The sequence below is a fragment of the Oryza brachyantha genome, chromosome 3, assembly GCF_000231095.2.
Source record: "Oryza brachyantha chromosome 3, ObraRS2, whole genome shotgun sequence".
NCBI classification, from domain to species: Eukaryota; Viridiplantae; Streptophyta; class Magnoliopsida; order Poales; family Poaceae; genus Oryza; species Oryza brachyantha.
Genome location: NC_023165.2, coordinates 19,680,439 through 19,802,471, shown reverse-complemented (window position 1 = coordinate 19,802,471; position 122,033 = coordinate 19,680,439). Strand labels below are relative to the sequence as shown.

General features: G+C 37.7%; 11 protein-coding genes across 14 annotated transcripts; 2 read left to right on the top strand and 9 right to left on the bottom strand.

The window, feature by feature from the left end:
- Positions 1–4,824: 4,824 nt before the first annotated feature.
- Positions 4,825–6,657, bottom strand: LOC102718071 (protein JINGUBANG-like). The gene has a single exon (XM_040521782.1). It carries the CDS (start codon positions 6,655–6,657, stop codon positions 5,185–5,187), a length of 1,473 nt encoding a protein of 490 aa, XP_040377716.1. The 3' UTR covers positions 4,825–5,184.
- A 16,669-nt stretch (positions 6,658–23,326) lies between these two features.
- Positions 23,327–25,450, bottom strand: LOC102717786 (protein CUP-SHAPED COTYLEDON 2-like). Its single transcript, XM_040522609.1, has 3 exons — positions 25,185–25,450; positions 23,796–24,442; positions 23,327–23,762 (listed from the first exon to the last, which is right to left on the bottom strand). The coding sequence occupies exons 1-3, from the start codon at positions 25,336–25,338 to the stop codon at positions 23,571–23,573; spliced, it is 993 nt and encodes a 330-aa protein (XP_040378543.1). The 5' UTR covers positions 25,339–25,450; the 3' UTR covers positions 23,327–23,570.
- Positions 25,451–35,992: 10,542 nt separating this feature from the next.
- On the bottom strand, positions 35,993–44,286 carry LOC102717510. The gene is made up of 4 exons (XM_040522338.1): positions 44,241–44,286; positions 43,817–43,922; positions 38,404–38,584; positions 35,993–36,541 (listed from the first exon to the last, which is right to left on the bottom strand). Exons 1-4 carry the CDS (start codon positions 44,284–44,286, stop codon positions 36,074–36,076), a joined length of 801 nt encoding a protein of 266 aa, XP_040378272.1. The 3' UTR covers positions 35,993–36,073.
- Positions 44,287–62,219: 17,933 nt separating this feature from the next.
- On the top strand, positions 62,220–65,865 carry LOC107303833. 3 transcript variants are annotated; one of them, XM_040521641.1, is made up of 4 exons: positions 62,220–62,564; positions 62,641–62,738; positions 64,674–64,725; positions 65,639–65,865. In XM_040521641.1, the coding sequence occupies exons 1-3, from the start codon at positions 62,251–62,253 to the stop codon at positions 64,691–64,693; spliced, it is 432 nt and encodes a 143-aa protein (XP_040377575.1). In that variant the 5' UTR covers positions 62,220–62,250; the 3' UTR covers positions 64,694–64,725; positions 65,639–65,865. The 3 variants fall into 3 exon arrangements, with proteins under 3 accessions (XP_040377575.1, XP_040377576.1, XP_040377574.1); XM_040521642.1 differs by lacking the exon at positions 64,674–64,725; XM_040521640.1 differs by lacking the exons at positions 64,674–64,725; positions 65,639–65,865 and having other exon boundaries at positions 62,641–63,131.
- A 374-nt stretch (positions 65,866–66,239) lies between these two features.
- LOC102708505 (B3 domain-containing protein Os03g0622200-like) lies at positions 66,240–68,837 on the bottom strand. The gene is given in 5 exon segments (XM_040522110.1): positions 66,240–66,533; positions 67,430–67,659; positions 67,953–68,102; positions 68,105–68,387; positions 68,706–68,837. Coding segments are annotated over 5 exon segments (1,089 nt in total).
- An 8,097-nt stretch (positions 68,838–76,934) lies between these two features.
- On the bottom strand, positions 76,935–79,235 carry LOC102717233 (putative B3 domain-containing protein Os03g0621600). Its single transcript, XM_040521781.1, has 4 exons — positions 79,128–79,235; positions 77,970–78,342; positions 77,711–77,871; positions 76,935–77,392 (listed from the first exon to the last, which is right to left on the bottom strand). The coding sequence occupies exons 1-4, from the start codon at positions 79,233–79,235 to the stop codon at positions 77,066–77,068; spliced, it is 969 nt and encodes a 322-aa protein (XP_040377715.1). The 3' UTR covers positions 76,935–77,065.
- A 2,871-nt stretch (positions 79,236–82,106) lies between these two features.
- On the bottom strand, positions 82,107–84,634 carry LOC102716952 (putative B3 domain-containing protein Os03g0621600). The gene is made up of 6 exons (XM_040522546.1): positions 84,576–84,634; positions 84,460–84,503; positions 84,253–84,369; positions 83,123–83,462; positions 82,804–82,994; positions 82,107–82,601 (listed from the first exon to the last, which is right to left on the bottom strand). The coding sequence occupies exons 3-6, from the start codon at positions 84,367–84,369 to the stop codon at positions 82,353–82,355; spliced, it is 897 nt and encodes a 298-aa protein (XP_040378480.1). The 5' UTR covers positions 84,460–84,503; positions 84,576–84,634; the 3' UTR covers positions 82,107–82,352.
- A 3,455-nt stretch (positions 84,635–88,089) lies between these two features.
- Positions 88,090–89,266, bottom strand: LOC107303386 (putative B3 domain-containing protein Os03g0621600). The gene is made up of 3 exons (XM_015834487.1): positions 89,147–89,266; positions 88,362–88,806; positions 88,090–88,256 (listed from the first exon to the last, which is right to left on the bottom strand). Exons 1-3 carry the CDS (start codon positions 89,264–89,266, stop codon positions 88,090–88,092), a joined length of 732 nt encoding a protein of 243 aa, XP_015689973.1.
- Positions 89,267–96,528: 7,262 nt separating this feature from the next.
- LOC102716672 (B3 domain-containing protein Os03g0620500-like) lies at positions 96,529–104,225 on the bottom strand (the record flags this gene model as incomplete). Its single annotated transcript, XM_040521780.1, is given in 13 exon segments — positions 96,529–96,953; positions 97,124–97,158; positions 97,161–97,322; positions 97,423–97,807; positions 99,109–99,326; positions 99,548–99,808; positions 99,811–99,967; positions 100,437–100,535; positions 100,538–100,662; positions 100,981–101,407; positions 102,431–102,464; positions 103,535–103,628; positions 104,102–104,225. Coding segments are annotated over 13 exon segments (2,367 nt in total), but the record flags the coding sequence as incomplete, so codon positions are not given.
- Positions 104,226–107,238: 3,013 nt separating this feature from the next.
- On the top strand, positions 107,239–115,384 carry LOC102708225 (anaphase-promoting complex subunit 5). 2 transcript variants are annotated; one of them, XM_006650248.3, is made up of 20 exons: positions 107,239–107,535; positions 107,930–108,089; positions 108,195–108,310; positions 108,427–108,670; positions 109,419–109,512; positions 109,616–109,694; positions 109,798–109,883; positions 110,412–110,544; positions 110,642–110,674; positions 111,375–111,629; positions 112,026–112,103; positions 112,207–112,481; positions 112,826–112,885; positions 112,974–113,041; positions 113,110–113,215; positions 113,315–113,456; positions 113,792–113,890; positions 113,985–114,249; positions 114,515–114,582; positions 114,682–115,384. In XM_006650248.3, the coding sequence occupies exons 1-20, from the start codon at positions 107,293–107,295 to the stop codon at positions 114,835–114,837; spliced, it is 2,760 nt and encodes a 919-aa protein (XP_006650311.2). In that variant the 5' UTR covers positions 107,239–107,292; the 3' UTR covers positions 114,838–115,384. The 2 variants fall into 2 exon arrangements, with proteins under 2 accessions (XP_006650311.2, XP_040378332.1); XM_040522398.1 differs by lacking the exon at positions 107,239–107,535 and having other exon boundaries at positions 108,037–108,089; positions 108,170–108,310.
- Positions 115,385–116,908: 1,524 nt separating this feature from the next.
- On the bottom strand, positions 116,909–120,040 carry LOC102707943 (B3 domain-containing protein Os03g0620400-like). The gene is given in 8 exon segments (XM_015835182.2): positions 116,909–117,039; positions 117,041–117,210; positions 117,842–118,038; positions 118,197–118,533; positions 118,952–119,169; positions 119,297–119,572; positions 119,575–119,677; positions 119,918–120,040. Coding segments are annotated over 8 exon segments (1,503 nt in total). The 3' UTR covers positions 116,909–116,960.
- Between the last annotated feature and the right edge of the window lie 1,993 nt (positions 120,041–122,033).

Genomic DNA, 122,033 nt, shown 5'->3' with positions numbered 1-122,033 from the left:
AGCTAGGTGTGGTGAGACGGAGGAGGGGACACAAGAAGGGCATCATTTTTTTTCTACTTATTTTTATTTAACACGGTTGATTTTTAGGTCTTGGACCATTTGTCTTGATAAAAAATAAATAATTATTATTTATATTAAAAATTGAACTATTATTAAATATACTTAAATAAATTATTATTTTGTATACTTGCATACATATTTTAAATAAAACGAACACAAATCTAAAAGTGAACGCTATTGAATAATCCAAAAGTTAATGTTGTCAAATAAAATGAATTGAAGTGAATAAGTAGATCTATCTCCAATTGAACTACAGATGGATAAATTTCTTTTGTCAAAAAGCTATACTGGATAGGTCTGAGTTCCTTTGTTTGGCTGGTTTGGTATCCGATCCGTTCCTTTTGCCCCCTTTTAACGTGGTTGTATGATACTAACGGTGAGATGGCCTTTTCTCTTTTCCTTTTTTTTGTCAGTCAACAACTTTTGAGTTTTGACTGGAACGTTCAGTCACTCTAGCCCTTGATTCCAGATGACCATTATCTGCAGTGCTGCAGCTTCTTGCGTTATTACCAATACAACGACAAAAGGGGAACTCTTGAACAAATGATATCACAATGCCAGACAGAGATGCAGCTCAACAGTGCTTGAAGGCAATCATGGTTTGTTCACGGACAAACCTCATGACAGTATTTGAGTCATTTTTTTTTTGCTTATCATCACTGCTGCATGGCTAGCTAATCTCGGATAAACAAACCAAAAAATGATTAAAAAAGACTGCGCAAGTGACCACATTACCATCAGAAGTTCAGAACAAATAGCAACCACGTCCATGAAAACAAGATCAAGAAACAAACAATCGAGGAACACAACAAAACCAAGAAACAAAAAAACCACGAACTGCTCATGATTCATAAGATAAGAAAACTCTTCGACATGTGAACGTATCACCATTCTCCAATCAATCCTATTAGGAAACCATTGGTCCTATAAAGAAATCAGAGTTGGAAAGACCCCCCCAAAAAAAGAAAAACATGAACAAATGTTCTCATCAAGAAGCAGGAAAAGAAGCCGAAAGAAGTGAGGAAAACCCAAAGCCACCAAATACTAAACAAAATTAAAGCACCTGGGAGAAACAGAAATTGAAGCAGCTGAACTGACTAAACAAAGAAGGGCTGGCGGCGGCAGAGGCAGTTGCTTATTGGCATTTGGCACACTTGAAAAGCTTTATAGCAGCACGAAGAATCTAGGGTTGGGAACATTTTTTTTTTACCTATTATATTTTACACTTTTGCCCCTAATCACGTGGTGCATGCTGGTTCATTCATTCTGCACAGCAGCACAGGCATATCCAAGCAAGCAGGACCAGGTTTCCACTTACCGTCGGAGCCTCGGAGGAACCGAAGACGGGCACCCAAGGTGCACGATTATCATGCGGTTTTTGTGAAAATAGTAAAAATCATGATAAATTTAAATTTTAAATTTTTGAATTTGACGGTAACAACCATATGGATGAGAAAACCACACGGTTTGTACAGAAAACCGTAAGCATTTCAATCTGAGGATAAAAGTCGAAACAAATATCTGAAAACATTTTCTAAAATTATAAAAATAATAGAAAATAAGTACTATGATATATTTGAAACAATTAAGACAGTATTTGCCGAAACAAAAAAAATGGCATGGCCTCTATCGAAAAATGAACATGAGCAAATTTTCTATCCTGAGGAGGTACCAGGAGGTATTATTATTTTCTGTCAAAATTTGATACCTCTCAGCACCTCTCAGCACCTAAGGTATCAAGAGGTACCAAATTTTACATAGAAAACAGTGGTATCTTTTGGTATCTTATCAAAGATGGTAAAATTGCTCGGCACGGCTTCTTGTTCGGTGATCTTGCGCCTGTGCTCTAAAATTTTATAGCAATATGAATACAGTAATAATATAAATACAGTAATAGTATATAATATAAATACAACAATAATGTATAATAATATTGTAAATCCACTATAACAACCATTTTAAGTATAAAAGTTGAAAAAAATACATTATAAAATTCAATAGGCTATACCAAAATCGAGGAAACACCCTTGGCTAATATTAAAGGGTTAATTAGATTCATGCCATTATAAATTTGCTAGTTTTGAAATATGCCATTACTATTTGACTAATTGTAAAGATGCCATGATAATTTTAGAGCTATTTCAGATTGTTATTTTTGACCAAATTGCCCTTTGCACATACAAATGGCGTAGTGAATAGCAGAGTGACAATATGGTCCAATTTTTTTTTAAAAAATATACTGAAAGGGTATGGAGTGGCATATTTCGAATAGTTTTGAAATTATAATGTCATCCTTACAATTAGTTGAATAATAATGGTATATTTTAAAACTAGCAAATTTATAATGGCATAGATCTAATTAACCTAATATTAAAAGGTAAATAAAATTACAAAGTACTACCTCCATTTACAAGGCTTTGACCCTTTTAATTATCTACACAAAATTTGGGATGAAAATTGTATGAGATAGCAAGGTTTTTTGTTCCTCATTCTTTTTTCCGATGGCTCTAATCCAAGACTATATAAGTCTATTTCTTTAGGTTTTTTTTTTATCGGAGATGCTATATAGAGCTGATCACCATCATATATACATACACCAAAGCCACTCCTTAATTTACACAAAAACTAAACGGAAGAATTAATTAAGCTGGTAGATTAATTTGGTAGGTGCAGCTGGAAACAATTTGCGAGCTGTGCATAAGATCGATTATCTGATGAGTCGCTGGGAAAGGGACGGATGTGGCGGTGGCGATGCCCGACGACGACGAGGGAGGTTGCGTTGCGGCCGAGGGAGGGAATCGTCGAGTGCCATGGGATCAAATACCTACCTGTTCCAGGTGAATCCCCGGCCGGCGAGCATCCACGAAAGGGAAAGACGGCGACCTCGATCGATCTGTATTTGCAAGATTGGGATTTGGGCGCAGCGAAATACTTGAGCAACTTCTTAGTATAGCCAACTTCAACTGCTATCTCTAATTTATTTATAATCAATCTAATAGCAAGTATATACAATAGTTACCTAAATAACATATGCTATCATGTCCCACCTATCATACACACATTATATCTTAAAGTTTATGCTGCAGCTGACTATAAATCTGCAGCTCACTACTCTTCTCTTACCTCATCTTCTTAAAATATGGTTATAGCTGACTTATAGTCTGTATTGTACCTGCTCTTACTTTTTCCTTAGATTTGGTGATGTGTGGCTGTTAGGATCTGGATCACTGGATATTAGAGGAAGTATAATAGCATGCTATAAGTCAGCTAAATGCTGATGTGGAGGAGAGAGGGGATAGAGAAGAGAAGTGATCCATAGGCTTATAGCCAGCTCAGACACAAGCACCAAAAAAAACTTTGTGAGAGACATATAGATCATGTAAATGCATTAATGATAAAGAACTAACTACTATATGAATAGTTGAGAGAAAGCTAAAAAAATCTTATAGCTAGCTCGTTGGCTATATTATTGATCTTGTTATGGTTCTAAATAATTATTACCGGTTATTATTTATTACCTGATCCGGCTTCCGTTAGTATGGGACCTCCACGGGGTAGTATTTGTTAATTTTGATCTAAAATGCTATGTATATAGCTATATAACTTTCGCTCATCATTAATTAATCTTTTAAAAACTATTAACGGTCAACTTTAAAATAGTGATGGCCGTCTGTCGAAGTAAGGGAAAACGGAGAGATTACTTGTTCATTGTTTCTTTTGGGGGCTGAGGCTGCTAATACTTACGGTTGTTGGATCATCTAACACTATTCTGTTCTAAAATATAATTATTATAATTATAATTTAAATCTTCAACTAAATATAAATGTTTCTAATCCTACTATTCACTGATTACCTTCAATATAAAATCTTTACATTTTATCTCACGTGCTTTCACACTCCATTCATTCTTTATTTATAAATAAGTAGCGCCAAAGTATTTTTCTTTTAAACCTTAATCCCAGTAAACAATCTAAAAACAAGGTATTACTAAGCAAGGCCCTCGAATTTCGGTGTTTTCCTTTGAAATAGTATATCAAAACTCAAAAGGGTAGTATTTCGCTCTAATCTCACGGCTTATTAACAAATAAAGAATAATTTATGGATAATATTTCTAACATATATGTCCAGTGGATTTAAAAGAAAATTAATGCTATAAATAAACTTTGAAACTAAATTTTATATGTTGGCTAATAAGCAGAAGTACCACTTGTGCGGTCAATTATTACCACCATTGTTTTGTTTATTCTTATAAGCCAAAATTTAAAATTTTAACATTAAATCTAGAGTTGATTTTAAGGTTTTTTTTACCAAAGTTTATTTTTTTAGTCTTGGGCTTTTAGATTGCTAAGAATACGTATATAAAATTTTATTTACACATTATTTTTTATTTGTGCAATGAAATACCAAAACAATCACCCCTACGATGAACCACCAGTCAAATTCTTGAATAATTAAGTCAAGGATACATGCATGCAATGCAGCTCGCCTTGTTGGTACTGATTAGTAGTGCCTTCTTTTCTATTTTCAATATAGTTGACTTTGGTTTACGTTTGATCATTCGATTTATTTAAAAAATTATATAACTATTAATTAATTTTCTATGATTTAATTTATTACTAATGAGAATTTTAAATAATCTGACATATTTGAAAAAAAAATAAAAAAGATAAATAGTTAGACCCCGTAAAAAAAAAGAGAGCGGAACATGACTTTTTTGGTTACTGATGACAAGTAAACAAATTATTATATTAAGAGTGAGGATTATACTTGTCAGTAGAACTGAACTATTATGCATATGTACATTTTATATATACAAAGTGTTAAAAACACTACCAAAATTAACAAAACAAAGTCATTCACAACCCTTCATTTTTTTTTTGCTTCTTTCCAACATTTGGATTGGATTTTGACGTGGCCGGCACATCACTCGCGGTCAACCAACCGCCCACTTCCTCCCCATCAGTCGCCCATTCCCCAGGAATACGCATCTACGTACAGACACCGTATATTTGTACGTATATTTACACTCTGCTACAGTACACGTGCGAGCAGCACATTGTTCTTGCATGCACGCACGTTGTTTGCTACCTTTAGTTATATTTTAGCTTCGCCGCCGGCCGCCGGTCACGCAGCTGCCACGCTGTTCAGCTCCGACGACGACGACGGCGTCTGGTACGCCGCCGGCCACGCCGTCGCCGGCGTCCGGTCTGATCTGTTCCAGACATGCGGCGACGCCGCCGTCCGGGGAGGCGGCGTTGATGGTGATGCAGGTCGTCGCTCTCGCTCTGCCGACGCCGGAGAGGTTGTAGCTTCGTCGTCGGAGACGGAGAGTCGCCACACCTTGACCAACCCGTCGAGGCTGCCGCTGTACACCACGAACCGCCGCTCGCCGTTGGAGCTGGACGTGTCCTCCTCGTCCATGGCCACGCACTTGACGGGGCCCGTGTGCCCGGCGAGCACGGCGAGCCGGTGGTGCTCGGCGCCGTCGCGCCGCCACACGCAGAGCGTCCGGTCTGCCGAGCCGCTCACGACGACGTTCCCGGCAACCGCGAGGCACATCACTGCCATCCTGTGGCCCTTGAGCGCGCCCCCGTACCTCGCCTCGCCGTCGATCCAGTGCCAGTAGGTCACCGCCCCGTCCGACGAGCCGACGTACACGACGCGGTCCTCGGCAGAGACGGCGATCGCGGTGACCGCGCTCTCGTCCTTCCGGAGCACCGTCTCCAGCACATGCCTTGTCGCCTCGCCGGCGGCCTCCTCCCGCCGCCACACCTTGACGGTGCCGTCCGCCGAGCCGGTGAACACGAGGTTGTCGAACCCGGCGGCGGCGACGGTGTTGACGGCGTCGTCGTGCGCGGGCACCGACTCGAGGCACTTGGAGTCCGAGACGCGCCACACCTTGAAGGTCCTGTCCCAGGAGCCGGAGTAGAGCAGCCCGGCGCCCTCGTCGAGGCTGAGGCACGACACAGCGTCGGAGTGCCGGAGCCACACCTCGCGGCGCCGCGCCCGCCGCCGGGTGTCGACGTAGCTGGACGGGTTGACGGAGCTCTTGATATAGTCAGCGAGCCTGGGGAGCGACCCGACGCGGCGGTGCACGGCGGGGTCGTCCACGTCGGCGCGCCACACCCGGACCTTCCCGTCCTGGTGCCCAGTGAAGATGCGGCCGTCGTCCGCAACGACGATGGCCTTAACCAGCCCGCTCCCAGTCCTAAACCCGGCGAGCTCGCGCCGGTCCCGCCACACCCGCACGTTCTCGGAGTCCGTGCCGGTGTAGAGCACGTCCCCCGCCGCCGCCAGCGAGTACACGTGGCCGTCCTCCTTGACCAGCGACGCGATGAGCCCGGTGGAGGTCGCCCCCGCCGCAGCGCCAAGCCCCGGCAGGTGCGCCCAGGGCGACTTGGGCGGCGTCGACGCGCTGCACCGCGACGGCGAGGAGGCCGCGGACCCGCCGCCGCCATCAGTCGTCTGCCAGGACGACGTGCTGCACCCGTCGTCGTCGGAGGCAGAGGAGGAGGAGGACGAGAACGCCGCCGCCGCCTGCTCGGCGCGGAGCAAGTGGATGAGCTTCCTGTGGCCGCCGCCGCCGCCGCTGCCCATGGCGCGCGCGCCCACTGTTGGTGACGCGATCTTGGTCGGCCGGCCAACAAGCGGAGCCTTTAATTAAGGCGGCGATGGTGGTGGTGGGAAGGATGACCTGAGTCGCAAGGAAGGCGAGGCGAAAGGGAGGAGGAGGTGGAGGAGGCAGGGCGCATCGCTTGCGAGGTGGGAATTGGATGGAAGCTGAGGCGGAGGAGGAAGACGAGACGCTGGCCGGTATATATAGGCGTGGACTGCGCGGGAGTGGTGTGCGGCAGTGGGATGCCGTGGGAGGCAGGACGCCGCGACATGTGGCATGAGTCAGCAAACAATCAATTAATTGGGGTTTTTTATTGTGCTTTATTAATCTCTTGGGTTGTTTTAATTGAGAAACTTTATGTATTTCTGGCACTTTGGGCTGGTGTTTGATCACCCAACCTGGGACACGCGGCAGGGGGTGGGGTATGGTCTGTATTGGGGATTGCAGAGTATAATTTGGTTCCTTCTCACACGGAGTCATGAGCTATGAAAATTACGACCTATTGGTTTCGAAGAAAAAACGAAAGTATTGGACTTATAAAAGAACTACTAGTTCTAATTTATCTATAGTCAATTTAATAGTTAATTTATATAATAGTCACCTACATAACATAGGCTACCTTGTCCCACATGTCATACACATATTATGTCTTGTAGTTCATGTTACGGCTGGCTATAAATCTGTAGCTCATTGTTTTTCTCTCTCTTCTTTTCTCTTTAAATATGTTTATAGTTATCTTATAGTCTGCTATTGTACCTGCCCTAAGGATTGAGTTGCTTTAAAAGTTATTCGGTTAGTAGGAATTTATAAAAAAATAAAGAAAATTTTAAAACATAGAAAATGTTCCGCCCATCCAAACCTGAAAAAAAAATTCATATGAATTAATATTGATATATACGACTCTTCCTTCACCTTTTTTTATTCCCATGTGTTGAAATTCCTCAAGCATGTATAAATGGATTCATATGTTAATATATGGTTATAAAAAAACAGTATGGTAAAGGATCTTGTGTCTTAGAGTCCTTTACAAGACTATCCTCAATGTATAAATGTTTATTTTACATAATTTGAACTTATGGATTATTCCATCGTATATATTGAGGTCGGTGTAGCCTATACTAGCTAAAATAAACTGGTCTTAGCTCTATTCAGCAAAAGAAAAAAAAAGGTGGTTAGAGCGTCTATTTCAATTTAATTGAAACTCCGCCAAACCCCATAATGTAGGGATTTTAATTCCATATTTTCTATAATTTAACTAGCCTTTTATTTTATTTTAATTCACGGCCAACGGCCTACACAAAAATTTTGACAACAAATTGTGAAATAACATGAAAACATTATAGGACTATATTTTTCAAGACAAACGCATGATATTCTCTCATAGAATTAGCCTATGTTAGATAAGATATATACTCCCTCTAATCATAAATATTTGACATATAGACAAGATTTGATCAAAGTTTTATAATAATGGCCGTTAATTTTATGACGGGTTCATAGAATCTAGTGTGTTTACGATATTTTGATATACTACACCAGTTTCAAAATTAATATAAGCACTTTTACATGTTGTCTAAAATTTATATTGACTTGCTTCCCTCTGTCCAAATATATTTTTGGGAAATATGAATGAACATTTATATTGGAATGAAGGGAGTAATACTTATCCGAGTAGATTATGTATACTATTTTTAGATCGAGTAGTATTTGAGAACTTAATTATTGATGGTAGGATTTTTAAAAGTTTGACAGAAGCATTCCACGGGCAGACACATGCTAGGTAACAAATTCGTAAATCTCTCGTGGAAGACACACTCAACCGTGTATAATGGAGGTTCGAGTATTTTATATCAATTTCAAAATGGATTTTTTGACACAATTAACTCTTTATTTTATATTCAATCCCTTCAATAAAATCACCCGAGTCCCCTAGATGTCAACAACAGCTAGATACTTGTCTATGCCCCCAACCCTCTCTGGTACTGTTTGCACATTACTTTCTCGGATGCTTTTGCTAATTTTTGTTGAAATTGAACTACGTATCTTGTATGAAATTCCCTACAAATAAGTCGGCAGCTACTTCCCACCTCAACTAAGCAAAGGATGGATGCATGTGGTGCGGCTTGTTACGAGTGAGCCATGCAATTAATTCGAATTAAATGAAGGCTCTATAATATATTCATAGTCGGTTGGACACATGAAAAGGATTGGCCCATACATGCTTTCATACAGGGGCCCTCTTAATCCCCACAAATGGAAGGAGCTAGCTTTCATTTAACTTTGAAATTTAGTGTGAAATAAGGTGATAGATTAAAGAGTGAAGTGCACCAACGGTCCTTAAATTTGTATGTATGTGTCATCTAGGTCCCTGAACTCTCAAAATATATTTTTGGGTCCTTGAACTTGTCCGGGGGTGTCATATAGGTCCAAACGGACTCCGACCCGCTCCATCCGCTGACGTGCCATGCCACGGTGACGCCTACGAGAAGGGAGAGAAAAGAATAAGGAGGAGAGAGAGAAACTGACATGTGGGATCCACGTGACACCACCAACACGTAGGCGCTACCGTGGCATGCCACGTCAGCGGATGGTGTGGGTCGGAGTCCGTTTGGATCTATATGACATCCTCGGACAAGTTCGAGGACCCAAAAATGTATTTTGAGAGTTCAGGGACCTAGATGACACATATATACAAGTTTAGGAACCGCTGGTGCACTTCACTCTAAATTAAATGAGCATGGTTATGTATATACTCCCTCCGTCCCAAAAAAACCAACTTTTCTGTTTTTGTCAAACATGTGACCATCCGTCTTATTTAAAATAATTTCAAGAAATTTTTTAAAAAATAGTTAAACATAAAATACTATTTATGTTTTATCATCTAATAAAAATAAAATTATTAATCATAATTTTTTTTAAATAAGACGAAGAGTTAAACATTATATCTAAAAACTGAAAAGTTAATTTGTTTTGGTACCGAGGGAGTATGTGACTAATGCCCTTGTAATCATTCCACACCATATCTAGGAGTAGAAGATATATATAATAAATTGTCTTTAGTAATATAATTAATGATTTAGTTGTATAAGTATATTATATAGTATTAAGCTGTTAATCAGATTGCCTGTTAATCAAAACAATAGATATTACAATATACATTTTTCCTTTTTTTTCCCCTATCCCCTCGACCTAATAATATATCCTACTTGGCACCTACTCCTAGAAGCTGATATCACACTTATGCCTTGAGCTTTAGCATTGTTTCTTTTGCTAACGATAAAAATAAATATATTTCTGGTTACACAATATATTCATCTAAATTTGATTTTATATGTAACTATCTGTTAAGATTTTGATTGTTTTTAATATTAAGAAGTTTAAGAGTTGTTTTGTAAAATTTATGACCAATTTGAATGATGTGGTAGATTCACTACTATGACCAAGTCTACGGTCACAGACTTCTTTTAAAGGAATTTATACATGGTAATTTTACCGTAATATTAGAAAATAAAAAGATAAACTAACAACTACCGTCCATGAAAAAAAAGGTATGCTCCCATCGATCATGCACATACAAAATTACTCGCAAGTTTTCTTAACCCTAAATAGGACTTTGGGAGCAGCAGCTACTCCCTCCATCCTATAACATAATTATATAAAGTATTTCTTCATTTAAATTTGTCCCACAATATAAATAATTTTATAATTTCGAGAAAATACTTTATTTTGCATCAATCAACTTTTATACTCGTGTATTCTTTCACTATTAACTCTGTCTTATAATAAGTGTAGTTTTGTAGTTTAAATTGAACCTATAAAACTGTATATTATATGACAGAGACAATACTAACTTTTATGTAATATCAATCACTATTTTATTTTCCCAACTACCATACTTTTTACATGATTTATACTAATTGTTATTTTTATATAAAAATAGACACAATCTAGCTCCGTCCCTAAATGTTTGATGCTATTGACTTTTTTATATACTTTTAACTATTTGTCTTATTTAAATTTTTTTTATCAAATATGTAAAATTAGATATGTACATAAAAGTATATTTAACAATAAATAAAATGATATAAAATTAATTAATAATTATGTAAATATTTCAAATAAGACGAGTAGTAAAACGTGTATAAAAATTAATGACGTCAAACGTTTAGAGATAGAGAGAGTGATTAGAGATGGAGGGAGTATTACATAGGACGACGAGGCAGGTAGGTAAAGCAAGATTTGTCACGGTCTCTCTCGTGAGGTTTGCGTACTAGCTGAATCGGGTAGGAGAGACCGAGAGCCGTTGCAGGCTGGTGCTGGTCTTTGACCTTTTTTAGTATAGGTTGTACTGTTGCAGAAATATTGCGGCCCTCAGACAGGAAAGATGCAAGCACATGGGCCTGATCCCTTCTTCTTTACTGGGCATGATTGAGCAGCTAGCTAGTTTGAAAAAAAAAATTACAAAAACATTACATCAAGTTTTTGATACATATTTGAAGTATTAAACGTAATCTAGTTATAAAACAACTTTCAGATTTCGGCTAGAAACCACGAGACGAATCTTTTGTCTAATTAATCTGTTATTAGCGCATGTTAGTTACTGTAGCACTTATGGCTAATCATTTCCTAATTAGGCTCAAAAGATTCGTCTCACGATTTTTCCCATAACTGTGTAATTAGTTTTAATGTTCATATAAATTTAATGCTTTATTTAGATATTCAAAGATTCGATGTGATGTTTTTACGAAAAGTTTTTAGAAACTAAACAGGGGTAGCGGTACACCGTATATTTGTGGAGTGCCCGCTATGTTATCAATCATTTTATATTTAAATATTTATTTATTTTATCTTTATCTATTCCTTATTTTATATAATCTTCTTATTTAGTAAAAGAATATTTAAGTTAATTTTTAACTAAATTATTTTTTACAACGTTAGAAATACACATATATCAAGGCGAGGAGTTCTAAGTAGTATATGGCGTGGCTAGCAGACCCAAAACCCTCCGCGGTAGCATGATGCTACTGCATGGAGAGTTACAGTGCCGTAAATTTAAGATGTCTCGTAATAGTTGGATTGGAACGGAACTGAAGGCTGAGATTTAGTGCCACAATATTTGCTATAGTAATTAATAACACTTTAGATTTATTGTATCTGCCGTATTTATTCACAGTTTAACAGACGTAAACAATAATTCGCTGCAATACTGCAGTGGAACCGGGCCTTGGCTAGGTAGCTAGAGCTGGTCTCGATCGTGGTCGTGGGCACACGCGTACAAGCATGCGCGGGCGCGACGGCGGCTCAACTCAACAAAACGCGCGTACGTGTATGTTGATATATCCAGCGGCGCGCGTACGTTGTCGATCCATGCATCCATCACAGTCGCCGTTGCTTCGTCGTTTTACATATAATGCAAATTAATTAAAGCACGTACGTTAAGGTTTCCACGGATAGAACATATATACGTGATGATTTATATATCTATACTATTATAAAAAGTGGTAATGATTCTGTCAAAAGTTTTGGTCCATCGTGGGCCCAGAGCCTTGGCTGGCCCACACGCCAGCGACGCTCGCGCGCCTTAGCTGCATGCGTCGAACCAGCTTCCACCGTGTGTCCACGAAAAGCAGAGCGCGCGCGTTCTCTCCAGCTCGGGCCCGCCTGCCAGCGTCGGGTGCGCGCGTGCTTCCTCCCGTGCCGTTAATCGATCTGCATCTCGTGCATGCATTGAGTGGGCCCAGCCGAACCAGACCGAGGCCTCCTCGTCTGCAGGCCGCAGATGCATGCAACCTGCATGCAGTTTGCATCCAAATTTTCTCCAAATTCGTGTGAACTTATATCTTAAATTAATAAACGATGTATTTTTAGCAAAAAAAATTTATAAAAAAATTACTTTAAAATATTATATCAATCTATTTTTTATAATTTTTATAGATAATAATTAATTAATGACATGTTAATTCCCTATAACGTTTTCCGTGCCGGTTATTTATCCCAACCAACAAATCGGCCTTACTGTAGCTTTTAGTTTGTTTTTAATAGATGATACCATTGATTTTTTTGAATTGTTTTTAATAGAAAATATAAAATCAAATCCAAATCATATAAAACCTCTACTCCAATTTAAGCGATGAGGAGATCATTTCTAATTATATATAATTAAAATTATCTGGACCCGTTGTAACGCATGGACAATTTTTCTAGTATATATATATATATATATACACAGAGAGAGAGAGAGAGCGCTTCTTCTTCTCGTCTCTCCTACGCATGTGTGCATATATAGCTCGGCCCGATCACAATTAATTAATGCCAGTTTCAACTTAATTTTATCGAACAAGCTAGACACGGTGGTATGGATATCGATCGTATCACAAGCGTACGCGCGTACATTTTATTTTGGACAGTACGTACGAGATTTAAGAATTTAGTTAAACAAAGACGAGCTAAAATTTTATACCCTCTCCGTTTTTTTATTTGACGCTATTAACTTTTGGGTTTACGTTTGATCATTTGTTTTATTCTAAAATTTTATATAATTACTAGTTATTTTATTATGATTTGATTTATTGGTAAACAAACTTTAAGCATTAAGCATGACTTATAATCTTACATATTTATGAAATTAATTTAAATAGACAAAATATTAAACGTAAATCCAGCTACTTTACGTAAAGAGAACGGAGAGAGAGTAGATTATAAGCTAAAAATAAAATTAGTTGGTATATCCATATGCCTTAATCTACTGTTACCACTAATATACCAGAGATAAGCAGTTACTTAAGGTAATCATCATCGATATGCATGATTCGCAAAGCTAACCCAGCCGCCAATCTGACCTGTGGGCCAGTCATGTTAATTATTTCTACTTATTTATATCTAATTAATCTAAGTTACTCCGTCAGCAGTATATATATGCGCGTATAAGTGATGAATTCGCCGTGTATATAATGGGCGGTGTTAATTTGCACGTACGACGTACGTGGCAGGATCGCGACGTACGGCAGGGCACATTTGCGAACGTACGTACGTGACCGCTGGATCGTTTTGCCGCACCTGTGGCCGTAGCGCGTAGGCCGGCCGCCCGGCCTCTCGATCTTACCCTGCTACTGCTACCTTACCACCGCCTACGCACGCACGCCCCGCTGCATACGGCAATTTCTACGGCGTCATGTACGTACGCGTGCAATAACTATCTATCTATCTTCGTGTAGGTTTTGCAAGTTCTAGCTAGAATATTCCAGGTTTGTGAAATTAACCAAATTTATTTCTATGCCAATAGGAGAAGCATATAACATCTGAAGCAAAATCTTCGGCTCACGTATTTGTGCAAAAAGGGATATACTGATACGTACACAATATATTGTTCACACAATTCCATGTTAGGCTTAGGGACGGTAATGAGTCCAAGTTTTTCTATACAAAATTAATTTATAGATTATGGTCTAAAATATGATAGGCTAAAATTCTATATTTTTTTTAAGTTAACAATATTCAAGTATTCAGCGTGGTTATGAAAATACTCAGAGCTCAGAGGCCTTGACCCATTATTAGTCCTAGTTATATACCTTGGGATAATGGGATGCATGGGCTGCTCAGCATGCAGCGTGTGTGCGCTTTGGTGCGAACAACACTCCGTACTTTCTCAAAACAATGCATGATAATAAGAGCAAGTATAATATAGCAGGTTGTAAGCTGGCTAAATATTTATGTGAACAAGAGAGTAGAAGTAATATTATATTCAGCTTCGATATCAGAACTAAAAAACTACGTGAGAGATATATGAGTCCTACATTAATAATAAAGAGCTAACTATTATATGGATGTGCTAATAGAAAATTACAAAGAGGCTAGCTTATATCCAGCTTGTTGGTTACTATTTATTATCCTTCTCTAATGGTCAGGTCGCTAGCTAGCTCTCACGCGCTGCTGTCGATCGCTAGAGCTTAGCTCGTTAATTGAGCACCTCCCACGATTTAATTAGCGAGCTACTAGTAGTAGCTTCATTAGCTGTTCTCTGAGAAAACAACGACAAATGAAAAACGCCAGTAGTAGCAGTAGCAAGCACATATATCTACTGCTATAAAAGAGAAAGGGAGCAGTGGTGATGGTCAATCTGTTATCTATCTCACTATTAACCCTTCTTGTTTTCTTAAAGAGTAATTTTACAATCCAACAAAAATAGTAAAAAGTATCTCGAGGTACTGGTATCTCGCGGTACTAAATCATTTCTGATTGTTGGATCTAACAGCGCACATCCTACTCAACTAGATCCAATGGTGAGAAATGATTTGGCACCTCGAGATACTGGTACCTCGAGGTAATTTTTATTGGACTGGAGCAAATCTCTTTTTTAAAAGAAAAAATAACTTAGACATATATATCAAACCATTTTATCAACTCTACTTTAATAATATATTAATGATATTTTTAATAAGATTTGTAATATACTAGTAAGCTAATAATGTATATAATTAATCGAGCGTTTGAGAACAACAAATGAAAAATGATCAGGTATCAAACGCTCGATTAATTAGGCTTTTTCCCTTTTAGATTAGACAGTCGATGGAATCACTGATATATATGGTCACCGTTTGTGAGCTAGCAGGCCCGTGACCGTTTCCCCGGTCGAATGCACGTAGGAGACGACGCCACCTGGGGCCGTGGCCGTTGGGAAACGTACGTACGTAACACCTGCCACGTCTGTCACTCTCCTAGCTTGTTACTTTTCTTCTTCAATTATGTTGCTTTTTCATTTGTTCCAGCGTGAGGGAGAGAGACTGGTCACCCGGAGGACGGCCAACACGTTGGCATCCAGCCTAACTACCTAGGTTGATCACGCTTATAAGTTAGAATTTATATTTTCATCCTTAAATTTGAAGATAATTTTAAGAATTTTTATCATTATTTTTTTTCATAACTTTTAGATCGTTATGAACACATAGAAGTATTATTTATAAATTATTTTCTGTTATAAATATGTCATTTGACATTTTTATTGCAAACGAAAAAGATGACCGGAAGCCGTGCAGCAAACGCTTTTGTTGCTTGGGTGCACGTACGTGGCCGTTTCACGTGCCGGGCGGTACACCGTCACGGTGTACGTACCTGCATCCAACCGCGCATATCGTGCACGTCCGTACGGCAAGAGGCGAGCCCTAGCTAGGTGTTCATCGTTTCTACTCTTCCACGTTAAGGCCATGGTCGTTTCGTTTATGATAAATACTCATATGAACTAAAGTTATGTTAGCAATTAAAAATAATTTATGGACAGATTTTTTTATATACTGTTTTCATCGTTGTAAAAATAAATACATGATGTAATTAAAATAAACCGCAAAGGAATTCTAAAATCGACTCTGCAATTGAACTTTTAAAATTTCAATTTTGGTACGTACTACCAGCTGCCTGCCTAGCTAGCCTACGTGGTAAGGAGAAAATTAATAATACACCGTAGCAGACAGGATCATACTCTTTTCACAGCTAGAGTAACAAGCATAATAAGGAATTGCAAGTACGCAATGCATGTACATTATTTAATATGAAAAACGTGACGTCAAGAAGACGAACGTTCCTTTCCTCCTAGATACTTACTCCCTTCGATTTTTTTGACTCCTTGTTTTATCAAAAAAATTATATAATTATTGACTAATTTATTATGATTTAGTTTATTATTAAAGTAACTTTAAGTATGATTTATAATTTTACATATTTAGATAAATTTTTTAAATAAAACAAATAGTCAAACGTAAATTAAAAATTCAATGGCGTAAAAAAACCAGGAGTAGTAACCAAGAAATTGATCTCAAGCTTACCCACGACCACTTTAATTGTCTCTGGTATAATTGTCAATAGTTTAAACTTTAACCCCAAAATAGTTTTTCAGAAGATTTAGAATTTCAAAATATATTTATCTCCAATAGGTAATTGGAATTTGATTCTCTAAACTTAAAAGTGGGCTACCTTGAAAACTACCCATTGTCTCCCACCTCCTCATGACCGCCCATTTTTCCTCTTTTCTTCCTCTAGCCGCACCACCACTTTTCTCTCTATGTGCTGGCGGGAGGCACATGAGCTCATTGACTAGCAGCTCGACCATCTTCTAATATTGACCTTTCCCCGTTGTAGCAAAAATAGCAGATATTGGGTTTTCAATTGTTGGGTTTGTGTGCAAACTCTATTATACTGGAGACAAATTTTTAGTAAAGAATACCCATTTTTTTTTGAATCAGGTGGAATTTAGGGCGACTGTTGACCAGGGGCAGAACAGGAGTTTTCTAAACGTAGGACTTAAATGATAGAGTATAAATTATGTGGATAAATCTTTGCTAAAATTTAATACAATCCTAATGTAATTTTTAGCCAAGCATGGGGCTTAAGCCCAAGCCGCCCCATGCCTCGTTCGGATTGGGATCCTTCTGCAGTTAACTTTCCTCTGTAACCGCCACTAACATGTGGGCCCAGGAGGTGCTGGGCCCACACGTCAGAGACGATGTTCTCTGCAGTCGACTGCAGAGAATCCGATTCTGCCCGTTCCACCTCTACTGTTGACCATGCTCTTAACCAATAACCATGCGGTTTTATAGTCAGAATATCGGAAGATCCATATGCAAGAACAAGTTCGATCTACACGAGGAGCAATAAAATTAAGAAGCTTCTTTCATAATAAAAAATAAGAAGAAATTTAACTAAGCGTGTCCGTGTGTCGTGGTCTGCTGTTTTTATTATCCATACATAATTTGATTGTTCATGTTTGTCCAGTGGTATTATATAGTTGAAGGGATATATTACAAAATCAAAATCAAATATATATGGTTTTGCTATTAGTTCTAGAAGCTATGTGTCTGCGAGATAATAAACATCTGGGGGCAGAGTAGTATTAATCCGGTAGTTTTTACTCTTTTAGCCGGTAAACGTGTCGGCTGTTTTGCAACGTGCACAATTTATTTGCACTATACAGAAAAACGTGTTGAGCAAAGCTTCTCTGCCAAATTAAGTTACCTAATTAATTACCGCGCGACCACACGCAAAGTAAACAATCAAAAAGTTTTGGGGGAGAAAAGAAAAGATCGAGATTGATTGCGTGCGTGCACAAAATTTGCCACAATAAAATATCCTAGGTAGGTCTAAAGCGCAAGCTTTTACGATTTAATTAGCCAAATCCTGGGAACGATATCCAAGCAGATCTGCAACAATTCCGATTATATATTCCCGTCGTATTTTTATTTAACACAGTATCTTTTAGAGTTATATTTAACCCTTCGTCTTATTTAAAAAATAATATAATTATTAATTATTTTATTAGGATAAAATTCATTATTATAATATAACTTATAATTTTTGGTAAAATTCTGAATAAAATGAACAGTCAAAGTCAAAAATATCAAATAAAAACCGAGTGGAGTATATATCATCAGCTAATCATAGGAGCTAGAGTGTATGTAACTCTCTCGTTTTGTATAAGTTAAACAAAAACAAATCAAACAGAAGCGAGATCGAATTTGCGATAACATATTTAAAACCGTGCAAGATACGATCAAAAGATCTCGGAGGATCTCTCCATCGCCAGCTAATTAGTAATCAGATCTCACGACGTAAGCCCGTATATATATATCGTATGACATGTATACAAAAACCACTATTTGAAAAAATCGACGATCATCTTTTGCAAACGTATGGATCGCTACGTCGCATTTGTCAATTAACAGGAGACATGAACGTGATCTTGGTGCAATTGCAGCGTAATAATATAAATATATTCGATCTGCGTTTGAGCTGAGACGATCGAGCCAACGTTCGACTCGAAATTTTAGTTTAATTACTACCTCTGTCCTAAATATTTGACACCGTTAATTTTTTTATAAACATTTGACTATTTATCTTATTTAATTTTTTTTCAAATATGTAAAGATATATATATATAAGTATATTTAATAATAAATAAAATGATATAAAAATAATTAATAATTATATAAATTTTTTGAATAAGATGAATAATTAAACGTAATACAAACAAACATTTTAGGTAGGACGCAGTATTTTGGAACGGATATATTCGTGTCGTTTGCTGGAACGCGAAGCAGCTGTAAAGGGTATATTTATTAGAAAAAAAATTAGCAGATCATATCAATCGAGTAGCAGATACTACTGTTGCCGCCATCTAGGTTGCACAGCAGCAGCAAACAGAAAAAAAAAGCGGCAATTTTAAAAGTGGAAGAGAGGATTAGAGATAAGAGAGCGACTAATTTAAAAGTAAAGTACTCAGACGTACAGATATATATATATATATATATATATATATATATATATATATATATATATATATATATGAATATGATCCGTCGACGTCGTGTTTAACTACGACTTGATAGTGGTTTATTACTATATGGTAACTGTCATTGTAAGCGTCTACCAGGTGTGTCACGAGGCACACTCATTTGTCGCCAAACTAGGAGACTGAGGCTGCACACGTGTACTCGCCCTGGTGAAGTAGATTAGTGTACGTAAAGTGCGTCCATGATTTTTTTTCTCTGGTCATAAAGTGCTTCATTATCTATGTTTTTCGGTTTATACTCTAATCATTTCTTAGGCATGGTATGTTTACAACTGGTAATATGTTTGTTTATTTTAGGACAAAGAGATTATTTTTGAGCAATTGAACTAGTCTATTTAAATATAAACATATTTTTTTTGCTTCTTTAAAAAGAAATAGTGGTGATGATTAGCTTGAATCTTCACCTCTTACCATCAACTCTTTTTTTTAAATGAAAGCAACGAAGTGAACAGAAGGGCACATATTAGCCAGACCATCAACTCTCTACTTCTATGGAAAAAAGACTAGGAGGCCAAATGATCTACGTGTCAGTAACAAATATATATAATATTACACAATAATAATGTATTACTAATACTTTTATTTAATTAAAACCGCATTATAAAGCAGATGTAATATGATAGTGATACATAACTTTTGCTTTGTTTTCATTAAAGATAATCATTGTTTATATTAAATGACTAATCTCAATGTTATATTTTCCCCGTTTTGTCTGTTTGATACCATTGTTTTTTTAATTTATGCTTGATTATTCATGTTATGGTAAGAAATGACATATATAATTATCTGCCACACCTAGCCCCCTTGGTACCATTCAAATGGCCATGAGGTGTCTAGAAAATAAAAGAGCTGTCTAAAAAATAATGATATTATTGTAGGTGGCCCTAAAAGGCCCATATTGAAAAATCAATTTTCGCATGTAGGCCTCTTAATGACCCATCCTCAATAATCAAAATTTAAAATAATACATGCCCACACCTGACTTTTTATATGAAGTTGGGTAAAGATAAACTTTATATGAATTGTTATTCAATGAGATCTATAACTTCATAGTTGGCAATGTTTTATTTGAGATTTTCCACATGCATAATATTCATTATGACATGTCATTTTTTTTAAAAAAATCTGCGATCTACATTTGAAATGACCTTCAATAAAGATGTAATCTATATGTGGAGCTCAACCAAATCTTCAACTTTGTAGTTGATTAGTTTTATTTAATATCACTTATGAAAATTACATGTTTAGAAGATAGTACGAAGTCAAAATAATAGCATCTTATTTTCCAAACAATAAATTCTTTATAGTGTAGTATTAAGGATGAGTGTGTGTGAATACGAGCTTTGTGTTTGAATCTTAAAAACAACACATGTCCATACGATGATTAAAAAAAAAGACCTTTATCACATACATAAAAGCTAGGTGGGCCGCCAAACTGTCGGGGTAAATAAGTTTTGACCATATAAAAAACATTCTTAGATAGATTTTTCTGGTTGTTTTGAATTAAGACCTTTTTGTGAGAATTATATCACTTTTACATTACACTAGTAAAAACACGTACATCAGAAACTAGTCCTCCATTTTACGCTAAAAAAACACCAACAAGAACTAGTCCATCACTGTTGGTTCCCGATGATTCAGAGTGGTCACCCAAACTATGATAGATATGAACCAGCAGTTGTAGCTAGGCTGCGTTCGGCACTTCTTCTCCTAATACCAGATTCCCTAGTTTTTACGTGTACGCTTCCCAAACTACTAAATAATATATTTTTTATAAAAAATTTTCTATAGTAAAGTTGCTCTAAAAAATCATATTTATTTATTTTATATTTTTAATAATTAATTAATCATGCACTAATCTATTAGTGTGTTTTTCGCGCCAGATAACTAACCCCTCCCTTCCACCTCACCTAAAACAGCCCTAGTATATATATATAATCTAATGATAATATGACATAATTATATATCCATACTTCATTAGACCTCCCTATACCAAGAATATATATACTCTTGCACTGAATAGCTGTATATGGTGCGAGAAGAAAGGTGGAATATATATAGGGTGGCATGTGTAGAGGACCATCCCGAAAGGTGTTGAGTTACGGCCGGAACAATTTTTGTTAGGAGCTTTTGCAAATTTGTAACTGTTTTTTGATGCCATTCAAATGACGGTTCCGATAGAAATTTTGTAACTTTTCAGTTATAGTTATGCAATAATGACTCAAACCAATGACAAATTACCAAATGGCCCTTTGTTAAATTCGTGCACACGTCTCCCGAATAGCTAATCGGTGTATTAATTTTTTGCAAAAGTTTTTTATAGGAAAGTTGTTTTAAAAAAATCATATTAATCTATTTGATTTTTTATAATTAATAATTAATTAATCATGTGCTAATCTATTACTACTTTTTTCGTACCAGATAAGTTAACTTATCACCCCTTTTACCGAACGTGACCCAAGTAGACTTTAAAATCAGCTGCTTACTCCATTTTTTTTATTAGATGTCGTTAACTTTTATATCTACGTTTGAATATTCGTCTTATTCAAAATCTTGTGCAAATATGCAATATTATAGCCCATGTTTAAAGTCTCTTTAGCAATAAATTAAATCATTACAAAATAATTAATATTTATATTTATTTAAATAAGGTGAATGGTGGTCAAATAAAAAAAATGAGGAAGTTGTAACCAACTTAATTGGAGAAAATGTAGGGTGATGGGCCGGCCCACTCGATGGAAGGATCGATCTGATGCAATCCAGCCCAGAAGCCACGGGATTCCACGATCGTTGGCCGCCGCTGCGTGCATTCAGCATTTCAGCTATCGAGTTTTTCACCTACTTCCCTACTCTTTTCAATTAATATATTCGTCATTTTAACAAGGGAGAGCTACTGAAAAGGAACAATCCTCAAAATTTCATTGAACTGCCCCCTCTTATAATTCACGTTGGTTTTATTGTGTTATGATCCAAATCCCATAGAAAAGCCGACTTCGATGGAGTGAAACGAAGGCCCGTCGCCGGAAGACTATATTTTAGGGTTTCACCATATATATATACCTGTTGTAAGCCGCTGTATAGTGTTGTAACCTCATCTCGAAATAGTGAAGATATTTTGCTGGTTTTTCTCTTCTATTTTAGAAGGGTTTTCTACGTTAAATCTCGTGTCTTCAGTGATTAATCTGCTGTGTTCATCGTTTATTTGCTCGTCATTTCCTAACAGGTTTGAGATCCCCGTCAGTTACCGCCGCTCGTTCCCTTTGCTGGCTCTGTTCTCATATATTGTATGACCTAGCTAGCAAACGATCTTGGTTAACATGGTATCAAACAGGCCTTTTTTTCTTCTTATTCTTGGTGACACAATCAGCTCATCTTTTGTATCTTTCTTTTTGCTGAAAAATCATGCGGCCCCGTGCCCCATGAGACGAATACAGCAACATATCTTCTGACAAGTCCAATGTCCGTGAGTGGAGAGTGACTACTACACTTAACGACATGCTACGTACGTGTTATGAGTGAGGATACCACATTATCTTATCGGGACTAGCTAACTACTGCTGCTCTCGGTCTATTATCACTCATATGAACGTGTGTGGGGTACGTATGCGCCCACAAGAACGGGCTAGCAACATGGAAAACACATGATAGTTATGAAAAAACTACAATAGGGGGCTATATCAAATCAAGGCAATTATGAGGGGATATTTGCAACAAATCGATTTTTTTTTTGGAAATTTCCCTTTTATGATATGCACCAAATTATATTATTATCATAATTAATTAAATCCTAACAATTTTCCCATTGCTAGCATTTGAATGCCTTATGAGGAGTCGTGGTACTTGGTATCATCTCCATCTTTTCGGTTTTACTTATGCTTATAAGCTGAAATTCAAATTTTTAACTTTAAATTTGAGGTTAATTTGGTGTTTTTTTCACCCAAGTTTATTTTTCAGCATTTGCTTCTTTTAAGAATACATATTACATATATGAAAGTGCTATTCATAATTATTTTATTTACAAATATGCCGTTTGATTTTTTATGAAAAAGCCAAACAATCATATGATCAAGCGTAGAAGAAAACACATCACTAAAAATGTTTAGAATATGACAGTGACAAGTATTTTGGAAAAACATAAATGGTAAAATAACAAGTTAATTGGAAAAAAAATAGGAGAACAATAGTTTCATAGGCGCTGGGAGCACGTTAAAATGTGTTGCTTTCGTCGTCGGTGACAACACTATACTTTCGTTTTGATTAATTACTGAAAAATTATATTTCTACACGGATTATGATACACAAATCAACACTCCGCTACTACACGTACAGTTAAAAAAAAATTCACTTTGTCTTTCAAGGTTTTTGACACTATGGGTTTCATGTCCCATTAATTTCGTCTGCCTAATTAACGCAACAATATATTCCCCTAAGAACTGTACTGTGTACATATCTTGGATGACGACCACATTAATTCTCCATCTGGTATATATATATTTAGTACAATATAACGACGTAATACGTGTAGAGTTTGCTTAGTTATCCGATGCGATGTCGATGCGTTCAGAAGGCTCTCCATGTGGCGTCGTCCATGTCCAGGTGCGCCGCCTGCTCGCCGCACTCCATGTCCACCTTGGCCGACAGCGCGCCGCCAAACAACGCATCGGCTCCGACGTTCGCCAGAGAGACGCCCACGTCCCGCGCCTGGCTGCACCCGGCGCCGAACGGCAGCGCCACCGCCGCCCTGTGCGCAGCCTGCGCCGCCGCCGCCCCGGGGTTCGCGTTCGCCGCGAAGACGGTGCCCAGCAGCCCCTGCGCCGGCCACGGGAGCATGGCCGCCGCGCCCGCCTGGTTGGCCGCCGCCTGCAGCCAGCTCATGTACGCGCCGACGTCCAGCCTGTGCGCGCCGAAGCTCTCGCCGCCGCCGCCGCCGCCATGGCAGAGCGGCGCAGCGTTGGCCGACGACGCGAAGCCGCCAAGGATGGAGGAGACGTCGAGCTCCCCGAGGTCGCCGAGCGACGACGAGCCACCCGCATGGCCTCCGCCGCCGCCGCACGGGGAACCATCGTCCACGAGGTGGTGCTCGGCGCCGTCGTCGTCGTGCGCCATCGGCGGGCGGATCTTGAGGAGCTGGCACTTCTTGAAGACGCGGCAGACGACCCACTCGTCCTTGGAGGGCTTGTAGGGGAACTTGGTCTGCAGCCTGTACTCGTGCATGACCCAGCTGGTCTTGGCGCCCTTGGGCGCCCTCCCGCGGTAGAACACCAGCGTCTTCTTCATCCCCACCAGCATCCCGCCATGGAAGATCTCCTTGTCCTTCCCGGTCGTCTTCCAGTAGCCCGACTCCGTGGCGCGGTTCGTCCTGATCCCCGTCGGGTACTTCCGGTCCCGCATGCTGAAGAAGTACCACTCCTTCTCCCCCATGCTTGCCTTGCCTGCTTCCCATCCATCCATATGTATGTTAGAACTTCTGATCCATTCGTTCATTATTTTGACATTTTTGTAGGTGTACAATGTGGCGTAGAGGGGCCTTTTATCATCTTGAAAAATAATTTGAGATATCAAAAATTTCAGTGTAAAGTTCTGGTAACTCGATATACATTATAACTCAAGATATTAAATTTTTACACTGAAAAATTAATGTGATATTTTAAGATATTTTTAAACTATGTTACAAAAGCTCGGTGGAGATGGATATATGCATGCATGTAGTGATCACTGATAAGTGGTCACAAATAGATCGAACTATATATAATGTAAGTGCACGTGTAGTAATTTAGCTTAAAGTTTCGGTTGGAACTTTGCTAGGTGCCGGTGCAATGCAAATTCTCACCAAATCAGAAAGGAACTAGTCTATAAAAGAAAAGGTTTAAGCGAAGAAAGTTTGGATTAAAGAGAATTATTGAACAAGTCTTCTACTTTCTATAAAAGCAGGGCCTTTGGCGTTTATTAAAAAAAAATTGATTGAATCGGTCCGAGAGGGGAAGAAAACTTTTTCCACGTACATTTTCCAGAAAATTAACTTGAAGATCAAAGGGTGATCAATGGAAGACCACATGAATTATCCCCGAATCAAAGTTATACACGGTCAGTTTAGTTCAATGCCTCGCTTCAAAAAAAAGATGAGTTTGATGCCATAACTGTAGCTGCGAGATCGATGAAATTAAGACGACTTACTGGGGAGATCCCATGGCTCGCACTTGTTGAGATCGACGTCGGCAATGGCGCGGGTGGCGAAGGCGAAGTCGGAGACCTTGCGGGTGAGGTAGTACGTGACCAGCTCCTCGTCCGTCGGGTGGAACCTGAACCCCGGCGGCAGGCCCTCCTCCATCAGGCCGGCCTCCGTTCGCTCTATCTTCTCCTCGATCGCCGGCCGGCAGTCCTTCCGGCGAGCCCACTCGCACACACAGCTGGCTACTGATCCTCAGTAGCAGCGAGCGAGCTAGCAGCTACCACACACAAATGGCCATGGCAGAGGCAGCTGGTGCCGCTATATATACCGCTCGCTCCAGTACTCCACTACTCCTCGACGTACAGCATTGTGTGCGTAAAGACAAGGCCGACACATAAATAATTAGGTTGATGAGTGGCAGCGCATGCTCGTCTTCTTCCTCAGACAATCATCTTCTTCTAGATCGGATGGAGCCACTAGCCGCGAGCTAGTGGGGTTTATCTCCGATTTTTTTTTTATCCAGGTCGCAACAACCACGGCCGCGAGAGCGACGCGCGTACGGGGAAAGGAATATCGCCGGCGACGGCGACAGCTAGGGGAAGACGACGACGACGACGGCGACGGCGACGTGTGCATGGATTCTTCTTCTTGAATGAGCCACACGTACGCACGCTCGATTCGATCGAAGGAACGTCGACGCGCGCGCGCAGCTGCACGCCGGGCAAGCTCAGCTCGACCATTTCAAATTCCAGCCAAACTCCAACCACTTCCCAACCACTGGCACAGTGAAAGGAACGGCGACCCGGCACTGGCCAGCTAGCTAGCTCGATCGATCGCCACACACGCGCGCGGCCATCCAGATTCCAGAGCTAATAGCTCTGCCATGGCTAGCTGGCTCCTTTAACAGCAGCAATTAGTTACCGGTAATACTTAATCAGATAGTGTTAGTTAATTATGCTGCTACTGCTTGCTATTCTCTGCTACTAAAGTGGATAAGATAATGTATGCGTATAGCTAGCTAGCTACAGCATCATTTGGGCTAGCTAGTTCTCCCAAATATGAGAGCAAGTTCGATAGTATAGTCAACTACTGGCTCTAATTCATTTATAGTCAATATATGGTCCTATATGTCATACACATATTTTATCTTAAGACTCGTGTACAGCTGGCTACTAATTAGTAGCTCACCTCTCTTCTCTCTTCCATCTTATTCCTTTAAAATATGCTTATAGCTGACTTATACCTGCTCTGATCACCTACCTGGCAGCGGCGGAGATGCTTCGAGGAAGAGGTTTTAAGCTACAATTTATTGTCCGTAATAGCCTAAATTCAGTTTAAAACAATAAATGTTTGCACCCTATATTTTCTTCTGCATCCGTTCGATCCTAGAATAGAACTGGTCTTAATTTCTCTTGCGATTGATGGATCGATGTGTCGGCTGAGACCGAGTGAGAAAAGTCAAGGGCTGGCTAGCTGAGCTCGATGGCACGTGTGAAAAGGACAGATGATATACCGTACGGTATCGTCCTAGCTGATTATAATCAAATAGGGTTGTTGCAGTGCATATTTGGGCCGCCTCTGGTGGCGGCATATATTCTCCATCGACCGTGCAGGTTTGATTTTGTGCGCTCGCTGATCCGCTGCTGTCTTAATAATTATAATTTGCATGCACTTACCTCCGTCGATTGGGCCCATCGGTCCAATCGTCGGAATGACACCGTACACAGCAGTACGTTACTACGTACGAACGTGTACACCCAACAAAGTGAAATCGACTTTTTAATACTATTTACTCGATATGTTTCATATGACAGAACTTTTTAGCTTTAGCACCAATATAATATAATATGAATTTAGACAATACTAGAAAGTCTTACGAAACTGAGACAGTATTTTCCAAGATAGCATTATTTTTGCTCTATCTTATTTGTGCGAAATAAGTTTACTTTTGAGTGATTATTGCATCAGAATTTGTGAAAGTACGTAGTGAATAAATATATTGGGAGTAGTTAAAATGGAGATTAATTGTATTAAGATGTGACAAAATAGAGGGTATTATAGTCTTATCATTTGTATAGGTATGTGTGGGGATGGGTGAAAAGTAAAGTTATTTTGACACATAGAGTATGCACATTCAATAATGGTTATTTAGCGATGTCTTGTTGGTTTGTTGGCCAGCGAGGAAAAGTGAAACTTGAAAAGTAGTGATGGTATACTATCACTCGACGGGATCATCAATATATATACGTCTCAATCTTTCTATATCCTCTCTTAGACTCATACCCTTCACCCTCCTCATTAATGGGCTTGTCTACCGATCTAAAGCGAGTCGAAAGATCTCCTAGGAGGGCTCTAGATCTAGATGCTAGGCGATGGCAACCTAGTTAGACATTTAATTATTTGCCACTTGCTACAATAGCTTATTTAAGGATTTGTCACTCAATGTGTCTACGATATATGACTACAATATACATATGTCGTAGACATATAGATTAAGTGTCACTTTCAAGAGTGGTAATCATTAAATATCCTAACCTAGTTAGGAACTTTAATTTTGATTTTTTTACAACCTTTTGGCACCATATTTGTGTCTCTCAGTCCTTTATATTTGTGCAAATCAGTTCATTAAATCCAATCGAACATACTAAAGTGACCAAGTGAACTAAAACAATTAATGGACTAAGTTGACAAATTGATTAAATGGGAAGCGATACAAGTGCTATTAGAAATTAAATCAGCTTAATTTGAAATGCATAAGGTACACATATCAATGCACACATCAAGTTCTAATGGTGTATTATATTAACAGCAAACAAAGTGGGCGGCAATGTTCCATTCACAAATAATCAAGAATAGTATGAACAATGAGAAATTAACAACCCATTTAATTTCCAATACATAATAGTATGCAAACGAGAGGACCAACAATACATTTAATTAAATAAATGCAATAAAAGTGGACCGGGCATATATATTAAAGAACTAAATTTCTTAAATCAATAAATACCTTGCATAGGAACTACTTGAAGTATTGTCAAAACAAATAATCAATTTTCCAAATACAAGAAATATCCTTCAAATATGACAAATAAAATCCACTTTTGTTGGGAGATGTTTCCCTTACCTAGAAAGAACGACAACATTTAGAACTTGTGAAGTCACCTAAATAACAATAATTTAAATTTGCATTCTGTAAGATCAATGCGTGATCTACATGTTTTTGTGATGAACAAATTGGTGGTTTACGACTTGTTTAAAAAAATACACTTTTAACAATTTGGAAAGTGCGCAGGTAAAATCTAAAGAAAAAGCTAATAATAACCTACCTAAAAGAACGCAACCTAAGGCTGCGTTTTTTTTCTAGGTTTTTCTCATATTTTCGTCAACTTTACATGCATGATTCTAAAACTACTAAACATTGTGTTTTTTAAAATATTTTTATATAGAAGGTCATCGTCTTATTTTTATAGAGTAAAATTTTCACTTTGCAGTAGTTAATGTAATTATTTATACTAAATAAATGTTATATGTAATTATTTATACTAAATAACTGTTATAAAAATCATTCACCGAGAAAAGAATATAACCTAAATGTCTAACCAAGCATGGTAGCTCAACCAGCTCAGCCAACAAGACCAAAACCAGTGAGGCCGGCCCAGCCAGCCGGCCCTCAATCGGGCATACGGGCTAGCAGATGCAGCCCGCGCACCAACCGCCGCTGCACAAAGCAGCCCATACGGACAGGTTTGGTTTCACTAGCTCGACGGGTTAAAACCGTCTTGCCTTCCAATACACCCTGTTGTCTTTCTGAGCTTACTATATTCATCGGTATATCCATATATATATGTAAATTTATTATGAAAAAAAATCTAAATAAAATCAGAAAATGACGTAAAATTACCTGCTGCTGCTGCTGCTTGAAACGAACAGATGAAGAAGCTTAGCAGCAAATGTTCTTGCACGGAAGATTGAACCTGCTGCATAAAACAACACCGGCTTGTTGTTGAGCATGTGGACGCGTGCGGCTGTATGTATAGTTCGAGCGCATGGCTGGAATATACGGGTGTGGGTACACCTGTTACTATGACATATAAATAGTCATAAAAAATTATAAAAAATTTAACGATAGTTTAATATAAGTTATATCACTTCACCAACATGCAAATTTAAATTTAACTTTTACAAGTTGTACATCTGCACCCGTGTGCGCATGGCCCCGTGCAGTGGGTTCGTCGTGCTCGATCGGCGAGATCTGCCGCCATTAGGATTCGTCGCGCAGGGGAGAAGGCCGCCGCTGTCAAGTACTGCGGCAGCCATTGCCGGGAGTCAGGAGCTCATCAAGCGTACCGGCCGGACGGACGCTGCCGCGCGCCATCGATCGACGCTCATCGTTGCGCGGAGACAGACAGACATACATGCCACTCAAGAGGAAGAAGACAAGCACACAATATCGATGGGTTCAGCGAGCGGTTTGTAATGGACGTATTCTTACAGTTATATTTTAACGAGTACCACCTCCGTATCTATTCATTCACGGATAAATATATATAATTTATATATGTGTCTAGATTCATTAGTATATAGGTAAAGCTAGAAAAACTTACATTACGAAATGGAATGAGGAAGCAGATGGTGGTGGCAGTGCAGAGATGCTGGGTGGAACTTCTGGTTTTCTAGAACGCGAACCAAAACACATAATTTAGGGAATGATAAGGTTCGATTTTTCAGATTACCACGAAAGGGGAGATGTCAGGGGGCCACACGTACGAAAGGAATTCTGCATTTCATACCAAACCTAAATGTTGTCGGGTGCTACCGCTTGGGTTTTGGGATCGATGTGTTGTTTTAGCTTAAAAGTCTATAAAATTTCTGTCTAACTGTTTTTAAATCTAAACGTTAAAACTTTCTAGGCTAATAAGTTAGGTCTATTATCATGGCTAGAGATATGTAGTTCATGAAGTATGGAAGATACATACCATGTTTCCTTTGCAACATTGTGGGCGTGCGAGAGCTAGCAAACATATATACATGTACACACTACACCCAAAATGTAAGTTCACATTCTGCATGCCGGATAGTAGTCCTGGAGAAACCCTACTGAATCAGGATGTCAATCATTTTGCCATCCGAAGTGCTGAGGATGCATTGTCTGAAAAAAGAGGCAGCAGAGGATGTGCAAAAGGCCGTGGTGGGCTGGGCCTGGTGGCGTTACAGTATATATCTACCTGCAGCCCAAGTACGCGAAAGGTCCTAAGTCTGACTCTTCGTTGGAGCGAATATTTCAAGGGGCAGGCGCTGTTTTCTGCTGATAAGGCTTCGGAGGTGTTTATAGGGATAGGGTTTATGTGTGCGCGTTCTTAGAAGATAGTGTACATGCGTTGTGAGTGTCTGCGTTGTTCTAAAAATAGAAGTATCCAACCGAGACATTTTTCGCGAAGGTAGCAAAGAGCTTTGAATTTCTTGGGAGGCCAACTTTTTTCCAAACGAAAGCTGGCTACGTAAAAAAAGCTTAAAATTGTAAACTTCCAGATGGATATATTCCTCCTATTCGGTTCCGGCTTGTAAGATGACTGATCTGAACTGTTTGATGAGTCAGTACAATCTCGAGTTTATCATGTGAACATGAATCGAACGTGAAGAAAAAAAACAATACCTTTGAATTTCATTATTGTAGAGCAGACTAATTTATCAAAGTTTAACGATAAGAGATTGAATTGTCCTTATGGCCATGAGCCCATCCTAATAGTACACATAGCTGGTTTTCTTACCGTCGTAGTTGGCAATTAACTGAATTGCCACTGGCATCTAGGAGTGATAATGGGCATAGATCCTTAGGTTTTTTCATAACCCTATTCAATTCTTGAAATTTTTTAGCTCAAAACTCTATACAATTTTATTTTTAACCTATTTTGTATCCAACCTTTAAATTTAATAGGCAAAAAGATTGGCCATTACCACCCCTACTGGCATCTCAGTCAAAACCGTAAGAATGTCATGAACAGTTGAGAAGCCTATGTGATTACCAAAATCCTGAACCTGGGGCGCAATGAGATTAACATTGGATGGGGGATTGATAACTAATAACTTGTATAGGATAAAATTGAAGAATTTGGACGATATTTGAAATGGCCAAGGTGTGTCCTTCTCAGATTATCGCTTGATCTCTCTTGTACTCTTTATGATTAGATCGATCTTTCGCTTGAAACCGAACTGAATTTTACAGGCCTACAAGGAGCAGGAATTCAGGATAAGAAGTTCAGCGCAGAGTGTTGCTCAGTATTTGACGAAAACGGGCAATTTGCAGTTACAAGGATCTAGCTACTTTCAGAACTTGTTCACTCGCTGTCGAGATTGATCTCTTCCCTGAAACACTCAAGACTTCCTTCACTCGCTGTCCTGTCTCTTCTCTGAATCTTGTGCACTGACGAAGGATTTCCATGTTCAGCAGTACAAAGTCAGGACGAGAAATAGAGCAGAAAAAACATTGAACATAAACTGGATCTCAAGTTCTCAACACCACCTTTTCCATTTTTTATTTACCACATCCACTTGCTTATGCAGGCTACAGAATGGATCGAAAGAGAGGAGTTGAAAAAGAAACGAAAAGCATCAGGCAAGATCGAGATGATGAGCCATATACTACATACTCCATATTTACAAACACCATAAGCACATATATAGAGCGCCATGTCGACGCATTGCTATTGCCGTTGCCGTCGATCACGCGGTCACTCCTCGCCGCCGCTTCGCCGGCCCGCGCTCTAGCTGGGGGCGAACCGGTCGAGCAGCAGGTAGACGGTGGCCTCCGGCATGGCCGGGCCGGCGCGGCCGCAGCACGAGGACGACGACGACGGCGAGGTCCTTGCGACGGCCGCCTTGGCTTCCTCTTTATCCATCTCCTTCTTGGTCCAGGCGGCGTTCTTCTTCGACGACTGGTCGTCAATCTCGGCGCGGACGCCCCGACGCAGGCCCGACGAGATCTGGCAGAACCAGGCGCCGACCGAGCTCGTCGGGCACTGCAAAGACGACGACGACATGATGGCGATGCTACTGCGATGCGATCACAGGCAGCTAGACAGTGATAAAATGAGCAAACTGCACTGCAACTAGCAGGATGATTGGATCACTCGAGACTGGAAGTGCATAAGGCAGGGCTATCTTACCATCTCTGAACTTTTAACCATGTTTAAATTCATCTATTAGTCAATACGTCGATTTTTTTTATATATATAGATAGATTTGTTACTATTTATATAAATCTAAGGAGGTCATTCAATATTAAGATAAGAAGAGTAACACACCCCCGCTTTTTTATTCTTCCTTATGCTTATAAGTTAAATTTTTAATTTTTAATCTTAAATTGAAAGTTGATTTTGTTGTTTTTAGTGTATTTTATTTTTCAATATAAGCTTTCATATCACTAAGAATACATATATAAAAATTTTATTTAGAAATTATTTTAAGTTTCTAAATATATCAGTTGATTCTTTTTTCTCAAAAAGTCAACCAATCACCCTACGAAATAGAAAAAAAGTGTTGTGCTGCAAAACAAAGGTACTCGAGTATTAAGCTATCTTGCGAAGATTAGGCAGCATCTGAAGTGTAATTAATGAGCAACAGGGCGTAGGAATTGGGTGAGAAATGGCATGGGTGTGAGTGGGAAGTGGGTGGATGCGGCCAAGCGAGGTCGCTGCTGCTGTCGGCCTTATCGTGTCCAACTATTCCACTGACTTGGACACTACACATACGTGACAGCGAGCAGCTTTGGCGTATCTGGAACTTTTCTCCGCCACGTACCAATGTTGTATAGGTAGCCATGTGCCATCATCTCGATATATCTTGGCCATGTTCATTTTGATTAGATTGGTTAGAGTATTCCAGCAGATTATCTAAATTTAGTCATCCTTATCTTGTTATATATATGATCATCTTAAATAGTTTTATCCTTTATATCTTTTTACTCCAATAAATCATCCATATAAGATATTATCTATATCTTTTCGGAGGATAGAAAGAGAACATTCAAATAATAAATGACATCTAAAAATAGACGATGAGATAAATGTTCTGCTGGAGCTCAATTTTTATTATTTATCTTCTATTTTCAGGATGGAAGATGGAATGGGTATATGCTCTTACGATTCTTTCGCGTGGCTGAAATATAAAAGATTATTGATTTTTAAAAAGTTATTTAATTATATAAATAATGGAATTAATCAATGGAAAGATAAAAATATACTCTGCAAGGTAAGATGATAAACTTTTATAAAAATACTTTTTGTAAAAATAACATTTAGTAGTTTAGGAAATGTGCTAAAAGCAGAGACAAAATCTAAGAAAAATAAGCAAAAATACACAGCCATTATTGTTAGCATTTTCTTTGACTTTTCTGTGCATACTCTACACGGTGTGTTTTTTCACGAAAAGTTTATATATAGAAGTTAATCATCCCATATTTTTAAAGTATATATATTTTTAAGTTTATAGCAGTTAATTCTATCATTTATAACATTAAATAGCTATCATAAAATCACTTTGATTAACAAAAGAACACACCCTTGGATGTCTGACTAGATTATTTTTTAGTTTTTGCATGCTTACTAAACTACTAAGAGATAATTTTTTGTGAACAAATTTGGTACAGAAGTTCATTTTCTTAGAGTAGATATTCAATTCTATAATAGTTAAATTTTGTCATTTATATTTTTAAATAGCTATAAAAATCAGATAATTTTTTATCTTTTAGTAAAAAAAAACATATTCTGGTATACTCTAAGTGTGCATTTGGTTATGGTCAAGGTGGGATGGGATATAGCCATCCATATTTTTAGGGATATGGTGATACAATTTTATGTTTGATTAGATGGATAGGATAATCCAATTTTTTGTTTGATTGGATGGATAGAATGGACATATTGAATTACTAATAAATAATAATATAAATTAATCATTATAGATTTTTATCGTAATTAATATAAATTAGCAATTAAAAATATCTATCATCATTAATTAACACTAATTTAAATTTGGTAATTACTAATTAATGTCAAAACAAGCTAATTATCACTAAACAATCACTAATGATCATGGTTCACGAAGGTGGATGAGCTAATCCGGCCAATTTGGCCGGATACACCCATCCAGCATCTTCATGAAATATTCCCTTTCTGAGCCACCATATCCAGTTTCGCCCATAAACCAAACGCATTAAAAACCTAGACGGACATCTTCCATCTAGGCATATCCTACCAACCAAACACACCCTAAATCTCCTAGTATGCCCCTCTTGAACTTCAGTGAAGTGGATTTCACAGCAAATGGAGGTGGCGTTGGTTGGCGGCGATGAGTGTGGCCTCGTCGTCCTCCTCCAATAGTGGCACTCGTCGTCGGCGGCGTGTGTGCATAAGTACTGATCGGTGCTAAGTGTGAGTATTGGTCGATATCAGTGTCGGTCGATAACCCTAGTTAACCTAGGAGTCAAACATAGTAGTGACGGGCCATGTAATATGTTTATCACAAAAGTCATAAGTGACGATCTTAATATGGTTTGTCACCATTGACTCATCGGTGACAACCTGATAGGCCATAACTTACAGCCAATCGCTGATTTCTTGTCCATGATCATCAGTGACCGGCACTAAACTAGGGCATGTCAAAGTTGAGGTGCCATCGGTGACGGGCATGATCGTGGCCTTTCACGGATGACTCGTTTCGGGTGGATATTTTGGCCTGTTAAAAATGATATGCCATCAGTGACATGCTATACCTCTTATAGTCATTTACAACGGATCTAATTGTAATCTGTTCTACATAATTAGGTCTGTGATGGGCTAATGGACCTGATCCATGATGTTCGGTCTCCTTTGGTAGGTTTTGTTGTAGTGACACGGTCATTTCTTTGGATGACATTGAACCACATGTCAGTCCCTGGATGGATGACACAAGAAAAGCTTTTCTTTACACCTAGGTATTGTTAAGTGTTTTTTTATTATTTTCATTTCTACAGATGTATATCGATTTTAGCCTGGTATGTTTGTGTATACATTTAAATCATGCATCCTAATCAACACTACATTTATTTAAAATAAATATATAACTATGTAGATCACACGAAAATAATACATGTGATTATACGCCTACATGTAAAAAATCATTGTCCTAGATGACACCTACCCTGACATTCATGGCCCATGGGCTTTGGTGTGCTTGCGGTTGCCCACCGAAAGAGCAATACAACCCGGCGTCAGACACAGTTGAGTTGCTTACTCAAAAATGGTCCTGGTGTTTATCCTTGAGAAAGAAAGAAAGGAAAAATATTTTTATTTTCAAATCGAATTTGCCTTTGAATTACGTGATTAATCTCGACATGCCATGAAATCATGCAATGCTACCTAAACTGCCTGCAGTTAGCTATATATATATATATATATATATATATATATATATATATATATATATATATATATATATATATATATATATATATATATATATATATATATATATATATATATATATATATATATATATATATATATATATATATATATATATATATATATATATATATATATGTGCGTGTATATATACACACACATGTGTGTGTACCATCCCTTTCTATTCTTTCATCTACCCAAAGCCATGCACTAAAACAAATTAAAGGAAAGTACCAGCCTAAAATAAACTAATAAGAGAGGACACAGCAAAAACATTTAAGCTAGCCAAGAATTAATCGAGCTAGCATCCGCCCTAATTTTTCGTTGAGAGCTCGCCAGCAAGAATGCATGGATCAGTTGACCATATTCTGCTACGATTTGATTAATTCCTGATGAGATTAATAATTAACACTACTTAACCTACGTGCTACTACTATACTTAATTAATTACTAAGATCTCACAAGCATTTTAGTAAGGTTAGTTCCTTTGACGACGAGGACTCAACGCTGCGCTGTCGCTGACGTCGGCCCAAGCTGCTTCTGCTGCTGCTGCTGCTGCTGCTTTGCCACCCCTGCCTCCCGAGGCTGATCTCCAGGCTTGGCACCCTTGATGGCGCCGGCTGCTGCTGCTTCATGCGCGCTGCGGCGACGCTCATCGCCGTCGACGCCGACGACGCCGTCGCCTGTGGGGTCGGCGGCGGCGGCGGCGACCACGTCGTCGGCGCCCAGCCTGCAGCAGGCGCCCTAGCGAAACCTGAAACCGATGACGATCTCATCATCCTGGCCGTCTCGTCATCATGGCCGCCTGCAGCTGCAGGCAGACGCCGCTGCTGTCCCTTGTCCTTGATCATCCCCAGGCTGCAGCTATGGATCACTGCAGCATCGTCTTGCTGTACCGCCTGCCCTCCTCTCCAACCCTGCGTCATCTTTTATATACGTGATTAAAACTACATATACGTACTCTGGATTACTTAACTTCATATATGTAACAGAAATAATGTATATATGCATCTATCCATGTCTCAATATGTGGCTAGATCGATGGACAACGGCATTACTGTGCATCTGAAGACTGGGTCCAGACAGTACTAGCTCTGCAATGTAAATATATACTGTTTGGACATGCATTCACTCATGAGTCAGGTACTGAGAGTACAGTTAATTAACCGGTCCAAAAGGTAAAAAACATTTGGCACGTATGTAGTAGCTAGAGGTACAGTGCTAGCTAAGGTAGTACAGCCTTCTGCAGGGACATTGAAAATATGCTGTTTGTCGTCCCCAACACTGCATGCAAATATCAATTGCTCCCCACAGCTAGAGATGTACAGGAAATGAGTTAATGTGTAGGATGTGATCCATATAAATGCATGTGACCATAATGCACTTAATTTTTAGTGTTGTGGGGACATCAAGGAAATCATACTCTTACCGAGTTTTAATGAAGTTAGTTTTTTAAGCCAATAACAGTGGGAGAGGCACTTGCGGTTAAAGCTTCACTTTAAAACTAGCGGAATGCCCATATTTTGACACGGACAAAAGAATATATACTATAGTATTACCTAAAATAAATAAAAAGAAAAAATTATGATCCTTAAAAAAGTAACTAGATATACCAAATTTTTAGTGTAAATACCTACAAGTACCAAATATCTAGAGATACCAAAGTTTTACACTGAAAATTATATGTAGTATCTCAACTTATCTTCTTGAGGATGGTAAAAAATTTCCCAAATAAAAATATATTTCCATGAAATGTGCTGACCATCTGTTTGCGATAATATATAATATCTACCTTAATTCGATTTCATCTGTGACTATTCATTTGGATTTGGTTGTCTTGCAATATAAGAAGCTAGCTCAAGTACTATTTTGACCAAATTATCCCAAAACTACTTATTAAGGTTGCATGTCACAAAACTATCAATTTATCAGCAAATTTCTCATAAAACTATATATTAAGGTATTGTATTACATAACTATAGATTAGTGCTAAAATTATCAAAGAACTACATGTTTTAGTGTTCCACTATTATCCTTTTTAAATTACAAAAGCTATAGTTTTGTGATAAAATTAATATTCAATATGTAGTTTTATGATACAATGCACTTAATCTATAGTTTTATGAAAAAATAATGCTAAATCTTTAGTTTTGTGATACACACCCTTATATATGAGTACAATAATAACTAATAATTGGGGTGGCATATTTACTGATGTCGCCTCTATGATTGCTTTAAAGGAGCGTAGATAAAAGTCAAAATACATGTAAAATGGAAATAAAAAAGGGTGGAAAATTAAACTAGAAGAGCAGTATAATGAATCAATTACTACAGCAGCTACATATAAATACGTAGGCCCAACTGCATGCATATACTACCCAAAATCGAGTTTTCTTGGGGTGGGATGGGGGGCAAAAATTACCGGCAATTAATCAAAACTTTAGCATTGCCGAAGAAGAAGAAGAAGAAGAAGAAGAAGAAGAAGAAGATCATTTCCATGGACTTTTAATTACATGCTACCTCTATATTTTAATAGATAGCACTCTTAATTTTTTGTCATAAGTTTAACCATTCGTTTTATATAAAAAAAACTTATACAATTATCATTTATTTTGTTGTGATTGGATTTATTTATTAAATGTATTTTAGTTATAACTGAAAATTTTACATATCTACACAAAATTTTTAAATAAAATGAATGGTTAATTAAACAGTGTCATCTATGGAGAGATCATTGTCTTTCTTAATGAGAATGTATGACATATATCGATCAATATAATATATATACCTGGTTTTGTTTGATGAGGTAGTGGTGAGCCGGTACGATATTGTAGGGGCAAGGCATGAGAGGCAGCCCACCACAGGTGCTAATTTGCTGCTGCTGGCCGACGAACGGCGACTGCCACCACGCACCGCTCATCATCTCCCGGTGGTCACCCGGCGACCCGGCTGCTGCAGTCTGCCTCCACCTGCAAAAGCTCCACACATATATGCATGCTAAGATCGATCTCAGCTGATACATTTTAATTAATTAATTTCATGAAGCCTACAAACCCTCTGTTAAATTAATTATCCATTAATTGGTTAGAACTATAAGTACAGCCTACAAGCCCTCATCTGTTTAGCTAAATAAACGCGTATAATATATATAAGTTCCACACTTGCAGCTAGCCAGGAAATTTACATGGGTGCTGCATTAATTATACCTGACCATTATTATCACTGGCTATGAAATTATTTAAAATACAAATATATTGATATCTCATGCACAACACACTACATATATATGCATACTGTTGGTTTAATTATTACCAGTAGAAAGTTACTAATATTGACCTTTACAAAAATATATAAGAACCTCTGATGTTTTGGGACGGTGGGAATACCGTACGTGCGCCGTAGGTTGAGCATCTTTTGAGGTAAGAATGAGAAAGGGTAGGGGTGAAAGGACTAAAAGTAGCAGGAAAGAACTTATACACAACCAACAAAGCCGCTGGAACGAAAATATGCCTGCAGTGTACATCTGATAGCGAGATTATACATAGTACATGCATACGTACTGAGATACTTAGGGGGATCACGTGAAGTAAAATCGTATATATAGATACGTGTACAGACATACACATGTACAAGGCATCAGACACGATCAGCAGACAACACAATGAATACATGATGCAGAGAAACAGTTAAAACCATCAGAGATTACAACTCACATGCACGCACAAACAAAGATGCTTATGCAGCAGCAGCAGCAAGCAGATAGCTAGCAGACGTGCGTTACGTACAAACCTACAGCGGCACAGAAGGAATTAACTCCGTCGCCGCCTGCTGCCAAAGTCCAGAGAGGATCTAGCTAGCCATGTCGTCGTCGTCGATCGCTTGTGTACGCAACGCATGCAAACTACGCATCATCACATAATACTGTATCTATCTATCTAATATCAGATTCAGAGAGACAGACACGAGAGCAAGAGCGCAAGGAAGCTAGGCCGGCATTAGCAGCAGAAGCATGCAGCAGCAGCTAGCTAGCTAGAGCGCAGTGACAGTACTGTCGTTGTGCTGTTAATGCCATGGCAAGCTGGCTTGTCCATGCTCGCCACTAGCTAGCTGCTGGCAACAATGGAGAAGATCAGCTCAGATCGATCGCTGTGTGCATATATGCAGGCTAGCTTTATGGGCTGGTCGGTCAAGGTAGTAGGAGAGATGGATGGAAATCGATGGCAGAGGCAGAGGTAGCTGCATGCTGCGCTCGGCTTGTCATCTTCTACTTGTTTTACGCCAAGATTCCGGCCACCACTCGCCCTGCCTGATGGCTGCAGGGGGACAATTCATATGGATCTCTGCCCATGGAAATCAATGAATCATCACAAGAGCAACTAACGCATAGATCTCAGCTCGATCTCAGTCTCAATGTCCTGCCACACTGTGCTACCTCTTCTCTTGCTCAATGTTGGGACCTCGGATCAGAGAGAGAGAGAGAGAGAGAGAAGAGCTCCAGCTGCAACAAACTGTACTGCAAGCAAAGGAGAAGATGGGGAAGAAAGTCTTTGCCATGCATCATGACCTTCTTCCAACCAGTACAAATGTTTATTGTTATTTATTTTTTGCAAACAGTGATAGCTAGGCATTACTTTTCCTTTAAAGACTTGTCGGGAAACTGTTTTTAGCACAGGGCGTAGGTACACTCGTATGCTTGCATGCCATCTAAATAGTCATAAAAAAATATGAGTTATATCACTTCATAAAAATGCAAGTTTAAATTCAACTTCTACAAGTTGTAGCAAAAAAAAAAAAAACAAAACTGAAACTAACTATATGTATATTCATAATTATTTTTGTTATTTTTACTACAACTTATAGAAATTGAATTTAAACTTGCATGTTAGTGGAGTGATATAACTCATATTAAACTATCTTGTTAAATTTTTTATATTTTTTTATGACTATTTAGATGGTATGCAAGCAACGGGTGTATATACACCCGTGTGCTAATAAACTGCTTCCAAGACTTGTCCCCTCGTTGAGGCCATATGCCCACTGCACCCTGTGTTAGGATATACAGTACTATACAGTGTGTGATATATTAATTAGTAGTAGTAGTGTAGTATATGGCTGTGTTGCTCTCTGCTGCTGCATATATACACCAGAGGATGTAATGCATGAGAGTTTGAATCACGAGAGAAGGACAACATATATGGCTGTAGTACGTAATTAAGTACACCAGACGTATGCAGGAATATTTGTCAGTTTAGCTAGCTATAGCTACCTTCTTCTCTGGGAGATATATATGTGTTCATCCATATGGTTGATATCTAGTGAGAGAAATACCACGGCCAAGTTAGAAGCACTCAATTTTTGTGCCGAAAAAGGACCAATAACCCTATATGACAGTGCAATATTTTCACTATCACAGTTTGGAACAAGCTAACATCCTGCCTACAATTGACGTTTGCCCTCCCAATGAGGAAACGGTTTTTTAGCACACGGGTGTATGTACACTCGTTGCTTGCTTGTCATCTAAATAGTCATTAAAAAATATAAAAAATTTGATAAGATAGTTTAATATAAGTTATAAGTTATATCACTCCACCAACATGCAAGTTTAAATTCAACTTCTATAAATTGTAGCAAATATAACAAAAACAATTATGAATATGTGTATACCTAGTTTCAATTTTGTTTGTTATATTTGCTACAATTTATAGAAGTTGAATTTAAACTTGCATGTTGGTGGAGTGATATAACTCATATTAATCTATCTTGTCAAATGTTTTCATATTTTTAATGACTATTTAGATGACATGCAAGCACACGGGTGGACCTACACACCGTGTGCTAAAAACTGTTTCCCCTCCCAATCAACCCTGCAAGATTGGTGGCCAAAAATTGCAGTTTCAAGACCAAAAGAAACACAAAGCAAGGTCGTTTCTGCTCTAATGACCTCATGGTGGAACATTTGGATCGAACGGATTCAACATATCTTTCAATGGAGTTCACAATACAAAAATGCATGCAGGTGGCACGTCATACCAAGGAAGATGTAAACCTAAGAAGCATGGCAATCAAACCACCTTGATATATACCTTGATTACTAGGGCTAGTTGTTTCTCTCCATCACTCCATCTTGTTAACTAAACTCTTTCTCTAGTTCGTTTCTTCTGCTAATATATTTTGACAGGTCTTGTGCCATTGTTACGCTAAAAAAAGGAGTACTGGCGACCCATAAACCCCTCACATCACACAGAACTTATGGGAGAAAAAAGTTGTTATGAAAGATGCACAAATAAGAAAGATTTGTAACTTTGACCAAGATCTTAATATGCACAACGATAATAATATGCTAAAATTTCACATATTCTACTGCATAGGCCTAATATAAATAGTACATTTATTTTAAGTTCACACACAGTTATCCTTTAAATATAAGTTAATTCCACCAAAAAAAATATGATAATGGGAGGGAAAAATTATCAATATCGAGTAACTAAGATAGATTTAGTATGAGTTTAACCAACATTTTAATCAGCACAATAATATGCTAAAACTTCACTTGCTCTCTATATTACATATGCTTAAGTAAGTCGTTCAACACACTCATATCCTTTAAATATAGCTTAAATATTCACCATTCTTAATTATGTCTATTTTAGGTATAAAATAAGGTTGTAATTAATTTAATAATATATGAATTTTGCAATAAATCCTGATAATGATTATTTCTCGTTGTGGGTAAAAAGCTGCAGCAAACATCATTCGGTACATAGTTCAATTCTTCAGACAAAGAAGTTCTTCAGAAAACAATATATTAATAAGTTACTCTTCCTTTATATAAAGTAAATAATATTCATAGAGAGATTATTTATTATTTGACCCATAAAATATATTTAGTTTTAAAATATTTAAAATACATTTTACAATTTTATACTTTATGGATTATATTAATATATAGTGCTATATAATAGAAACAATATTGAATATTCCTGTTCACAGCTTCTTAATTATAAAATCCTTCGCACCATCACTCTCGTCTACTTCATAAATATGAAAAATCCCATGCTTGTTTGTGGAATAGTACGTATTCATAACTGATCAATATTCGATTTAATGATCCCCTCTTTTTTTTTCCATTTATAACCTGTGGACAACCATTTGTACTAAAAACCATTAATTTGAATCGTAAATTATCTGGTCTTTTAATAATATTTAGAGTATTAACTTGTACACTGCAGGACAAAACACCCTGATTCAGAAATCTGCTCTCTGTCTTAAGATCAATTACTGGCTATACTTTCTAAATGCGCGCGTTACAGATGCTGTTTAATAAGAATCGTATTTAAACAGGAGTTCTAGGCCGGACACAACTGACAGTAATATTAATTAATTCCTTAGATGCATGCCTGGTCCATGGTTGAATATCAAGCTTAAGTACATGCAGGAGACCAAAGAGTAGGGCAATATACCATTAACTGCAACATTATGGGATACAAGCCATATAAAAATAATATGTAAACATGATCATATATCCATATGATTGACTTTTTGTTAATGTAATTTTTTGCACTTTTTTATTAATGTAGTAGCAAAAAACATCCTTCCATGCAAACCCCTTCACACAATTATTTTTATCTAGAGAAAGTTAACATGAGCATAGTACATATTATAACTCAAAGGCAAGTCTTAATTAAAAAAAACATATTATAACTCAAAGGCAAGTCTTAATTAAAAAAAAACTGGCAAAGAGCTGGAGCGCACATATATTCTTACGTCTGAGTGCAATCAATTTGGCACATGAGTTTAGTTGTGATGCACATTCAAATTAATAACTCCAAAATTCTGCCATGCAATTTAAACTGCCCCACATACTTCAGAAACAAGCATTTATGTGCATAAAAACATATTTGTTTAATTGCATGCACAGAAGATGCTCAAATCAAACAAACATGCATCCAAATGGAGAAAATGGAGGATGCAGCGACTTGCAGAGCCATAACAATACAATGATTTAATTCTGATTATGGAAAAACAAAATCGAAATATATAAAATGTAGAAACCCTCTCGTGTAAAAAGGGAAACCCTATATATATATATATATATATATATATATACCTGGCTGGATATATTCAGTTTTTGTTCCATTGATTACACAATATATATAAGAATTAATCGACCACAATTAATTAATTATGTGGAGTGTACTAACCTAATATTGGTGATTGCAATGGAAGAAGCGTTGCCAAGCACATCAAAAGCATCCACTTCACCACCTCCTCTCCTCAGAAAGCCCATATCTCTCATCTGTGCATGGCCTGCAGGCACCACATATATGCATGTATGACCAATTAATTCATATATAAAATTATGTGTGGTTTTTTGTTATGAATGGAATAGTTCAGTATATGCCTCCACAAAAACTATATATGAATGGTACAAACTCTGAATGCAGTGCAAGCTAGACTGCATGCTAGCTTTATGGGACACTACTGGCAAAACCACATACATCCCATCCATGTCAATAATTCAGCTAGCATGCATTATGTGATTTGACCTTACTGATGAATGATCAACTTAGACAAGAAAATATGTCTGAAAATGAATAAATTATTTTCTCTAGGCCTTGTTTTTACCTTCAGCACATGTTCTGTCTGTGGTTCCCTTCACTGTTCTATACATCTGCACCAGGTCAAGCAAGCATGTAAAACAAAGATGAAAAGAGAATGGACAGAATTGACTAAACCTCTCGCGTGTTCCGTTTGGTTTACTCGATCTTGCAATTAAAACACTGATTACGTTAACGTTTTCTGTATGAGATTGCAAAAGTTATATATAGTGAGAGGGATCCTACATTTATATATAAATTATAAATTAAAGAAAAGGAAAGTTAATTGGTCAAGAAAATCATTATACAATTATATATACTAGCAATATTTTGTTCTTGAACTAATGTTGATATGGACTAGAGTAACTGAGGACTTCTAGTTTACTTGCCTGCAGGTGACTCTTAACATGAGCCAACGTGAGATCCTTCACGTTCATCAACTCCAATACTGACTTGGGTGTTGCTCCTAGAAACATAGAGAAAATATCTCCATTTTACAACAAAATATGTCGCATATTCTCATAATGAACGAAATCTTAAATAGGTACTTGATTATGAGAAGTTTTTAAAACAAAGAGGAACATGTGAGAAATCAAACAAGAATCCAAAAAAAAAATCATACAAGAATCCCACCAAAAAAATGGTTAAATGAAAGAACACAAAAGAAGTTAATATGACACACAATTGGCTTGGCTCATGCGATTGTGAAAAAGCTTCAGCTAGTCCAAGAAACACCTCGATTTGAAATAGACAAACAGCAAAAGGGAATAATTGAAGAAGAAGCAGCAGCCAGCATTAATTAATTGCATCCAAGGTCATGTGCAGATGCATGCATGATGAACCTACTTTCATGGCCTCCAAGAAGCTCGACGGCTTGCACAAAGTGCGCATGGAGTGCCGTCGTCCACCGCATCCTTGGAGCCCTAGAGCTCCTCTTTCCGCCGCCGCCGCCACCACCATTCCCAGCAGATCTCGCCGCGCCACCGCCGCTATTACCGCCGCCGCACAATGGCAGAGAGCTGCCGCTGGCGCTCTTCTTGAATCTCTGGATCTGGCTAGGCTGGTGCAGCAGCCGCTGCTGCTGCTGGAGGTTATTGCAGCCGCCATCGTTGTACGCCGTCGTGCCGAACCCTAGAGACAGCTTTGGCTCAGCCAACTGCTCCATCAGCTCGCCGCCGTCGCTGCTCCCAGCCATGTCTGGCGGCGAAGGCGGGCTTATGTGGAGTGACAGATCCGGGGCGGCGGCAGTGGTTGCCATTGCAGCTAGCAGCTAGCAGCTGTACAATGTGTTGCTGTTCCTTGGGAGAGAAAACACTGAAGGATTTTTAGCAGCTTTGAAAGCTTCTTCTTGCTAGCTACTACTATGCTAGATAATAGAAGAAGAAAGAAATGAAGTAGTGATCAGAAGAAGATAGCTAGGGATCTGGTTGATTAGGTCATGAGTGGCATATGATTCTTGCTTGCATAGGGCTTTGTGTTTGTGGGTGAGAAGGGAGGGGGTAGATGCAAGAGATAGAATAATGGAGGAAGTTGTTGGGTGTCTCATGGTACAAATTTGGGGGCGGGGGATAGCTAGCAGCATCATTGGCAATAGCGAAGTTGGTGGAAGAAACTGGAGGAGTAGTAGCTTTTTTTGTGCGTGTGGGGCTGGCTGTGTTTGATCGAAATGCATGGGGGATCGAGGTGGAGCAGGCACCACTGTATTGCCATGCAATCCTTTTTCTTTTCTTTTTTTTCTGTTTTAAAATTTTTCTCTCTGCTCTTCTTGTTTTAATTTGTTTTTGGTGTTTTTCTTTCAGCGGCTCGATCTGGCCATATTAACATGTTTGCTTTCTTAATTGATGGGCTGTAGCAGACCAGCAGCAAGGAATGGTCTCCATCTAACTGAGTGGATGCATGGGTTCTAAAACTGATTTGACACGTACGATGCATATCTCCTTATTTCTGTGTAATTCATAAATATCAATAGTTCATATTGTATGAGGGTAATTTTACTATCCTTTAAAATGTCTCTAATTACCAAAATTTACGCTCAACATTTTAGCACATTGAGGAACTAGTACACGACACCTCATTTGTTATGGACAAATGGGATATTAAAGTCATCGGTAATGGGTGAAACCCCCGTTGCGAATGAAATATCTGTAACGTGTCATAGTTAAGAACTGTTATGGAATAAAATTTTAATTTTAGCTATCTAGCCATGCTTAGCACCATCTAATCTCTTTTGTAGTCATATTTTATACCCACTACAGAATAACTACTCTATATCCCTTCCTGGGTCCATCTGAAGGGTCAAACCCACCTCCCACGCCCTTTCAAAGGCCTAACCCCGCCTCCCGCCCCGTTCAAAGGCTTGCCAAAGCGCTCCTCCATCAGTCAAACCCACTCGTTGACTTCCCCCTACAACCCACCTTTTGTCACTTTTATCTGTCTAAAATACGGCAGTAACACGAATGCTAAAATACGGTAACATGACAACTAATTGCAATTACAACATCAAAATATAGCCACGATAGATCTAGTTTTGAAAATCACTTTTTAAGCATTATGGCGAAAACAATTTTTAAAAATAATATAGAACACGAGAGATATTGCTCTCTTGAGATTACAATCTTTTAGTTCTCCACATGTACTAGGACTACTGCCACGCTGCATGTTATTATATTTTAATTATAATTTTACTATAAAATTATAATAACTTATAAGTTTTGCCATAATATATGGTGCAACAAAAACAAACTATTAGCAACTAGCCATGCTCATGGTCACAATTCTCATGTTAATACATTTTTATCACGATGTTACTGTAATTATAGCAACAATGCATATATTTTATAGCAATATAGCATGTTACTGCAATTCATTATAATGCTAGTATAATGTGTTATACATGTAAGCAACTACATTCTTAATTTAGTATGTGTGTTCGATTTGCATGGTAGTGTAGATGTGACTAAGCTATTCGAATAACCTATGTGATGTATTAATCATTATATTATGTTCTGGCCAATAAATTATATTTACATTTGATAATTATAAATTCCTATAAAGTCGATGTATATGTTTCATCGGTTAATGTCCTAAAAGTGCTATTAGCCGATAATTCGATATAATCTTTTAAGTTTAACTTTGCTTTCGTGTTTAATTTATGTCTTGTTAGTTAGTTGTAGTGCCAAACTGACTGACACACTTATTTTCAGTTAAGATTCTCATAATTTAGGTCCTGCACTAAAGCGATACAAAGACCTCCAAGCCTTTGTGTGTAACGCGTCAGAAGTTAATTTTGGCATCAACAGGTACTATGTGAACTTTGGGCCTACCCAACGTATAAAGTGGGCTATGCAGATTTGGGTGCTAAGGTATTATGGGTGCTATTAGAGCCTCAACCCATGTTGTGCATGTATGTACTTGGTGGCCCATGGAGCGACATGTCGCAACACGGTGGCACCATGGGGAGACCCTACTTATTATTAACCTATCGTGTAGCGGTAAGCCATTGGGGGTGTCAACCCTGAGAGGGCGAAGAATGTAATACCACAACCCATTAACAATGTTTTGACCTTCTAGTACCTCCGACTTAATTAATTAACCATTTTACACAAAGTGAGAGTGAAAGTGTAAGTAGGATACTATATGAACATGTGCTCACTCAAACATGTTGAGTGTGCTATGCGAATTTGAGGGATGGAGTGTTGCATCCATGCCCATCGATACTCCCTCGATGGCTACCCTGGCCTGTAGCACTTCAATTGCTACATGTTAGTGTGTCAACCTCCCCTGCGCTCAATATCCCCACTGGCATCAGAGCTCTTCTCCTACTCTCCTTATTAAGACACATTTAACAAGTAATACAAAAAATAAGTAAACAATCAAAAATATTTTATGGTTAAAAATTTTATATCTATATTATTAGGGATTAAAGAGCCAAGGTGAATATTAAACTATCATAAAAAACTCAAAATCAATAATTCTAAAATGGAGTACCAAAATTTAAATTTTGGCTGACTAATAAGCCGGTTTACATAGGTAAATATATAACACTAGATCATTCCTAGAGAGTTTGTGAGGTAACCACATCCCCCACAGTAAACCCCTTCCCTGACCCCCACTTCCCGGCTCACTTCTAGTGACTCGTCACTGACATCGGATGGAAGGGAAGGTCTCACCCCCTTGTAGTTTAGTTAGCCTAGTATGGGGTCACTCCGATCTTTATGTCCTCCTACAGTTTATATTCTTCTTTCTTTGTTCAGTTGACGTCAACTTCATGTTCGGGTTGGGAGGCGATGGTTCTAGCCATGGTGGTTGTTGCTTGAGATGGCCTTATAGATTTATCCCGATAGGTCGTGCTAGTGGAGGCCAAGAGTGGTATCATGGGCAGGTTAGAGAGACCTAGAGTGCATAATGTGGCTCAGTCATCGCACAACAGATCTAAGTTTGTGGCATAGGTATCCGATGACAAAGTTGCCATTGTGGATGATGCCTCGAGCATCCCTCTTCGACAACCTAGAAAGCTTTGGCTCGAACCTAACAGTGAGCCTATGCTATGGAAGTTGTCTTAAACAGAGGTGTCGATCGGTCTAGGGTCGATTTTCATCAAATCCCTAGCACACCATTTCCCTCTATTGGTGGGAGAGATTTTGTTGCATGCTAGAATGTGTGCGTCAACAGTACTGATCTGTCTATTAATAGTTCGTTGGTACCATTGATTATAAGGTATCTTCAGATCATGTTCTCTTCGTCTTCCCTTGTGATGTTCTAGGTTGATCTAGCGAGCAACGGTTCTTTTGCTGCCATCCTAAACCTTCCACGGTTATGTTTGTCTAGAATTTGGAGATTTCCTCTGTTTTGTTTCATATATATTAGCGGTAACCATGTAAGGTTTGCCATTCGAGTTGAGCATAAATGCTTGCGTAACCCCTATTATTAGTATTGAAGCCAATGGTCGCGTTCTCAAGTGACACACTAGGCAAACATTTCCCTCCTTTTTCGCGTGTACGCTTCCCGAACTGCTAAACTGTATGTTTTTTATTAAAAATTATTAAAAGATGTTTAAAAAATCAGATTAATCTATTTTTAAGTTTACAAAAGCTAATACTCAATTAATCATATGGTAATGGTTTTCTTCGTTTTACGTGTGCCGATGTGATCTACTTTGTCACACAAGTAGCCGCAAACAAGCCCAGCGCCTCTCATATTTCAACGGTGATATCCTTGTAATCACTTTGAAGAGTTTTGGTGACAATTACACTAAAATCTACTGTTCAACAGAATCATGCATGTTTTTCTCATGAAGAGGCACCTGAATTAAGGGGATTATCGGTTTTGTCAAACGAAGTGCACGTACGTGCTCGCACGCACCTCTCCATGCATGTTCCTCCCCTTATCGCTGCCAGGTTTCTATCACGATTAATTCGCGAAGTTTGTTTCCTTAATTCAGCTTACCTCCATTATTAGGGACTTTTCCCTGAACCCTGTTAAAGTTTTTATGAATTTTTTTTTAAAGAAAGGAGAGTAAATATAGAGCCATATATAGGGAAGTAAAACCGGAAGAGACAGTGATAGATTACCGACAGAACCCCACTACTCCTGACATCCGGCTGAGACGTTCGCTCGCCGGAACCGCACCCGGACGTACATGCATGCACTGAGCTCACTTTGGACTTTTCTCCTCTCCAAAAGAACCTTAAATATTTGACGTCTATAAAAAAAAATCAACAACCTCAAATATTTACGAATAGAGTCACGGAGGAAGTTTTGAACCCTTCGCTTGATCCATCTCTCATCTACATGTATACTCGGAGGTATCATTATGCGAATTTTTTTTATGTTTTAAACATTTTTAATAAATAATTTTATTACTAAACCTTGGAGAAAAATATTTTCAAAGTATGAACCTTTTGGCCACACCACCGACATTGGACTGACGAAACGGCTTGTCACGTCATTGTCAGTGGCGTGGCAACATTGTCTTGTCAAGTAACAGGACTATCACGCCATGACATGCCGACCAGGCTGCATGACAGCGTTGTCTTGCCACGTCAATAATACTGGCATGGCTAAAAGGTTTAGTTTTGGAAAACTTTTGTCTGGTGGTTTAGTAATAAAATTACTTGCTAAAAAGGTTTATTTAATAAAAAAGTTTCTCATTATGCTGCAATTGCATCCAACTATAGCTATAATTATAATTAGTGTCTTATTGTTTGGCTTTTTCTTTAAAAAACAAATGATATATTTATAAACATAAACAATTCATGGATAAAATGTATGAATCTTTTGAGCGATTTAAAGAAAAGATTAAAATATAAATTGTGATAAAAAACATCTTAAACCAACTCTAAAATTAAGATTAATAATTTCAATTTGATTTATAAACATAAACATAAGTGAAAAAAGAGACTGATATTATCCAAAAGAGCACACGTGCGTGGCTACCTAGATATATCCAAGAATGCAAGAAGAAACTTTATATTCGGAAGGGTGTAAAAATTAATTAGTGAGTCCCGGCGTTACCTCATCTTGTCTGACTACTGTTCGTTTAAAGTGCTCCTTCCATTTCCATTCTTAAATAGATAATAACATCGTATAAAGTAGCTATAATGTGTGTAGTATTACTCTTACAACGTACGTAGAGTGTGTGTATTATTGAACCCTCCTTCCTTGAATATAAGTTTTACGGCTGGATATTGGTATTAAGTAAGCTGATAAAAATAAATTGGGAAATGTTATGATAAATTGATAAGAGAAAATAGCTGAAAAACTTTAGTTGGGCGTATTACATGAAGTTACAAGTAGGCGTATAGTAGAAGTTGTTATATATTTGGTCAAATTTTAAATACTATAGATGTTATATTTTAGGTTGGAGGGAGTCTAAACCAATTTAAACTCACCAATAAATGGAAAAAAAGATTTGATATGTTAAATTAATATTAATTATAGATTAATTAAAAAATCTTCCATGTAATATTTTATTTACAATATATATATATATATATATATATATATATATATATATATATATATATATATATATATATATATATATATATATATATATATATATATATATATCTGTGTGTGTGTGTTGCGTTTATAAATATGTAATTTGGAAATACCATTATCATCACCCTAGCTATTTATTAAACACTGGCCAGTGTACCATCGCACCAGAGCCAGAGACCGACCATCGATGCATGTCTACTTTAATTAATTACGGAACCGGAAAGAAGCTGGTCGTCTTGAAATTTCCTAACACAGAAAAGGATTTTGTAGAAATTAAACTATCGTTGAAAATGCGGCAACAATGGTATTTACTACTGTAGCTGTTACTACTCCCTCCATGTGGAATATATTGTACATTTCTATATGTACAAATAAGAGCATTTTGGAACAAATCGAGTAGTAGAGCTTTGAGCTCTCCACATTTGCAAAATGTCATTTTATCATACAGGAACTTAATTTGCACGTACCGGTATTAATTTTCCGAGTAACATTAATTTTCTTTGAGATGGTAATCTAAAATTTTAATTTTACTCATTGTGAAATGCGTAGCCAAATTACAAATATTGCTGGCCTCGATCTGCAGGCATGTTTTGGCTGGCCTTGTGTAGGGGTTGGGGGACCTGTAGAGGGAGACGACGAATTAGGCCCGTATATACAGGAGAAACCAAATTATGATATGTGCCTTTTATTTGTATATATCTTCGCTGATAATGTATAGAGCTAGGTAGGTTGGATATATATACGTCGTACATATAGGCATAGAATGTCTCACCATGTGGGCGGGCGGGCGTCATATGTGTCCAACTGCCACTAGCAAATATCCTCTACGGCTCTCTGTTATTGTCCACATCCACCATTATTAGGTTGTCCATCTCAAACTTTGTATCTTATAGCTTTCTAAATGCATGAAACTTAGATATATATATATATAGTCCGAAATAAAAATTCTGTCGATCAATGTATCCACAGATATTTTAAAAAAAAACTCACCCTGCCCATACATAATTTTCTCCCTAGAAAATATTTTGTGGTTACGGTAACATTCATGAGTAATTTTATACATATGTGATAAGGATAATCTTTTTATTCAAATAAGTGTGGTGGCCGGTCCGTGTAGATTGCATAGCTAGCATCGCCAACTTTAAAGTTGGCGTTAGGGCTTGGTTGACACGTGGGTCATTTGAGCCCGCACCATCATTTTTTCCTTGCCACAAAAAATAGATAGTTGTTGTTGGTGGTGGTTACCGTACGTAGATTCGTCATTCACTATCACTAGGGTGGGAATGAGCTAAAGCCCATGAGTTCTTTCATAATCCTATTTAATTCCTAAAAAAAAATTAGCTCAAAACTGTATACAATTTTATTTTCAACTCATTTTGAACCCGACTTTTAAATTTTATAGGTAAAATAGTTAAGTCCATTACCACCTCTAACTATCACCACTAGTCTTTATTAAAAGTACTATACATATCAAGTGGATGCTCTAAAATCTAATTCCTCCATAAATATTTAAATCTTATGGTGTATCCGCCTAACGAGCCTAGACAGTCATCCGAGGTTGCGGATCAGCTCTGCAGACAACCAAACAATCCTAGCATCACCAACAGAAACAGTACAATATGGTTTCCAATCCATTTTGGCTTTATTAGTGAAACATTGACCCAAACTCCCTAAATATATAGCTGGCCGCAAAGAATTGGAACCCTCCATTCCTTCTCGGTCTTCATTTTTTGGGAGATGTCGTGCTCTCAATCCTCCCTTTTCAATTCTTCTCATTCTCCAGAATCCCTTTTTATGTTCTTCTTGCACTTGCGAGTGATTTTTTTTTTCCTCGGTTCGAAGTTTGGGGTGGCCACACTTTTTATTACTAAGGAGTTACTCCCTCCATACCTAAATATTTGACGTCGTCTTATTCAAAAAATTACTTCATTATTAATTATTTTATATCATTTCACATATTATTAAATATATTTTTAGTTGTACATATTTGACAATTTTTTTAATAAGACAAATAATCAAACGCGTATAAAAAAAAGTCAACGACGTCAAATATTTAGGGACAAAGGTAGTAATAATTTGTAGTTTTGGGTTGGAAAGAGAAACCTAGCTATATCCCACGACTAAAAATCTAACTGAAAATCCCAAGTAGAGAATTCTAGGGATAGATTTTTCGGCAATTGTTTGGTTATGCTCTACGTATACTAGCTCATCGATCGTGGCATGCAGTCACTTATTTATCTCCACTAATTGACCCATGCAACCGGTCAAAGCAGAGGTAGCACACGGGACATGGGTCGATTCTGCATTCATGTGCGTTGCGTAGAGAAGGAGCAACTGGGATTAATTCTACGTGCACCTTAATTTAATTACGAACACATCAAGAAAAATGGTGACATCTTTGTCTCCGTGAGAAAGCTTTCCAAGGACGTGGTATTATAATTCTATCTTTAATTATAACTTTTTATTAAAATATATATAATAAATTAATATGCACTTTTATTTAAATATTTTTGTGACTCAATATCTATTTTTACAGTAAATATTTTAAAATTATTAATAGTTAAAGTTGAAAAGTTTAATTACACCCTCGTTTGAAACGAGGAGAATTATGAAAAATAAGTGGAGAGAATAATTAACTAGCATACATGTTACGTGATATATATATATATATACACACATGCAATATATACATGGCATGTATGTATATACATAATATATATATACACACACATCCACGCATGATACAGGGGACAACGACAAAACCAAATTAACAACCGATGGAACGACGTGGGAATGTACATACAAAAAGTAGTACGTACTGTGCATGCGTTTGATCGATCCATATATCCATCCGTTTAGCTAGCTTACTGTGCGTCCGACAGATCGCACGGTACGCACGTATTCCTGTTAACAAACGAGCTTAAATGCTTAATAATATAACCAACTATATACTCCCTATAAATTTATATTATAGCTAATATATATGTCCAGTAGGTTAACTACAAACTTGGCTTCAATATTTTCTCGTATCTCTTTTTCATTTAATACATTTGGTAGCTCTAGTTCTAGCTAGCTGTTTCATGAGAGCCAGCAACTTTTATTTTTTATTCGCTCTTATTTCTATATAGATTTATAATTGGTTTGTATCATGCTATTATACTTTCTGTACGTGATGCATGGATGATATTGGATGGATTCGGCCGGCCGGGGACCGGCTGGGCTGTTGCTTGCTGCATGCAGCCTGCAGCCGATCGATCTGCACGCATTTACGTATATACACATACGTACGGCAACAAGACATTGGACAAGTTGGCAATATGCAGCATACAAACTATAATTGGTTGGTGAAATTAAGCCATGTGTGTCCGGCCCCTACCTCTGTGGCCGTGTGCCAGTTAAAGACCGGGCCATATATCTTTAATTGCTCCCACACCATTTATTTCCAAAGGAAAAAAAATTACTATCACTCTATATCTCTCGTTCCGGACAATATCGACATTAGTTGTCTTCAAAATATATATTTGACTATAATTTTTTGTTAAATATATACAGTAAACAAAAGTACTTTTGAAAGCTCATTGATCTATACATGTTTTTCTAGTGTTTTCAAACTAAATATTTTAAAATTTATTTATAGTAAAGTTTGGCCTTAATCTTATCTAAAACGATAGGTGTAATCAGCATCTTCTGGCTATATAGCTAGAGATCATTTTTTTAAATTATTTTTCTTAGAACGGGTACGTTTTACCGGTCTTGTTTGAGACATCGGCCCTACACAAACCAGTTCATCAACCTCTATTGCTGGATTTTATGCCGGCACTGATGAGAAAAGGAGCATCTGTGCCGGGACTGGCCTCGTCACTGATTGATTTCCACGAAAAGAAAAAAGAGCCGTCTCGATTTTATTGAGTCAATATTGCTTCCATATATAGGAAAAGAAATACATGAAATGGTTATGACACGTCGAACAGAACAGATTTCTTAATCCCAAAAACATATATACTCCATCCATATGTTTCATAATATAAGTTACTTTGGATTTAACATATAGTCAATCTTCTTTAAGATCTGCCCACCCCCGTGTAAATGTGTCATGGATCTGAATGGCTCATCGAGGTCACTAATGGTGTATTTATCGTGTCGGTTATAAATCTTAGCCAAGCCTAATTAAGGGCCTGGAAGATTGGGAAATACCTTATATTTGTTGGTTTTAGATGAGCGACCGACACATCTAAGCCGTCATCCTTTTAGTGTTATGCGCTAGTGATCGATATTTAATTGCACATATCATTTTGAATGTTTGTTTATTTGATTAACGTGATAAATTAATAATTTGATAAATAAACCTTACAAATAGTCTAGATATATGAGGAAGTGGTCTAAACGATGCAGATGGAGATTTTCTTTTTCAGAAATTTTATTTTTAGAGGCTTCGAGCAAACACGTGCATTCACAGCAAAAATATTAAACATAATATAATAATAAACAGTTTAATTAACCTAGCTTCTACTGTCACATAATACAATACTAATGTCATTGCAGATAATGATGTACGGTTTTGAGCTGTGTTATGTGCATGCATCAGCAATATGATGTACTTTGTAGTACTAGATATTAATTTCTTATGGTGGCGAGTGGCGACAGCAGGCCACACACAGCTAATTAAGGTCCGGCATCGATTAAATCATGATTGGGGACAAACTTTGTGGTGATTCAGTTTTTCTCAATTATTTCTACGGAAAAAAAAGGTGACGAGACGTGCGACTAGCTACATAGTACTCCCCACGGTCAATAATATTTGGTGTGAGATTTGGTCAATTTTTTAAGATCTCAATAAGTATTTTTTTGTGTTAAAATAAAATTTTAAAACCTAATATGTTTATATATCATTTGGCTTATATTTAAACTAATTATTTAAGAAATAATTGATTATCAAAAATTTACAAGTTTAATCAAATATTATTTCAGACAACAAATATTTTTGATCGGATGGCTGAACCAAGTACAGTACAAAGATAAATAGAGATAGACAGGGGTTTGTTAGCTAAGGTAGACAAAAAAAAAAAAGCATGCATGGATGGATCCATCGATCAGTCAAAATGTGCATTGATAGTGCAGATACACATAACTTTGCTTTTCGATTCCTTTTTGATCGGTCATATGTAATAAGTGGAGCAGCAGCTAGCTCGCATGCATAAATCTGTCTGCCTCCGAGTGTGCATGCCAATGTGCGTGCTACAATATTTATCAGTGCGGAAATGCATGGCGTACTAGCTACCAATAGCATGCATTCAGATTCATGAGGTAACAAGAACAGTTTCTCTTTAAGGCCCTTCAGTTTAGTTCCCAAATTTTTTTTCTAAAAACATCACATCAAATTTTTGACACCTAAATAAAGTATTAAATATACATAAACATTAAAACTAATTATACAATTATGAGAAAATCGTGATATAAATCTTTTGAGTTTAATTAGTACATGATTAGTCATAAGTGCTACGGTAACCAACATGCACTAATGACGGATTAATTAGACTTAAAAAATTCGTCTCGCGGTTTCCAAGCGGAATCTAAAATTTGTTTTGTAATTAGACTACGTTTAATACTTTAAATATATAACCGTACGTGTTGATGTGATATCTCTCCTAAAAAAATTTTCAACTAAACGCAGCCTAATTTCCTCCATTAAGAGAGGTACTTGTGGTACGATCCATATATATGCATTCATCAGAACTAAGGTATCTTAGGACACGCGCATGCAACCATACAGTACTCCCTCATGATTTTGTATTTGACATCGTTGATTTTTTATCTATATTCAACCATTCGTCTTATTTAAAATTTTCACATAAATATGTAGAATTATAATTATAAATCATGCTTAAAGGTCTTTAATAATAAATCAAATTATAAAAAAAAATAATTTATAAGTATATAATTTTTTACATAAGATAACGGTGTTAAAAAAAAGACAGAGGGAGTATGTCTCTCGAACCTAGGGGGACACCGCCCGCTAGCTAGGGGAACAACACGGCCATTCTACTTCACTGCAAGAGTTGTTGGTACGACATATTTATCCCTTTGCTAATAGCTAATTCTTCCTTACAATTAACTTTGCAATCTGACCGGTTTGTAGTAAATCCATATATATTGGATCTGTTCTCAAAAGGATGATGAAATACGTGTAATCCAAGGGAGGAGCTAGCCCTATTTGTAGCTATCCTCCCTTGCACTGATCTACTCTGGCATGCTAAAGGCCCAGTCCGGCAAAGTGCAAATTCTTTCTTTTGTTCGTCTTTCACTGCCGTTGTTGGACATCAGACCTACTCAGGCGCGGCATTGATTCTCACTACGCCTACCCCTTCTATGCCCAGGATTCTGAGACAGCGAACCACATCTTTCTCGAATGTGTGTTCACTGGATAGATTTGGCTCTTGGTTCTAATAGTCACAGGATGTGCTTCCATCTCTCTCTAGGGTTGCCTACCTTCAGGACTGGTGGCCTTCGTCGAGCCCTCATTCCGAAGCATCTGAAGGCTAGCTTTGACTCCCTTGTCCTTCTCATCTCCTGGCAGCTCTGGTTGGAACGCAATCATCAGGTTTTCGATCACGAGCTTTCTTCCCTCCAGGATGTGCTCGAAGCCATCCGTTCGGAGGGCCTGATGTGGTCCTCCGCTAGGGTAGCACCCCTTGGCGCCATGTTGGGAGATTAGCGTAGTGTAGCATGTGTGTTTGCCCCTCTTGGGCGTTCTGTAGGGAGTTTAGCTTGTTGCGTCTGGGCTCTTCCCCCCTCACGTTGTTTCCCTTAGGGGTCCCTGTTAGAGGCCGGTCTGGCCGTATGTGACGTGTATCAACACTCCTTTTCTTCTAATATATTGACGTGCAAATCTTTTGCGCGTTTGAGGAAAAAAGAGCTATCTCACAAAATTTCCAAAATATCCACTAAATTAAACACATTTGGACCCGTTGTTTACTATGCTATGTAATTGAGATAAAAATAAAACAAAACGTTAAATCATGAATGTATATAGCAGATTTGTAAAAAAACTCCTCCATATATTTAAATAAATATATAGTTTAAAGAGTAATGGATAAAACATCGGAGACTAAAACTCCTCCGTATATATTTATCTGGCATTCCTAACTTTTCCAAATGTTTAGCAAAGCCAAGATTTAGTCATTGCCAATTTTTTTTATAAAGATAGACTAGCATTTTGTTTGATTTTTTTTGCTAGAGTTGTATTTTATCTTAGGCTCAATTCATATGAAAGGTACACCGATGTGGAAGGTAATTAATGTTGGTTTTAAGATTGGTAGTGATAACGTCCTTTCAATTAGTAGGGACTCAAATTTAAAATTTGGACAAGGAAAAAAAGTAAAACATATATATTTGTATATTACCACCCTAGCTTAACCGTATGCATACATACTTACTTACATATACATATATACACGTATAATTTGGGGTGCCAATTTTTTTCGTTGTAAATGAAATACATCATATTTCTCTCATTCTATTGTCCCACAAATACACAGGTTTATTTACAGCTATAGCTGGTGTTAAATTAAAAGTTCACGTTCGAAATTCTTGGAGTTAAGCGAGTTATGAATATTCTATACTAATTGCCACACTTTGGATTATAGTTTGGGATGCTACAAATCTAATTAAGTAAATACTCCACTCCTCATGATGGCATGTTTGAACGCTTTTCACTTGGACGCATGGTCCACAAGCAAAAGCAGGACCAATTAATGGATTTTTATACTGCGTCAGTCGCCCAGACAAGTCCAGAACAAAGCAGGACCAATCGCATATAACGGCATCAGTGTTACTTCTCTCTCTCTCTCTCTCTCTCTCTCTTTTATTAAAAAAAAAATCTTCTAAGCAAGAACAAATCTAGCTGTTTCAATTGATTAATTTAAACCCCAGTACTGGACCCTGTCCCTGGGCTCGTTGTAGCTGCTAATTAACAACCTTTCGATCTGTCCCAAAAGAAAGAGATGGACAGACATACTTAATCTCATCATAGCTTTGGGATCAAGTCAAGAAAGAAGTTGATACGTACGATTAATTAAAAAAAATGTACTCTCTCTTTTTTTTACGCCGTTGATATTTTAATTCACATTAAACCCTTCGTCTTATTTAAAAATTTTAAATCATACTTAAAAGTTACTTTAGTAATAAATTAAATTAGTCAATAATTGTATAGATTGAATAAGACGAAGATCAAAGATCGACGAGTCTCGACAGCGTAAAAAAAAAATCGGACGGAGTATCGGCTAGCTTTCTTGTTGCAGAGGGGCCGGATGATATAAAATAACTGGTCCATGCATGCATGGTGACATGCATGGTCCAACAAAACATTAATGGATTATGCATATGCACATGTATAGACGTATCTAGCTGGCCAGCTTGGACATTTAATAGATGTGAATTTATATATACATATGTTTTCAGAACAATCGATAGATATGCAAATTAATTAGTTACAGTATCATGTATCAACCCGTGCATCTGTATGGATTTTATATATGAATTGATGTAGGAATTTCAATTTCTTTCTATGCATCATTAGGAGCACTCACTTGACGGGGTTACTGATCATTAGTTTTACGTTAATTACTTTCAGTCCAAAGTACGACTAATTTAATTACTTTTCTGGATTTCACTAAGTGTATTAAGTGTACCGATTTAAATCATTCATAATTTTTTTTGTGTGTTCTATGCCATGTATGCTTGACCCTTTCTACCACAAAACTTTTATCTTTATGCACAAAGCAGTAATTTTATCTAAAATATCATTAATTTACCTGTAAATTGTGTTTTCTGACTTCAAAACAGAACCTAATTTTGGATTTGCATAAAATTTAATTTAATTCAAAAACTGCCATGCAGGCTTGATATAAATTATGTAATCATCTCTAAGATTTATGTTCAATGCTCGGGTTCATACATGTCATGGCTGCTGGGTGTTGGCTTGATGGTTAATTCCAATTAAAAAGAGAGGCCTGTTCAGTTTTTAGTTTGGGACACTTGACAGGTACTAGCTAGAGTGTAGGATTGGTACTTTGATTGAAAGTGCTGGGATTTTGGATTCGCTTTTCATCATGTGAAATCAAGCAGGTATCATTAACAGCCATAAGCTATATCAGTTCGACGGATTTTGGACAGCAATCGTAAAGATGTTTCTTTTAGACAATCCTAGTCATAAGTCATTGGTTATATCTTTTATATATGTGCTCCTCTGTCCCAAAAATAACTTTATTTTTCACTATTTTTATACACACCAATATAAAAATAAAAATACTAGAGAACCCTCCATTTCATTAAATACAAATGCAATTATCCTATATTTTATCTATTTCTAATGTATTTATTCCTTTCACAAACTCTAATATAACGATATATCAAAATGGACATGCATGAGAATTCCGTCGGAGATGGTCGCTGAAGATGACCTATGGTACAGAAGACAGCAGTGCATAGATAGAGGGTGGCAGTGAGGTGATGGATGAAAAAAAAGGTTAACTTAACCCTAACATGAATCTCAAAAGAATGTTAGGCGCTGAAAAATTGATAAATGAGTTGGGCTTTTTCAGGCGACTGTTCAATGGCGAGCACTCAAAGATTTCAATATTTGTTGGCGGAATATATATCTATATATATATATATATAGGCTTAATCGTATGCTTTTGTCCTTCGTACGGGTACAACTATATATATAGTACACTATATGTACGTAGGCAGGATTTTTGATATAGCGTGTGTATTAGGAATTAAAATTAGTGAAATCAAATGAGAGAAAGTTGTGATTGATTTAGAAAAGCGAGTATGTGAGAAACTTTAGTGCTGGTTGATTGTAAAAAAATCGTTGTAGAAATTATTATATTATAGAGTAAATTCTAAATCTTATAGGACAAGTCACTCCCTCTATTCCACAATAGAATACTCTCTCCATCCATAAATGTTTGACGCAATTGATTTTTTATATATGTTTGATTATTTAGTTTATTCAATTTGTTTATAAAATATCTAAAGTATATATTATGCATAAAAATATATTTAACAATAAATAAAATGATATAAAATAATTAATAATTATGTAAATTTTTTGAATAAGACGAATAGTCAAACGTGTATTAAAAAGTTAACGGCGTCAAACATTCAGAGATGGAGGGAGTAATTTTTAAGCCTTTCCAAATTCATAGCAATACGGCGCGCGCACACACGTAACTATATATACATTTAGAAATAGCTAAATAAATAAAAAATTATACAGTATCAGACATTTCGAGAGACGGAGCAGCAATGCATAGTATAGTATATAGCTAGGAACTCCTCGGGATCGATGAGCTCGCAGTCCAAGGTACGTTACGCCTCTGTTAAAAAATGAATTCTTTGGTTTCTGTGTCTAATGTTTAACTATTCGTTTTATTTGAAAAAATTTTAAAAATTAGAAAAAAATTAGTCACACGTAGAGTACTATTCATGATTTATCATCTAATAAAAATAAAAATATTAATAAAAAAAATTGAATAAGACGAATAGTGAAAAATTGAAGGTAAAAAATAAAAAATTGGTTTTTTTTGAGACGGAGAGAGGACTATGCATATGCATGTTCTTGTTCAGGTTCGTGTTCGTGAGGAAGCACGCGCGCACTGTTGATCGTTTGTCTCCTCTCTCCACGCCGGAGCTAGGACTGTCCAAGAAACCAAGAAGATACCCGGAGGCGTTCCAGTTCATCGATTGCTAGCTGCACTAGTTCGTACGAACAGGATGATTCTTTTCGCCTTCTTTTGCATCCTAGCTAGCGAGAACGCCTGACGTATCCAAAATTCAATGTATTTATCACTGATTCTTTTTTTCGTGAATAATAACGAGAAATTTGACCCTGCTGTTCTTGATTTTTGTTGAACCCTAGAAATTTACATCGAAGTTGAAAAAAAATTCAAGATCAAGATTCAAGAAGAGCACCATGGGCTGAGCCCAGTCTGTCTGTCTCTCTCCCATGTGAAGAAAGAAGCCCATGGCCTGCAATGGTGGGTTTGGAGAGCCCATCACCGTGCCGCCGTCGTCCTAAAACCCTAACATTCTCCGGCCTTGCGCCGCCGCGTCAGCCGTCGTTCCGTCTCGATCCCACCTCACCGCCGGAATCCCGCGCCGGGCGTCCGACGGATTGCAAGGCCATGGCGTGCCGCGGCGCCGCCTCCCGCTCCTTCCTCGCCGCCGTGCGCGGCCGCGCCTCCTCCTCCTCCTCCGCCTCCGCCTCCGCCTCGCGCATCCGCGCGGCTCCGCTCCCCTCCGCCCCACGCCGCCGCGTCCCGGCCTTCTCGCCGTTCGCTGCTGCGAGGTAACCAGAACACAGCGCGCGCGCACCCTAGATGTTGGATGGCGTGGTGTTGACGGGTGGGTTTTGGCCCGTGCAGGCCGATGGCGGCGATGATGGGGTCGCCGGCGGCGGTGGCGGCGAGGCTGACCGGGCACCCGTCGGCGAACGTGCGGGCGTGCTGTGAGCTCTCCCAGGGTACCCACTTTTGCCGCACTTGTCAGGATCGCTAGCAAGTTAGTGATCATGAATCGTGATACAATCAACCACCATCTTATGGCATATATTTGTTAGAATCAAATATTGCATCTTCCATTCTAGATACGTACTTTATGTGTTCGCACAATTGATAACACCCCCGTGATGATTTGTTAATTATGCGTTGGTGGAATGGCCAGCTAATCTTGGTTCTCAAGCTTTTCTTTGGGTGGGTGGTTGTGGGGTGCTTTTGATGAGCTTCTGCCATATATGCAAAGCTGCTTGGAATCTTGATTTCGATGTAAAATTATTTGCTGGACTGTAGACCGTCTTATTAATAATATATCAGCACTGGAATTACTGAGAGTGGCTAAGGTTTTCTCTGTTTGAATTCAATTGGTAGACCGTGATGGTGTATTTGTGCCTATGTGTAGGGTTATCTATGAAGCTTAAGTTAGAATTTCCATGTCCATTGTTTCCTGTTAGTAGCTGTTTGATCAGACTTAAATTGTATGGGCATTACTATCATAACTAGCTGAGGATTGCAGTTGTGCATTTGTTTTTCTCCAAGGTTAAAAGAACTGTAAGCTACTTATCTTAACCCAAACCATAGGTACTCTAGTATGAACATTCAATCTAGATTAGCAGTATAACAAGTTTCTTATGTGACTTAAGCATTACAGGGTTGTGGTACATTCCTTGTATGCGGCCTTATAGACCTTATTTTAGAACACTTCCTAGAATTACTTCATTGTGGTGCTAACTCTCTGTGCCAGTGCTTGAGAGATTGTTGCCAGGTGAACATAACTATTCTTTGTGGGTTAAATTAACTGAACTGATGCTTACTTTTTTTTTAAAAAAAAGAACTTCACTGATACTATTTTCAACATTTAGGAGATTTTGACTATATAATCTCATCATGCCATGAAATCCGATTTCTTTTGTTTATTCTGTTGTTCAATGACCAAAGTGAAACACTAGAGTGAGGGCTTTATCCTATGCTGTCTTTTAGTTTCTCTTTGATCAAGTTGCATTACAACTAATATAAGGACATCAAAATTGGGATTTCATAGGGGGAAATGGGAAAGATGGTTGATGAAGAGGACATAAAGAATGATTTGGGATCCCATTCCCTAAGATGCTGTATGTCCCCCCTTTCCCTAACTGTTATGTTTTATCAACAAACAATTGAAGTTGTATAATAAGGATGTCCATTACTCTTAAGGCACAATTATGTGACAAGTGTACCATTCTAGGGCTTACTGGTATGTTGGATTTACTGCTAGATGGCCTTGGCAGTTAAAGGTTTTGATGGAGATAAATTTGATTGTATATTCCCCTTGAAATTTGGCATATATTGTTACTTAGCGTTTTTATGTGCCATGTGAGATGTTACTTTGCGTTTTTGTTATGTTAATTGTGTTATGGCTATGTGACCTACACTTTAATGCGTGATAATATGGGCTAGATGTATCATTGGTACTTCTGCCCCATGCTCAATGATCATCACTGCAAACAGTAATAATGCACATCCAATGACTGTAACGGAATCATGGGAATAAACTTGTTTTCTTTGACACAATGATACTGGTATTTCATGGCTTCTGTATCGGTTGCAGTTACTATCATTGAAATGTTCCATTGTTACCATCATGTTATACATTGTTTAGCCATCCCTTGCTTTGTGATTCCTTCTCTGATTGGATTGTCTAAACTATTTATTCATGTACAATATAAGAGAGTCCTGTTCCTGTTTGCAATGGGTTTGTTTGCTGTTGCTGCATTATTTTTTTTTTCATTTTGACTGCATAATTTGTGCTAGTCACTGCTTTGTTAGCAAATTTTCTCCATGTAAATTAGCTTCAAATACACTTTTTTTTAAGCAATACTGAATGTTTTGTTGACTTGAGGATTTCTGTGGTTGGGATCTGTTAGGAAATGGAGATGATGCATGACACGTGGGATGCCAGTTTAAAGAATGGTGAAGGTGCTAATGTTGAAGCACTGTACTTCTGTCATTTTATTAATCTTGACTTGTTGAGCAATCAGCTAATTCAATCCATATAGCTGAAAAGAAATAGCATATTGGTTTACTGGGGTGAAATGGTGAAAAATATAAGTTTTATATCTAAGTTCCTTTATCTTTATAATGTCATAAATTTGGGCCGCCAACACCTTTTTTATATATACATCCTGAGACTAAAATTCTTATGTTTTTCTTCAACAATAATATTCTTAATGCTTGCTACTGGCATATCTTTATTGCAAACTAGATGATGCTCCGTGCTTTGCTACAGAATACATGGATAAATATACATTAATATTGCAATGATGGATGAGTATATGTTGAAATATTGTGAAAATGATCTAGGGGATGACAATTTGACATGTTTGCATATTAAGCTTTAGAATCTAATAAATTATAGGTGATATGGCATGTTGACATGAGCTTTAAAGATATAATAGTTGCTAGTGAGTGATGATGTAAGATGTTTGCATGTTGAGCTTTAGATCTAGTGAGTATACAGATAAAATCACAAAGCCTAGAGAACATGTATGTACCCAGTACCCACTAATTTTGATGATTGGGTCTTATATATAATATGTTGAAAGTTGCAGCAACATTTATGTATTCAACAACTGACATTGACTGTACCAATGTCTCTGTCAAGGTTTTCCAATTATGTTCATTTTCAAGAAGAAACATTTTTCGACCATGATGTTATCATAAATCCTCCAAACATGCATTGTAATATCAGAATTCTGTTTCTCTCCATTTCATATATTATTGACTTTATCATGCTAATTTGGTGTAATGAAAGAACTAAATTATTGTCCCCATCTTATTATGTATTCGTTTTTTATGTCCAGCCTACATGAAATGCCACCTCGTTTTGCAGGTAATTGAGGCTTGAACAGTGCTGTCCTTCCTCTGATATGATGCGATTTTTTTTTGTGGGTTACAGAACCTTTCTGGCTCGTTTCCCCTGCCTAATCGGAAGCTATTAGAAACTCCCTATTATTAGTCCACCAGTCCCCAAATGAAAACATCAGTCAACACGATTTCGACATTATAATAATCCATTGTTAACACTTACTCCGTAATTATGTTCATTTTGTTGTGAAATGTTGGCTGCATCGCTGTTCCTTTTCATTCTGTTCTTATTTAAGATATTCAGATCTGTGTAAAAGTTGTCGCCGCATTTTCATGTTCCTTTTTTTTTTCTGCTGCAAGCATTGTGGTTTTGTATGAAGTGAATGAGATACACAGAACAACTTTATACTGATGTTCATCGAGATCCCATGCACCACGAGATCTGCGTCCATTGGACCAGAAGAAGAGATGCAAGCTTGGCCATCACCAGGTACGTACATTCATACTTACGTTACATAGTGGTAGTAGAAAGATAGAATAGATACACACGTTGGTCAAAGCAGAGGCGACCAGCTGGGTTCAGTTCACCGGTTGGGCAGCTGCAAATCCAAACACACGGCACAGTGTCAGCGCAGCAGCACGAAACAGCCGCGCACCCTCCGGAGGACGTGCACGGTCATCGTCGGCCGCCGGCGTCGGCGGCTGCCGGCCTCGTCGGCCGTCATGAGCTCGAAGAGGCAGACGTCGTGGGCGGCGAGGCCATTGTCGCCGGCGAACTGACGCCAGCCGACGCCGTAGAAGCCGCGGGTGTTATGACGGTGCACGAACATGACGCGCCACTGGGCCCTCCTGCTCGCCCTCTCCAGCACCACCTCCTTCAACGCCCCCAGATATTTTCCGGCGAACTCCGGCGACATGCCCTGACCAAAAACCAAATACCGTTTCTCACCATTCCAGCCAATAAACGAAATGAAAACTGCAATATAATGACATGCAATCCGGATTCATGCTACTGCAAAGGGCTACAGTAACCGGAATTTAGACCATTGGATTAAAACAAACGGACCAGATCTACTGCTACAGTACTATACAGTATCACCCAAAAAATATTGTGTCTGCAATATATTGACACTTTAGGTATTTTTGTTACTATACTCCTCACATGAACAGCGGACAATCTGGACCCAATGACATGAGCTTGACCGAAGTGTTCTCTGCTGGTAGTATACAAAATCCATAACCGTTTTAAGAGTTGTAGTACCAGTAGGAAAAAAATATTATACTGATAGTATTTGACGTGGTAATGTAAATAGATTTGATCTATTAGATTAGAATAAATGAAAATGGTATTGGTTACTTCTGCCATCAGCAGAACATGGTAGAACCTCTAGGTGACTGGTTTGTAGAGGTTGCTTAGATGAGGCTAAACATTTTAGCCACGTATCACATCGGATGTTTAGACATCAATTTGAAGTATTAAACATAGACTAGTAAAAAACTAATTTCATAAATGAGAGCTAATCCGCGAGATGAATTTTTTAAGCCTAATTAATCCATAATTAGTAAATGTTTACTATAGCATTAAATAGACTATACATAGAGTAATTAGGTTCATTAAATTCGTCTCGCGAATTAGTCCACGATTATGGATGGATTTTATTAATACTCTACATTTACTATTTATAAAATAAGTATCAAACATCCGATGTGATTAGGACTTACAAACAAACACTCCTTACGCTCGAAAAAAAAATATATACCTTTCTGAACTGAGCAATGACGGTAAAAAAAAAAAGAACTAAGGTGAATCACTTGCCAGAATGCTATAACGGCTGGTCCGGATGTGGGCGGCGTGGATGACGTGCACGAACACGGGGTTCCCAGGGTGAAGCGGCACGGGGAAGCGCGAGATCTCCTCCTTGTCTTCCTCCCTCAGGTTGTACTCGCCCACCCGCCCGTTCCTGCCGAAGTAGTACCCCCCTTCTACCACGCCCTTCACAACATCTTCGTCATCGTCGTCTTCCTTCGCTTCACACTCATCTTGATCTGCAGTTTGGCACATGCACAGACTAGATTGAGTTCCATCATCGAAAAGTATTTATCTTTTACGATAAGATTTAGTTACGCTTATAAAATTTCGACCATCGATAATTTCTCATAAATGATTAGGCTAAATACAAGGGCTTGGAAAAAAAAGATTAGTCTAATTACAAGAGAGAAAAAATTATATACGAAAAGTTTTAACCAAATCTTATCCTAAACGATAAAAAAAGTAAAGTTTTAATCAAATCTTATCATAAGGAAAAAATACTTTAGGACTATAGTGTCGCGTTACATACCTGTGTCATCACTGAATAAACAGCGCTTACATGCTCTGGGGACGCTCCTGCCGCTGTTCCTGTGGAGTGTCATCTCCAGGTGGTGGTGGTGGTGATGGCCAATGTCAGCATTATTTCTGCCTCCTCCACCAGCTCCGGCGTACTTCTTCCAGCTCCGCCATGGCTCTCGGCGAAGTGCGGCGACGCCTTCTCGCAGCCGGACGGGTCAAAGATGAGCACATCGAAGGAGGAGACTCCGCTGTACCTGAAGAGCAGGCAGTCGCCTTCCTGTACGCTGTTACCGTCGACGAACTCCTTCCAGCCGGACTGAAGAACCACCTCGCCGGCGCCACTGCTGGCGACTCCGATGCTCCAGGTTTTGCCGCTGGGGGGCCTCAGATTCACTTCCTCGGAGATGTGCCCGTTGAAGTTGTCTGCAAATCTAGCAGGCACGGTCTGCAATAGTGACAGGTCAATTGGTTTAGCTCTTTCTGCCATGCTTCATTTTTTTCTTCTGAGGTATAATCAGGGATCCACGCTTGTGTTTACCATGGAAACACATTCAAAAAGAAAACTTAGAGAATGAGTTATTTGCATTTTAAACTTTTATTGGTTGTGGTAAAAACTGAGATTACATATTCAGGAGCTGATCTACAGGGTGCGGTAAAAACTAGAGAATTTTTTTTTTTAAAAAAAAACACGACAATGCATACAGATAGATATTGCCCAAGCTGACTCCATATAAACGGAAGCTAGCTTGAGATGATTACTCACCATGCTCTCGGTGAAGTCCCCAGCCATATGCTTCAAGAAGTGCTTACTGTCATCAGCCATATGGCTCCAGTAGCAGTGTTCTTGCCACTCCTTGCACACACTGCAGTTCTTGCCCATTTTGAGCGTGCCCATTTGGATCAGGCCGGAAAGGAAGAAATCAAGAAACTAGGCAGAATCTCAGAGGAGAAAAGGAAAGAATATCGGGCAGAGGTGCTCCAGGGACTTCAGGCTATATAGCGATAGTTCCAGTGGAAACATGTGAATCTTTGGACTATATGGGTGATTTTTGGTTTTATTTGCAATAAAATTATTATATACATGTTTTTACTAATCTAAAAGCTTTTACGATGAAAAAATTATCAAAATCAACTTCAAATTTATGATTAAAAATTTAAATTTTAACTTATAAGTATAAAAAGAGAAAGCAAAAAGACAGGGCATGAAGCACATCGGGCTGAGTAACCACTAGGATTCCCGTTACCGCGGTAACCGGGGCCTCTATAGGAAAGTGGTAAGGGATGTCCCGTGGTTTTGAGTTTTAATTTAAGGAGAATTTAAAAATTTTAAAAAATTTAATGGAAAAACATATGTTGTATAGGTTGATATATATAGTATAGTTTTGTTAAAGAAATTCATGAAAAAGTGTATTTTTAGCGTAATTAAAAATCATAACCGAGAATTCTGGAGAAAAATTTAAAAATAGCTTATTGCAATAATATTTCGTAAGAAGATGGTTAAGAATATTCTGTTGTTAAGTCATTATTAATTTACACTAGACACCAGGGCACATAATATTGAAATACAAATATATAACGATAGATATAGGGAAATATGTATGAAGAAAAATTATATGTGCATATTAGTACATACATAATAGTTTTGTTCTTAGTAATGGGTAGTAGGTATAGTTGTGACGCAGCAATCAAAATGAAGTTGTTATGCGAATTATTTGGTGAAAGGTGATATGACAGTGTATGTTGTAAGTTGCAATGTCAAGAATTTAGAAAAGGTCATGGTCAATTTTTTCTTTTTTTCCATTAACATCTCCTAAATGTCACAAATAGAGTCACAAAATATGTTTTCTATTTTTCCTGTATTTTTTTAGATTTTTTAAAGTTTTTTTTTGCATTTGACATCTCACAAATTTTCTTGTTTTTAAACCTTCTTTTCCTCGCGGTAACCGCAGTTTCAGCTACAAAAACCGCGAGGAAAACCACAGCTTCCGTCGTTCTCATGCATGGTTCCGGTAAGCATTAGCCACGATTTCCGTGCGAAACCGGCGGTAACCACGTTTACCGTGGAGATTTGAATTCAAATTTTTAGTTTTTAAATTCATCATGATTTTTATGATATCCGTGGTAACCGCGCTATCACCAAAGCCACAGCAGGGGTGTAGCCACGGTAAGTGAAACCCTGGTAGCCACCAAATGGCAACACTCTAAACAAATTTCTAGTCCATCCGTAAAAAATGTCTTCATTCTTTACCTGCTCACGTATACATGCAAAAAACTATAGACTTTAATACTCTTTATTTTTTTTGAAATCCCAATACACTTATCTCTCATTTTATTTAAAAAAATATAAATACATTTATCCCCTACTTTATCACACTTCAATATAATAATTGTTTAGAAATGAAGTTTTTTAGGGCAAACATAGAACTAAAAATGTAAAAATGTAGTCTTTTTGGGTGGAGTACGGAGCTAGTAAATTCTCACTTTTAGCTTGTGGTTAATTAGTTTAGGTCATTATAGTTCCTTCGGTTCTAAAATATGTCATTATAATTTATGAAATTTAAACCATGCCAATACAATTTTACAATTATTCGAGATACGTCTCTAATTACCTTGTGATATATTTTTCAAAATATTTGTACAAAAGTGTCCCCCATCTCCTTTAATCCATTCTCTCTCATAATCATCTTCTCCATCAATTCAAGAAACTCTAGACCATGGGGGAGGAGCATAGAGACGGGCTTATAGAGTTCGTGTGGAAATTTTTGTAGAAATATTATTTTTTTAATGGAAAATCGCAAGATTAGAGGCCACGTACCCAAAATCGCGAGAATGAGGGCCTGTCGACGGCCGGCAGGTCGATTGGGGACTTGTCGACATACGGCATGTCAACAGGCCCCTGTCAACATGCGGCATGTTGACAGCCCCATAGCAGCATGTTGACCCCATAGCAGCTTAATCGTAATTCGGACTGCTCATACAACTTAATAACAATCGTTATTCGGACTGTTCATATAACTTAATAGCAAGGTAAAAATTGTAGTATATTGTAAATTCAGCTTGGTAGTTTTGGTTTAACGGTAATATTTATTAAAATATTAGCTTAATTTAGTACTAAATTTAACACTAAATAATTTACGATACAACCAAACAGGTCATGTTCGGGTGATAAAACCATAATACAACTATATATTGATACAAGTTATGAATATCCTAATTATGTAGTTTTATATAGTGACATGTAAGATTGTCAAAGTAAATAAGTACAATTAGTTCTCAATAGATGTGAACTTAGCAAATATTACCGTTAAACCAAAATTACCAAACTGAATTTACAATATACTATAATTTTTACCTTGCTATTAAGTTGTATGAACAGTCCGAATAACGATTGCTATTAAGTTGTATGAGCAGTCCAAATAACGATTAAGCTGCTATGGGGTCAACATGCTGCTATGAGGCCTGTCAACATGCTGTATGTTGACAGGGGTCGGCCTATCAACATGCCGCATGTCGATAGGCGCCTGTCGACATGCCGCATGTCGACAGATCCCCAATTGACCTGTCGGAAGTCGATAGGCCCTCATTCTCGCGATTTTGGGTACGTGGCCTCTAATCTTGTGATTTTCCATTAAAGAAATAATATTTCTACAAAAAATTCGTTCGTGCGAGGGTGGATGAGTGCCCTAGGACGGTGCAGAGGAAGCTAAGCATGTCCATGAGGCCTAGCACCTCCACAACGGCACTGGCCTAAAGACGACAACAACATCTCATGCTACTTGTAATGGGCCTTGTTGAGCTCAGCGATGAGCTCCTATGTGGCAGCATAGAGAATAGGGCAATTATGTGAGACCGAGTCATCCCGCTATGGTGCACACTAGCTTAGTAAAGATGTATCAGTGCTACTTGGTGTGAGCCCCTCCTAAACATGGATGTGAGGTCCTCACCAGCGATGGCCTCCTTTAATAAGGGCCATAATCAGGCCATTAGGATCCTTGTGCTGACCCCTTTTCCATAATACTCCTTCTTGGAAAAACAATAACAATCAGGGGAGGAAGCAAGGTCTGCCACGCTTAGTGTCATGTCATGTCCTCAACCTCTAACTTGTCCCCAACCACTACCGCACACCATTGCGGTAAACATATCACCGACCCAAAGTCTAGACCTATATTAGGCTCTGCATTTAGACTTCTAAGGAGTCAACCCTTCTCTTGTCACCCCCTACTGCCATGGCTATAAAATCCAACACCACATCCCTTTTTTCCTTCGCTTCATCTTGCCACTACCACCTATAACCATTGATCCCCTTTGTCCCGTTGCCTCCTAACTAATTGGCTCATCATGACACCACCTTCGTCTTCCCAAGCCTCAACCTATCGTCCCCAAGGGCAAATGTAAGGTAATTCTCTTAGCGTAGATTTCTTTGTCTATGCTTTGTGAAATTTGGTTTGTGGGGTGGGAAGCGGTGATAGAGTCAGATTATGTGACTTGATGGATTACTTGGGTTGTTTGAAATGGACCTATGTGACCCGAGATGTCGGTATGGCATCACACGATGCATAACCTTTTTTTTTTGGAAAACACCCTTAAAGACCTTGATTTTCATGACATCACCACAAGATATTGGTCATACCCACAGTTGGGCCCTACTTGTTAGCAAGATAGAGGCAGGGGAGGTGAGGCACCACGGAGCCGATGAGTTCCACGGCGTTGCCGAGTGGCTAAAAGAGAAAATATGGAGGAAGTCCTACCTCTACATTACAACTTATTATACATATTTTATATTAAAAATATTCTCATGGTTTTTTCCAATGATGTCTTTTTAAGTTGTTGGTTCTCTACAATTATTACCACTATCATGAGTACCATATATGACAAACGGTAGTGCAGTACATTGTGGATCTAGTGTTCTAAGGGCAAATTCGTCTTTTTTAATAGAAATTGAGGCTAACAGACAGATTGTTGACATCAATGGTATATTATAGAAGTTCAGCAAACTTGAGGGTATATCATAGAACTTAACAAACTCGACGGTATATCGTAGAACAGTGATAAAGACAGTGGCACACAATAGATTTTAGACATTACCATTCGAGATGGAGGTAGTAGGTAAATAAATGAGCTATAGTACTACAGATGGATTTGGTTCAAATGCATTTCGTAGTGTGACTATGATTTAAGCAATTACACTATTGGTTAATTGATGTAAATACAAGGGTTCGAAAATTTTGTGGTATCGTTTACGTAAGAAAAGCAGGGCAGGTTTACTGCAGCATAATAATCGTGGCACTTTATCTTAGTGTTTCGTTACGACCATTGCAGTTGGCATTGTACGAGATCTCAATTTGTTTCTTATAAAGGCCCGTTATTTTCGGCATTAAGGGGGTGTTTGTTTCTAGGGGCTAAAGGTTACCCTCTAGTCACATCGGATGTTTGGACATTTATTATAAATAGTAAACGTAGTCTATTAATTAAACCCATCCATAATCTTGGGGTAATTCGCGAGACGAATCTAATGAGCCTAATTAATCCATGATTAGCTTATGTGATGCTACAATAAACATTTGCTAATTATGGATTAATTAAGCTTAAAAATTCGTCTCGCGGATTAACACTCATTTATGAAATTGGTTTTTTATTAGATAATGTTTAATATTTTAAATTAGTGTCTAAATATCCGTTGTGACTTTAGGCTAAAAAGTTTAGCTCCAACCAGGGAGACAAGGGTCGATCTTGGAAAATATAAAATCTGTACTGCTACTATTGGCAGTGTTTATCACCTGGCACTCACTAACCTTTTTCCGTACACCCCTAGCCGTGCATCGGAACCGAAAAAAGCACAAGTGACATGACACGAAAAAAGCACAAGTGTTTATCACTTGTTAATTTTTTTAATACTGCTGAAAAGTTGTTTAGATCGGGCAAAAAAAACATGTCACATGGGATATTTGATGCTAATTTAAAGTATTAAACATAGACTAATTAAAAAACTAATTTCATAAATGAGAGCTAATCCACGAGATAAATTTTTTAAGCCTAATTAATCCATAATTAGCAAATATTTACTGTAGCATCATATACGCTAATTATGGATTAATTAGGTTTATTGGATTCGTCTCATGAATTAGTCTAAGATTATAGATGGGTTTTATTTATATACTACGTTTACTATTTATAATAAATGTCTAAACATCTGATGTGATACATGTTTTCAGCATTTTCGCTGTAATTTCACTGTTGGTTGTAAGGGGTTATTTGGATCAGTGATATTTTTTAAGTTCTTATCGCATCGGATGTTTAGATATTAATTAGGAGTATTAAATATAGACTGATAACAAAACTAATTGTATAAATAAAGGCTATTTCATTGGATAAATTTTTAAGCCTAATTAATCTATGATTAGCAAGTGTTTACCGTAGCATCATATGTGCTAATCATGGACTAATTAGGCAATAGATTCGTCTCACGAAATAGTTCAGAGTATAAGGTAAATTTTATTAATAGTCTATATTTAATACTTCTAATTAGTGTCAAATATTCAATGTGATTGGAATTCAACGTGACAGGAGTCCCTGTAAACAAACAGGGTCTAAGTTGTACCGCTTATTAACCAACAAAAGAATGGATCACTATACAAAACCATTGTTGGAGACACTCGCTAATTTTACAACCGGACCGAACGAAAGGCCATTTGTGAAAATAAATAGTATTAACCTGGTTAAGTCCTATCTATGAAAATCAATTTTAATAGGCGACCCATCTATGAACACTTCGTGCAAATAACACTTTTTTGGTAGGCGTTCCTCTTTAGCGTCGGACTACCACAACGTTGATGCTATATTATATATGTTACGGAGTATTCAAATTAGTTAGTTAATGCATTAAACCTTCACTATTATATATGTCCATGAGATTAAATTCTAATGTAAACATGGCCATGACTTGCTTAGCCTATGATATGCTGTTTCCGAGGCTTTAGTCCGATGATTCTAGTTTTGGTATTTTTAATATTACGGATAATATGGTAACAGAAATAGTTTAAGCATTTTTTCAACCATTTTTATCCCAACACTAGATACTCTATGCTTCTGAGATGTAAAACAGGGAATTTATAGAAATTAATTTCATAGGGATTAGTTTAATTTCTTGGAAATACTTTAAATTTCTTTGCAGTTTGTAAATTACCACTATACCATGGTGGAGATCACTGAAGAAAACACCACTAGCATTATAGAAAATGACGACAATGATAAAAAAACGAATTTATGGTTGAAATTATCTTGAGACGGAGGGATGAGCAAATAATACAAGGGTCATACTTTAAGCTAAAAGTTTTTAGGCAAGATTTGCTACGAGGGCATCGAAAAAACACGTAATTAGCCGATGGACATCGTAAGATCACGAATTTGCTGTAGGGTGCCATAAAAATATGATAATTAGTTAGTAGACACTCTGACCATTATTTTATTAATTTTGGAGTCAAAAATTTTAAAAATAACGAGATTGTCCTCGGTGGCCAACCCGTTATGCCGACTGGATCCAGTCGAACCAAACCTAGTCGGTCTCAACGTCGTACCACACCCAAACCCTAGCCTACAAGGTGACTAAGCAGGCGGCAGCGGCGACCCGGCCACCGAGGACAATCTCGTCATTTTTAAATTTTTTTACTCTAAAATTAATAAAATAATGGCCGAAGTGTCTACCAGCTAATTACCATATTTTTGTGATGTCCTGCAACAAATTCGTGATCTTACGATGACCACCGGCTAATTACGCGTTTTTTCGATGGCCTGTAGCAAATTTTGCCATTTTTAAGCCATAAACAACACGGTTATCAATGTTCAAAATTTTTCATGGCTATTTGCTGGAAATTTGGAACCTCAATATTTAAATCAGACTCAGTGCTCCCAACCTATGTTTAATTAAAAAATAAAAGAAATGCTAAGAGGTACTACTAAATTTCAGTGCAAATGCGACTTACATACAGAGAAACAGAAAAGAGAAATTGTCGATGCAAGATATCGGCAGTAAACTTACGGCGATGGCAAAGGAGCTAGAAAGTTAATGATGGTAACACGAGTGTTTATACGGTTTAGATTCCTGTCGTGTGGTAATACCCTAAATAGATGGGATTCCTTCCAACTATTTAGCCTCCACATATATACTGATTAGGGAGTAAGACGAATGTTTTTAATAGCTCGGGAGTGTGAGTGAGCCGAAAATTGGTTTAGGGGGTTAAGTGATTTGCCAAAATAGTTGTAATGAGTGGGATAGACATTTTTAATATAAATATCATGATGTTAAATTATATGAATTTGCAAAAATCGATGATCAAAGATCAAAATAACTTTGGACAAATAAAAAACGATGGGGCTGACTCCGATGTATTTTAGTTGTAGTAGAATTTAACCACACCGTTGATTTATTTTTATCGGACGACTGTGATTAAATTATACTATCAAAACAATATTAGGTGTAGTAAAAATTTAAGAGGTTAATATCGTCTTTCATATTTATTGTGATCCTAAGTTACCTAATGGGATGCCACGGCAGATTGGACTATGCAGCCGTCCAATTAACGATGCAGAGTGGAAGTTGTACAAAACTAATCTCGTCCAATTAACGATATAGATTGGACGAAGAAAAGAATAGAAGCGATCAAATAATTAGCAAATATAAATCAAATAATTAACAAAGTATAAAAATATCATTTTTTAATCAACAGACGACTAGCACTAAAATGCACCAGAGCATTGCCGAAAAACGATAGATAATTTAAAACAAGGGCACCAAAAGAAAATTAGAAACAACTATTTTAAAATAATATAGTTGGCAATCACCATTACGTTAGATGTTTTCGCAGATGAAACGCTGTGCGCCCGTGGAAATGTTCGTTTTTTCACACGCCTTACTTGTTGCCGGCAATGATCATTTTCGTACTAGTGTAAGTAAGATACATGATGAGATGACCAAGACACGAATCGAAGTGGTAAATTACGGCCTGTAAATTGTACAGTCACACACGATCGACCAGCGCAAAAACAAAGCAAGCCATGACTAGGAGTAATAAACTGCTGATACTACAAGGAAACCTGTCACACAACATAGATAGCGTATCAGCAAAATCAGAAAAAGGAATTCCACCCACAGTTGCAAGAATCAACAAAAGCAGCAGAGAGAGAGGGAGCCCAGTTCGTCAGATTTTTCATTTTTTTTCGAATGATGTGGACATTCATCACGTATTTCTTCTCGTTTTCCAGTAGCTGGAAGAGGCAGATATCCCCCGGGTGCAGCTTGTTGTCACCTGCAAACTTCTTCCAACCTGCCAAAAGCCTTTTCGAGTTTTGCGTGGTAACGCAGCACCGCACGTTCCAACATTTGCCATTATGCTGAAGCACCACTGTTCCATCCTCAAATGGGAGATATAAATCGCCGTAATTTGCAGAAATTACCTAATTACAAAGGGAAGATGTATTTAGCCATGAAAGCTGAAACAAAAATGAAATAAAATACAACTAGTAAATATAGCCTGTCTCTTCCATCATATAACCTTCTATGGCAAAGGATGAAACTTTGAGAGAATACATTACAAAATATGATTTTTTGAAGAAAACAGAGGACAAGAGAAACAACTAAGGGCTTCTTCGGATCACAGAAATTTTATAGGAATTTCAGAGGAAACAGTTCAATTTCTTCACAATTCCTGCAAAATTCCTCCAAACCGAAGAGACCCTAAGAATACTCATCCAAGAACAGAAACTTTAACTCACCACGGTACAAGGAATTCCACGAATACTGCTGTTGTTCATAACATACCCATAGATAGGGGTTTCAGAATGAAGAGCTTTCACTTTCTCTGTCAGTATCTTCCTCTGCAAACGATCAAGATGTGTGCGTCTTGGGAGGATGCAACCCGGTACAAGATCATCTTCTCAAGATGAAGCAACAACATAAAGCAAAACAAAAAACAAAAAACGATGTAAAGGGAATCAAATTGCATTCTTAATTCTTTTTTAAGTTTAACATTACTACTTGTATGACCTGATGGCTTCATTGGAGACCTGGACAGCTTGTTTGAGTTTTCCCTTTGCTTCCGTTTCTTGTTTTCATTTTGTTGACTGTGAGCAGCATTTTTCTTGACAAGATATGAACATACTTTCTCGCAGCCATTTGGATCAAAGATAAGAGTCTTCAATTGAGAGTGCCCACTGTACTTGAATACCAAGAAGTCCCCAGTTTTCAGATCATGGGCACTAACATATGAAGTCCAACCTGACTGGAGGAATACCCTGCCAAGATCCTTGGCGACTTGAACATCAAAGGTGAGGCCGTTGCGTGTTTCGAGTTTAACAGATTTTGGTATTTTGCCCCCAAAATTCCGCAGAAATTCATTTGGTATTGTCTGCAGCAACATAATAAACACAAAGCACAGCTCTTACTGGAGAGGAAGCAGACAAGCAGTATAGTATTCTCTTCGTTCCATATTATAAGACTTTCTAACCTTACTTAGATTTATATATGTGCTAATGAATCTAGGCATATATACAAAACATATACATTGGTATATTGGTGAATTTAGATAAATTTGGAAAGTTTTATATTATGGAATGGAGAGGTTAGCTTTTTCAAAATCGAGAATACGGGATAATTGTCACTGTCTATATGAAAATTAAGTACGCCTCATTTTCATGGAGCTAAATTACGAAATCATGTACGGTGTTACTAAATTAATTAAGAAACTGAGTATAGGGTTAGTAAATTAATTACTTCACTCATGGAAGTTCTGTATTAGAGAATCGCTGTTGAATATTCTGAGGAATCAATAAATAATTGCTCTTCATCCAATGGTTCACAAGCGATCCATTAAAAGCAATATAATATGATAAACAAATAAAAAAATGCATGAAAGCTATAAAAATGCTTTCATATACTCTAGTTTCAGTGTAGCTAACTAGATTTTTTTTTTTTTGCATATATTGGAGATGGACTTAGAAAAGGTTGAACTGCATGTGTTCATTAGTTTGTCATAAATCAGTTTAGTAATTCCCTAATCTAGTAAAGATTAGGAGTCAGATACAAACAGAAGTTCGAATGAAGTTGATGAAATCGCTAACACGCATTCACTTCATAGCATTTTAAGACTCCAAAAAAAGTGCAGAAGTGATTAACCATGAACTCTTTGCTTACCATGCTTTCAGCGAAGTCACCAACCATGATCTTGAAGAAATGCTTATCTTCCCCATTGGTACGGTTGCAGTCGAAATATGCACCTCGCTGCAGACTCCCTCCTTGCATCCCTCACCAGTCACAGCCTCTCTTATATATTGCAACCACACACATACATACACAGAAAAAAGAAAGATAGAGCTAATTAAGCAGCTAGAAACTGGAGAAATTCTAACTAATAAAAAAACTCATACTTTTCGTCAGACTTGAGGATACATTTTCTGATTTTCCTGAAAGCTAGTTTCGAAGACAAGAAAATGCATCCGTGGTCAGGAATCTAAAGAGACAGATGCATGAGGGATGAAGCTAAAGATCGAAGCTGTAAATAAAAGGATTTCGGATTGACCAATGATCCAAACCTTGTCAAGAAGCAGCCACTAGACATATATGTGCAGGACACGGCGCTGCAAAACTGGTTGTTGCAACCCTGCAGATGAACTGGAGATCGATCAGTAGCCCTTCTGCTTCTCGATGCCTATGAGCAGAGTATATAGCAGAGGACGAGCTGCATTGAATGCTACCAACTGCTATTGCTGTTGCATTAATCCAATTCCACTGTAGATCGTAGACACGGATTTTTCATTTATATATTTATTTTCTAAAAATTATAAAAAATATTGTTCTAATAATTTACCAAACTAAAAGGTCAAATCTTTAAAAATCACAGCGGTCTGTGATGTGACAGCCCGGGTATGTAGAAAGAGCCTGAAAGCAAATTTCTTATATAGTTTGCAGCTAGGACGAGCGTTCGGTTCTTTCGGTTTCTTTAGTTTAAGTTAAATCGATATGTCTAAAACAGAAACCGATTAGCTGAAAAAAAGCAAAACTGAAATAAAAAAATCCGAAGAAAATCAGTTTGATTTCCTCAGGTTTAGTTTAGTACCGAACAGGAGAAACCTCTTACATGCATGGCGTACAGTCTAGGATGGTTAATGGGTCATGCACCTATTTAGGAAAAGAAAAACCTGGGCATGCACACCCTCATCTATCGGGACGAGGCGACTAACCAACTCCTACGTGAAAACTTTAATTTCTTGGGTGTCTTCGGTTTACAGCAAATATAAACCAATATCTGAGACGAAGACCGATTCAAATCAAAATAGAAACGAAACATCCAACTCATAAAAAAAAAACCACTATTTCGATTTGGTTGGGTATTCGATTATCCGTTTATTTTTGCCCACTCATAGATGCAGCATAAGAATTTTATAATTTAAAACAAAACAGGTTATATAAAGTTGGATGGAATTAGACTTTATATCAAAATTATAAACCTCTACGAGATCTACAAACTTTGGATTTGGCCATGCAAAAAGTTGGGTCTGTCTAGATCTCGTTTTGGGATGGGCTTGGATTCTGATGCCCTCCCTTGTACTCCTTCCGTTTTATAATATAAGATATTCTAGCCTTGTCTAGATTCATATGTAAGCTAATAAATCTAGACATATATATAAATTATATATATTCATCAATTGATGAATTTAGACAAGGCTAAAAAGTCTTACGATATGAAACAGAGGTAGCACTTCATTTGTTTTCCTTAGTGGGATCTTTGTTGTACATATGTTTTTTAGATTTTCATGGCATATTCTTCTTATTTCTTTATGGACAACTTATGTGCATATAAATTCAGTTTCTTTTTTACTATCTCAATGGAAAAATGGCTTGCTACTATTAAATTAGTTTGTGCGTATGCTTCCTATATCTAGTTGCAGTTTTGTGTTGCATTAATGTACATATTAGAACAATATTATTGTCTAATTGATGTGCAAGAACATCACTAGAATCCTATTTTTATTATAAAAAGGTGGGCCTGGATTTGACCCGGCAGAAGCCGGAGCGCCAGGCCCAGATCGATTGAGGACAAGAATCAAGCGGCGGTCGCCTCCTCTCTGTCGCCGGCGGGTGAGGTGAGCAACCTCTCCATCTGCTCGCTCCCTTCGAATTTCCATGTGAATTTATGAATTATTTTCTGGGCATAGCATGGACATGGATTAGTGCTCTAACGAGGTTAATTAACTGCATTAGATGGGAGCCTCTTCTGATGTTTCTTTTTAGGGTTTGCACTCACACATGGCATACAACGTTTGAGATCCATCCCATCTAGGGTTGGATAACGAGCCGGCTCGGCTCGGCTCGGTCCAGCTCGTTAAGACTCGGCTCGGCTCGTTATCGTAACGAGCTAAAAACCTAGCTCGGCTCGGCTCGTTATAAAGCTCGAGCTGGCTCGTTAGGCTCGTGAGCCATGCATAAAAAGTTAACCTAAATAATTTTTTAATAGGTTATACAAGCAAATTTTTATTTCAAACATGTAAATTATATGAAATTATATTTAAATATTAAAGTTTGAACCAACAAATCACATGGTGAACCTATAAAGTACTAAACACATGCATTCCAGGGTAAAATCAATGAACACCGGTGAATCTTGTGTCTTTGGTCTAGCTCGTTAGGCTCACGAGCCAGCTCGAGCTGGCTCGTTATCTCTAACGAGCTAAAATGCTAGCTCGGCTCGTTAGAAAAATGAAACGAGCCGAGTCGAGCCGAACCGAGTTTGTCACAAGTCGAACGAGCTAACGAGCCACGAGCTTTCTGTCCACCCCTAATCCCATCATCCATCAATTTTGCACAACCAAAATAAATCAACGAGTGAGTGAAACCCCTTTTAATTACTTGTTCAAATGAGCTCGGTTGAGCCTTACAGGAATTCACTTGCTAAATTTTTCATTCAAGAATTTAATTAATGGCTTTATGAGATACTACCTCTGTTATATATTATAAGACTTTCTGGTGTTATCTAGATTTATCCATACATCAATGTATATGTTTTATATATGTGTCTAGATTCTTTACCACATATGTTAATTTAGGCAAGACAAAAAAATCTTGTAATGTTTGTAATGTAGAACGGTGGAAATACCATACAGACCTGTTTCATAACTTTGCAAACAAACCAACCTGGCGATGGATAGATTTCTATAATGCCCAGATGAGATGAATATAATACACAGGATAGGGCTGGGCACCCTAGAGGATAAAAGAGAAAACAAAGGGCGCCACAAGCTCCCAGAAGAACATAAAAGAAAAAAAAGATGTTCTGGCCATTTTTTACCTGCAAGAACATGGGGTTTATCTGCAGAACACTGCAAAAGTCAGCACCGTTAGCGCAAGATCAATTTTTTTTCTTCACTTTTCAGGAATGACATGAACATTCATAGTTGTGCATTCCTTGTTGTTGAGAAGCTCAAAGAGGCAGATGTCTCCCACATGCAAGTTGTTGTCACGTGCAAAACAAATCCACCCTTTCGAGAGCCTTTTACTTCCTATCTTATTAGTGCGGCATTGCACATCCCAGTTCTTGCCATGACGTTGAAGTCGAATGTTCAGCCTCTTGTTGGATGGAAGATACACATCAGCATATTCTGGACATATGTCCTGATTACAGAGAGAAAGGGTTCTTTACAATGGCAATTCTATATATATATATATATATATATATATATATATATATATGTACAGTCCAGTATTTCCATTGACAAACTAAAACATCAGAAATGAAAACAAAATTAAGGGATAGGAAACATCGCAATGGACCCATGGTTATGTTCAAGAAGAAACTTTTAAGCTTTTAACTCACCACAGTTTGAGGTTTTCCTTGGATACTAGTCTTCCTCAGGATGCACCCATAGATGGGGATTTCAGAATGGATAGCCTGAACTTTGTTTTCCAGCTGCTGCTTCTGCGCATCAGTAAGACGTGTGCGCTTTGGGATGATGCAACCCGGAAGAGGATGAACTTGGAAGTCATCTCCTTGCAATGCAGCATCTTCTATATGGAAAAAAAATGGGGTGAAATCATAAATACTACTATTCCAATGAACTCCAAATTTACAACTGTTATGGTAGGTTTTGACATTATGAGCTATCATTGATGACTTGGTAGAGAAATCGACAAACCGATATTTGCGATGTTGTTTTCTTGCTTTGAGCTACCCCACTGTGTCTGAGAATTGCTTGGAGAATGATCATGCAAACTGCATGAAGGCACTTTCTCACAGCCACTTGGGCCAAAGATAAGAAACTTCAGTTCGGAGATCCCTTCTTCATAAGTGAATACGAGGAAATCCCCCATTTGCAAGTCATGAGCAGTTGCAAATGCCTTCCACCCTGATTGAAGGGATAATTTGCTCAGATTCTTGGTGACTTCAGCATCAAAAGTGCAACCGCTGCGTGATCGCAGCTTTATAGTTCTTGGTATTTTGCCCCTGAAATACTGCTGAAACTCATCTGGTATGGTCTGCAGAAAAACAGTAAACACAAGGCACAGCTCTTAAGCATGAGGCAGTAGTAAAAATGGCTTTTTGCTACAACAGGTGTGGTGTTTTTTTTAATCATCAAACGCTAAACAGAAAGTATTTGACTATTTGTGCCAAGAGTTGCTCAATAAACAAAAATATTTTCATCATCTGTTTGTGCACAAGCATTAAGCAAACCTGTAAAACAAAAGTCAATAATTCAATTATTTGTATTTCTTTTTACTTTTCAGCACTCACCATGCTAGAATTGTCTCCACTTTTTCTAGAGTGGATGCTAACAAAATTTAGAAGCTACCTTAATCACAAATTTATTTTAAACTACAACTAATTTTTTATATCCTATCTAGCAAATCTTGCTTGCACACATGAGATTGCATTTAGAAATATTCGACTAGACTCCATCTTTTTGCTATAGGTTGGCTTAATCTTTTGGTTGTTTAGAAGCATAAGCGAAATCACTTATTAATAATTAAAAAATAATATATAGGTAAATTGTTATATAGGTATTCTTGCCATATAAAAGCTAATAATGGAAAATAAACTGCAATGAAATAACCCTAAAATCAACTCATAATTTAAGTTTTAAAATTTAAATTTTGGTTTATAAGCATAAATATAAACAAAAATATGAGAATTTAGTTGAGTTTACTCCGAAGGCGATGAAATCGCTAAGACAACAGGCTATACTCTACAGATTGGCTTAGTAACTAAGCTGTGGAGTTGAATAGATACAAATTACCCAAGAACACATGGCAGCTGAAAATAACTTACCATTCTCTCACGAAAGTGACCAATCATAACCTTGAAGAAATTCATATCTGGCCCATCTACGTGGTTTCTGTTGAAATGTGCATGTTCCTCCTTGCATCTCGCACCAGGTCTTCTCATCTTATAATTGCACAAGCACAAGAGAGATGTTATCCTAGTCAAATTTGGGGAAGTTTCAGCAAACAGGAAAAGGGTTAAAAAAATACATACTTTTGTCAGATTTCAGGGGATGTGTGGCAAATCCTTTCTGCAAACTAGTTTTAACTGAATCACATAAGAAAGAGAGATTGCAAATAAGAAAAATGGAAAGCACAGAAGGATCCTACCTTTCTTACAACCAGTAGCTGGGGAGAGGAGCTTAACTTGTTTCAGCGGGAGAACCAAGTGCCCCTCCAGCTTCGATGTGCCTATTAGTAGGTTATAACAAGGGCATTAGGCTTCCGTTTACCCAGTAACTACATTAAATGCCCACTTGCATCTGCACTTCTGCATTAATCAATTTTCAGTGCAGGCAAACTATGGCCGTGTTTAGTTGTCAAAAATTTTTGGCAAAAAGGATCACGTCGAACGTTTGACCGGATGTCGGAAGGGGTTTTTAGACATAAATAAAAAATCAAATTTCAGATTTCGCCTGGAAACCGCGAGACGAATCTTTTGAGTCTAATTAATCCGTTATTAGTATATGTTGATTACTGTAGCACTTATGGCTAATCATGTACTAATTACGCTTAAAAGATTTGTCTCACGATTTCCCACATAATTGTATAATTAGTTTTAATGTTCTATTTAAATGACCAAAAATTTAATGTTTTTAAGAAAAATTTTATGGAACTAAACATAGCCTATACTCGAGTAGGGAGTAAAGAGTAGAGACTAGAGAGTACAAGCATTGGCTAGCTTAACTGTGGCAACTTTAGTGGGTCAGTCAAATGGATTGAGTCATAAATATTTCAACTTCCCAACTCTTGGTAACATTATCTCTCGTTCACACTTTTTGATTTTAGTACACAAATAAAATTTTAATTGGGGCCATGTCCACCCCATAAAGACATGTATAACAACAAAACGTATATATACATCCACATCAGATTAATTATCATTATTAATTTAAGAAAAAACTGCGCCGTCTCTTCATTCCTTAATTGCTTAGGCACTTGCACATGCTCCTAGGCTGTATTTAACTTTTATTAAGAACTTCATGCATTGGTTACATACAATAAATAAAGGCATAAAAATAATATTAAATATTTTACAGACGATCGTAAGTTGTTTGTGTATATGAAATAGACACGTCGTCTACACTATTAATATACCTGCCCTAAAGATTTGAGTGCATCTCTTTTATGCTAAAAATGGTTTCTCATGTTTATGTGCAAATGGCGTTACATGTTAGCTGCCAACGCAGCTTGTGTTGACCACGCTGCAGGTGCACGTAGCGCATAGTAAAGACAAGGTTTAACTTCTACCAACCGTCCAATTAAAATCACAACGCAATCTTCAGATGACGAGTCCATCGTTTGGCCTTTGGGGAACATAAGCCAAACGGCTTATTTACGATTAAGAAATAATTTGTAAATAATATTTTTATATATTTATTTTTAGCTATATAAGTAGCTAAAAGCAAAGGCAAAAGAATATACTATAGTGGAAAAAACCCAAATTTCACTTCAAATTTAAAGTTAAAAATTCAAATTAACTTATAAGCATAGTAGAAACAAAAAGATGAGAAGCTATAAGCTTACGAGATACTCAGTATTTTAACAAATGACTTTCTATTGCACGTTTAACCTTTTGTTTTATATTTATATAACCTTTTTAACAAGACAGACAACAAAAAAAAATGCAACAAAAAGTCATCAGCAACATCTACAAATACGGAAGGAGTAGTTAAAAATTCAGCACCAGCAGCGAAAACAATCCTGACATAAATTGCGTTAAAGGCATACAATCTTTTAGCATTTGCGAATTATATGGACATTAATTGTGTAATTTATTTTCGTCAGTATCTCAAAGAGGCATAGGTCTCCCATCTGCAAGTTGTTGTCAAGCACAAATTTTTTCCAGCCTTGTGAAAACTTTCTGGTATTGTTCCCGTATCTGCGAAACCGAATTTTCCAGCTCTGCCTACAGTGTCGGAGCATCAGTTCTTGGGCATTGTATGGAAGATATGCATCATCATATTGTTTAGATATTTCCTATATATTCAAGGAAAAATGTGTTAGCGATATGATGATGGTTGAAAATATGTTGCAATTTGTAAATAATCCCGATGTGCACATATGTAATTTTCTCTGAACTAAGTTTTGAAATATATTGTTTTTTTGTGCTATTTGCAAGAATATATGAGATTTGAAAATTATTTATGAAAGTATACCCGATTTTTCCAAGCAGGCAGGGCGACACACGTGGTTTTGCTATGCCATTTGGCTCTGATGTACATGCAAAGCTAACTGCTTGACTACATGATTATCCGTTTATAAAAATATTATAAAATTAATATAAGAGTAAATTTTATAAAACCACATGGATTATGGTCTAAGTTACACAAAACCATTGGGGTTTCGACACATCGGATATAGCACTGGTATTATGGTACACGAGCTTCACAAAATCACGCTATTAACCAATTTAATTTGGTACTAGAGCAAAATAAAATAATTAATGTTAGGAGACTACCACTTGTAAATGATATGTCAAAGAACTTATAAATCTGATATAAAATACATGTAATTTATAACTTATATTTAATCAAAAGTATGGTTTTATGAGATTTATATGACCATAATACATATTTACCACATACCAAAAACACTAATTTTCTGTAACTTGGTTCATACTACATGTGGTTTTATGAAATTTACTTTGATATAAAATATCCATTCCGGAAAAGACAATGTTACTCACAAGAGCACAAGAAACACTGCATTTTTTCATGACAGCACCAAACATTGGGGTTTTGGAATGTATAGCTTGGATCTTTTCTTTCATCTTCTTCTCCTGAGTCTTAGGAAGGCATGTTCCACGAGGTAGAACGCAACCTGACACAAATTTGTCTTCACAATTTCTGAAGTTGATACCCCCTCCGTTACCCAAAAGTATGGAATAAATTTAATCAAATGTACATTTGTGCTAATATAAAGTTTCGACGATGTGAGTTTTAGTTATTACCTGAAACATTCGATAGGGTACTTGATGACCTGATAGTGCGAATTATATGGACATTCATCGAATAATTTTTCTTTAGAGTCTGAAAGAGGCATAGGTCTCCTATCTTCAGGTTGTTTTCTTGCACAAATCTTTTCCAACCTTGAGTAAACTTTATAGATTTGTTCTTGTATCTGCAAAAACGCACTTCCCAACTTTTTTCATGGTGTCGGAGCACCAGTTCTTGGCCACTGTATGGAAGATATGCATCATATCGTCGAGATATTTCCTAGTTATTGATGGAAAAAAGTGTTAGTAATATATGTTCTACTATTTTGCAATTTATACAGGGGTATATTGTGTTTAAATTCATGCCGATGTTAAGCTATGTAAACTTATTCACATGAACTGTGGGATGTGGGATGAATAAATCAGATCTGTCGGAGCTCAACGATAGTATGATGGATAAATTTGACTAGATTAATACCTTCAGAAAATTAAACCCACTAAATGTCTCAATATGAACTTGGATCTTTTTCAAAAACAGTTATTTCTACAAAGGGCAATAAAGAATTAGTTCGGCAATTGGAGCAAATTATTTTTTGGTGTCTCGCAATGTATTTGCAATGCTAGACAAGTTGGCTGCATGATTATATGTTTTTAAAAATAGTATGCACAATTAGTATAAATACCAATTCAGGAAGAGATACTGTTACTCACAAGAGCACAATGGCTTCCAAAAACACTGGATTTTGTCATGACACTCCCGTACATTGGGGTTTTGGATTGGATAGCTTGAATCATTTCTTTCATCTTCTTCTCCTGAAACTCAGGAAGACATATTCCACGAGGCAGAATGCAACCTGGGACAATTGTGTTCTCACATTTTGTGAAGATAATATTTCTCGTCCACCCCAAAAGCATGGCTTAAATGCAATCAAATGTACATTTTGCTAATGAGTTATTACCTGAATACTTGGATGGGGTGCTTGATGATCTAACATTGCCAATCTTATTCCCCTTACATGATCTATCCTTTTGCATCCAATGCTCATTTCCACTTTGTGGAGGTTTCTGTTGATGATCCTGAAAACTTGAAGTATCAATGGGTTCTCCCCACCTTTGTCCAAAATGACCAATGGCATTTTTCATAGAACATGGTGCCGCTTTCTCGCAGCCGCTCGGATCAAAGATCAACACTTGCAACAGCAAGTTCCCATTGTATTTGAATACCAAGAAGTCACCCATTTTTAAGTCATGAGCACTAGCAAATGACTCCCATCCAGATCCAAGGACCAACCTATTCAGCTTCTTAGTAATTTGAACATCGAAGGTGTAACCGCTCCGCGATTCTAGCTTAACGATTTTTGCTGTCACACCTTTGAAGTGGTGCGCAAATTTATCAGGTATGATCTGCAGCAACAAGGTAAATAAGATATTAGTTTTAAAAACAGCTTTGTTTATCTTTACTGAAGTAGGGAAAACATGCTAGGATAAATTCTGTCAGTTTTGTTTTTTTACTCAAAACTGAACAAATCCTTCTATTTAGAAGGGCTTTTGCTACATAAAGAGCTCGGTTCATATGGCCAACTAGAGAGCAGCTGAAAGAGTTTATTCAGTTTTGAGTAGAAAGCAAAACTGACAGAATTAATCCTAGCATGTTTTGCCTACTTCAGTAAAGATTACTTACCAAAACATTCCCAAAAGTTACCAAAGCGAGTACTCATGTGCGTTCTTAGTCTAGATAACTTACCATTGTTTGACGAAAATCATAAATCATGACCTTGAAGAAATACTTTTCTTGACCATCAATGCCGTTGCAGTGGTAATGCTCGTTCCTCTGCGTGGTGGATCTTGTGTTGGGCTTCCTCATCTTCTGAGTTCTGACTCACACCTGCACACAAAAGAAGTTGAGCCTACTTAATCTCAGGTATTCGCTTTCGTCAGCGCACACGATGCCATAAGATTATATTCGATCGATTAACCTCTCTTTCCATGAAAAAAAATTAGCTAACGACATGAGAACAGACAGCTTTCTTTCATTCAAAAACGAGAATAAGCACAACCACAGCGAAGAACAGAGGAAGAGACAGGAGCCCTGCAGGAAGAGATGAAGATGCAGAGAGACAGAGAGAGTTGCAGAAACAATAATGCTTCTTTGCTCCAGAAGAAAACACGTACACTTTTCTCAAACACCGGAATATGCAAGCAACAAGATTCACCAACCTGGAAAAGCATACGCGGAGATTGCTTCTGGAGTTCGTTCTCCAGATGGATGTGGAAGAAAATTTGAGGGGCGGGGGGGGGGGGTGTGGGAAGGCCAAGAGGTTCTAGACTGTCCAAATTCCAATCTTCAATATACTACGTTACCAGCTTTAGATTGTCCGTGAGCGTTAAATATTGTCCGCTGAAATTCCAATTTTTTTAATATTGCAGACATATTGTCGACTAGAAGCGTACTTGGAAATTGGAATCGAAGAGGCGCTCATAAATACCAACAGTGGAAATCGATCTACTCCTGCTACAGGCAGGTACAATAGCTCTATAAGCCAGCTACGTAGATAAAAGGAATCAGAGAGAAAAGACGTGGGCTACTAATTATGGACTCTAAGATAAAACATGTGTATGATATGTAGGACCATGTATTGATGTTTTGTAGATAACTATTATATTGTATGAGTTAGCTATTAGATTGACTATAAATAAATTAGAGCAAGACTAATAATATAGCCAATAAGCTGGCTATAAGACTTTTTATAGTCTTCTCTTAGCCTACTCATATACAAGTTAACTTTTCATCATTAATGCATGACCTACGTGTCACTCTTACAGAGTTTTTTGGTTCAGGTGCCCGAGCTGGCTACAAGCTTACAGACTGCTTACACTCTCTCTCATCCCCTCTCTCCTCCACATAAGTATTTAGCCAGCTTATAGCCTGCTATTATACTTGCTCTAATTTGCAGTTAGCTGTAGCACAGGGTTCAAGACGCAGTGTGTGTATGACATGTGAGACCATACATTAAGGCTTTGTAGGTAACTATTGTATAAATTGGCTACTAGGTTGGCTATAGCTGATTTAGAACTAGTAGTTGGCGGCTATACTATTGAATTTGCTTTTATATATATATATATATATATATATATATATATATATATATATATATATATATATATATATATATTATGTCTCTGCTGACCTCATCGATGACGTCAGTAGCATCAGCAGCAGCGTGAGCGACATCGGGCCTGTTTGGGGGAGTTTCTCTCAGCTGCAGCTTTTCTCAGAAGCTGCTTCTGCCAGAAGCTGCCCCAAACGGTTCATAACTTCTGAGAATCTATAGTTACAGATTCTGGAAAATGAACTAAGAATCTAGAATCTGGAGAAGCTGGGTTTAGGAGCTTTTCCAGATTCTCAGAAGCTGGCTACCAAGCAGCTACTTCTCAGAATCTAAAGCTCCCCCAAACAGGCTCATCCTCCCGTGCGAGTGCGACAAAGCCTTGGGTCAGGAGCAGCAGCAACGTCCGCCATAGGCCGTGGGTTGCGCTCGGTCGCCGTCCTGTCAGGCCGCTTCGCGCTCGTGGCCCAGTCACGCGTGCTCGTCGTCGGCCCACTCACGAATAATAAAAAAGGAAGATACTACAAGTACCGGTGCCAGGGACCGAACCCGAGTCACTAGGGTGACAAAAAAAACTCACCACTGTACTACAACGAATATTGTTAAACTCAAGCAGCGAAGCTAGCTTCCAGCGTTTTAGACTGGTTCATCCTTCTACCCGTAAAAATTTGTTGATAATTAGACAACGCTTTTCGTTGTCTGGAATTAGTATGAACTTTGCCTCTACCACCGGTTGCTAAGCATATATGTCTATTAGCATGGTTTTCAAATTGTTTTTCTACCGAATAAGATAAGTCACTCGCTTGATACCTGTTATTATACCTTTTTAACTATTAAACGGTGTGTTTATGGAAAACTTTTCATATAAAAGTTTCTTAAATAAATAATTTTTCTATAATTTAATATTTGTTTTTTAAATGAAGCATATATTACCTCTGCTATAGAAAGAGTGTATTTTTTGCCTGTCTACGTTTAAGATTTGATCCTCCGTCTTATTTAAAAAAGTTTCATGATTAGTATTTTATTGTTACGTGCAAAATACACGTGCGTTGTAAAATAGATAAATGCTTTTATTATTAACTATTTTTGTATATACTCAATGGTAACAAATAATGATCCACGCCGTGCATGTAGATTTAAATGGTATTTTTTCCACTTCATGTATTGCGTATGTATTTAGTCATCCTTGTGCAAGTTGTACTTTTCTCATGTTCGTGCCATTGTTAATGCATTTTGCTTTGCTGAATCTAAATTCAAAATTTTTGAATTTATATATTTTCATCACAACATATCTGGTCAAGGTAAGCCCATGTAAAAGTTTATTATAAGTACATACAATATTCAACCAATCAAATAAAAACACATTCCCAAATTAAGAAAAAAAGTGTCCACTTTTTAAAATCACCATTAAATCAATATTTATAATTGGTACCACTAATATTTTCAATAACGTTCGCTGCACATATTTAGATAGGGATGAAGTTAATAAATTTTAGATCTTTTTCTAAAAAAAAACAGCATTGTATTGAAGTTGACGCTAAATAGTTAAATTCATTAATATAATTTTTTTTTGCACATTCCAAAAATAAAATAAAATTGTATGGTTAAAGCCGGTTGCAACGCAGGATATTTTGCTAGTATATATATATATATATATATATATATATATATATATATATATATATATATATATATATATATATATATTCCTTTTTTTCTCTTACTTTCCTATGATTAATAAGAGATTTTCTAGCCCGTAAGAATAAATATGGTGACTCTTCTTTATATATATATATATATATGCGGTTGTATATGGCCCTATCGTCTATTGATGTCCCTATCGTCTAGTGGTTCAGGACATCTCTTTTAAGGAGGCAGCGGGGATTCGACTTCCCCTGGGGGTAGGGAGTATTATGAAAGGAGGTTAATCATAAATTATCAAAAACCCTAGAATAAATTCTTCCTGGGTCGATGTCCGAGCGGTTAATGGGGACGGACTGTAAATTCGTTGACGATATGTCTACGCTGGTTCAAATCCAGCTCGGCCCAAAAATCTAGGGCTTCGTGAATATGAACTAAAGGATAAAGAGAAAAGAGGAATATATATATATATAAAGAAGAGTCACCATATTTATTCTTACGGGCCAGAAAATCTCTTATTAATCACATGAAAGTAAGAGGAAAAAAAGGAAAGAGTAGATTAGTAGGTACCGTATACGGACAAGGAGTTTTTTTAGGAGATATGATCTGATCTACATTAGTAGATAATGTACACAAGCACTATCGAGTCACGATTTTTTTGGAATCGGACGCTTAAAAAAGAACGTGATTTTTCTTTTTGGTACGGACACGTACATCTCGAGGTTTTATAAGAGAGAAAGAAAAGAAAGTGATTTTTGGAATTGGACACCGTTTCTATAAGAGAAAAAAGGAAAAATCAATCAAACAGAGATCAATCGGACAAATATTTGCTATAAAAGAAAAGATCAGGTCAATATATCAGATTTTTATTTTTTTTAGCAATAAAAAAGAAAAGATGAATCGGATATATCGAAACTAGGACTTAAAAAAATTGGAAAAGAAATGGATGAGAATCAGGACTTTGGAAACGGACAAATATACTTTGTAAGGTGTGTGAAACACCTTGGATATCATGTGAGAAAAAGATTTATAAGTTACCAATTTATTTTGTAAATCGTGATGAAACTAAAAGGTTGGATATCGTGCCAGATTAAACAAAAAATTAAATCTCATATGCCTAAAAATATTTACTTTATTTTAAAAGTGAACGCTATGTTATTTAAAACAGAGTATGCACGATCACAAATAAGTAATATATATGTGAAAGAATACAACTAGATATAAAGTGAAGATGATAATATTAATATGAAGATGGAGGGAAGAAGAGATATTATGTCATAAATTTTATATAACTTTGATCTATTGTATTATTATTTTTAGATTTATTATATTATTAAGATAATATAAAAAACTCATTGTTTTACATGCGTGGAGCATCAAATATAAAAGTTTGATCTAAGTTAGATTCAAGTTTAAAACTATATTACCACTTCTAATATTTATATTTTATAATACAATATGAACTATATTTGATATATATAATTTTATAACGAAGTTAGCCGTACAGTTTGCGCGGGGCATGATGCTATGATGCTTGTTAATCTCTAACAGATAGAACTAACTAGCTAACACAGCATATCTTTAATCCTAACAAAACTTGATCCAAGCCAAAGTCCACACCGATGCCATCAGCCCTCCATCCGCATGCCGGCCTCCGTGTTACAGACAACGTCCTGACATCGCCGCCGTCGATACGAAATTCCGACCACGACAAGTTAGGAGTACCCACATTATAATATTTCATTGTTTTTTCTTGAGTTTAAATGAAATAATGGGAAATTCGTCAATGAGAACTCAAGGTTTTTTTCTCTGAGAGGATGAGAACTCAAGTTTTATAACGGTATATTCTCTTCAGCTCATTATTGTGCATTTACAACCCCCAAAAAAAAACTTTTACTTATTCCTATATTTATATGTCAAATTTTAAATCTTAAATCTTAAATTTAGAGTTGATTTTGAGGGTTTTTTCACCGAAGTTTGTTTTCCAGTACTGACTTTTAGATCACCAAGAATTTATATATAAAACTTTTATTTATAAATTATTTTTTATCCGTAAATATGTTATTTAAAAAAAAAAAACGATCACCCCTTACATGTGTGGTCTACCGGTATTGTCCAGCCTAGGTGACGAGGCACATTTAGTTGCGATCCGTAATATTTTGTCTTGTGACGAAAATATAGTGGAAATTTTAGCGACGGACATCGGGTGGCGCTGATCCTAACCAAGAGGTGGCTCTACCGATGCAGTTACATGATTTGTGGTCATTGTTAGAAGGTACAAACAAATGAAAATAACGGTTAAAACCTAAAAAAATGGCTTAAAAACAGTATTATAAGAAATTGATATATAGAATTTTATTTTGGCAAAAAGCGTACTGTTTAAAAGCTCAGGAAATATGCCCACTAATCCATTCATCCCTTTCTTAAAAAATAATTCTTTCTTTTCATACTATATATTTTCTTGATAAAATGTTAAATCACTTGAATATACATACCAACCTCATCTTTTCACCTATGCTTATACCTAGAAAACAATATTTGAATTTAGAACTTAAATTTGAAGTCAATTTTAAGATTTTTTTTATCGTAGTTTATTTTTTAGCCTTTAGTTTTCTATATCGTTAATAACGCGTATATAAAAGTTTTAACCATAAATTATTTTTTAATCATCAAAAAATCATTTCGCTTTTGCCTAATATATGACAAGAGATGAGACTGCCTCCGACAGAATGGGAAAACATCATGTCTTTGGCGGATTGTCGTGTGAATTTCATGCATTTAAAACAATTTTACGCTGGGCAAATTTATAAGGAGAAATCATGAAATATTCTGGCATTGTACTAGTGCACCCAGGGGAGGCTGAGGGCCTGGGCGGGAGGGGCGGCACCTACGGCCTCAGGCGGAAGGGGGCCAAAAAAAATTATATTTATATACTTATGTAGTTTGATTTTTATATTTATTTTTAAAAAATAGATGATTAATCCACTATCTATTAGTATGATTAGTAGCCCTATCATTTACTTGCTGGTTTTTTATCATAGCCAAAATTTAAATTTTAAAATTAATATTAGAGTTGATTTTAAGTATTCTTATTGTAGTTTACTTTTTCCAGCATTATCTTCTAAATTTCTAAGAACACAAATACAAAGTTTTAATTATAGATTATTGTTTGTTAATTCGCTTTATTTTTTATTCAATTTCTTAATTTTAGTTTTCAATTTAGTGTCGTGATTATTTATTAAAATTTAGAAATGAGACTAAATTGTAAGTTAACTCTTAAGAGTTAATATTTGGTCTATCACATTAATGATGTTTGTTGCGTCACTTTAGAGTATAAATAATTAAATAATATATATTACAAGTAAAAATATTTAGTCTAAAAGGCTTATGGCACCGAGTTTTCCTAGGGCCCTCGAAATTGTAGAGTTAGCCCTAACTGCAGCAAAGACATGTTACACCAGTTGGGCCAACTGAACCCACACACTCCAAGCAAAGGCAGACATAGTACGAGATAGTAGAGTTAACCGTCAGACTATCAAAAATTTAACACTGCAGCATTAAGGATGTATTTGGTTTCAGGGATGTAATAGGTTGGGATGGAGCCAACCCATTCCTGGCCTTGTTTGTAGGGCTGTCAACGAGCCGAGCTCGAGCGAGCTGGCCTGTCCAGGCTCGAGCTCGACATAGGCTCGAATCGAGCCTAGCAAACCTTCGAGTCTTAGACAGGCTCGGCTCAAGCTCGGTTAGGCACGTGAGCTCGGCTCGAGCTCAGTTTGAGTATATATATATTGTCAAGCTCAGTTTGAGTCTTAGACAGGCTCGGCTCAAGCTCGCGAGCTTCTGGTCAGGCTCGGGCTCGGCTCGTTAGGAGCTCAACCCGAGCTCGAACCGAGCCTAAAATGAGCCAAGCTCGAGCAGCTCTCGAGCTTCGAGCTTTTTTGACAGCCCTACTTGTTTGGTTGGTAGATAGGTGGTGCTCTCGAGTTTGGAGCTTTTTTATAGCCCTACTTGTTTGGTTGGTAGATATGTGGGATGGGTTGAACCCAGAAGAGGAATATTCCTCTCAGATCTAGGTCCAATTCATCTAACCAAAACAGTGGAACGGATCCATCCCAGGACGGTTCGGCAACGCTAGAGTTTTTATATTGTTTGTTGATGCATCATTTGATATTGTTTAACAAGTGAATATATTTATGATGAGACCTAAATTGATATCAAACTTGTTGCACTTACACTGCACGTGTATATGTGATATTTATTATGAAATATCCATTTTATTTCATTAAAATTATTTAAATTATTTTAAATGTATAACCATGTATTTAAGTACTTTAGGTTATTCATATATTAATCCTAGTATTAATTATATCATTTTGAATGTGAGAGATAGCCTCACTAACTTATTGTGGAGAGGTAATCATGTTCAATCATCTTACGTTCATCCCTTAAACCACAGAAAATAGAACCAACTCATCTTGCAAAACAAAGATGGATCCAACTCATCTCCACCTAGTATACTAACCAAACACCAACCTAAGAGATCTACAGAAGCAGTAACTACTTGCGAATGATATGGACGTTCATGGTGTACGAGTTCTCGTCGACACTCAGCAGTTCAAAGAGGCATGCGTCGACTACCTGCAGCCCATTGTCTCCTGCGAACTTTTTCCATCCTCTGGAAAGCATTCTCAGATCGTGCTTGTTGACACGAAACCATACCTGCCAGCTCTTGCCTCCTCGTCGAAGCGTTACCATTTGGTGCTCGCGTGGAAGGTATTTGCTGGCATAGTTCCTGCAGATTGCCTGATTTGCAGAGTAGGAGAGAATTGCTTTAGATTTTGAAAAAAAAATTCAAACATATTGTAACAACGAAGAACCAATTGGCATGTGCTTCCAACTGATATTAGACCAACGAATTAAGAGATCAGAGAGTTCACAGAAATTGCACTCGTTAAGCATGTAAAAATTCTTACCAGATAACAAGGGACTCGACTAATGTTGGCTTTGTCATGGCAGCCACAAAAACAGGGTACTTGGAATGGACAGCTCTGGCCTTGATCTCTTCTACTTTCATCCTGTGCACCTCAGTTAGCAGTTTTGTAGGAGGAGAGAACACAACACTGCTTGAAGCAGGTGTTTCTTGATCATCTTCTGGGGAAGAAGCAGGTTTCTCTACTGACAGGTAAAAGATGATACATGATGTTGACAAAATGTAATAAAGGGAGTGGATTAGTTCTTTACTGCTACAATCAAGGGGAATGGTGTAATGGACCTGTCTTCATCTTCTTGCTGCATTTGTCTGTGCCATCCATTTCAATCAGATGGTTATCGGAGCTGCTTGAGGTTTCAATTGGGTCTCCTTGCATGGTTTGGACATGCCGGCCAAATTTGACAGCATTGAGTGATGATGCTTTCACACAGCCGCTTGGATCAAAGATTTTAACCTTGAATTGTGAATTGCCAATGTATCTGAATACCAGAAAGTCACCCATCTTCAGGTCATGAGAGTTGGCAAATGCGGCCCACCCTGCTGTAAGGACCAACTTTTTTGAGCTTTTGGCAACAAGAACACTGCAAGTGCTACCATTACATGCCTTTAGTTTGATGGTTCCTTGGATCTTGTCCCTGAAATTTTGTGCAAATTTGTATGGTATGGTCTGCAACAACAAGAATATATAAAGTATTCACAATCTCTTTGAAGTAAGATGAAAAATACAAATGCATTGCTTAGAAAATTACTTCTTTCATTCAACAAAAAGGGCAGGTCTTTAGCCTCGATGCAAACATAGAATCGACAAAACAAAGGCTCAAAACTTTGTACTTGACGTAGAAATTTGCAACGAATTGCAATGGACTGACAGACAAGTAGGCACCTCTGGATAAACACATTGCACTGTAAGAGCAACCTTAATCATCATCATTTAGAAATAACCATGAAGCTACACAAACAAAGTGCTAAGCAGAAGCTCTATGCTAACTTCTTCATCGCCAGTTAGCCACTGACGAAAGTGCCAAAAACTCCATTGCTTCTACTCGCTGTGACGAATGATGTAGACTGCCATGGTGAGCTTCCTGGCCCTCTCGTTGCTGACCATCAGCTGGAAGAGGCAGATGTCCTCCGTCCGCACGACGAAATCACGCCAGCCCAGGGTGAACATCCGGGCGTCGCATCATCTTCACTTGCCATGCCTTGCTCATCCCGCGTCAAGTTTTGCTCCTCCTCCGGGAGGTACCTTGTCGCGAACAAAAGTCTGTTTTTTTTTTCCGGATACGGTACAGTGTTTTTCAGTACGGCAACAGGTTAGATACTATAGCCTAACTAGCAGAGCTTGTTTGGATGGTTATTGTTCCAAGATAAGATGTGATAAAATGTCATATAAATTGAGGGCGTAATCATACAGCTATGGTGAAATGTATGAATTTCCAAGACAGCTAAAGAAATGGCATAGTTGAGTTGATTGCCCAAGATGTTGCTCAACTGGAAATAGCTCTAAACCCTCTTTGATTAATCAGAGCGTTTGATAATAAATTCGTTGTGTTCTCACTCTGTTTTTATGGCGGTTTCTTTCCTCAGAGGATAATCCTCTAAAAAACACTTCTATGTGCTTTGTTGAGAATGAGTATTTTTTTCATCTTTGAGGAGATACCATGAGATATCACTGTTTTATATGTAAAATTTGGTACCTTTTAATATCGAAGATACCAAAAGGTATTAAATTTTACAGAAAAAACATTGATACCTCCTGATACCTTCTTTAAAGATGATAAAATTGCTCAAGGAGAAGATATCCATATCCTGCAGCCCTTTCTTGGGGAAAAAAAGGACTGCTGAATAAAGGGTGATACTGAATAGATGCAGACATCTTGCATAATACTAGAAAACAACTACAGCCTACTGACAAGTAGTAGTAATAAATACTAAATAGCAATGCAGAAAATAGAAAAGAGCAAGACTTACTATAATGTAGAGCCCGTCGGTACCAACGTTGATTTTGCTCATTATTGACACATAAATGGGAACATCAGATTGAATGGAGTGAACAATCTCTTCCACTTTCGTCATTTGTTCCGCAGTCAGGGAAGCTCTATCTGACAAAACGTAATGCTTAGAGCTTCCACCAGAGTCATCGAAACCGAGAGGTTCCTGGCGCTTTCCTTGATTGTTGTTGCATTGATCTGAACTAACAATTTCTCGTCAACAAATAATTCACATGTACTAACTCCCCCCGTTCCATATTATAAGACTCTCCGCTTTATCTAGATTCATTCATATATCAATGTATATGCTTTGTATATGTATTTAGATTCATTACCAGAAAGTCTTATAATATGAAACGGAGGGAATAAAACATAGGAGCAGGAACAACAGCGCGTCACAATATTCGAGTCTAACATACCATCATCTAGTTCCTCCTTGAAACCGGTTGTCGAAATGCCGTTTGTCCCTCTCCTGTCTTCATTCGAGCTTGCTCGTCTGGCACCAGTCACTCTTGGTCTCATTCTGCAATCTCTTGAGTCAATTCTTTTAGGACTAGCGCGGAGTGTGCCTAAGGAGTGAGATTTTGTTTCACAGAGTAGATGGACTGTTGCTCTGAATTTTCTCCCAGTAAACTTTCTTAGGTGAAAGACGCAGATATCTCCCTCCTCCAAATGGTTGCACGAACGAAGTCTATCCAATGCCCTTGAAGGATGTACCCAACTTGATCTTTCCTAATGTAAAACCTGGGATGCCACTTCTTGTTCTTGCCTTGACACTTAAGAGTGATGGTTTGACTTGTACGTCGAAAGTGTTCAGATGCATAATTCTTAGCAATTACCTGATCCAGACAGAATTTGATGCTGTAAATTCATTTTCATATTCTGATCCTACATAATTTATGGTTTTTGATGTAACGAAAGAGGAAATTAAAGATAACTTTAGGAACATTGTGCAAAGGTGTACAGACCATAGCAACCTAAATGGCTTCTCTACTTAAAAATAAAATCCAAAACCTGCATTTGCTGTCGATCACCTTTTTTTTAAAAAAAGGATTTATCCATTACAGGACTTGAATAACCATACATGATGCATTTTACTCATCTTCTACCAATTATGGGCTAGCTTCTGAAATGATTGTTGATGCATGTATCTAATTCACTGTGTTGTGTCTCTTTCACTACATAAAATAAATTTATACCGTGTAAACTACATGGAATAAAGGATTCATTCATAAGATTGCAATAGTTGCCATATGTAGGATTTATAGCCTATGTATGCATACTTCACTAAAAAAAAGTAGAACCTACAAGAGTAGGGTGATGTGAATTAACATTGCTATGCTTAATGGTAGTCACATATAGAGGAACTTCAGGTCGAATATCCTCCACAAGCATATCTATTTTTTCTCCTCCTGTGCTGCAGATAGACTAGTCCCACGCGACAAGATATAACCAGGCACTGCAGGTGTCTGAGGATCAACCAGATCATCAAATAATTCATGTTCAGAAGTACTGCTCTCAGTGGCCTCCTCTCCTGTGCATTTTTAGCAAGGAAAATAGGAAACTGCACTTCCCAGAGAACTGTAAAATCTAACTATAATAGATTTGCTCTGGTCCAACAAAAAGTACCTCGAGGTACCGATACCTCGAGGCACCAAATCATTTCTCACCATTGGATCTAGCTGAGTAGGATGTGTGTTGTTAGATCCAACGATCAGAAACGATTTGGTGCCTTGAGGTACCGATACCTCGAGTTACCTTTTGTTACATTTTGTTGGATGCTCAACATATAAATGTGCAGCTGAAGCATAGTTCAAAAAGGATCACAGAGAAGAAAATCAACAATTTAAACCTGATTCCCCAGATGAAGATGATGCTGCCAATTTCGCAGTTTTACCACGCAGATTGTCACGGCGTCTTTCACCCCCTGAGGATTGTGTGGAATCATCTTGACTGCTGCTTGAAATATCGATATGATCTACATTTATTTCTCGAGCACTAGATGCCATTTTTTTGCCAGCACAGGAAAATACTTTCTCACATCCATCAGAATCAAGGAATGTAACCTCAAAGCGGGAATTCTCAATGTGACGGAACAATAGGGAGTCACTCTCTTCTATCTGATGGGCATCTGCAAATGCCTCCCGTCCGCACTGGAGAACAGTCTTGTTCATGTGCTTGGTAACTTTGACAACATACACGTTACCCTTGGGGGATTCTAGTTCAATGGTTCTTGATATCTTCCCTCCAAATTGGTTCAAGAACTTGTTTGGTATGATCTGTAGAAAAGAATAATGAAACATAATGGTGGGAACAGAAACCACTCCTAGTTTCCAACAACAGTGAGGGCAAAGGAAAAATATGATGTAAAATATAGCATTTGATGTCAATGAGAAGTCCACAATGAAATGACAAAGAGCAATTTTACAGTCCTTGAGAAGGTACTATGAGGTACCAAAATTTTATACTGAAAATTTAGTACCTCTCAGTACCTACTCAAGTACTATAAAATTGCTCACAAAACATTGTTATTTAGAACACATCTAGAACTTAGGGATGTTTGTTATAATAGTCCATGATAAACTGCTATTATGAAACTCATGGTTTTAATTCGTGAATGTTGTGGGATAGTGACGGGGGTGTGATCTTCACATCCTGCAGGGCACTAGGTACATTCCACGATGCTTTTGAAGCTGAACTGATGGCCTGCCGTGAAGGGTTGCTTCTAGCATCGTCTTGGACTCTTCTTCCAATCATCCTGGAAACAGACTGTGAAGAGGCAAAGAATGTAATCATTTCTTCGATGACCGACCGATCGAGGCTGGCTCTTCTAATGAGAGAAGTTCGACAGATTATCTCTGGAAGGCGGAATGTGTGTGTTAGGAAGATTCACCGAACTCAGAATAGAGTTAGTCATGTTCTTGCTAATCTAGGAAGAACAGGTTCTCATACCGGCTTCTGGTTTGGTCACGAGCGTAATCCTGTTCAACAGTACATCCTAGACGATTGTAACTCTACTGTTTCTGAGTAATATATTTCCCCCTTCCCCGTAAAAAAAAAAAAAAAACCTCGTGAATGTTGTTCCCCTGCGCTTGCACAGCAGACATGATAAACTGCTATTATAAAACTCATGGTTTTAGCTTGTGGATTTTTCTCCCATGCTAGTTTGCATTGCAGTATGTTTCAGTATCATATCACTTGAAACTTAATCAAGTTCATCAAATCAGTAATAAACTAACCACATGCAACACCCAGACAATCCACCATGAGGTAGTGGCTAAAAGAGAGTGGTGCAATCTTACCATGCTATGCTCAAAATCAGCACGCATCTGTAAGATCATAAGCATGATTAATATTTTCTGATGAACAATTGGCTTGCGATTTGGTTTATAAATTGAATTTGGTTTGGAAACAATTAAGGTGTTGGTGCGAGTGTGTGTAACTAATGTGAGTCAGGTTGCGATATCTGTGCTCGGAAACGGTTGGTTTGTCTCTAATTGTGCAGGTGACTTGAGGTCAATATCGGACAATGGCGGTGGGATCGTGACTAGGCTCAGGGAGGAGCTAAGGTCCGGACGATCGAGGATGCCAGGTGACGATATTGAATACAAGTTGGCACATGGTGGAGCAACACCGTGTGGGATGGAATCGTAACGGGCTTCACATGTTGTGTGTGTAAGCGCCGGAAAAATCGGGAAGTAAATCGGATCAAAACTGGATGAGAAAAGGAAAGGAATTTGCTACAGGTTCGGACACTGTAGCAGCGTCGGATACTGTAGCGCACGGTACCGTAGCAACCGGATTACTGTAGCACACGGCACTGTAGCAACCGGATCGGATTACTGTAGCGCGGCGGTACTGTAGCAGTCGGACTACTGTAGCACGGCTGATTTTGGCATGTTGGATTTGATTAGGAAAACTAAGAGATGAGCCATATTAGTATAAGGAGTCCTACTCCTATTTGGTGATAGACTTTTCGATATAAATAGAGACCGAGGGGTATGCCCCCGGTGTGCTTTTGTGAGACTTAGTTGTTGATTCTAGATCGACGATTTTGATAGGAGTGCTGTTGGTGCACTTTGTAAATACCAGTTGATGCAATAAAGTCAAGATCATTCAATCTACGTTTTCGACTTTCATCTACTGGTGATTTTTTGGATTCCGACGATCCGATCGACGTCATAGGAGTGGCGCGATTCGATGATCTGCTCGGCGGCACATGAGCGGCGCGATCAAGGTAGCGGCGACACAGGAGCGACGTGATCAAGGTAGCAAGTCTTCGTCAATTTCTTCGACAGAGGTAATCCTTTATTCCACGAAAGATTTTTGGGTTTTGTTTTTCCCTACCATTCACCCCCCCTCTGGTAGGTTTGTTTGATCTTGTTCGATCCTACAGCATCTGCCTGTGGAAACATTTCATCTTTCCATTCAAATGGTCCACATATCTTCTGCAGCAATCACAAGATTTCTTCATCTGGGAACCTTGCCCAGCCGTGTGAACTGAAATATGTAGCTTCTGTCAGCTGCAGATGCAAACTAATCAACAAGCACTGTAATGTGCAACAAGTTCATCAAACCAAATCTAAACTCTAGCAAAAGGTAGTTTTGCCTTCATAAATATCACTGATGTATATGTCAGTTATAGCAATACTATATGTCACTCCTTATCCATATATCTCAGAGGTAGTATTCATGTGGTGTTACCCTCGACAGAACATTATATTTTAAAAAGGGCACTTAGAAAAGGAAAATTACATACAATTATTATATGTTTCTGCAGCAACTCAGAAAAGGTGCAGATCTATCAAAACTAACCAATAAATGGCACTAAATAAATCAAAACCAGGAATGATGCTGTTCATGTATCGATAGCATATAAAAAGAAACTAACAACCAACAACAGTCATGGTAGCTCTCTCTGCCCTCTTGCAGTTGGAACGAAGAAGGGCAGATGAGGGGGCACCTTACCTTACCTTTGCATACAAGTTCTACGAACTGATGGTGATGCAGAGAAGAAGCCCCGAAGCTACTGACAGTTATATACTGCACAAACCAGCATAAGTGATGGATGCAGTCAACGTGGATTATTATGAAGCATCATATCATTCAAAGAGAAACATAGAGAGAGATAAACCAAGGGTAGGAATGGCCATTTATTTTTAAAGAGAATCCCATGGAAAGACAGGTCAATAGATATAGCCTTGCACTGTATAGGAAGTATGCCACTTGAAGTTGGCAGAGAATCTCATGATTTGTTCCTATTGATTGTCCAGTCTGGTGCTTTATCACAAGGACATTGTGCCGCAATAGTTAGAGATGAAAAAAAGCCAAGATTTCTTTAAGAATAGTTACTGCTATTTCAAATAAAAATGGCGATCGATCGATGCAGGGGCCGGCGGGCGCGAGAGGGGTTTTATGGGGGGCGGCTTAATTGGGATTCAGACCATCGCGGATCCATGGTTACGCGATTTGCTTTAGTTTAGGGATAATACAGAAAAGGTCGTCGTATCCATCACACGATGATAACGAGAGGCCAGTAGCTGTTTTCTCCCGGTCGGTCATAACCTAACCACCTCTGACTTGCTCCGTCTAAGCTGAATCCCCTCTTCTCTCGCCGATCCCATTTGATTAGGAGAAACTTAAAATTCATTTCCTGCTATGATTAACCAAAATGCCTCGTGAGATCAGTTCTATAATAGTGCCGAATAATCAGTACATAACCCCTAATTTTATCCATATTAAGTACTCCCTCCGTTATATAATATAAATCATAACTATTTTTTCTATATCTCGTAATATAAGACGTGTATGGATTAACTAGCATATATCTTTTCTCTAAATTTAATTTATTTTAAATTCTTCACTATTGAAATATTCAATCACATTACATAGATGCGTCTAGATAATCTAAACGAGTATAGATGGTTATAGTATTTTCTTGGTTTTTGTTTTTATGAAAATTACGCCTTATATTATGGTATGGAGGGAGTAACTCATTAATTAAGAGATGAAACATGCAGCGCATCATCTCTATACTATTTACGGTGCACTAATTTTAACCATTCACGAGACAATCTATCTTTTCTCTTCCTCCTTTTCTCCTGAAGATTGTGTTAAAGAGCATCACTAAGAGAATGCTAATATTTTGATTTCTAAAAGTTTGTATTGGGTTAATATAAAAAAATATTAAGCATAAAATTTATGGCTTTCTCCAACAAAAATCTAAAAATGAATAACTTGTATTAGAAACAAGTATTTTTGCCCCAAATTTAGGAAACACGTGATTTAATTTTAGGCATGTGTAAATATTAGGAATGTTTTTAGAAACCATTTAAAGATATATTTTCTTGCTTAATTCCCAAATTCTAGTTTCATGGATCAATTTTAGACATTTTTTAGAGATGCTCTAAGGTATCACCCTTGCTTGAGAGGTGACTCATTCTCTCTTCCACCTTACCATCTAATACTACTCCCTCCATCCGAGTATAAAGAGATACATAGCTTCCCAATACAGATTTAGCACTAACAAGAATAGACCAAAATACCATTGCCAAATACAACCAATCAGTAACATTTCTCTAAAAACAAAAGGCAAGCGGACTAGCTACACCCCACCAAGTGAATAAACAAATAGAGAGAGACACCACCCTGCCGTGTAATACTCCATCAAGCAAGCATCCCTCGTTCAATTGCCTAGGAGTACTCCTAAAAATCGTTTTTTTCGGGGCACAATCTCTCTCCCGCTAATCACATTATACTACCTGCAGGATAGAGCGAGTACATGATATCTTGTTTATGTTAAAAGACACGTACTACTTATGTCACTCAAACCAAGAAAAAAAGCAAAACCATTTTAATTTAGGAGAAATTGAACAAATGATATTTTGGTAAAATGTCCTCTCCCCACTTGAGACTTTGTGAGTGGCATTTTAACAAATTTGATTTAGACAATGGAATTCTAGCAAAGTCTACTTTTTGAAGTTGGTGTACTAATTTGCACCTATCTACAATTTCATATACCGTGGATGCAATTTACTTATAAAAAATTATCTGATTTTTGTGATAGCTATTTAATAATATAAATGATAGAATTAATCATCACTGAAAAATATAATTTAGAAAAGTAAAATAAATTGCACAATTTAGTTGCAGCTTAGGAAGTAAGTGTGACGTAAATCGAGAAAAATCTGAGAGATTGGGTAAAAGAACACAACCTAGGTGCATGAGACATCTGAGAGCAAAGTGTAAAATTTTACCCTAATAAAATAAATGATAAACTTTTATATACCTCCCATGCCCCAAAATATAAGTATTTCAAAGACTTGAATTTCATACCACAATATAAGTATTTCTACCATGATTCTTATTATAAATTCAATCCTTCCAAAACCAATCATATGCTTAGAAAAAGGATATAATCAACTCAAAATTTAAAAATAAAGTGACTAAGAAGAACTTGTTAACATCTCTTTAATATCTACCAGAACTACTTATATTTTGTACCGGAAGTACGTAATTTTCATAAATCTCCACAGAACTATTTATATTTTGTACTGGAAGTACGGAATTTTCATATATAACCATATCATTCCTCTGTCCTAGAATAAAGCAAGCTTTTGACCATCTGTGTTCAACATTTGACCATCCGTTTTATTTAAAAAAAAGAAATTAAAAAAATTAGTCACACGTAAAATACTTATTGATGATTTATCATCTAATAAAATAAAAATATTAATTATATTTTTTAAATATGATAAAACATTAAATATTATAGCTAAAAAGTGAAATATTGGTTTATTTCGAGATGGAGCGAGTAGGAGAAAACGGGCTCCATCGTTTTACGGTTGTAACTGCTTATAAACCAAAATTTAAATTTTAGAACTTAATTTTAAACTTGATTTTATGATTTTTTTATCGTGGTTTGTTTTACACATTTTACTTTTAAATCGCTATGGACACGTATATAAAAAATTTAACTACATATTATTTTTCATTTACCAAAACGCGTTTTCGCTTATTCCTTAAAAAAGCGCAAACGAACACCGAAAAATAAGCAAAACGCATCCCAGTGAACAGTCGGACTTCCCACCTCTTCCCCCCGCCCCCAAACCCGAAACCTCAGCTGCTGCAAATTCAAAACCCTTCGTCCGTCACCGGCGGCGAGATGAACGTGTTCGCCGGGGTCGGCGCCGGCGGAGGCCCTGCGGGTAAGGAGGCGGTGCCGGCCGCTGGCGCCGGCGCCGGGGCGCTCCTGGAGCTGACCCCTCACAAGCTGGCGGTGTGCCACCTCGTGCAGGTCTTCGCGCCGCCGCCGCAGGCGGGTGTCTCGGCCCCCGCGCTGCCCTTCCCCTTCGAGTCCGTCGCCCACCACAACCGCCTCGGCCTCTTCCTCTTCGCCCTCACCCGCGTAAGTGTATCCGTATGCTTGCTCTCTTCTCTTCCCCCCAACCCCTCTCCCCCTCCTACTGAAAATGTCATGCCTGAACTTGGCTGCTGATGTGACCGTATAGCCATTGTAGATTCGAAATTTCCATTTCATTTGGTATGCTCGATTTGTGATTCGGTCTGGTAGGCGCTCATGAACCTGTCATTCATCGATTGCATGCATAGGTAATAGGCAATGCGCTTGGTCTGATATCTTCACGGTGATCTGTTCCGTGTTCTTTGAGGAACACTCATGTGATGTGACCAACTGTACATTATATTGTGACTGCTTTTTAATTAATGAGTAAAATTCCGCGTGCCCGAGCTGCCTATTTGTTTCAGATTCAATCAGATGGATGTCTAATTGTATCTTGTAGTCATGCAATGATTTTCGGGAACCTCCACTGGAAGAGCTTCTAAGGCAGCTGAAGGCGGTCGATGCTTTGGTTAATGGCTGGCTCTGTGAGCAGCTTACAAGTACCCTTTCTGCGCTTAATTCACCAGATGATCTGTTCAACTTTTTTGATAAGCTACGAGGTAAGATTTACAATATGGGTCGAGGTTTTGAGTCCTTAATAATGCATGATTAGGGAAATACTTCAAATAGATTAATAAAGTTTACTTTGCAATGCTTTTCTCCAGGCGTTCTATCTGCACCAGAAGGTGCAAATGTGGAAGACGAATTTCTGGATCCAAATAGCCAGCTTGGAATTTTTATTCGTTGCTGCATACTTTCCTTCAATACAATGACTTTTGAGGTACTACACCTACAAGCAGAGCTATCCATTCAAAACCTTTTTTTTAAAAATTTTTGTACTGTTGTCTTACATTTATTATTTAGGGCACTAAGTGTTCTTGCTAATTTTGGTTTTAGGGTGTCTGCCATCTTTTGGCAAATCTTGTGGAGTATTATAGCTCCACTGACGACTCATACGACTTGGCAGAAGATGAGGAATTTAACAGTGAAATAGAAATGAGCAACTTTATGGATGCAAATATTCATGCTAGGGATCGTATATTTGACAAATATAGTCAAGGCTATGCCCCTGAGAGCCATTTTGGAGAGAGCTCTTCATCTCTAGTAAATGTTCCAGCTTCACTCCATGGTTTTGAGGAAGGTAAACGTGAACCCTAAATCCTAACCTGGTAACTGGAATATAAAGCTAGATCAGAATTTGGAGTTCAATCAGTTTCTTTTTGTTATATCATCAGGTTTCATGAAACATGGTTACCTACCACAGGAATAAGTATTGACTTTAAAGTTAAAAGAAGTATTTGCTGCAAACATTCTGTTTTGATTCCATGCTTGAAGTGATTGCCTTCTAGTATATTAAAAATTTTATCATCTTGTGTTAGAAAAACAAAGCCCACTACATGTTTGCTACATACACCTGGCATTTAAATAGTGTCATCTAACTGCGTTACAGTTCTTAGCCTCCTTTTTTGTCATATAATCATTTGCCAACAGTAATACCAATGTTTAGCTCTGTGCTTGTTTCCCAATGGACCCCGGTTGTGAAAAGTGGACAATCTTTCATTTTTGTTATTTCAGAATGTGATTCAGGAGATTACAAAAATATCTTCTTCACAATTATCAGGATAAGCCTAGTATGCATGCAACTTTGAGTTACAAAAGAGTCTTAGAACTTTTCCTCCCGCACTCCACTTCTCAACAGTCCAATTGCAGGGTGACTATTGGATTGTGGGAATTTGTATTACTAAGATATGTATGTGGATGATTGTCAATATCAGTTTTTTCTTTCTCAATACTACATCCAATTGTATTTGAAAGATCTATCTTTGTTTTATCATACTGTTTGAGAATCTGTTTCTTCAAAGATATCTATAATTTGCTTTTTTTGCTAGCTAATATATTCAAGCCAGACGATAATCCAACTTGTCTGCGATCAAGATGGCAATTAGAGGCGTATCTTAACCAACAAGCTGATATTCTTGAAAAGTGAGTGCCCTCTACCACATTTAATCAGTTAATGCTACCACAAACTCGTCCTACTTGAAAAGCACATGAAGCAGATCCTTCAATAGCAACTCTTTTGCTGCAGGGATCCCAGTTCTGTCCCTTTGAATTCATTTAATGCCACTATGAGTCAGCTTCAGACATTAGCTCCAGAGCTCCATCGTGTAAGTCATGAACAGAGCAATACCTTAATCTACTATGAATCTATGCCGAACTACGAGGAGCTACTGGTCATGTTGGTTTATTGATCTATGTTCTACCTGCCAGGTCCAATTTTTGCAGTACTTGAATGCTCTTACCCACGATGACTATGTTGCTGCATTAGATAATCTTCATCGCTACTTTGATTACAGGTCTGTACCAAACTCCAATGATTCTATGATAGTGTTGAACATTCAGTCACTGGCTCATTGCTGGAGAGTCTCATGTTTTGACCACCTATTCTGTTCATTTTCAATGATTGGCAGTGCATTTGTTTTAGTTATTCAATGGTCCCTAAAGGCCTAAACATGCATGGCAATTACAGTAGTTGTTTTCAGTGAAGGAAGCATAGTGCCTAGACTCAAGCATGTTGTGAGCTATCTATAAAGCTCTTCCTGTTTTCTGCATTCAACAATGCTACCGTCTTTATCTCTGTATCACCATGATGAAATAAAATTGGAATGGGATAAATGGATAATACATATTTTTTTGGGATTATGATATATCTGTGAAGTCTTATTGTTGTATCATATTTTCTCAATCACTAATTTTCAAGTCTCTTTTATTGACAAACCAGGAACAAGCAGATGTGATAGTGACATGTTTTTTGCATATGCTTTGTCGAAAACACAGAAGCTCTTGTAAATATGTTCTGACATAGTTAATTTATGTGGATGTAGTGCAGGGATGCAAGGATTTTTCAGTCGTACTGTGTCTCCATTCCAAGATATTATTGTTGGGAAGTATGAGAGTGCTCTGCTCTGCTTAGGTAACTTGCACTGTTATTTTGGACATCCGAAGAAAGCCCTCGAGGTAATGTAAGGTGGTTGGTTTTTCTTATTTTACCCTGCCTAAATATTTCTAGGACCTAACTATTTCAATATGGTGCATTGCTTGCTGTCTCTTCCAGGCATTCACTGAAGCAGTTCGTGTTTCACAAATGGTCAGTTACTAGATTTGGTTCTTTCTCAAATAAGATTTTGTTTTACAATAAATTGAGTTGATCAATTATTTTACTGATTGTTCAGTCAATGTGGCTATTCTAGCAGGGTGCTGTACCTGTAATTCTGCTTACCTTCAACCAAACTTGGATGCATGAAATTGTTTTAGGGTCTATCTTTAGTTTTAAGTGATTCTACAATTTACTGGAAATGGCGTTGCGTGTGCGCACACATCAAAAAGACAAAAAAACTATCGCCTGATAAAATTTCATTATTGATTGTAAGTTTTGAGACTTTCTTGCCCTGAGTTTCAGCATAACCTGGAAAAACATAATCAGCCAATGGATTATAAAATATCTTACAGAGTTCTAAAAAGAAAAAATCTAGTGTATTTATGTGTTCTTTTGTCTAGTTCCCTCTACTGCCAAGGTGGTCTGAGAGTCTAAATGGACATCTCCATACTGTTAGGCACTTAGGCAATTAACCTATTGTGCAATTCCATGGCTTATCAGAATGTAAGATTGTCAGTCTTATTGCTGGATTAAGACATTGTATATAAGTCGGCTACTGCTTTTGGTATATGTTCTTGTACATATTGAACAAAATTTCTGGTGTATTATGTTTTAGGGACATTTAAATCTCTGTGAACTGCAAGCTTCTCTTCAGTTGGCTATTTTAACACATGCTTTAATTCTTTTCCAGAACAATGATGACTCATGCCTTGCCTATATATTAGGAGCTATTTCTAATCTATTATCAAAGATAGGAATGTCAAGCACAGTTGGAACAATTGGTTCTCCATACTCACTTGGAAATAACATTGGATTAGGCACACCGTTGTCCATTCAACAGCAGCTGCTTGTTCTTTTAAAGAGATCACTTAAGCGAGCTGATACCTTGAAACTTACAAGTTTGCTGTCTTTTGATCACCTCTCTCTTGCAAAATTTGATCTGAAGGTAAGATTCCTCTGGGTGTTATTTGGTTTTAAGATTGTTATGAATAGCACTTGTTATTCATCTAACAAAGATCTCATTCGTTAATGCCTAGTCATGCTTATGCTTGTTATTCATCTCATCCTAGTAATGGCAACATTCAGATGTCTCTCTCTGTACCAGTGTCCTCTGACATTAGTGTTCTGATCTTGAAAATGCTGTTGCAAGATACTCCCTCCGTCCCAAAATGTAGCTACCTAGTACCGGATTTGACACTTTCTAGTACAACGAATATGGAAATGCAAAGTGTCAGATCCGGTACTGATGGAGGGAGTAAGTTTTAGTTCAAATTTACATTTTAGTTTCGTTCATCCTTGTTTATCTCTACTTTTGTTCTGATTGTAAACCTTGCCTTGCCAGCATGTCCAAAGGCCACTGGTATCCTTTGGCCCTAATGCTTCTACAAAGCTTAGAACATGTCCTGCGGATGTTTGCAAGGTATGGTTCACTTAATATACCTGTGATAATATCGTTTGTCTCAACATACAGGTTGTATGCATTTACTTCTAACATAACCTTTTATCTTTTGGTTTAACTGCAGAATTTGAGATTAAGCTCACGTGTGTTGACTGACTTTGGCACAGATGGCTTGTCAGCAGCAAATGATAATGGTAGTTTTAGCACCTCATGGCTTAGTAATCTGTCTGCTGCTTCTAATTCTTGGTGTAGCAGCTCAACAAAATCTAGAAAACTACTTATGAATGACTTTGACAATTTCCATTTCCATGCACAACCAAGTCCAATACCTGCATCAGTATTGCAATTAGCTGGCTCAGCATATTTGCTGAGGGCCACTGCTTGGGAGCACTATGGGAGGTACTGATCTGTTTTTTGTTAATGACTTAATGCTTTCCATAAGAATAACAGCAGCAAATGTATGTGTTGTTTTGTGAGAATGCGGGGTGTTTGATAAGCAAGTACCAATTTCTTGCAAGATACAAAGGACATGATACTGAAGTAGCACATTGTTGGGGTTATTGGTACCAGTATAAAAACATCCCTACCTTTTGTGCTTTGTTGGCAACTTGCCAGTGGTGGTTACTTCGTACTTGAATGTATATTTAATTTTTTTGTGGTAAACGTCAGGTACATATGTACTACCCTTCCTAGAAATCTAATGTTTGTATTTTCCATCCATCTTTTGTTAACTGCCTTCACAGTGCTCCAATGGTTCGGATGAATTCGTTGGTCTATGCAACCTGCTTTGCTGATGCTGCAAGGTATCACATACAAAAAAAATGTTGATGTAGGCTATAACTTTCGCTGATCTGGATATGATATATGATGGTATTATATTTCTCTTTGCAGTTCATCAGATCTGTCCCTAGCATATGTCAAGCTAATTCAGCATTTAGCAACATTCAAAGGTTATTCAGGTAAGTTACCATCTGAACATGATGTGTGTTCCCACTCTATAGCCTTACATTCTCTTTTTGGTTTGCAGCGGCATTTTCTGCTCTCAAGCTTGCTGAAGAGAAGTTCCCATCATCAGCAAATTCACACATCCAGCTTCTTAAAATGCAATTGTTGCACGAGCGTGCCCTGCATCGGTAAAAATCTGTTTCTGCACTTCTTTAGATTCTTTTAGGGGCTGCAGTCCACATCCGCAATCTGATTTGTTATTATTTGGTAAAAAATGATCTATTTAGAGGGCACCTGAAAGTTGCGCAACAAATCTGTGATGAATTTGGTGTGCTGTCATCTTCTGTTAGTGGAGTAGACATTGAGCTGAAGACAGAAGCTAGGTTACGACATGCTCGTACGCTTCTTGCTGCAAAACAATTTAACCAGGTTTTGAATTTCATTTCTTATCATTACCTAAGAAGTGTGTTGTGCATCATTTATTTGTCCTTTGATTAAGAAGCCTGCCAAAACAATGCATTACAGATTACCTTTGTAAGCTCATTAATCTATATTCAGGTGCATTTAAACAACCCCCCCCCCCCCCCCCCCCCCCCATACACACACACACACACTCTTTCATTGTTCAAATGCAGTCCCTCGTTTTTCCATCATTTCAACCTCTTGTCCATCGTTTCAACCATTCTGCTTCCTGATTTTGTCTAGATCATGTCCAAAAGATCACAAAAATAAATATTGCTCTAATATTGTGGATCCTTGTGTAGGCAGCAAATGTGGCAAATTCTCTTTTCTCTACTTGCTACAAGTATAACATGCAGGTTGAGAATGCAAGTGTTCTTTTATTACTTGCAGAGATACATAAAGTAAGAAAAATAAATTTTGTGGAACTAGCATCTAATTTATGTTGTAATGCCCAATTGCCTACAAGGAAACTAATATTTTTATTGTTTTCCCCAGAATTCTGACAATGCAGTTGTTGGGCTCCCTTACGCATTAGCTAGTCAATCATTCTGCAAATCATTTAACTTAGATTTACTTGAAGCCTCAGCTACACTTACTCTCACTGAATTGTGGCTGGCTCTTGGATCAACCCATGCAAAGAGGGCCTTGAGTCTTATTTGTCAAAGCCTACCAATGATCCATGGTCATGGTGGACTTGAGCTGCGTGCCCGAGCTCACATAGTTCTTGCAAAATGCTATCTGTCTGATCCAAAATTCTCAGGTATTCCTAATCATGCTTTCCTATCAGACTATAAGTGCAGTTCCCTCCTGCATCATCTTAGTTTCCATATCATCAGCCTTTAGATGTGCCATATAGTACATAACAAAATGTTGCTGTTGCTTTTTGTATGCTTTTACTGAATGGCCATTGCATATAATCAGCCTGGATATATTTGAGTATTTGACATTACGGTTCATGAATATCTGAAGCTTGTAGGTTTTTCTTGTTTTAAAAAAACGGTCCATTTGTCCCTTCATTTTGGCAGTTTCCGAAGATCCGTCTTCTGTTCTAGATCCCTTAAACCAAGCCACAGAAGATCTTGAAGTTTTGGAGGTGAGCTGCCGGACACATCTTCAGTGCATTATTTCTGTTATCCTATACAAAAATGCTTTAGAAGTTCAGAGCTGATCAAGTAAATTCTCCACTGTGTAGTACCATGAAATGGCTGCAGAGGCATACTACCTAAAGGCAATGGTCTACAACAATCTAGGAAAACTAGATGAGAGGGAGGAAGCTGCAGCTTCTTTCAAGGAGCACACACTCGCCCTTGAAAATCCATATAACGAAGAGGACTCACTGGCTTGCTGAGACCATGAAGTGAAATGGCAAACTCCCGTTTGTCCAGCAGAATGCATTGTGCAGCCTGCCGTATATGTCCAAGACCTGCCTTGCTTCTGAGACAGCGGCGGACACCAACGGCGGCGACTGCGGTGGCCGGCAGCCTGAGATGGCGGAGAAGATCGATGGACACCGGCGGTGGTGGTGGAGCATCCATGATCCATTAATGTATGGACCATGTAGTTCGTACAGACAGCATCTGCGTACGGATGCCATGTTGCCGCCATGTTGCCGTGACATTCATAATGCATTAGTGGCATCTAGATGGAAAGTTGGAAGCGATCAGCATCAGATGTGCAATTTGCTAGCTGCTGCAAGCCTGCAACTCATCCGTCACTCTTCCATCGTTTTCTTTTGCCAAGCCACTACTATACAGTGTACATAAATACCATGGTTTGATAACTTTGAGGTTTGTTATGGTATTCAAGAAAGTGCCGGGAGATACTATCTTTGTTCTTTTCTATATCTCACTAGTTAAATACCCAAGTTAAATACCCATGATTTGTTATGGATTTTATGATGCATTATTAAATTTTCTTATATGAAATAGTCATTTTGAATTGATATGTAGATATAAATCTATGTTTAACTGGTTTTTAATATTAAGCAATTTGAGGGCTAGATTGTAAAACTATAGTGAGGATAGTGAGGGTAGGTGGTGGTCGCCACTTTTTATAGGAGTATAGATTTTCTCTTTTTCTTTTATGTATCTCATTTTCCTTTTTTTAAACCTGCTACCTCTAATTACTTTATGAGGAACATAAAATTTATATAACTTGAAGTTACATTTTTAAGAAAGACCTGTTGAAGTAAGTAAATTCTCGAAGTAAATTGTTCAACTATCAAAAGTTAATTGTACTCTTATCACTAATTTCTTGACCATATTATAAGTTTGCTACTATGGCCCATGGGGTAAATTGCAGCCCCTAACTGTAATGGCATCCGCTAAGTTTCGAGCCGTTACATCTAGTCCTTTGTGTCATAGCGGTAGCGGAAGTGAGCCGATACTCTAATTGTGTTGCTATAGTGGCCGCTACCACTGCTATTTAGTATCATGTTGGATATGTTCTTGATCATTCGTACTTGTACATGTGATAATAAATAAGTTAAAAAGGGATAAATTTACGTTACACCAATAACTCTAATCTCAACTTTCCAAACCACTTTTTTTTACGATTTTTTTCTACAAACCCGATGTCAATAGTTTCTTTTACGATTTTAACATCCAAATATACATGCTTTGGCTTAAAAATAATCAAACTACCATAAAAATCAGGTTTGTATAGTCCTTGGCGGGGGTACTTTGGCTTGTTTTTGATAGTTGACGGGTTTAAAATGCCCTAAAAGGCTTGTAAGTGCCCCCAGAAAGTATATTCCACGGCATTTATCAAAATGACCACATACATAGGGATATGCTTGTCTTTTATCATTCAGTGTATTGTACAAAAGGATCATATAAAAATGGATTTTCTGACAAAATTGCTCTAAATTCAGGTGTGTTTGGGCTCAGGTTTTGTTGATTAAAAAGACAAGTTTTTATATGCAATAAACTTAGAATTGACAGACAAGGCACAAATTAACATTAATTGCACTTAATCTACAAATTTGCAATGACTAGCCTCTAGTGGCCGCAAAAGGACAAATATTATTAGCAAGGTTGTCTAAAAGTAGCTACGATAAATATTGCATTAGGGAGCTATGGGTCATTGTTTGGTTTTTACAGAAAAAATGTTAAATGGCATATTTGCAAATAAAAAATATTTATGGATAAACTTATATATATATATATTCTTAGCGATCTAAAAGCAAATGTTAAAAAATAAAATACGATGAAAAAGCCTCAAAATCAACTTTAATTTAAGATTAAAAATTCAAATTTTAAATTATAAACATAAGCAGAAACGAAAAGACGAGGGTGACAGTATAATAACCAACATATATAGTGACATACCCATAATTCTAAGATATTCAAACTCCAACAGAAGCCACACAGATAAAGTAGTAAAGAAGCTGCGGCTTCTCATTGCCGATATATCACTGATGGAACTTATGGAAGTGGTAGAGCTCCATCCATCTCCCTCTTCTACCAGAAATCAAGCCTCCTCATCGTGACGAATGACGTGGACGGTCATGGTGAGCCTGCTCGCGTTGCTCATCAGCTGGAAGATGCAGATGTTTGTCGCGGACGAACTCACGCCAGCCCGTGGTGAGCGTCTGCGCGTCGCCGCTCCGAGAGCACATCCTGACCCGCCATGCATGCCCCTCCCCTTCCATCAGAAGCGTCAAAACCTGATGATCCCCTTGCGGCGGGAGGTGTCTCGTGGAGAATTGCTTGCCCAACTTCTGTTTTCGGATACAAATACAGTGTTCAACAATTAAGTTAGCGGTAAGTCTGTCTAGCAAACACTTTATTTAACTGACATGTATAAAGGTTAGATATATAAATTTTACATGTATAAACTTTAAGTATATAAACTTTACATGTACAGACTTTAAGTATGTAAACTTTGCATATATATATATGCTTTTAATATAGATATATTAACATGTAGTTTTAAGATTGAAAAAAAAATCAAATCCTAGTTCGAAGTGGAGTCAAATATGTAAACTTTATATATATAAACTTTACATATATAAAATTTCCAAAAAAGAAAAGAAAATTTATGCCAATAATGAGTGTTCGCATGGAAACCTTCCATGCGAATGTTCGATAAATAGCCTTTCTAACAAGTTAGCCAGTGGTGTTATGAAATTGGAAGTTCCAACTGCCAAGGCTAGTTTGGATGTGAATGTTCAAGATGCAGTGTTCATTGTGGTACACAGGATGGATACTGAATGCTTACTAGATCCATACATCTTGCCTAATTCAAGAAAAGAGACTATACCAGCTAAAGCATACTGACACAGTAGTAACAAATGCTACTAAAGAGCCTAAATTGTAACGGAAATGTGTCCAGAAAAGAGCAAGACTTACCAGTGTGTATAGCCCATCAGTACCAACACTGCTCCTTTTCATTATCGAAACATAAACGGGAACTCCAGGTTGAATGGAGTGAGCAACCTCTTCCACTTTCCCTACCTGTTCGTCTGTCAGAGAATCTCTGTGTGATAGAATGTAAGGCTTAGAACTCCCCCTAGAATCATCAAAATTCTGAGGTCCCTGACGCTTCCCTTGACCCTTGTTGCATTGACCTGAAGAAAGAAACATTTTCTCGTCAGCAAAAACAAAAAAAAAAAAATTCAGACGTAACACAAAGAACAACTAACAATGCATCACAACATTTGAGTCTTTAGCATACCATCATATGGTTCCTCCTTGACACTAGAACCAGTCATTTTCGGCCTAGTTCCGACATATTTCGAGTCAACTATTTTAGGATTAGTACAGAATTCACCAAAGGAGTGAGATTTTCTTGCACGGAGTAGATGGACTGTTGCTCCAAATTCTTCCCTGGTAAACTTCATTGCGTGAAAGATGCAGATATCTCCCTCCTTGATATGGTTGTCACGAACAAAGTTTATCCAACGCCCATAAAGGATGTGCCCAGGCCTATCTTTCCTAATGTAATATCTGGGACGCCATTTCTTGTTCTTGCCTTGCCGCTGAAGTGTGATGGTCTGGCTTGTATTTGGGAAGTATGTGGATGCATAAAGCTTGGCAATTACCTGATCCAGATCGACAGAATATGATGCTGTAAGTGATTTATTTTCATACTCTGAAACTACATAAATTATGGTTTGTGAAGTAAACTAAGAGAAAATAAAGATAAGTTTAGCACATTGTGCAAAAGGTCAACAGACAGCAGCTACCTTAACGGCCTTCTATATTATAAATTTTAAAACAATAACTGCATTTGTGTTGCACAACTGATCATACAGCACACAAGGTTCATGCTGTTTAAAGAAAATTGGAGCTATCTTTTAAACAAAACCATGCTGATGCATCCTCAGTTTCTACTGATTATGGACATTTCTAATCTATCCTCTTCGTATTACTTTCATAAAGGTACATTCATAAACCCCAAAAGTGTTAGCACATGCAAGATTATGACCTTTCTACTTGACTAAAAAAAACAGAACTTACAAGACTAGCATGTGGTGAGTTTACATTGCTATGCTTCATGACAGCCACATATACAGGGATTTCAGGTTGAATGTCCCGGATAAGCATAGCTACTTCCTCTTCCTGTGCTTCAGATAGACTTGTCCCGTATGATAAGATAGGTGCTAGAGTCGTCTGAGGATCATCTAGCTCATGGGATGACTCATGTTCAGAAGAACTGCTTTCAGTGCACTCCTCACCTGTGCATTTCACAATGGCAAACAAATGGTAGGTACATTTTCAGAGCACTACAAATCTGACATAAAAATGTGTAGCTGAAGCATAGTTCAAAAAGGTCCATGTAGAAGGTAAATAAACAATCTAAACCTGATTTTGCAGCATTACTACGCCGGCTGTTGTTATTACCGTTTTGACATCTCACAAATCTCTCACTTTCTGATGATTCCATGGTACCATCATGAGTGCTTCCTGAAATGTCAATTGGATCTGCATTTCTTTCTGGAGCACGACAGGTCTTTCTTGTGCCAGCACGGGGGAATGCTTTCTCGCAACCATCAGAATCGAGGATCAGAACCTCAAAGCGAGAATCGTCAATGTGACGGAATAACAGGGAATCGTTCTCTTGTATGCGATGGGCATCATGTGCTTGGTGACTTTGACAACATACACAATGCCCTTGGGGGATTTTAGTTCAATGGTTGTTGAGATCTTCCCTCCAAATTGTTCCAAAAACTTGTTTGGTATGATCTGTAGGAAACAAAAGAAAAGGGAGGGAAATTGTGAATAGAACCATTCCTAGTTTCTTTTATTATGAAACTCAAGGTTTTAACTACTGAATTTTGTGTTCCCATGGCTATGCTAGCTAGCAATTCAGTATTTTTTTCGTTAGCATACCACCAATTGAACTTAATCAAGCTCAACAAAGTAGTACTGCTAAACTAACCACTAGCAAAATACAACCAATCCACAATGAAGAGAGAGGCTTACGATGCTGTGCCCGGAATTAGCTCTCATTTGAATGTGGAAGCACTTCATCTTTCCATTCAAGTGGTCCACATATCTTTTGCAACAATCAAAAGATCTCTTCATCTTGGAACCTTGTCCAGCCATGCGAACTGAAATTTGAAGCTTACTTACGTCAGCTACAGATGCAAACTAATCAACAAGCACTCTCATCATGTCATGTGTATCAAGCGGAGCAAACCCAAATTCTAAGCACTAGCAAAAAGGTAGTTTTGCCTTCCTAAAGACCACTTCTGTCAGTTATAGTAGGAGTACATGTCACTCCTCATCCATTGGCATTCTTGCTGTGCTGCCTTCAACAGAGAATAATTTCAAAGAACATATATTTTGTTTATTAGAAAGACAAATAACTTGTATCTGCATCACGTCAGAAAATGGGGTAAATAGATCAAAATCAACCAATAAAATTTACCAAACAAATCAAAGTCAGCTGGGATGATGTTGCTGTTCATACAAATGAAACTGACACAAAAAACAGTAACGGTAGCCCTCTCCCCTGTGGTAGGAGATAGAGGACAGAAGAAGAGGAAGAGGCCTTACCTTTGCACGCAGAAGTTCACGGCGATGCAGAGGAGAGAAGCTCAGAAACTACTGGTTTATATGTACACACATGGCAAGCAGCATATAAATAGTTGATGGATGCAGTCAATGTGGATTATCATGAAGCATCTTTATCAAAGAGAGAAAGGAGAGAATCCCATGGAAAGACGGTTCATATATAGGCACCTGTAGGTACTATCTCTGTCCCATAATAATCTTATTTTTCGTTTTTCTATATCCAACGTTTGATCATTCGTCTTATTTAAAAAATTTGTGCAAAAACCTACAAAAGTTAGTCACGTATAAAGTACTATTCATATTTTATCATCTAGTAATAATAAAAATATTAATCGCAAAAAAATTTCATAAGACGAATGGTCAAACGTTGGACATGGAAAAATGAAAAATAAGGTTATTATGGGACGGAGGTAGTACTAACTACTGCTATACTACTCTGGGAGTCCCAGAAAAAGAGAATTTCTGGGTTTTCTAGTTCGAGTGTTTAATCATCCGTCTTATTTGAAAAATTTATTAAAAAACTGAAAAAAATTAGTTACACGTAAAGTACTATTCATGTTTTATCATATAGCAACAATAAAAATATTAATCATAAAAAAATTTAAATAAGATGAATAGTCAAAAATTTCACCCAAAAAACTTAGAAATTCGTTTATTTTGGGAAGAAGTTTATACGTGAAAGATAGCCTTTTTCACCCAATGTTGGCAGAGAATCTCATGATCTCAATCGTAGAAACAAGCAAGTCTAAAGGTATAACATCATTGAAATTTATTAGTACTAGTATAATCTCCAGTACTACTTCAGTGTTGTAGCACAAGATTTATACTGTTGGAGCAGTTGTCAGAGATAAAGCAAGCATGAAGAGAGATTCCTATAGGAAATGAAGCGACACAGACGCCTCTGCGATTAATTACCCCAGGTTTGGAGAGTTTGATTAATGGATTAATACCCCACTAACAAGTAATAAGAACAATCAATTCAAGGTGAGAGTTATGCCAAGCATTCGCGCAACGTTGGAGCATGTTTTAATAGCAACGACTGCTCCGTTAGCTGCATTGCAAGAATCATGCCCGCATCAGGAAGCGAAAAAAAATCCACATAAAAAAATGTGCAGCGCAAAGAACAAATGGGGTTGGTTAGATTGTAAAATTTTTTTATAAAAACATCGTATCAAAACTTTAAACACACATTTGAAGTATTAAACTTACTCTAATTACAAAACAAATTTCAGATTTCGCCTAGAAACCGCGAGACAAATCTTTTGAGTCTAATTAATCCGTCACTAGCACATGTTGGTTACTATAGCACTTATGACTAATCACATCCTAATTAGACTCAAAAGATTCGTCTCCCTAATGCCTCCATAACTGTATAATTAGTTTTAATGTTTATATATATTTAAAGCTTTATTTAAATGTCCAAAGATTTGATGTGATGTTTTTGGGAAAAAATTTTAGGAAGTAAACAGCCCTGGGAAAAATGTACTCCAACCCAGTCACCGCTGATCGGTGCCGACCAGCC

Coding starts and splice junctions, on each gene's coding strand:
- LOC102718071 (XM_040521782.1), bottom strand. CDS start 6,657: ATGGGCAGCGGCGGCGGCGGCGGCCACAGGAAGCTCATCCACTTGCTC.
- LOC102717510 (XM_040522338.1), bottom strand. CDS start 44,286: ATGTATAGAACAGTGAAGGGAACCACAGACAGAACATGTGCTGAAG. Junction 38,585..43,816: donor ATTGCAATCACCAATATTAG/GTTAGTACACTC, acceptor GAGCTTTTGCAG/GTGGAGGCAGACTGCAGCAG. Junction 36,542..38,403: donor ACCTCATCAAACAAAACCAG/GTATATATATTA, acceptor CGTATATAAAAG/ATGACGCAGGGTTGGAGAGG.
- LOC102708225 (XM_006650248.3), top strand. CDS start 107,293: ATGAACGTGTTCGCCGGGGTCGGCGCCGGCGGAGGCCCTGCGGGTAAG. Junction 111,630..112,025: donor TTGCAAAATTTGATCTGAAG/GTAAGATTCCTC, acceptor TTGCCTTGCCAG/CATGTCCAAAGGCCACTGGT. Junction 113,457..113,791: donor CTGCAAAACAATTTAACCAG/GTTTTGAATTTC, acceptor ATCCTTGTGTAG/GCAGCAAATGTGGCAAATTC.
- LOC102717786 (XM_040522609.1), bottom strand. CDS start 25,338: ATGGAGGAGGGCCTGCCGCCGGGGTTCAGGTTCCACCCGACGGACGAG. Junction 24,443..25,184: donor CGAGCCATGGGATCTCCCCA/GTAAGTCGTCTT, acceptor GATGGGAAGCAG/GCAAGGCAAGCATGGGGGAG. Junction 23,763..23,795: donor TGCTGGGCACCGTCTTCGCG/GCGAACGCGAAC, acceptor GCGGCGGCGCAG/GCTGCGCACAGGGCGGCGGT.
- LOC107303386 (XM_015834487.1), bottom strand. CDS start 89,266: ATGAGGAAGCCCAACACAAGATCCACCACGCAGAGGAACGAGCATTAC. Junction 88,807..89,146: donor ATGATTTTCGTCAAACAATG/GTAAGTTATCTA, acceptor TTGTTGCTGCAG/ATCATACCTGATAAATTTGC. Junction 88,257..88,361: donor CACCCCATCCAAGTATTCAG/GTAATAACTCAT, acceptor CAATTGTCCCAG/GTTGCATTCTGCCTCGTGGA.
- LOC107303833 (XM_040521640.1), top strand. CDS start 62,251: ATGGTGGGTTTGGAGAGCCCATCACCGTGCCGCCGTCGTCCTAAAACC. Junction 62,565..62,640: donor TCGCCGTTCGCTGCTGCGAG/GTAACCAGAACA, acceptor TGGCCCGTGCAG/GCCGATGGCGGCGATGATGG.
- LOC102717233 (XM_040521781.1), bottom strand. CDS start 79,235: ATGCAAGGAGGGAGTCTGCAGCGAGGTGCATATTTCGACTGCAACCGT. Junction 77,872..77,969: donor GCCATCAGGTCATACAAGTA/GTAATGTTAAAC, acceptor CTTCATCTTGAG/AAGATGATCTTGTACCGGGT. Junction 77,393..77,710: donor GTGGAATTCCTTGTACCGTG/GTGAGTTAAAGT, acceptor CTTTGTAATTAG/GTAATTTCTGCAAATTACGG.
- LOC102716952 (XM_040522546.1), bottom strand. CDS start 84,369: ATGAGAAGACCTGGTGCGAGATGCAAGGAGGAACATGCACATTTCAAC. Junction 82,995..83,122: donor AAACAACATCGCAAATATCG/GTTTGTCGATTT, acceptor TTTTCCATATAG/AAGATGCTGCATTGCAAGGA. Junction 82,602..82,803: donor AAGGAAAACCTCAAACTGTG/GTGAGTTAAAAG, acceptor CTCTGTAATCAG/GACATATGTCCAGAATATGC.